Below are 127,583 nucleotides of genomic sequence, written 5' to 3'. Positions count from 1 at the left end.
TTTACTGAACTATTGTACCCTTAGTTTTTATTCAAATGTCATATTTTTTGTATTAGTCTTTTTAGCTTTTTATTTTTTATATTTTTATTATCAAATCAAATATAGACCAATCCTTGCGAGATGGAAAATTCATGGGTTTAGTTATAGAAATTGATATTTTGCACTTTCTTCTTCACTAACAATGATAAAAATCTCTGAGTTTAGTTCACAGAGCAGTCTTTGCAAGATGAAAAAAAAATTCAAATATGAAAATTGTTGGGTTTAGTACATAGAGCAGTCTTTGCAAGATGGAAAATTTTTGGGTTTAGATTATATTTCCACCATTAGCTTTGGATGTTAGACTTAAAGTATGTTTGTTTAGATCATGTTCGATGTGGAACTTATACATGCAGATATTTCCTTCCATTGCATCCATGTCTAAGTATGTTTAAGAAATTTTCTTCTACTTTAAACCTTTTGAATGCTTTCTTTTAGTTCTTCTATCTTTCTTTCCTTGTATTTGTTTATTTGTCTTTGTTCCAAGTTTGAAGATACTCATTTACCCAGGCATTTGTATTGTAAATTATCTCTCTTTCGCTTCTTTAAACAAATTTTATGTATTTATCAGTTTTAGTACCAATGTGTGTTTGCATTGCACTTCTAACACATAGCATCTGGTGGGTTATGTTCTTAATAGTTAATTCAATTGACTTCTGATATCTTGTAAAATGAAGTTGCATCTTGGAACAAAAGCTTGAATGCCTTTTAGCAATTTGGTATGAATCTTGGCTTTTACATGCTTGAATGCATCATGTTGTGCTAGGATGCAGGGAACTGCCACTCTATAGCTACTGGTTGAGCATCAGGACCCTTCTTGCAAAGTTTGGGATTATTTTTTTTTTTTTTTTTTTTTTTTTTTTTTTTTTTTATATTAAATTTTTTTTCAATCAAAATTTTTATTTTTCATGTTTTTTTCTGTTGTCCTTAACATTGTCAGAAGCATTTATTGAATGTGATCTTTTTAAAGTTTTCCACTAGAAGTGTTGCTTATTTGTTTTGACTTGGTTATCTATAATATCATTTCCAAATTTTTGATTATTTCATGTGATTGTTTTGCATATGCCCTTGTCTAATACGATTGTGATTTGTCTATTTTGTAGATGAGATAGATGTACATCCCATCTGTCATCCCAAAAGGTTGGTCTGAATCATATCCAAATTTCTAATTTTTTTCATGTGATTGTTTTGCATATGCCCTTGTCTAATACGATTGTAATTTGTCTATTTTGTAGATGAGATAGATGTAAATCCCATCTATCATCCCAAAAGGTTGATGCTGCTTTGGAGAGTGAGGAATGTGTGTGATTTAGATGGACAACCACTAAATGGTAGGTTTATTTTTGACAATGGGGTTGTTGTCACACCCCACCCAGCCGGATCCGGTCATACCCGAATACCCGTGGGGGTGATACATCATAAGACCTAGGTTTATTGACAATTCCATACAACACATGATGTAGCATAATTAAAAGGACAAGAATAAATCAAGTTCAAGTATAAGGTTATGAAATCTGAAATATTAATTACAATCATTCGAGACTTTAAAACAAAGTTATAACATCAGAGTTAAAGAAAGAAATGTGTTTGCAGCAAAAATGTTCACAAATCTTGGTAAAAGATTGTCCTCGCCTCTTTCGAATGAAATCAAAGTGTAAATATAGAAAATGACATAAAGGACATGAGTGATTTCCTAAGGACGGAGAGATCTCTATTACTAAAGGCCGGTTCAGTAGGAGCAGTCAAGGCACGAGCACAAAGCTTCGTGCGCTTCCACTTCTTCTTCAATTGCGCCTTCCAAATAGCTTCCCTGCAATGAATGCTCCATTTGAAAGGAGTCCTCATGACCTGTAGAGAAGTCTAATAAACACAATAAAGGAATGAGTTCACAGAACTCAGTGAGGTTAACTAACATTCATGTCATGCATTAAATAGCAATTCCCACATTATATTCATAAGATAACAATATAATTGATAATATAAATAAAATGATGCATGATTATGATATGATATTCCTAACTCTATCATGTAATCTCTATGGTAGACACGCATTAAGTTTAAACACCAACCTCCTTAACGTGATCTCAGTCACTCTCCCTCAACAAGAGATGTCTATTGGGTTTTCCACGGTTGTTGGATAAAGTCATGCCAAGCCATGGTTGGGGTATAGGTAACCATTCTCTCACATCACCATTTAGTATGAGATTTGGCACATGTCAAGGATAATCCTAGGCCCAATGCAAGGTCATACGGTCTCGTGCTATATATGATCCGGATATCTCCCCTCATGCTTAGTGCCCTTTTAGTTTGATACCTTTCCACCTATGAATGGTATCCTCAACGAGCGGCATCTGTTGGATCCCATTCCTTAACCCAGTGGTCATCCACATATAATGGACAGGATGCTCTCCATGTCTTCTCATGGGTTGGTTACCAGTCTTGAGCGCCCAGGAACCCTTATCTATTATATGCAACCCTACCGCTCTATGATTTTTTTGGAGGGTCAAAAATTGGAAAGTTTCATTAAATGAAGAGGTCCCGAGTAAGAGACCCAATAGAGAGAAAAGAAGAGTTAGTTACAAACAAAGGGGGGATACCCCACCGCACCCTAGATAACTGAAACAGACACGCCCCACAGGCTAAATAGTCCACAAAACTATTAAGATGCCTAGGAATAAACTAAAAATAAACACAAGTGAAACTAGTAGCAAGGAGTTTAATCTTATATAAGAGACCCATACATAACCAATCTAAAGGGATAGAAGAATCCTGTAATGCTAAAATCATAGAGTGGCGATCCGAATTTACTTGGATTGTAGAAACTCCTAGAGAAGATGCTAGAAGAAAACCATCACGAATGACCTCCAATTCCATCATCAAAGCTGATTGGGCTGAACTGAACTTTCATTGTGCGACCAAGAAAACTCCTGTTGAATCCCAAATTAAGCAGCCTCTCCCTCCTGAAGAAGAGTTTTTCTCCCACGAACCGTCAATATACAATTGGGAGAAGTCAGTACCTTCTCCCATTTCCATATTTATTGTAGTGTGGCTCGGTTCCAAATAAGGATCAATACGAACATGGAGTTGGATCTCTACAAACAAAGAGTGATAAGAGTGTATGTATGAATAATTGAAGGCTTTATGTGCCTAAATAAAGCAACATTTCTAGACTTACAGATACACCAAACCATAGCACTCCAAATTTGATCTATTGTATGCTTATCATCTACATCCTTAAAATGATGAGCAATTAAATCCATCCAATCAAAGAGTGATACACCTAAAAAGTTTGATGTATCAATCCGAAGGGGGGATAAACGCCAACATTCCTTAGCATGATCACAAAAAAATAAAGCATGACTCACAGTTTCATAATCAACACCACAAATTAAACAAAGGGGAGTTTGGGAGCTATCTCTAGTAAATAAAGAATTACCAATAGCCAATGCTTCATGAGGGGAGCGCCATAAAAAATGTTTAATTTTGGGAGGGTATCCATGTTCCAAATCGTATTCCAACATGAAGATACCATTGAGGAAGATGCAACATTACCATGGGAGTCTACCATTGCCATACATTGGTAGTGGGCTTGATTGACACTCAAGACCCAGCCACTAACGTCACGGGTTAACCGGCTTCAATACCTCGACCGGAAGGGTAGTAGTACTCGTAGGGGTCATCTATCCCAACACATCTAGACACCTAGCATTCATGTAACTAGGTCTAGATGCATCAATGTAAAGTCACTAGGGTAATTGGAGGACTCACAACCATAGTTGGTAAAATATGATAATAGGAATAATCTCATTCAATGTCATCCATCTTATACATTCTAATATCGTTTCATATCAATAATATAAGATTCAAAATAAATAATAATACCCAATCATTTAAACCTTACATTCCATTTGCACAAAGTCACACACAGACATATCATGATAGATATCAATTTAAAGCAATTTATATCACCAATAAAATAAAAATAGCCAATACTTAATAGTCCTAAAACCTATAGATATTATCTGAATCAATCCAATTATAATAGGATACGGATATGATTTTGTTACTATCCAATCCATTTATACCCCTTGTTTCAACCATTTCATTTTCTACCAAAAAAAAAACACCATTTCATTTGATCATCCCTATTTGTAACTTTTTTTACAGTTTGCAACTCATATTGATCATATGTTTCCCTTGTAGCTAACCATGCTTGGCAATGTCTTGTTTAGAAAGCAAAGCTAGGCTTATCTTGCTTTTAGTTTTATTAAAAAAAAAAAAAAGGAAGGAAGAAGAAGAAGAAAAAGCCATGCATAGCAGTGTCTTGTTTAGAAAGCAAAGCTAGGCTTAGCTTGCTTTTAGTTTTATTGGTTACTTATAAAGAAGAGCTACTTTCACTTTAGTACGTTCTATACTAACAAGTCCACATTGGTCTATCTCTCTTAAACTAGCACAATAGTGACATCACATAAAGCATTTTCCGCCCCAGACTGTCTACTTCATCACAACAAATTCAATCCATTGTTGAAGACTCTTCAATTCAGTTGTTGTTTTCACAATCTGTATCTCATGTATCTTTATGAAGATAAAGATGAAACTCCTGCATCATTGCTTATCTTTGTCTTCCTTATACATTCCTTTTTAGATGGTAAAGAAAAGAAAGGCAAACAGACACCAACTTTGGAATTTTATGTAATACCTTGCTTGAATAACAGTAAATTATGATGCTTCCAACTAATCTTTTATGTGTATATATAATTTTTCGGAAACTGAAACACACCAATGCAAATAAAATAAGAACTACTACGCATTAGTCTGTGTTTTTTGAATGGCCTCGTTCAACATCGCATCAGTTAGTTCTGGAGATGCTGTATTAGACATCCAGAAAGATGAAGAAGGTAATAGCTGCACTTCCATTGCTGCATTTCCTTGATTCAGTTCATGCTATAATAATGCCTCACCTGGATTTCCAGTTCTTGTTGTAACACATAAAGCTGGGCCTCAAACATGCAAGGAGTTGAACCTTATATTGGAGTGTGAAAACGGCTCTTCATCAGGTATTACGTGTGTTCTCATTTGATTAGAGACATGCATGGGTAATTTTGATTAGTTAGGTAAACTTGTATAGTATTGCTTTCATAGATCTTTCTCACAGTTGCATGTAGGGGCAGAGGTAGTATTTAACATGGACTTTTTTTTTTGGAGGGTGGGGTGGTGAATAATTAGTAAAAAATCGTTCCTCCTATTCTTTTCAGTTTTGGTTGTGGTAAATTGTGCGTGTTGGTTTCTATGAATTTGTCCAATATCTTAAAAACTAATTATTAACAATGACTTTCTACTTGTTGTCTTCGTTATTAGAAATTTTCCGCCAAAGTGTTGGTATTTCACATACGGAAAGAGAGCTAGATGTTTCTCTCTAGGAAAATTTCAAAAGATCAGGGGGAGGGAGGCACGGTCTTGGGGGAAGCTCTGTGCCTAGTTGTATGAAATACCTTGCAGCTATCGGATGGAAATATGAAGTAAACCAAATCTATTCCACTAATTCCTCCAAAAATATTCTCCAATGTTTTACTAAATAAAATAGATGGAATATTCAACAGCCAGTGTTACCCTATCTTTTTGAAATTACTTTGGGAGAAAAAAGGCCTAGACCATGAAGGTCTTTTTTTAAACCAGATGTACTTGTAAACCCTTTTACCTTTCTCTTCTACCTCATTTCCTGCTCAAAAATTAGATTTTTTTTTTCATGTTTTGGGTTTAATTGAAAATACATTTTGAACAAGTTTATCAAATGACCATTTTCATACACAACACGGTAGATGAACCCAAACCCGTCGATCAACATAAAGAGCTCATTAAGGGTTCAGTTTTACAATGAAAGTGACATGTAGGTTTTCTCCCCTTCATGGGTTATCAATGGAAATGGAAGTTTTCTGTTAACTTGGCTCTCAGCCAAACAAATAGAATCTTGAATTTCTTTTCCCTAGAAAATACAACACATAGATAAAGAGCTCTGAACAAAAGCGAAAACTGAATCATTCATTTGATTTTTATTAAAAATGCTGACACAAGGAGGTGGAATAAACTATGGTTTAAATTCCACACATATGCATCACAAGGATGTAAAATAAACTAAGATTTAAATAAAAATTTGAAAATATAAATCATTCTCATGCAAGAATGGCCGGCACATTCATAACTGTAGACGATTGAAATCCCTTTAAACTTGCATATGTAGGTATCATCTAAATTTTGAGCTCAGAATTGCTTTCCATATAGTTGTTAATTCTAGCTGATAAATTGTTATGTATTTTGCAGTCAAACACTATTTAGGTACCACATCCAAAGAAGCAGAAACAAGACCAAAGATACAGAAAGTCACAAGAATTCTTAGAGAAGTTGAAAAGAACAAGGTTAACTATGACCCAAGACTAATCTCCATTGGTCCATACCACCACGGCGACCCAACTCTTGTGCTGGGGCAGACCCTCAAGATTGAATTTGTGCAGAAGTTCGCCTCTTATGTAAAGAAGACTGTGGGCAAAAGCCTGAAAGCCTATTTACAGAGTGAGAAGTTCCCTATGGTGGCACGTCAGGCTAGAGAATGTTATGATGGGGCTGATTCGAAATTAGCTGAGTTCAATGAGGAAGAATTCAAGTGCTTGATGTTCTTAGATGGTTGCTTTGTAGTGTATTTCATTCACTGCATTCTGAACAATCCTAGTGATTTTCACATTAAGAATGACCTCAAAGCAATCATGATAATGGACTTGTTCTTGCTTGAGAATCAACTGCCATATATGATTCTTCAAGCATTGACGAATGAGTTCATGGAGCCATCAAGAGAAAATAAAAAAGATGACATCCAACAGTTCATCGAAATGCAGACAAAGCACCAAGGCATCAAAGGTAGGTGGGATTGTTGCTCGTGTCTATTCAAGAGAAGGAAAGAGCAGACTTCACCTTCTGCTATCGAAAAAGAGCAGACTTCACCTCCTCCACTTCATATGCTGGACTTTTTCAGAACTGAGCTTCTTGATACTGTAAAGACACATCAAATATTTGATGGGGTCTTGAGCAATGGGTGGCAATCCTTTCGTTCCGTCGATGAGCTCAAAACTTCAGGGATCAAGTGTGTGACCAGTGATGAATCTTCAGAAAATAAGATCGATTTCATTTCAAGGGGACCAATTGCACGCCTATTCCTTCCTGCTACTATCATTGATGACTCCTTCAAGACTAAGTGGTTAAACTTGGCAGCTTACGAAGCATGTCCTGATTTCATGAACAAAGGTGAAATCACCTCCTTCATATGCTTCATGGATTCCCTCATAGATGGTCCAGAAGATGTGAAAGAGCTCAGAGTTCAAGGTGTGCTCCAAAATTTTCTGGGTAGTGACCAACAAGTGGCTGATCTTTTTAATGAATTGGCCACTGACTTGGCTCCAAATTCTGATCGGTATCGATATGTTAGAGACCTCATTCAGAAGCATTTCAACGACAAGGGTTGGGTTTGGATAGCTGAGGCTTGGAACACTCATTTCAGTAGTCCCTGGACAGTTATTGCTTTCTTTGCTGCAGTGTTTATTGCCTTTCTCACTTGTGTTCAGACTTACTACTCAATCTTCTCTGCTCCAAAGGATAAGAAGACGACATAGCTTGCTCTGTGAGTCTAGTTGGAGGGAAGAGGAGGGGAATTACACTACCCTCATATCCCTTCACCACAAGGGGAACCTACCTCTTATCTACCTATTAGTAATTAGAGGTAAACCTTTTTCCTAGATGTGTGATGGAGAAGTATGAGTGGAATATAATTCTTTACACACCCAACTTAGAAGAGTCAACTTTATTAGTGTTTAGAGGTGATATTCATCTTAAATAAATAATAGTAGGAATGTTAGAATAGTAGTATTTTCTATCCTCCAAGTTGACAGTTTCTTCCACCATCAAGGGGTTGAGGATCCTAATTCAGAAGCTTCTCTCTTTATTCTACCCTCACTTTAAAAAGGTTGACCCACAAATCCTGTGTGCCCTCAAGTTGTGTTGTTCAATTCTTATTGTCTTTTATTTATTTACTATTATTATTTTTTATTCATTTTGATTTGTAACTTTTCTTCTTGGATTGTGGTCAGGTGTGTCCTGCTAAATGGGAATGGTAATAAAATGTATTCGGTTACACGTGTGTTTCATGTAGAAAAAATGATCTCAAAAGGGTTATTATATATATATATATATATATATATATATATATATATATATATATGTCATATTATTATTATTATTACTATTATAAAAGCATGAACTCAAAGACACGGCTACATTATATTTCCCTCTAATACCCCTCTAAATTCAATCAATTAGATATTTGTATTATAAAAGCATTGATCCCGAGTGAGGATTTGATTGTTTGGTCCGACACTGAGGATGATGCAACTTAAGCATCCCCTAACGACGACAACATGATGATGATGATGATGATCATGATAACAATGGAGGATAACAATGGAGGGGAATGATGAGGATGCTGGACATTGTGATCAGGATTCCGTTGATCCCAGGGGACAAACCACCACCTGTAGCAATACTTGAGAGTGAGGGATGGGGAGGATGACTACCGAGATTCACGGCTAAAAATTAATTCACCATACAACACGAGATTCAAACCATGGTAAAGCTGCATCTCGAGGCCACAATGTTTCGCCAACATATTCTAGAAAGGGGAAGGGGAAACAACACGGATATGGCACGGAGGATATACTAGCATATGGGTCTTACCATTCAACTGATGCGGTGAGCTTTGTGGGCTCTATGAGATCGATGAACATAAATAATTTCATAGACTCCACCTCTAAAGGATCTAGATGGCATAGACCTCAAAGTCCCAGTTATACGATATTGCTATGGAAAGTGATCGTTCTACTAAGTCGACTTATGGTTATGGACCTTATGGTGTCCCTCCCACTCTCACCTATCGGATTTGCAATCATTTACATTTATTATTCCTAAAGGGAAAGAAAAAAAAGGTCAATTACATTGCAGATGAAGCCCAAGGAGTGAAATCAAATGATGATATCATCACTAGTCAAATATCTAAAATACCAATTTTACCCTTTTTAGTCGAGTATTTTTCACAATCTTGATTTTACCTTTGTCTCTTATTCTTTTCTCTCCTCCTCTCAACTCTTATTCCTCGACATATCTTGTCTTCCACCTCGATTCGTATTTAGATTCATTCCTCATTAGGGCTTTAGGTAAGTTTGTTATGATTTATATGAACAATAGATAATCACAATCATTAGTTTTTTCCCCCCTTCCGGTAAACAGAAAGTATATTGAACAAAATAGCTATTACAAGCATTGGCATCATCATTACATAATTGAATTAGCTAAGGATTGGTGTTATGCCACACAATTGGTAGCTTAATCCGAGAGGGCCACCTTAGCCTAGGCATCTGCAACTGCATTGCGTGCTCTTGGAATAAAGAAAAACCCACAAGATCGAACTCATTTTTAAGCTTACAAATATCATATAGAATTTGTTCAGATCTCTTTGTCAAGGGAAGAATTATTAATTTGCTTAATCAACTCCGTGGGATCAGACTCCACCTAAATATCTTGGGTGTTTTTACACAACTTGAACAAAGCAGTGGATTTCCCCAAAGGTGTAAGCATAATTGAAGAGATAGTAGAATAGACCACCACCAACAACATCAAGAATTTTAGTGAGCATAATGTTCATGGTATTCTTGGCATGGACCGAACTTGCACAAAGCATAGCAAAGCCTAGTTGCATGGTGAAGACTAGGTAGGAGGAGAAGAGTAGGTAAGTGTTGTCAATGGCATAGGTAGGATCTACAAATTTGTTATGTGTTTCACAAAATAGGTTGCAAATGTAGTCAACTGCAGTAGTTGAGTTGGTTACTTCCGTGAGGCGTCGGGAAAGCTTGGTGGCGAGCAATGGTGGGTTTGGGGTTTGCAACAATGGTGGTGAGTGGTTATTAGTTTGCCGGTGATAGTGTTTTTTCCTTTTTTTTTTCTTTTTTTTTTTGGTTGGTTGCCGGTTTCTAGTGGGGTGCTAGTGGTTGGTGGGCAATTTTTATCAAGGTGAAAACGGATCCCTTCATCTACCTATGGTTTAGTTATAGTACGAGAACCATGATTATTTTAGTATATTTCTCTTTAATTTCACAAGTGGGTATTTTGGTCATTTAATAATAGAAGCTAACTAGACTTAGCAGTGTTTGTTTCACTTGTTTCTTTGGGATCAAGGGAGAAGCTTTGCTATATTAATTATATAAAAGCTCCTCTAAGGATGTAGTTGCGGTGCATATAAGGTGACATCCAAAAAAAAATATATGTAACTTTGGGTAGTTGAACACGAGTTTCAGCCCATAATAAGTGACTCAATCGTAAATAATTATAAATATGAATAATTGTAAATCTAGAGGATTTATATGTAATTTACTTAAGGTTAAAAGACTTACATTAGATATTAATTTTGTAGCAATTTCTAGGAAAATCAAATCAATCCACTATTTGGCCATGGGAATTGTGTACGTGTACTTCTCTACCCTCAGCTTTGCCATTAAATAACGAATTTTTTAAAAATTCTTTTCATTTTGCCCACTTAAGTTAGGCCCAAACTGTTGTTTGCCCACTTAAGTGGCCAATATTTAAGTTTTCCCAATTTGGTGAAGTTGGAATATTACAAAAAAAAAAACCCCAATGTTAGTTTTTTGTTAACTTTGAATTTGAAATTACCATTTTGTCCATGGGGTGAAAGGAAATATTATTATTATTATTTATTTGTATAACAAAACTCCATTTGTTTTTTTTTTTTTAAAATTTCAAATTAACAAAAGAAATCTCTATTCATTTAATAACAATACTTTTGTATGATGCCACCTAGTTCGATCCAATCATGTTCTGCTTCTAGTTGACACTGAGAGACAGAATAGCAATCTACGATTGGAGAATCCTCCATCTCCTTTTGGGCATTCAACATCACATTTTGTTGAGAGATTAGCAAAGGGATCTTCGATCTTGTTACAAACATTGTGGTTTAAACCCTTGGACCTGAGTAGACCACGCAAACTAGTGCATTTGGCTCAATCCCGGTTCGCAGGTTTCATAAGGCACTTCTCGGTAGAATATACTTGTTGAGAATAACGCTTCATGGTGACAGCCAACTGTCATAGTGGACTTCTCGGATGGCCTTTGAATTAGTAACAAGTTATATATCGGCTAAAGTAACGTTGCAAGAGGATTCAACGTATCTTCATCCATACGTCAATTAGCATATTAATTTTCTGCATTGAATGCACTGAGATTCATTAAATGTTTAACGCCGGTGATGAAGCTTTTCATTTGCTTAGGACCTCCTTGAGTTTTGCACCCTTACGTTTTGTCCGTCCAAAGTGAAGGATTGCTATTACATCCACATCAATGTGAACCTAACCACCTGATATGATGGGATTGGGTACAATTGTCTTGAAGCTTCTTCAAGAAGATTGGGCTCTTGGCTTGCCGATCAAGCTACCCATTAGAAGCCACCTCAACCCTTCATCTGGAACAAAAAGATCTAAGGGCTGCAATGCTTCCTAGCCACCTCGGAGGTATGAACACGGTATATATTCCAATACTCTACACGAGTTAGGGTAAGTCCAAAAAACAAGACTCTAGTCATTTATTCTTCTACAACTACCCAAGGGGACATTCTTCTTCGTCTTCTTGGAGCATTTACTCCTCTCTACGAGGATTTGTGTTCACCATATTTTGACTTAATCATTGAAAGTGGCTTCCCGTCCTCAAAGGCGGCCCACACTAACTCCCTTTGTTTCTCAGGAACCAAGCTTGGTCTTCTAATGAACCAGTTGGCCCACAGTTAGATTTTGGAGCAATAGATCTCATCAACGCCATAAAGTACTCAGGAAAGGTGAGTCCAAGATTGAGGTCACTCATGTGGATCACCCTTTTATCTCTCCTCATCAACACGTAGTCATGGCTCAACGTCCGCACGTACCTTGTGGCCGTGGCATGACCCATCATGGCCGTTACTATGGTCGGCATTAGTAAGAGAGATCAGGTCAGCAACGAGAGGTTGGAAAAGATCAACCATGTGTAGGAGGCGTTGCTAGGCTTAGGATTTGGTAGCACCCCGGAGCTTAAGCCGATTGAAACCATTGGAGAAGAACCTACCTTTGCCTTTGGAAACCGGTGTGGTAACACGAAATGATTCGGCCCATACTTGATGGAGGGCCAAACTAATTTGTTCAACGAGTTTGGGGCTTAAGCGGTGCTCATGGTCGCTGGTGAGGGTTAGGAGGAAGATATTGCCGCTCTTCTCTAACGTGTACATTGTCGTCCTCTTTTGTTCTTCGCTCGCTCTTTTTTTTCTTCCCCTTCAGGCGAACGCTCTTTCGTTTATGGAGGTAAGCTATTAAGGAAATACTCAAATAACACACTCGCATAACTTACCATTTTACATAAGAATGAATATGCTAACCTAACTTACCATTTTATAGTCAACAAGGAGTTCTTTTTGTAAATTTGAAAAAAAATTAAATGAAGTTATGCAAAATCTTTCCCTTCATCTGGCAAAATGGTAATTTCAAAGACAAAGTTAACAGAAGACGTATATTAGATGTTTTGTAATATTCTAAGTGCATCATACTGTCCAGTTGAAATATTGACCACTTTAACTAAGTAAACAACACTTTTGGCCCAACTTAAGTGGGTAAAATGAAAAAAACTCAATTTTCTAAGACTCTTAATAAAAAGACAAAAACAACAAACAAAAAACAAAAAATCTTCCAAGGATAATTTCTGCTTTTGACCTTTTGACGTACAAAGTGTGGATCATCTCCTTGATGGGAGTTAGAGCACTCTCTCGATGGTCTACAACCTCAAATTATGTGGGACATACAAACAATAAATAATAAAATATTAAGAAAATAAATCCTATCATCTAAGCTCCTTTATAATTCGTGGTCAACAGGGTGCACAGGGTGCTCCCGTGGGGAGATGATCGACATACATGAAAAATTGATCATTCTATTCTTCATGGACGAGTTCGGATCAGCTACCCGTCGGGAAGTACCCTGTACTCCCTGACGGCTTTACCACCATAAATGCAGGGACCTGAGGGTTGGGTGATGATTTTTTTCAAATTTATTTATTTATTTTATTATTTTTTATCTGTGGTCCCACAGGATATGGGGTGGTAAAGCGGTCGAGAAGCACAGACTGAGGGGGTGATGATCCGTATTCTTCATGGACAGTGACACATACCCACCAAGCTGGCTGGCTGGCTTGTCGTTTATGCTAAATAAATGTTTAAGCAAAATGCTGGATAATGCTGGATGAGACGTTCAATTTATCCGACAGTGCTCTGGCTGGCTGAGAATCGGGCGCCGGACACAAGCGCGTGAAATCGCAGGCGGGAGGATAATCATGGTACGTTATACTCTTGCTCCTGTCTCGTAGTCGCTAGAGTTCTTTTACTCGCTACCGAGCTGCTGCTTAGATGCCCAGGGGTTAAATTCTGAGGTTTTAAATGGTTGGTGTGTTATCCATCTTCTTGTTCATCATCAGGCCATGTAATGGTTTCTTGTTGATTCTTGTTAGGCCAAGGATGCTGGCGATGGCGAATCGAAACTTCAAGAGCAGCCGAAGCTAAAGCTGTATTCCTACTGGCGGAGCTCGTGCTCCTGGCGCGTGCGCATCGCACTTAACTTGAAAGGTAAAAACCACTACACATGTCTTCCATTCAGAAACTCTTCGTTTTTGATTGATAGCTATAGTGCACAATCGAGCTTTTGACCAAGAAGAACCCTAGAATGATTGATAATCTATAAGCTTTTATCTCTCAACTATTTGTTTGGTTTTCTTTAGCCTTCAGAACTATCTTGTTATTGTTTTTCCTCTTCTCCCTTGTCAATTGGAAAAATGAAAAACTATTTTGACTTGCTTTTCTTCTTTTACGGGGTTATGAACTTATGATGACTTAACTTTGGTTCTTTTCTTTACTCTGTTTCGCTGGAAAAAGGGTTGGAGTACGAGTACAAGGCAGTGAACCTGTTGAAAGGAGAGCAGTTCAGTTCTGGTGAGCAACTCTATGCTTCCTTTATTTGAATGTGATGCATTCACCTGTCTAGTGTAGTGCACTAGAGCATCGAAGGGTAGTAAGCTTATTCCTGCATGTTAAGTTTGCCTGCATGAGCGTTGACTTATCAACCTACGAAAGGGAACAAGCATCTCAACGTGCTGTTATAATAATCAATCTTGTGTCACAATTATGTTCGCATTCTCCTTCCGCACTAAAGAGCTCCAGATTCCCTAGAAACTTAACACATTACTTCGTTGCATTCACATGACAGTCTGTCAGGAGAGCAGATGGATGCATGGGAAGTTGTTGTGACAGTGGTAGGTCATAGAAAAATTTGATGCTGCAGTCTTTTGAAATCCCAAATCTAATATGAAAGGCACTATTCCCCATAAAATGTGTCCGTAGGTGCTTTTTGAATGTCAGGCCTGACCTCAAAAGTTGAGGAAGTTTATCTTGGAGTCACTTGCATTATTCTATGGTGATTTTGAAAGTAAATCAATGTTATTGATTCTTTGCTCCAATAAGAAGAAAAAAATGACTTCTTTTTGGGGTAGAGATGTTTTGTTTATGTTTTTTGATGAATAAATGAATTCATTACCAATGGAGGGAAGAAAAGGAGCGGATGATTTGTTTGTTTATGTTAGCACTTAGTATTCATGGATATCTTGTTCATCTTCATTTTTTAGGTTGTTCCTATTTCAACTTCAGACTAGGTGATTGGAAGTTATGGTTGAATTTATTGGATGCATGTTGGGTTCCTTTTGCTTTATGTATTCATTTATTTTTCTTGCTTCATATAAGTTTCCGATTAAGTATTCTTGTGCTTCAAGTGTAGATTTTTCGAAGCTAAATCCTCTTAATTATGTGCCGGCGCTGGTGGATGATGATGTAGTTATTGCAGACTCTTTTGCCATCATAATGGTTAGGAGACACTATATTCTCATCATACTTTGAATTGGACCATGCTTTTTCCCATATTTGTCTCAATACTTTGTCATGAATGTAAAATTTATCATGGCATCCTTGGGTTTTTGTAGTACTTGGACGATAAGTATCATCAGTATCCACTATTGCCCCGGGATCTTCAGAAAAGAGCTATCAATCTCCAGGTAGGGGTGCAATTTTGACCTTTCTTTTTCAAATGTGTTATGTTACCAATGTGTAATGGTCTGTACGATGTTGATGTAACTTGTAGCCATTGATTTTCAAATGTTTTTGTAGTGTAGGAGAGGGAGAGCTGTTTGTTTTTGTGTTCTTGGTAGATGGTGTTTGGAGTAGAGCAGCTAGTCCGTGCATTGTGCTATTCTAGCTTGCTTTAGATCTCACTGCTGTTAAAATTAGCAAGACATGTCTTACATACCTAGAGGCTAGCTGATGATGAGACATATTGGCTTAACTTTATTCCAACCAATTAGGGAACCCTAGTAGAAACTATTGAGGAAGAACTTAACGTTACAAGCAATGTTGTCAAAGCGTCCGCCTAGGCGGCAAAGCAGTTTTTCAACCGCTTGATTGACTCGCTTTGTCGCCTTGTGCGCCTTATTGCTGCCTAGACACTAAAGCAGCAGCTTTTTTGACATTTTGTACAAATATTTTTATATAAATTTAATAGCTTAGTCATTTTGGAATGGAGTCCCAAATTGCAAAAGAACATCGAGGCCCAAAGTGACATAGGACCTCTACAAGCTCCGAGGGTGTTGCACCAACACCCTTGCCGGGTCGGCCTCCCCCGAACCCCTTGGCTGTCGGCAATGGAATGTGAAGCATGAGCCATACTCAACATCGAGAATCAATGAATCATTTAATGGACAATGACTTGGAAATTGGAATAATGAGATCTATTAATTTATCGTGTTCACTCTATTAGTATATAGTCATTGTTATGATGCTTGATGAGATGAACTTATGTTTGTGTTCTTTTTTTTTGGATAATTTTTCATAATTATGATTCTTGAATGCTTTTTTTTTTGGATGAATGCGACTATTGAATGTTTTTTTTTAACTTATTATGGAAAGAAGTTGTATTAAAAAGTAGTTGTATTGAAAAATTCTTACCCAACTGCTTTAGTTGCCTTATTGTTGCCTAGGCGCCACTTTGTCGCCAAATCGCCTAGGCGGAGCCCCAATCGCTTTGGTTGCCTTGTTGTCTTAACAACCTTGGTTACAAGTACGTATTCTCTTCCCACCATGATTCAGGCAGGGTGCGCAAAATCGCCTATCATCGAAATTCGGTGGTTTCGGTGCTGGGCAAACCGAAACCAGCACCGATATGCGATTTGGCGAGATATCGCTGAGTTTATCGCTGAACTACGATTTCTCACAAAATTTCATGTTGCCGGACGAGGAATCACAGATTCACCATCAGAGATTCCGTCATCGTGCTGAGATCCATGAGGGTTTTCACTTCAATCTTAACTACCATCTTTCTCCTTGCCTTGTTTGTGATGGTTTTGGCCATGGGAAGCCGGAGATCGGAGATCGGAGAACCGAGAAGTAGGTAAAGCCGGAAGTAGTTCATTGCCGGCTTCGGTGATTTCAGATTCAGTGTAGGAAGAAGTGTAGACGCACCAAACATGACTCCATCTTCTCTAAATGGTCTGTTGTTTCATCTCTGATCTCATCGTTGGAGAAGAAATGCTCTGCAAGCTGCGACTCTGCATTTGTGAGGAGAAATAAGAAGAAATGAAGGAATGAGGAATGAGTTCCTCGAATGACTAGCTTTTTAAATAAATAAAAAAAAAGGCATTACATTGGGCTTTTGTAATTGTAACCACACACGTGGTTGTGTGGTAAATCAATTGAGGATGATGTGCTGCTTACTCTTCTCCTTTGTCAAAAAAGTTAACTCCAGCTGATTTTTTATATGTATGCATGGTATAGTCGTACAGAGCAATTAATGCATTTTATCTCGATTTTAACTTTTGCACATTCGGATGAAATTAATGGCAGAAGTTGGCGAAATCTTGGCGCCGGTTTTGGCAACCGGCGAAACGCGACATGACGACATCTTGGCGAGATGTCGCACCTTGGATTCAGGTTCATCACCAAAATAGGCTTGTTTTGTTAGGAGTAAGTTTGGGGTTGGGTTTTATACATTTTGGGGCTTTAATCTCATAGGTTTTGTTTGCAATAGGCCACCTTTATGGGCCTAAAATATATGTAATTAGATTGCAGATGGGATTAGATGTTTTAGTTGCATACTAGTTTTTTTTTTAATTAGATTGAATTGGTTTAACTGGTCATTCAATCTAAGTGATGTTAGTAGTTTTCCTCCTTAGTGTTTAGTTTAGTTGGATTTTAACTGTCTTTCTATTTAGGAGTCTATTTTTGAGAATTTTATCATAGGGTGCAAGGATGACAAGTGTTTGAACACACAAGTTTGATATTGAGAACAGTTTTTACTGCTTTATTCCATTGAAGATTTGTTATCGTGGGTTTTTGCAATAAGAGAGTTGGTTTTGTAGTGGGTTCAATAGCAATCCTGGTGGATTCCAAGCCTATAAAGTGGGTCCTAATCTAGTACCTCTTTCATTTTACCCCTCTTTTCCTCCCCTTCATAAGCTTCCTTTTCTTTCTACCCTCCCACCAATGCCAGGTATCCAGGTATCCATTTTTCTTCTGAGTCTAAACCTTGATCTTCTCTCTTCTCCTCTTCTTCTTCTTGCTCTTGTTTGGTCTCTCGTTGCTCTTTATCCTCTAGTGGAGGTTACTGAAAGGTAGGTCCATATTTGTCAAGGTTTCCAGGCGATGAGTGGTAGTTGCAAGTTTTTCTTAAACTCGACTTTTTCTGTGAAATCTTCTTCAATATCTGATCTCAAAGACAAAATCATAGTTTAACATTCAAATAGGCCTTATGGCCATATCACCATGTGTTGGTTGGTATCAACTGTAACACTATATGTGGTGTTGTATTGAGCCATATTGACTGATCCATATCAATATGTTTTGATACTCTAGTAGAATGTTTAATGTAGTATCATATTTTGTCCATATCAGCCGATGCTGTATGATACTAATTGGGACATACTCTTTTCTTATAGAGGAGGGACATGTCTCCATATTTTTCATATAGACTGATAGTGTAAAGATGGAGACCAGCAACCATGTTACCACACTACTAATCATACGACTCGTCAACAAGTATAGAAAAGACAATAAGTAGGAAAGAAAGCGATTTTGCATTTTGAATCCTGTCTAAGACTACTAGTAGGAAGTAAATTAGTAGACAAATTAGAAATATCCAGTATAGAGAAAAAAATGTAGAAGGGGTGCACTAATGATGCCCTACCCTGAAAGTATGAAACTAGGGAGAGCAAACAATCAGCCCTCACAAACTGTACTATTTCTCAGTAAAGGAGAATGTTGAAAAAATTGAGTAGGAAAAGTAGTCATATGGTCAGTAGCACCTGAGTGAATTATAGAGGAATTGATACGGCTGAGGTACAATGGTGTCTTAAAAAAAGGGAATCCTGAAAAAATGAGTCCAACTGGTCCTCAAGTGCAGGTGTTTAAGTTCCTCTTGGTAATGAGTCAGTTGGAAGCTATGTCCTTAAATGAAGTCTGATTTGCTTTAGCTTAAGAATGACTTTGCCCACATCCCCCAGTTATCATGGGGATGCCAATTAGGGGTGTAAATGGATTAACTGAAATCCGCTTCCGAATTCGCATCCGCATCCATTTAGGGGTATCCGAATCCGTCCGATTATTAATAGGATGCGGATATGGTATACCCCTTTCTTACCGATTATTATCTGTCCGATAAAATTATCCGATTAAGTTACTTATTTAGATTTATTATTCTTATTTTTATAAATTTTACCTATGATATGTGACTATTTTTCTAGATTTTCTACTAAAATAACTTCCAAAGTTGTTAAATTCTTAAATTTCAAACTTAGCCCTCACAAATAAAAGGTAAAGATGTAAACATGTAGTCGAAAACTTGTATTCAATCTACATTCATGCCCATTTAGAAGAATCTACTTAAGAAAATAACTATTTGATTATCATCCGAATCCAACAGAAATCGTCAGAAAACCAATAGGATATTATTTGAATCCGTCCGAATAGAATAGGATGCGGATATGGATATATCACTATCCGATCCAAATCTGGTCCATTTACACCCCTAATGCCAATATGGTTTTCAACACTTGTATCATGTGTCTTTCCTTCTTACTGTAATCACACTTCATGGGAGCTTGATCAGGAGTAGAATGATCACCAGTACCATGTGAAAGGCCCTCTGGAGATGAACTCTATGGACTAGAATGGAGAGCTGATCGTACATGGGTAGCTGGGTAAAGAATTGTATAATCTGTTGTCTGATTTCACAATGGCATAAGCCTGCTCCAGTGTAGGAAAGAGATCACGATTCGGGATACGAGCCAGAATCTGATTAATCTCAATGTTGAGGCCAGCAAGAAAACCAATGACAGGGAGATCATCTTCCCATTTTTCAAAGGCAGTAGCATCAACTCTTGTTTGGCAGCATGATTTTTTTGGGTGAAGTTAATAGCATTGGGCAGCATTACCGACATGAGATTAGCTGTCTCTGGTAGTTCTGACAAGTCGTGGCAGTAGTTTTGAGAAGAAGATAACCTCTGGCAATATTAGTGTCCATATAGTTGATTAGATATGACAGCACAAGAAAAATGGATGTCACCCATTTGTCTTGATCTGGGTTTGTTGCATAACCTGCAGAGGAACTTGATCCATGAGTACCACAACTCTTGGTGGGCTGGTCACTTAGGACAATGATGTAGACAGGCATTGTTGGATTTGGCATATTATTGGCCTCAGATGGGAGAATGATATAGTGGGCTTAACCATAGCTATCAAGGAATCATGGCAGCCATGGGGTTTTCAGGGCCTTCTTGAACACCTTGCGATTTGGAAGCCATAAGGGATTGCCATAGTGGACAAGGTGTTCTAGCGTTATTTTGTCAGGACCCTAGTTCTTAAGATTTGGTGGGACCCATGTTACAAGAATCCACATGGGCACATGATAGTTCTTTTCAGTGTCAACCTGTTAAAGAACCAAAACTATTCTATGTTTAACAAGCATAACAAAAGGCCCAATTTAACTGACCTGTTCAACAATGACACTTCTGCTTATAGATACAGACGATACAATCAACAGTCTTGATTTACACACATATGACCTTTTTCATAAAAGCATCTGGTTAAATATATGCAATCTCAAAAAGAAATATACACATTTCACCATTCAGTTTGACAAAACATCAGTTACAAAAAGAAGTTCTCATCCTCTTTTTTAACTATGTTCTTGGATAGCAGCACTCTTGCCTTTGTCATGGATCTAGGGACCTGTCAACATATACAATGATGAGTTTTGCAAGTCCAATAAGCAATATAGACAACCAAATAAATTATACATCCATTGCTCACCAAATTAGCCTAACATAAAATTACTTCTATTACTTCTTGATGCCCATTTCAGTTTTCTTTTTTTTCCTTCTTTCCTTTTCTTTATTAACTCCAGACTTAAGCTCTACATATAGAGAAGACACCTTCAGTCTAGACCACCCAAGTGGCATCAAACTCAGTCTTAGAGGTTCTCATTTGGAGATTCCCTTTTCAATCTCTTGGCACAAGGCCATGTATCATCCAAAGGCATCTATCATTAGTTCTTTTCACTTTTCAATCTCGCTTCATGCCTTCCCATTTGGGTACAACAAGTACCAAGCCTTATAGCATGCTCATCAACACCTTAGCATATTATTTCTTTTTATTTTCTCCTCTCTTTTGTTTCCTTTTTACGTTCAGTTTCAATCTTGCATTACAGTACCTCTTTCATTTCAGTGTACCCTTTCATTTCAGTTATCACTTAGCCTTGTTTGAACAAGGCTTAACACAATTCATACAATCATCAATACAATCCCATCATTTAAATAAAGAAACATGCAAATTCAGAATTCAACAAGCATAGGCATTGTTTCTTATTTCCAATTTAATAGTTTAGGAATATTACCAACATTTCGATTCAGATATCTCATTCAAGTACTTTAGTTATCATTCAATACATCATTCACTTCCATGCATTTCTATTTTGTTCGGAAGGCAGCATATCACACACATCCATAGATTGCACAAGTGAAAAAAATAAGTTCTAATATTAACGAGTAAACATTACCCATTTACTGAGTGGAACCATCCACTTGCGACATACATGAATTAGTCAATTCCACTTACCTCATCTTGCTCCGGGCACATCTCTTTTGCTCCAAATTCAATTAGAGCCTGCACCTTTCTATTATTAGAGTTTCTGTCCTACAAAACATATATTTATTTTACAAAACCCTTTTTGTTGCCTTCCTCAAAGCTTTAAACTTATTATTCTCCGCTTTATGACCTTCCTAAAAACTAATAATTACTAAATGTTGGATGTGAAAATTCTTGAGAAAGCTAGGCAAATGGTTGTCGGGCCATTCCCTATACCCTCCTCTTCCCACTAGGCTTTCAACAGGCATCAAATTCTCTCTTTCCTTCGTTCCTTCTTTCTTTCTCCCCCCCCCCTTTTTCTTTCTTTCTTTCTTTTGCATCAAGAACAATTATCCTTCAATAACAAAGTAATGCATTGGCTAAAAGAAATGAAGGAAAGGCTTTTAGTTAAAGTTTTTCTCTATGTTAGAAATTTGAACTAAAATAATTAATGAAATCTCCCTCAATAGAGTGAAGCTATTCTATGATGCACATAAATCATAACAAAACCTTAAATTTTACATTAATTTTCAGGTATGTGTACAATCTTGAGAGGGAATACCTTTACTTTGGGTCAAAGAGTTGCCTAGAACCATGGTGGGAGATCTCGCCACTCAAAAAAAGCGAGATCTTGACCGAGATGGCGAGATCTCGGTTGAGATCTACCCAAAAAATGGTGGTAGTCTCGGTGGCCCATCTCGGTGGGTTTTAGGGCTCTAGTTGGGCTGCAACTTGGTATTTAGCCTATTTAAGGCCTTTTGAACACATTGGTGGCCTTAGATTTGTGAGAAAATAACCTAACTATGTCTCCTAAAGTCGACCCTACGTGTAAAGCCGAAATTCTGTGAAATGCAAGGTTAGAGACTTAGAGTCTTAGAGAGTAGAGACAACATGTAATATTGTAATGTAAAGATATCAAGTAATTCAAGTTAATGAGTTATCATTTATCAACTATCAAGTATCAAATACAATAACATTACACATCAAGTATTCAAGTCAACAAGTGATCAAAGTTCAAACTATCAAAGATTCAAAGTAATAAATTGTTAAATACTTAAATGTCTTCAAAATTTTACAACCATAAGAATTAAGAAGATTACAACTTACAACTTACAAGACTAAGACTAAGAATGTCAACTTACAACTTACAACTTACAAGACTTACAAGACTAAGACTAAGAGTATCACTCAACATTTTCCATCAATTGATTATGAACGATGTGGCCACATATGACTCCTAAGTCAATCCATCACTGTAGTATGTCACATATCGGTTTATATGGAACTGATATGTCTCCATGTCAGAATATTGGAGAAATAACACTCTATGATAACCGTTAATCGTGGGTGGGTGAAAGAGCCATTGTTGTTGTTGTTGTTCATATTGTTGTTGAGTATGTGGGTAGGGGTTTCTAAACCACTTAGTTAACAACCCACCTTCACTCCCATATGTGTACTCTCCAGGTGCCGGGTCTTGAGGAATAGTATGACCTCCATTAGAAGAATACCCACTGTAATCTGACCCGGTGCTGTGATCCCCGTATTGGTACCCCGATGACAGGCAAATGTCCAAACTCTGCTGTTGTGAATCACTCTGACCATGATCTTGGCTTATGCTTCCCATGTTGAATTCAAGATCATGCATGCTTGCATCATCATTCGGTTGCCCCTGCCCCTGGTTTGATTTGCTCTTCCTACTCCTAGCATAAGTCCGAGAGATAGGGGAACTGTGGGTCGCATGTGTCGGATGACTCGGACCTGGTGGAGGTGACTCCCTTTGTTGACGCTGACTTCCACCAGAAACACGACCAGCCTGATTGCCTCAATGACTCGAACTCGATGGTGAACTCGATGGCTGACTTGGGCCACTTGGCCCTCTGGTATCATCGGCATCATCTAAATCCCCACTACTAGTTGTCACCTCAGTTGTTTCAAGTCGACCAGGTGGATCCTCATATGGTACAATTGGTCGTCCTTCTGATGCCGCTATAGCAGCCTGACCCTCATCAGAAAATACATGCTTAGCCACCGCATTTGGGCCCATAGCAGCATAAATGGTAGGATCCGGCTGCCCTCCTGGCCCATCCAGCACTGGGCCACCTCGATCCCTAACCCACTGATATATGACATCATCTTCCTCATCTTCTGCGGGGGGCTCGTGGAATACATCAGTCAACTCAATCGGTTCAAGATTGTTGTCATATATATTATCTTGTATGTGCCCTACTCTCAATCTCATGTTGTAATGCACATACACTAAGTCCTTGAGTCTCTTACTCCCCAATCTGTTCCGTACCTTACTATGGATGAGCGAGAAGGTGCTCCAGTTCCTCTCGCAACCATAGGATGAGCAAGTTTGTGAGAATACTTTAATTGCTATGTCCCTGAGATTTGGCGCACTAGTTCCATATAGCACCGATCAGTCAGCTACATAACCAAAAATAAGAATGCATTAGATAAGTAAATCATTATATTTATATAACTTATCAGTTATCATTTATAAAGTTATAGACTTATCGACTTAATGACTTATAGAGTAGTGGACTATTTACCAAGATCAGTTTTTTGCCTAGTTGCAACTGTAGAAGGCTTTCCAAGACTCCCAGAGGCATCCCTTCTTCAATTATTGTATTATGTATATGCTTAATGCACTAATGCAAGAAGTTGAAGAAACAATTGAATAAGTTCTCACCTCTCCATTAATTGTCCCTTGCATGACGGGATTTGACACAAGCTTCTCCACCATGTCTTGCACCGCAATCATCAACTTTACATCAAGCCCCAGATCATTCTTGTAATGGTACTTTGGGTTGAGGTAGTAAGCTTGCATTGTGGAAATAAAAAATTTGGTTAGTGACTTAGTGATTTGGTTGTTTACTTGTTTATAAATTATAAGTTATAACAAATAAAGAATGTAAATTAAAGTATATAACAAACACTTAAAGACTTAAAAGTGACTCACCAGCCAAGTGCAAAGGATGCATCAAGTGCATCTCCCATCTATTATTGATGATCCTCTCGTAGGATATGAAGGAGCTAGGTGCAGCAGCTCTAACCAACTCTTTCATTTGCTGGAGGGCAGCATATATGTGGGGCATTGTGGGCTTCTTCTCCGAATCCACCATCCTTAAAACAAACACATTAGACTCTATAATGCCCAGTGTCCTATTTAGCTGCCTCCAAAAGGAATCATCAACAATGGTTTGTTGGGCTAGTACTGCACCAGGATGGCTAGATCCATGCCAACCAAACCACTCCTCACTTGCAAACATGTGCTGAAGACCCACCACTTTCTTCTGGAAGCTTTTCAGAGCTACATAGTTGGTGGCGAAGATAGTCAATCCAAGTCTGACTAGATCACCCTTACAGTGGTTCCTCATCATCTTCAACACATAACCATGGTTATAAATAAAATTACTTACCCTTCTAGCCCTCTCAACCACAATATTGATTTACTTTCTTTTCCCCAAGTCCTTCAACATAAGATCAATCGAATGAGCTGCACATGGTGTCCAAAAGAGGTGGATCCTGCTGCTCTTCTTCCTCATCAACATTTCACCAGCTTTTTTGAAGTTAGCACCATTATCTGTGACAATTTGGACAACATTCTTTGGCCCTACCTCGAGGACCACCTCCCTAAGAAGCTTGTAAAGGTAGTCAACATCTTTGATCTTATCTGAGGCATCCGTTGACTTAAGGAAGGCTGTCTTTCCATTGCAGCTTGCCATGAAATTAATGATGAATTGTCTAGTAGGACCAGTCCATCCATCAGCCATCACAAGTAACACCATATTTACTCCATTTTTCCTTTAATGAACCAATGTATTCATCCACCTCCTGCTTTACCTTGGGTAAATATTTATTCATTACTTCCCAAGCACTTGGGCCTTTAACCCTTACACCTGCCCTAGCAACTGCATTGATCATCCCCTAATAGTATGGTGTTTTGGCTACATTGGCTGCAATGTTGTTGTAGAGCATGAATTTGCTGATTGGCAACCTAGCTTCCTCCTCCCTACTGCCTTCTCTACCTCCATCAAACATATATGGAATGCTTCTTTGATAGATGTCTTATTGGTTGAAGAGGGAGGGGTCTTGGTCAAATGTGGAATCATAATGTCTAGTCTTCCTCCTCCTTTCGGTCCTCTTAGTCTCAGTTCCCTGAAAACTATGTCTAGGTGGCATGGATGCCCCTAACCCCGAACCACCTGCTCCCCTTGTCTATTCATATTGCCTCACACTCTCAGCATGTAAGGACTGTCTGCTAGCTTCCATTGCAGCCTTCATCTGTCTCCATTCGGCTCGTGACTCAACACCCATAACCCTCCTCCTCTCTTCATCGTCGCTTGACTCCTCATCAACATCAAGAATAGGTCTAGATAGCACTGTATCCTCAAATTCCCTTTGCTTTTGTGCCATCTCGTCCTTTTTTGTTTTCCTCCCCTTAAAGTTGCTACAATTGCTTTTTGCACTTCATAAGGAACCTTGGGACACTTGGAAACATCTTTGTAACCACCTCAAATGTTGCTTTAATTTGGTTGAACCACCAAAATTCAAAGTCTTGAGGCAATATTTGCATCGGGATTTCTTCTTGTCAGCAGTCAGTGGATCCCCATGTTGCCAAGCAATGTCTTGAGTCCCACTACCAGTGCCACCACTCCCGCTAGTTGCCGTTTAAGATTCAAATGTACATCACTGAAAGTCTGAAATACATACATGAATGTTCCCAAATAATCATTAAAATAATTTTTAGATACATAAAAACATGTAAAAACAATTTATAAAACAACAAAACACACACTTTGTTCTAAGATAACATATATCGGCTCAAACAAACAGTTTGATTTAAATAAATTACAAATAGAGCCATTTAAAAAAACGCATTTATATCATTTTTTTATAATTTTTTTGATAATTTATAAAACAACAAAACACACACTTTGTTCTAAGATAACATATATGCAATGCTCAATAAGACATGTTTGTATCTGAAAATAAATTACATAATATAAGCATCATTTAAAAACAAAAAAGATAATTTTTTAAAAAATATTATTTTTCATAATTTTTTTATTTAATTATTTAAAAAAAAATACAACAAGCATGATAATCAAAATATTAATACATGAGATTGTAGCCCTCTAAATGTAGTTTAACATAAATAATAATCACATTCATATCATAAGTATTTATTTATAATCTTTAATTTTAAATTTTTAGATAATATATTTTTTAAATACGAATATTCAAAAAAAAAATTAATTACAGAAAATTAAATTTTTTTTCCATGAAAGTGTAGATCAAAGCTTGATCATCAACATATATTTATACCACACTCATACAATCATTGTAGAACCTTGTATTTGAAAAAAAAATCAAATTTGGGGGAAAAATCTTACATTTCTTGAAGATCACTTGAAATATGCTTGAATTTGTTGTTGTAGATGAGTAGATGATGTTGGTATGTTGAATCCCCAACAACCGGCCAAAACTTGAGTTTTCCGGCCAAAATTTGAGTTTTCCGTCCAAAAATGGCCTTCCAGCGAGAGAAGGGCGAGAGAGAGGCGAGACAGGGGCTTTTTAAAGCCCCTAAATTGTTGAAAAATGTACCGTTGGCGAGATCTCGCCAATAGCGAGATCTACCATCTCTCAGATCTCGCTTGAGATCTCGTCTCGCTATGCAGAAATAGCGAGATATCCCGTGAGATCTCGCCGAGATCTCCCACCATGCCTAGAACTATCAAGGACCAACAAGAGTTGTAGCGCACATTATGGAGAGGCAACAAAGGTATAGCTTTGCTTCCTAGGAATTTTCACAAACAATTGGGCTGCAATCTTGCATAACCTTCTAGATTAAATTTTTTCTTAACAAAATAAAACATGCAACCACCATTGGAAGAAACCTCAAAGACAATTTACATACTTTGAGCTTAAGAGACAAGAATCTTACCTCAGTTTAACGATCCAAGAGCCCTTAAGAAGCAGATCTCCAAGCCTCCTTATCTTCCTTGCTTGATTCAACTTAAGATTGACATAGTATTCAATATTCAGTGTACACGTAAGACTTAGTCACTTTTTTTTTTGGATGAATAAATAATTATATAAAAGAAAGAAGGAATACAAGGTCTTTAAGAAGAAGACCGGAGAGAAGAACTAAGCCCCCATGAGACAACAATGAGCCTGTTCCTTGGGGTATCATCGACTGGGGGATCAGGGATAGCTACCAATCTAAAAGAAACGTCAAAGAAGATGGCATTCCAAATCTGATCAATTGAGCGAGATTTGGAAGTCCATCTTCGGAGATTGCACTCCCACCAAAGGTGGGCACAAAACACTAGCTTACCAATCCGATCGCAAATGGAAGAGCTCGAAAAGTTTCTCAAAATCCAGGACCAATCTCGACCAAATCCGAAGGAACGTCTCGAACAGGGCCAAATGAAGGAGAGGGTTTTTTCCCAGATAGATCTAGAGAAAGGGTAGCAAAAGAAGAGGTGCTCAAGGTTTTCCAAAGCGAACGAGCAGAGGATGCAATTGGGGTTACCCGGGATGTGGCGGTCAGAGAGGAATGCTTGGGTGGGAAGGGCTTGGTTGAGGGCTCTCCAAAGGGTAAGGGAATGGCGGGGAATGAAACCTTTGAACTAGAACAAAGGGGGCCAGGAAGGTTTGGGGTTATGGGGTCTAAGGAGGTTCCAAGCCGAAGAAGTGGAAAAGGATTTGGTGGGGGACGAAATCCAAATGGTGAGGTCGCGGGGGGAGTTGGAGAGAGGGGGAGGCCGGGCCTCTGTGTGACAATGGGAAGGGGGGAGGGGGATTAGGAGCCATTAGAGATGAAAGCTGAAAAAGGGATGGTTTTGGGGATACGAGTGTCGTAGATAGTGCGGGAACCAAAGTGATTGTAGAGAATGCCCATCGGATGCCACGGGTCAAGCCAAAAGGATGTGGAAGATCCATCAAAGATGGAGATAAAGATGGCAGAGATAGCTTGGGGGCGGAGAAGGAGGATTTTCCTCCAAACCCAAGAAGGATTGGAGGGCATAGGAACAGTCCAGAAGGAATCCGACCGGAGAAGGTAAGAATAAACCCACCTAACCCAAATAGAATCATGCTTTGAGGCAATTTTCCGAGATGAGTTTGAGGAGGCAAGCCAAGTTTACAACAGAGATCCGGCGGATACCAAGCAAGGCCCCCTTCGGAGGTAGGGCGGCAAATGGGGGACCAACTAACAAGTCGAATGAATCTAGAGACTTAGTCACTTCCAAAGCCTTAGGACAGAAATTGACCCCTCCTTTCCACTTTTCTTCCTTTCGTCTTCCCCATTCTAAGGTTTTCCCCTTCTCTTGCATAAACAAAGAGAGGTTTCGAGTTTCGTTTCTTAGCTGTTTTGTTTTTGTTTTCGTTTTGCTCCTTTTTTTTGGGGACTAAAAAGGCTAACCATGGGTTAATGGTCTGGTAAATATCCGAACCAAACCAACCCCAAATTGATTCCTCCATCAAACCATATTAATAATAAAACAATGAATTAAGAATAGTACACATTCATCAAGTCTTTTTTTTTCCGTTACCACTTTGTAGTCTTCAACACCTTGACCTAGCCACTCACACTGGAACGTATTCATAACAAAGGTAAACCCTTACTAAAATAACAATACCGATGCAGGGAATTGCATATTTTCCATGTAACTATTTTATTTAGTATAACTAGCATGTTAAAAACGATGTAAGTTTACTTTATGCTAAATAAATATTAAAGAATAATTAAAAGTAGTCATTACTCTTTAGACTCATTATAGTGAACTGATGGCATCAACAATTCATAGACCAAACATTAGAAAGGAAGTCAACAATCAAGGAATGACATAAACACATAGCCAAACCTTCTAAAATGAGTGAAACACATAATTAGATAATCTCAGATTACATAATCATACTATCACAAAATGATAAACTTCAATGACTTATGCTAACAGTGGGCACAATTGATTAGGATAACAAAATCACATACCCCAAAATTATTGTCACCAGCCACCACCATCAGCCTCCACTCTGTCACCAACATTGAATGTTTATAGAATTTTAAAAGGGCATATGCCTTTGTTTTTGAATTTTTTTTATTGTTTTTCCTTTCTTCGTCATAGGAGTGTGACAAGGCCGTAGCAACACCAGCCACTATCTCCCTCCCCTTTCATCATTGCCAAACCACTGCCACCCTCCTAAATTTCTGCCACCATTTCCGCCTCCCTTCTCCCCAATGCCGCATCATTGCAACCCCCAAGGGTCTCGCCTCTCTATATCAAAGCTCCACCTCTCTCTTGCGAGCCCTCCTCCCTTCTACCTCCTTGACCTTTTTAGGTCCCCAGTTGCTTCCTTTAGCTTTGATCCCCTGGTAGTGACCATTTTTCCCACAAAGGGTCCCTTTTTACCCATCAATGGTATAAGTCTTATGTGACGGAGGATCTTTGAGTTCGGTTGGTTCTCAGTTTTTTCCAAATCAACTATATGTTTACCACATCTACTGGTTCATCAAAAGTGGAGGAGGCTCTAGTTATACAAGAGCGAGATTTTCCCTCTTTTTAGTTAGAGCACTATCAAACTCAACAAGACAAGCTATATGAGGTGGCCTTGATCTGTGACACTAACAGTTGGTTCCCCATAGTCTTGTTGGTCATCTTCATGGCACCACATGAAGCCTACAACTCCTGATCTGGCTTAAGAAAAAATGGGCAACTGGTTAATGTCTGATGGGTTAACCAACAGGTGTCATCAATAGAATGATGACTTTTTGGATAGCCATTACAGCGGAAGTGTTCTGTTAACACGGGGCTGTAGTTCCCTACACTTCCTGAAGCTCCTTCCTTATCTACTCAATTCCAATAAACCTGCTATCTTTGAGAGTTACCTGCCTTTTGAGAATGCGGACGGCTGTGAAAAGTTGCCAAAGACACATATTTAGAGGTTGGTAATGATGCTCAATGTTTTGATATTCGTAGAAAGATCCATCAGTTACAACAGAAAGATCTCACTCTTTCTGTTTTATAATTCTCTGCATTGGTGTCACTATCATTAGACTTTGGATTTCTGTGGGAAGTTTTCTCCCACCTATGACCTTGATGCTATTGCTCATCAGAAGTGAGAAGACAAACTCTGTATTTATGATTTTCTGGCTGGTTTAAGCATGGAGTGATTAGATTCAAGATTATGTGCTTTCTTGTGAGTCATTCCCATCCCTAGAACAGGCTTTTGCGATTCTTGATTCAAAAGAGAGCCGATGTAGTGTAGTGACCATACTATTGCAGTTGAAAGATCGACTCTTATTGCTGGCTCTGGTGGTTCTTCCGATGGCCTGTCCTCTCCCGCTTCTTAGACTTGGAGTGCTGACTTAGGTGGCTCTAGTCATGCTCCCGTCAAGTGTGACTACTATAGTCTTTTGGGAAATTGTTCCATCTTTTTCCCCTACGCCTCTCCAGGGGGAGGGTGATCCTAATGAAGAGGTTTATCTCCTATTCCTCTTGTGGAAATTCCTATGTAGGTCCTTGCTAATTATGCCCGTCTGGAAGAAGGAATAACTACATAGGAACACCAGCCAATGGTTCAAAGACAAGAGATTGGTATGTAGGGGGAGCAACCTACTTTACAATCTCACCTAAAGGTATGCCGCTCTAAGAAGAAGGAAGCACAATAAGACAAGCTTCCCATAGTTATGCTTGGTCAATCGGAAGCACCAACTCTTTGGTCTATGATCAACTAGCTCTTAGGACAACACTTCTTCACGGAAGGACTTGCTTTCTTCGCTCCGTAGTTTGCTTCTTTCAAGCCACATTTGTAGGCTGGCTCGTGCAATCAGTGAAAAATTCCTTCACTAAAAGCAAAGAAGAAAGTCCTTCCGCCAAATTCCCATTCTTACCAAAAATTCTAGTAGTTAGCAAGAGTAAGGCGCACACTAGAACAACCTAATAGTCGACCGCGTTAGCATAAGTCCTTTAATTGTCAATCTTGGCTAGTCTATTTCTACTAGTCTCTGACCCCTCATTAGACTTACCAATTGCACTGGGTAAACAACATAGAGCGTGCTCTCAACATCCTATATCTAATGTTTTTTTTTTGGTAGAAATCCTATATCTAATGTTGTTATATATGACTTGTTGTCACCTACTTTCCAATCTTTTGTTTCTTCCTTGTTCTTTGTTTGTATTCCCAAACTTGCAGGAAGCACAAGCTCAGTTTCATTGGAAAGAAGCGATGGGTGAAGAAATGAAGGCTCCGGAAACAAAAAGGAAAGAAAAAAAAAGAAAGAAAAGAACTGTCTGGTTGTGCTACCTACTGGGAAGAGGATTGTTGGTTGCAAGTGGGTGTTCATGGTTAAGCACAAGGTTGATGGTACTATGGACAGATATAAGGCTAGATTGGTGGGCAAAGAGTTTACTGAAACTTATGAGATTGACCATCAGGAGACCTTTCACTAGTAGCCAAGATCAGTATAGTATGAGTTGTGTTTTCATGTGTATTAAGTTAGTGTTGGGGTCTTCAACAACTTGATGTCTAGAATGGTTTTCTTCATGGAGATATTCTAGAGGAGGTGGACATGGATATCCCACTTGGATGCACTACTATAAAACTCAAGGGAAGGTATGCAAGCTCAATCATGCTCTATACAGGTTGAAGCAGTCCCCAAAAGTATGGTTTGGGATTTTCCATAAAGACATGTTGTCTATTGGTGACAATCAGAGCAATGCAGATCATACTCTGATCATTAAGAAAACTAATATCCATATCACTGTACTGATAGAACACATCGATGATATTGTTATTACTGGAAGTAGTGCAGCTGAAATTTCCTCTCTAAAGGCCTTTTTGGGACTAGAGTTTGAGATCAAGGACATGGGGAAGTTGAGATATTTTTGGGGTATTGAGTTGTCTTATTCCTCGAATGGTACTTAAACGAAATACACCTTGGGCTTATTGATGAAAATAGGTACATTAGGATGTAAGCTAGCTTATTTAACTTGTTGAGTCTCCAACTCTGGAAAAGCCGACTTTTATCCTTTCCGGTGGGTGGAGCCATCGGTCTGCTCCAATCATCCTACCTTTATTGGTGTGGCATTCCGATTCCCAAGGCATTTCTCGCATGGAATCTCTCTTCGGCTTCCTTGGAGGGCTGTCCTCGATTCCTCCGGCCTTCGGTTGGTCCAACTTTGTCGGCCCAATCTGGGGGCCTTGGTATCGTCGTTCCGCTGTCATTCTCATTTGGATTGTCCCCCTATTCCTCGGGTTTGGGTCCCTCTTATCTTCTCTCGCTCCTTCCGGTCTGTCCCTTCCCTTCTATCCTTCCCGGCATGGGGCTTCTTCTCCCGGCCCATGCTCTCCCGCCATTTCCATTCGGTCTCCTCGGTTCCTCCCCTCTTCTGCTAGATCCATGGCATCCGTTGGGTATTCTCATCACCTTTTCTCTCCCCCTCCTCTGGCCCGCATCCCCTCTCCCGCCTCTCGCATTTCATCTCTTGGTTCTTGGGTCCCTTCTCCTTACCATGTCTCCGCCTCTCCCCCTATCCTCTCCCTTCCCCATGTGAGTTTTTGCCCCCCTCCTCTTCCAAAGTTTACTCTTCTCCCTCCGCTTGAGCCTTTCCGTTCTCCCTCCCCCCCCCACTTGGCCCCCTTGGTTGGTTCAGGTCATATCCCCCGCCATTCTCTTACCCTTTGGAGGCCCTAACATTGCCCTCCCCCCTCCTTCCTCGTTCGCACCATATCCCGTGACACATTGCATTCTTTGCTGGAATGCACCGGGATATTGACTTTGTTTTTTCTTGCCCCTTCTCTAGTGCTCTTTGGGAGCCCTTTCCTTCATTTGGCCCCGCTCTCGTCGCTCTTTTGGTTTGCCCGGGGGTCTGGGTTTTGAGTAACTTTTCGGTACCTCTTTGTGACCGATTGGCGGGCTTGTCTTTGGTGCTTCAGTCCATCATCTATGGTGGGAGCGATCTCCAGCGCTGGACTTCTAAATCTCGCTCTATAGATACTATTTGGAATGCTATTTACTTTGATGTTACCTCAAAAATCTCAGCTAATCCCTCCCCCCCGGTTGTTGACTCCCCAAGGAACAGACTCATTGTTGTTGCCTGGGGACTCAACTCCCAAATCCATTCTTCTCCTTGATCCTTGTTCTTAGGATCCTTTTTTGTATTTGCTTCTTCGTCTTTAATTGATTATTTATTCATCCAAAAAAAAAAACTTGTTGGGCCCAACTCACATTTGAAGGCCTGTGGTGGTAAACCTGTGGCCTTGACCAGCTGTGAGAGGTTAGTGAAGAGACTCATTTACTTGTCTCACACTAGACTGTATGTAGCTTTTGCAGTCAGCTTGGTAAGCCAATATATGCATGATCCATATTTCTCTCGTCTGGATGTTGTTTATAGAATTTTGAGATACTGAAAGGCGGCCTCTAGAAAGGGAATTCTAATTTCTTGTCATGTGCTACTTAATTTTGAAGCCTACACAGATGCAGATTAGGTAGGGTCCTCAGATGATAAGAGATCTGCTTTTGGTAATTGTACCTATGTGGTGGAAACTTGGTTACGTGGAGAAGTAAAAAGCAGGCTGTTGTAGCCAGGTCTAGTGTTGAAGCTTAAATCAGAGCAGTGGCCCAGGTATGTGAGTTACTGTGGTTAAAGGGTTTGCTTCTGGATCTATGTGTAGATGAAAAGGTTCCAATGCAGCTAACTCAGATAGTAAATCTGCAATTAGAATAGCTCACAACCCTGTTCATCATGATAGATCTAAGCATGTGGAGGTTGACCAACACTCCATCAAGGAAAAATTGAGTTGGGACTCGTTACGCATTGGCATTTCTTCCATTTCTACAGAGAATCTAATGGCTAATATATTTACTAAGAGTCTTTGCACTATGAGTGGTTGGTCCTATTATTAGCAAGTTGGGCATAATGGAAATCTATGCACCAACTTGAGGGGGAGTGTTGTAATTTTGGGCATAAGGGATAGAATCGTCTCTAGGATATTAGTTTTTAATGCCTTACATCTGGAATTCTATTCTTCTTGTACTCATCTCCTAATACAAATCAAATCTGACTGTCTCTCTGAAACAAGTCAGGATTTCAGACCATTCAGTTTAGTTCGGTGAACAGTTATGATGAATGGTAACAGTGAACAGTGATGAATGGATTACGGTATTAGGTCATTGTAGAGAGGAATTTGCTCTCATACTGTGTTGATTTTGAAAATAATGGCTCATGAGTTGTGATATCATGGTCACAACTCCTTTTTATTAATGATAGTGAGCTGAAGAATATTTGAATATAAGATCAAGTTCTGAAATCACCCTTGCACAAGCTTACCCTTGTGCGTGTATTACATCATGGAATGACTCCTTTTAGGAGTCATTTTGTTTGAATTGATGTTTGTTATCATTTTCTGATGTTGAATTTTAGGATCGCATTGGTCATCCTTAGATTCAGAGTTACAGTCCTGTTTTCGATATCAGTATATTTTTTTGCCTCACTTAACGTTCATCAAGTCCAATGGATTTGCTTCTATTTGAAGCAACTGAACTTTGAACCAGATTTGATTTTAAACTGGTTTGGTAGGTTACTGATTCTTATGAGAGGTTGTTTTCGTGTTATCTGTCACTTGTGACTTCACGCCATCAGCTATGGTTGTTTTTGTCTCTGATTGGGTCAAGCATTATTTAACCACAGCTCTCCAATCCCCCAATCCAATACCCCAACAAAACCCCCCCCCCCCCCAAAAGGGGGGAAAATGTGTTCTCTATACTCTTGCATATATGATTTATATTGGTATATTTTTTATTTAATAGTATTGTTGTTTGTTTTGCAGGCTGCAAATATTGTTTCCTCGGGTATACAGCCTTTTCAAAATTTGGCTGTCCTTGTAAGATATGAGTTTTATGAATTGTTATGTTCCCAAAATTCACTTGATCCTTCAGTGTAGCATGACTATTATCATATGGGGTTTCCTGCAGAAATACATTGAAGAAAAAGTTAGTCCAGATGAAAAACTTCCTTGGGTTCAGCACCATATCGGAAAAGGTTTTGCAGGTGGGCTTTGTGGTGTAAATTTTTTTTTTTTTTTTGCTCATAAGATTTGGACTCTTAAAGTTATAATTCCAGTCAGTTACATCTTATGTATGTTTTCTTGGTTGGTAGCTGGTAGCCTTAGATCATTCTGAAAAGTATGGTTGGTAACGGTCAACTTCACAACTTGGTCTGGCATGGTTTGTTCAAAATGTCCCATACATTTTTAGTGGCATACACCTCATTTATGCCTCAAAAAGAGAGACTTGAGTTGACTTATCTTTTCTAAATAAACAGACCAGGGAATCCTCTACAAGTGCCTCTCTTGATAGCCACCTAAACTCCAACTCTCTTGGTACTGTTGGAAGAGTTGGAGGAACCCTGATTTGTGTCAGTAAGGACACAACAAGAGCTTTATTTATAGTTAAAACTTACCAAATACAGAACAAATTAAATCTTCCCAGTGTGGGAATCTTACAAGAAAAAAAAATCCTAGTAAATCTAATCCCAATAAGGAAAGAACAATAAAGGAAAGTAAACCAGCTCAATCTACCTAACTAAACCAGATCACCTAGGATCGATTATGTCCTTCAACATTCACTCTCAAGTTGGAGCATAGATATTTATCATGCCTAACTTGCCAATGATACTACTAAACACCTTGGTACTCAAACTTTCTATAGGCACATCAGCCTGTTGGTTGTCTAAGGTAACAAAAGTGATATGAATCAACCCAGCCTCAAATTTCCCTTTGACGAAATTCATGTCCATCTTCACATGCTTGGTCCTGTCATGCTGTACTGGATTGCGAGCTATGTTGATTGTTGACTTACTATTTGAGTACAACTGTATAGGAGCCTCTAATTTCCAATTTCTTGAAGTAGCCCTTTCAACCTTAGTATCTCAAAAACTACCTTGAGCAGTTGGCCCCAAACTCGGCCTCGGCACCGGACCTAGGAACCGCATCTTGTTTCTTGTTCCTCCAAGTCACCAAGTTACCTCCCACATACATAGTATCCAAACATAGACCTCCTTTCATTTGGACATCCTGCCTAGTTTGCGTTTGTATATGCCCTAGTTTTCAAGTGTCTATGGGCTGAAATCAAAATCCCTTTTCTTAGAGTGTCCTTCAAGTACCTCAAGATACAATACACCACGTCCAAGTGAGAGAAGTAGGGATTATGCCTATACTTGGCTAACAAGACTGACTCAGTTGTGATTTCAGCCTAGTGTGAGACAAATAGATCAACTTCCCCACCAACTTTTGATATCTTGTCTTGTTAACCGATTCTCTTTCTTTTGCCTTTAACTGTAGGTTAGGCTCAATAGGAGTCTTAGTAGGCTTACACCCTAACATCTCAGTTTCTTTGAGAAGATCTAGTGTATACTTCCTCTGAGAGAAACACACACCACTAGCAAAATATGCCAACTCAAGCCCTAGGAAATATCTAAGCTTCCCCATATCTTTGTTAAATTCAATTTCCAAAAAGGTCTTCAATGCTGGAATCTCATCCTTGTTACTGCCTGTAATCATAATATCATCTACATATATTAGAAGTATAGTAGGGTGGGAACCATGTGTTTTGGTGAACAAAGTGTGGTCTGCATTGCTCTTCTTATAGTCATTAGAGATCAAGTCCTTATGGAACCTTCTAAACCATACTCTCGAAGATTGCTTCAGCCCATATAATGCCCCTTCAACTTGCATACTTTCTATGAGTTTGGGCAATAGAACACCAGGTGGCACATCCATGTACACTTCCTCTTGGAGTTCTCCATGCAAAAAACATTCTTCACATCTAACTCTTATAGACTCCACCCATAATTCATTGCACATGACTTAATAGTTTGAATTGTGTTCATCTTGGCAACAGGGGCAAATGTCTCTTGGTAGTCAATGCCATAAGTTTGAGTGAAGCCTTTGGCCACCACTCTTGCCTTGTACCTCTCAACAGTCCCATCTGCCTTGTGTTTGATTACGAACACCCATTTGCAACCAACAATTTGCTTTCTTCGAGGAAAACTCACCATTTCCCATGTTTTGTTTTCTTCCGGACCTCGCATTTCCTCATCCATAGCTTCTTTATAGTTTGATTGTGATAATGTTTCCTGTCAAGCGTTAGGAACAAAAGTAGAGGACAAAGAGGAAATGAAACTTTGAAACTTTGGGGAAGGGGACTGTATATGAAATATAATTGGAAATAGGATGTTTGGTGGAAGTTTGTGGTTGTTTTCACAATGCAATTGGTTAGTTCAAAGTAGGATCAAAAGAAGGGTCAGAGACAAACTTACTTGGATGAATCGATTCTTCAGGATTAAGAACTGAAGCTTCTAATTGGCTCGATTCTAAAGGGGTCACTACTTTCATTAATAAGTCTTCAAAGGTCTAGGCTCTTTTTGCACATCATCCACCAGTTGTTCCTGTATAGTCCATCCATCTTTCAAAGGAGGATCATTTGCAGGAACCTCAGGAGAAATATCGAAAGAAGGAATTAAGACCAGAACCTTTTCACTAAGACTCTTCCCCTGAAGAGGTGTAGGGGGAGAAAGGAACTAGTTCTTGGAACAAGCATCCATAGAGACAAAGAAATGGCGAGAACCAGGATGATAACTCTTATACCCCTTCTGTGTAGGAGGATAACCCAAGAAGATGCACCATAATCCACAAGGATCTAACGTACCATGAACATGGTGATTTTGGACAAAGGCAACACACTCAAAAACCTTAGGTGGTATTGTGAAGGCTACTATCCCTAAAAGAACTTCAAGCGGCACTAGTCTAAGACTCAGGAAGGCATTTGGCTAATCATATAAGTTGCAACAAGAACCGTATCACCCCAAAACTGAGGAGTCACATACATAGTAAACATAAGGGAACATTCGACCTCAAGTAGATTTCTATTCTTACGTTAGGCAACCCCATTTTGAGGTGGATTTGTTGACGCAACTGGTCTGATGTATGATGCCATGGTCAGCTTGGTGAGAAGCGAATGCACCACCCAAGTACTCAATCCCTCTTTCGTACAATGGATTTTGACTGTAGCCCCAGATTAAGTGCTAACCATACTTTAGGGTTGTCTAATTCTAGGGTTTCTCGGGGGTGGTTAAGGTTAGGGTTGAAGGTTGAGGAGGGGGAGGGGATGATAAATCTAAAAGGGAATGGGATTTGGGTGAGGGGTTCGAGAGATCTAGGGGATGGGGAGTTAGGGTTATTAGGGTTTTGGGGAAGAAGTTGAGTGAGGGGTTTGTGGGATCTTGGGTTTAGGGTTTTGGATAGGGGAAGAGGTGGTGCCACAAGAGAGAGATGGGGGAGAGGGGGAGGATTGCTCAAGGTTAGAGATTAGGGGGCTGTTAATAATGATAACTTACTATTTTTAGGAGAAGGGAAATGCAGAATTTGCTGAAGGGGACAACAATCCAATGCTGCCACAGGTTTCCCTGCCTTGCAAACCCCCCAACACTCCACTCAATTCACCTTCAATCAATTTTTATTAATCATCAAAAGTGAATTATTTACTTGTATTGCACTATATCTATAGCCTACGTTGAATGACTCGAGACTAGGATTCAATTTAAAGATCCAAACAAAGGAGGGGGACTCCTACTCTAATAAGGACTCAACGTTAGAAAGGGAAACAAACTAGGAATTCTATTTTAAGAGCTCGCCAAATTAGGTACAACTGCTAATTAAAAGAACTTCCACTCCAAGAAGAAATCCTATTTAAGATAAGATTCCAACTTAACTATTCCTAACTAGACTTGGACTCTTTCATAACTTTTCAAGGACTGATTCAAATAACAAAATAAAATTATGACTGGAGTCCCAATAAGACTCTGATTCTAATAAGACCAAATTGGGATGGAATCAATGCAGTTCCACCTTCCTGTAGGGCCACAAGTTTTTGGGCAACTATTTTTCTTTTTTCTTTTGTTCCTTTTTTTTTTTTTTTTTTTTTTTTTTTTTTTTTGGGGGGGGGGGGGGGGGGGGGGGAGTCCTTAAACTTCACATCATATTGGGCTGAGTAACTGCAGCATGGACCATTGGGAAAGATGAAGGAGCTGGAAGCAAGGGTTTAGTCAATAGTAACAATCTGTGTTGTATAGTGTTTTTCCTCTTCCTGCACAACCTGTGAAAAAACTTTGCTCAATGATGGCAGATGATCCACTAGAAGCATCCGAACTCGAAGCGATGAAAAGGCTCATTAGGACCTATGAGGAACTGCAAGGCATACTCTTGCTCCTGGTAGCTTGCATAGTGCTCATGGGCCATGGCACCATAGGTACACGGGGGGATGTTTGGAATTCTTTCAACTCATCTCACAAGATATTCAATCGTGTATTATAATTCTTCACATTCATTGCTCCCTGATGAAGTGAAACGATCCGACTCTTCAGCTGATAAATTTGTGGGCCGTTAGCCTTTAGGAAGTGTTCGCAAGATCAAGCCAGATGTGTGGGCTGTGGGAATATTGAACAAGCTGGTAGCAATCTCTCGCAAACTGGAGTGAAGCAGCTGGGAAGTCACCATACTGTTTTTATGAAGTAGGCTCCACGGAGTCGATCCATAGAAGCTGGCTGAGGAATACAGCCATCAATGAAGGACAGCTTGTTTTTGGCTGTTAATACCACAAGCATGGCTCTGCTCCAGGTATTGTAGTTTCGACCTATGGTGAGTAGCAAGAACTAGATGTGGGTGATATCCATTATGGTGATAATCGGGGCTATTGGAGACTCCTGGAGAATGGGATTAGAGATGACTCGGGCAGTGTTGGCTTCTGCAGCCTGGTTGATGGAACCACCTATGGCCATGGTAGCAATTAGAGGAAAGAGAAGGCAGAGCGAAAAGAATTCTGCTCTGATACCATATGAAGGAATTTGGAATGAATGGCACATCAATTAATTGCATTTGGAATTAGAGTACAGATTGCCATATATAGGAAAGGCTTGTAACATCTAGAAGAAATACTAGGTTATTCCCATAACAGACTATCGAACAAACTCTGTTACAGTTATTATAAATAAAAAGACAAAGAAATAAACAACTAAAAAGCCCACGGTCCTGATATAGTCACATATACCATGAGACATAGCTCTAAATTCAGCTTCAGCACTGGACCTAGCTACCACAGTTTGCTTCTTGGTTCTCCACAAAACTAGATTGTCACCAATGTAGGTACAAAACCCTGAAGTAGACCTTCTATCATCTGAACAAGCAGCCCATGCAGCAGTGGTATATGATTCAATCCGAAGGTGATTATGAGGGAAGGAATGATTTTCCCTCACTGGATGGAATGGGGTTCTGTCCCTACTTGTAACCTGAGACATCATCAACCAGTTGATCCAAGATATCAGTGACTGATGTCTCGTTGCTGGGGTCTAGAGAATCATCATGCCCATATGATGCAAATTCATATGTTTTAGGAAAAACACTAGGGTTAATTTCTATACAGGCCTTTGATCCCACAAATTTTCTATGTAATTTGTCACTTAATATGGTTGCATATTGACTTTTTTAGTTTAGTTATATCTTTTCTGTCTTTTGTTTTAAAATTGAACCGGGTCCATGCTGATTTTAACAGTGCACTATCCACATGTATGTGGGAGACTGAAGCAGGTTCTAATTTTAGGATTGAGTGTACCTGCATATGAACTCTATCTGCCTTCACTCCTCAAAAGGTTACTAACATCACTTGGTTTTGCTGCTAGTAATTTCAGATCTCAACTGAGTGATAGGAAAAATGGAATCCATTACCATTTTATGCACTAAGACTGATGTCCGGATGAAAAATCTTCATGAGAAGCAGTATTATGAGGTGAAGTGCTAGTTTATATTGGTAATCACTAACTAGGGCAAAGAGCCAATAGTAGATCTGCTCAACTATCAAAACAGCATTTGGTTGGAGATGATTTCTATTATAGGAGGTCTGATGACATGTGACCAGATTAGAATATAAAAACAGTAACCTCCACAAAGGAAAGAGAGAATTTGAACAAGAAGAGAGGAGACTGCTAAAGAAACTGACAGCCAATAGGTTCAGTCTTCCTCCCTAATGTTTTGTATATAGCATTTCAGAATAAAAGAAAGCAAGACTTCTAAGTCACCACGATGGACTAAAACAGCCTAATCATTCTAGGAAAATAAACAGCAAGTACCCTAACAAGATGGAAGCGTTGTAAGTCTATTGTTGACTCCCCTTGTCATGTTATACATCTGAAATCCCACGGTTTAGCAGGGACTTTTCAGAATTGGAGGTCAGTGGTGGGGGAATCTCTGTGATTCGCTTTGTTTAAAAGGCTGTTGCTGTGGCCCTAAAGTTTGGTCTCAGACTTCCTCACGTGCATGTGTCTAGATCAATGGTTATAGGTGTGCAGACATTATGATTAGGTTTTGGCCAAATGTGGAGGAGAAGTTCTAGGAAACTAGTATGGACTGGAGTTGAAGAAATCAGGCCAGCTGAAGGTGAAAAATGGCCTCTTCTGCAAGGATTTGTTGATTCCATGTGATTCTCCTCTTTTCTTTGTCTGTGCATCTGGGCAGTTCCTTGTGTTGACTTTGTAGGCAAGGGGGTTTAGGGACTGGTGGTTGGGCTGTCCTGATGATATTGTGATAGTAGCAGTATGGTGAAGGCTGTCTGGTGATTTGGCATGGTGTACTATCCTTTCATTCTTAGATGTTGGTCTTTTATCTCCTTTGTGCCTCAAGTTCTCTTTGTTCTCTTTTCATGCTTGGTTAGGGATAATTTATGGAGGATTACATATTTTCTGTTCCAAACCCCCAGGACTTTACATTCTTACCGGAACATATGTCTGAGAACCTAGACTGTTATTCTTATACTTCATTCTTTAATTTCTTATACTGTAATGATTTGAGAACTGATTTGGTTTGGAATATGTTCCAGCACTTGAACAATTATTGAAAGGATATGCGGGACGATATGCCACCGGGGATGAAGTTTTCCTGGTTCTCCCTCTTTCTGTCTCTGTCTTTGAAAATACTAATGTGATTGGTGTGAATGTTCAAACACACTCACACACTCACACACTCACACACACACACACACACACACACACACACTGTCATGCATCACTCATATTGCTTTTGTTCACGCTGTGACTTAAATCAACAAATGCAGAGTAAAACTCATCAATTTTCCCTCCCCTAAAAACTGTAACACCTGAGGAATATCTTATTATTATATTGAGATTTTACCCTTCTTTTTCTTCATTACGTTGGTATCCATATCTTACCCCAGTTGTGCTGTCTTGCAAAACAACATACAAAATTTTGTTTCATAAGAGTTGCTAGAATGAATGCTTGCTTTAGGTGTTGAAGAAAGTTAATCCATGGATCGTGATGTGAGAGAAGCAATATTCGGTCGCATGACCGTTGGATTCTGTAGCTTACCCTATGATACTTCTCATGGTCACCCAATAAATCATTGGCCACTAATTTCACATTTGGAATCATAGGTGTATATAATGGTTTAAAACCCTTCTTTCCAATTTCTGTTAGCAAATCAAAGGCACACTTGTGCTTAGAAAGACAGATACGTTTGCTTGATTGAGCGACTTTAATCCCTACAAGGAATTTCAACTTGCAAATATCTTTGGTGTCAAATTGCTGTAGCAAATGTGTCTTCAACTAATCCAATACCACCACCACCACCATCATCATCATCATCATCTTCTGTAAAGTTAAATCATCCGCATACACCACAAAAAATATTCTACCTGTCTTTGAGAGATGAAGAAGACAAAATGATCATCTCACAACCATTGTTTGGAATCTCCTTAGTCTCGAGGTTTCAGTGAGGTTGTGACCACCGAAATCTCACCAGAATCTTGCTAAAAGCTGGTACAAAATATGCCAGGTTTCGGTGGGTTTCATGCCTTTTTTGGGTTGTGTTTGCAAAATAAAATAACCGCAAGCGCACAGTATCGTGTAGCTAGTCGATCTTAGGGAGATATGCCACCTATAATTCAACTTCTTAATGGTAATGCGAGAGTGGAATCATTCAATTTTGTTAACTAATTAATTAAACTAAACCAACGATCCTAATCTATACATCTAATGCAATTGAATTAAGACGAAAAATAAAGCAAACATAACCAACACATAAATAAAAGACAGGAAAAAAAATGCGAATAATAAAAATAAAAGGGAAGTGATCCGAGTGTCAGCTCAGGGTCGAGGGAAGGGGAGTATAATAATAATGACTTTGACCGTGGACCCTTTGCCCGTAGCTTACAGTCCACCGATCGGGGGAAAGAATATTAGAGAAAAAGAAATTGTGGAAAGGAAATAACAGAAAGTAAAGAACAAAGCAATAATAGCGAAAGGGAAACCTTAACCAAAGAGAGGCACGACTGTAGGCATCTTTGATCAAGGACCCAAGGGAAGGGAGAACAGTAATTAAATGCTGAAATTTAAATCCTAAATTAAGAATATGGAGGGGTAGATAAAAGCAGGAATGGAGGGAGGAGAGAAGATTATTGAAGAATCTTACTTACTTGCATCTTCCAAACAAAACTTGAATAAACGATTCGAATCTCAACCAACCCTAACAACCAGATCTAGATTATTCTAGATCTGCAATTGCTAGACCCAGAGAGAAAGCGAATCCTCAAACTTGAAACTTGAATTTGAACTTGAACTTGAAATTGCATTGATAAAACTAAAGTAATTACACTTGCATAAAAGAAAAATTACACAACTTCAATCTTCCTAAACATTCAATCTAAAAACTAGAACCCACAAATTAATCAAAAAACTAGAGAAAACTTAGAGCAAGCTAAAGAGAATAGAAAGTGCAAGACTAAAATAAAATAAAGAGAAAATAAAGTGTAAGACTAAAGTAAACTAAAGATGAAAAATAAAGTGTCTAGACCTAAGAGGGAGGTAATATTTATAGGAGTAGGAGAATAATTTACAAACAATGAAATAAAATAATAATACATAATAATACTAATAATAATAATAAGAGTAAAATAGAAAAAGAAAAACAAATAAAGAAAGAGCTAAATTCGTTAGAAATAAAAAGAGAGAAAGAGTGAGAGAGAGAGAATGTGTGAAGAAATAAATTTAAAAAAATAATAAAAATAGTGACACGTGAAGAGGAAAAATGGAGAGAAGGTGGAGAAATTAAATTAAAAAAAATTTGATTTTGAAGTTAACGTGGAGACAAAGTGGGAAAAGGAAAGAGAAAGAAAATAAAAAAAATAAAAAATATATTTTGTTAACAAAAATATAAGTGGGTTGGTTATTAAGGAAATAAGAAAGTAAATAAAATAGATTGAGGGGAGAGAAAAAAAAAAACTAATTAGAGAAATAAATAAAATCTAACAAAATAAAATCTTCAAAAAAAAAAAGAAAATCCTAGTCTTTGACTACTTGTGGGCCCCATACAATTTTCAATTACAATAAAGAAAAATAAAATAAAAATCCTAATCTAATTTTACAAGATATTCTGGAGTTGGCACATAATTGTATTTCTAGCCCATCATGCTCCAAATCAAGCCCACTTGAGAATTTGAACGGACCTCTTGACGTGTAAAATCGCATGTTTCATACCCAAAACTCCTGATATTCGCTCCGGTCCTTAAAAATCATAAAATCTGCAAAAACAACATAAAACCCAAGGTAGCTCCACTCAAAGTATGTAAAATGCATGCTTTATGCCCTAAGATTTCACACTTAAATGTGCTCATCATGTTCTTCTTGGTTAGCCTCTTTATAAAATAATATATATCAACATGCTCATCTATTTAGTGGTTTGCCCTTCAGATATTTGTGATATGTATGATTTTACGTTACATTTAAAATTTGGTTATATTTAGTATTGATAGAAAGTATGATTGAAATTCAATGTGTGGATGACCCACTTGCAGGCAGATGTTTTTCTGGCACCCCAGATTGATGCAGCTGTTACACGTTTTAAACTTGACATGGTAATGCAAAAACCTTAGATATTGGTGTATAGTAGCATGTTTAGGCATAGTGTTCTTTTAATGTCAATTGCCTGAGGAATTTGATGTATACATTTATTCAGTTGAATGGGTTAGATACATCTTATATCTACTTTCTATTTTTAAATCCTCTTTCCACCCTTTCCAGAAGAATATCCTAGTGAAGAATAAGTTATGTTTTTATTAATCCCCTCCATGTCTTCCCTGATGATATTGTTTCAACACTGATCTGAAGTCTGAACTTTCATGGTGTCTTGTAATGTACAATGAGAGAGTTGTTGCAAAGTGCAATGAAAGTTGAAATGTCTGTCTGGTGTTGTAACACTATCTTCAGGGAAGAAGCAGAGGATTTATATGAGTCCGTGTCTCTTGCAATGACCTGGCAATAAAGTTACTACAGTTTGATTATTTATTACTTTTCCCTTTCGGCAGAGTTTGTGTGGTAATCACCATTTCCCACTCCCAAAGCGGTGAAACAAACTGAACATGTTTTTTCTTCTCTTTTTATTTGTAATTTTTTCCCTCCCCTAGAATGTAGTCAATCATATTTTTGTTACAATTTTGTGTTAGGTTATACTTAAACCTCATCTTGATGTCTGCATATTCTGTTCAACTTGGTTGATGGCCTTACATTCGCTTTTGGTACTTCACTTTTTGCAGACTCAGTTTCCTCTTTTATCCCGGCTCCACGAGGCATATAGTGAAGTACCAGCATTCCAAGCTGCACTTCCAGAAAAGCAGCCTGATTCTGTGGAAATATAGGTTTGTTTCATTTTAATTTTGTTAGGATTACAGTGAGGGGATGCATCCCTGTCAGCTATCTCTATATTATGTTGAGTTACAGTTGTAGTTTCTTTTTAATATTGCCAGTAGTTATTGACTATTTCCATTGTAATCAGACCTATACTCTCAAAGGTAATATGTCTTCACAAGGCTATTAATTAATAGTTAATAGTTAAAACAGTGTTCTCATCTTAGACAATAGGAGTCAATCTATCTTAGAGGAAGTACTTGCTTAATCTTCTGTCTTAGATTGGGATGCTTGGGGTTTGCGATAACAAAGAATTTAAGGATAAGAATCAGTATACATGCCTTGCTGGAAAATTTAGGGTTTACATTATTACACTTCTGTTTCTCTACTTTTTTTGGTTTTCTATTCCTAGAAACAAATGATTATAGAAATCCCTCTGGTAGTGCCAGTTCTTTTACTTTTATTTCAATTTTTTACTGGGAATGATCCAGGATAAATTTCTTGTTGAGAAATAAAAAAGAAAAGGCAAGTTAATTTGATGGACAAAGCAGCACTGTAATGTTCATGATAAAACACCACCTTCCACGCAATTTCAACCACCACTTCCGCTTGCCTGTCTTGCCATTTTCACATCTACCATTTACTACCACCTGAATTGCTGCTTCCACCACCACCACCACTGCCACAGCCTTTACTGTTTATCTTTGTCGTCGCCGCCACCACCGCCTCTAGCTTTTCCACCGTCATCACCACCATTATTACCACCTCCATCACTACTGCTCCTACACCTTCACTGGGTTAATTTTCTTTTGGGGAACAAAGAAGCCCCAGGGGGTTTCTGTCCAGTCATGTTATGTTGAATTGTTGTTTCCTTTTAATATTGTTTTTATCTATTGACTTTCATTGAATTTAAGAAATGGTAATAGTATAATTGCTGGCTTATGGTTGTTTACCTTCTCACCTTTCTATGTTACACAATGAGTAGCTGTGTTTCTTAAATGGTAATCAATAGTTTTTTAATTGAATTTTTTGCTGATGATTTCTTTGTTTCTTTGTGAGCAGCATCCCAGTTGATGCATGAATTGATGAGGATCCATTGGAACGCAATATGAGTCACCTTTCTATTTTGTTTGGGTTGTATGACAGGTTTATATGCTTTTGAATTGAAGGATGAAGTTACCAGCAAGCTGCAATGATGCATACTCTTCCAAGGATTCACATAGCATGGTTTTCTGAAGATTCAAATGGAAACATTATAGTCGCCTCATAAGTTTGATAAATCCTTAACCCCTAAATAAAAGTACTGATAAAACCTTATGTAGCATGCTTTATCAAAAGGGATAATTACTGTTGTCCCCTTTCCCTATTATTACAGCTTAATGACTAAAAGGATCCTTGCTTTTTATGAAATTACTATTGCTCCCTTCAGTTTTAACAGTGTTAAGAGACAGTTATACTTGAATGTTTAATGTCTATTTTGTCATTCTAGAATTAAGAAGTCAAAACACAATACTATCCTCATTTAGAAAAAATCATATTTAGTATTCAATTTTGCCCTTGTAGTTTTATCATTTTGAATTCCAAAAAAAGATTATCTAGATTATTGTTTTTTTTAAGTTAAGAAAAAGAATTTTCCCAAATTGATAACCTCAAATTAGATAGTAAATAAATGAAAACATAATGGAGGTAGAAACTTCTTTGATAACATTAAATTGGAAAATAAATAATAAAATTTAAAAATAATATTAAATTGAAAAGTAAATATAAAAAAGTTAAAATATAAGGAACTACCAAATGGGGTTAAATTTTTCTAATTACTAAGGTAATAATGTAATTTATTATAAAGTATAAATAAGTAGAATAAAACTTCAGGGTTTATTTGCAAATTTTAAACAAATAAAAATTGTCACGTCATTATTTAACTAACAGAGTTTAATGGTGAGGGGCAATAGTAATTATGAGTAAAGTCTAAAGTTAAATTAGTAATTTAAAAAAGTATAAGAAATAAAATAGTCATTAAACTATTAACAATAATTATCCCTTTATCAAAAGTTGTTCTCCTAAACACTACTTTTATTGCCCTTACAGGATTTAATAAACCAATCTATCTTTCTATTCCGGCGAACATGAATAAAAATTGCGGGCAAAGTCGCAAACACTGGTAAATTTTTGAGGACCTTAAAATTAAGTTCTGTTGGGTTTATTTCATTTAAGCGTATCCCTTGACCATGTAGTCAAAATCAATGACTAATATTTGATGAAGACATGTGACACCATCTACTTAGAGAATCTTGATCCACTAAATGTTGCCAATGCTCGAATAACAAACACTTATTCTAGCCATGCTATAGCTCACAAGTAACAAACTCTTATTTGCTTACCTATCCAACAAATATGGTAGATATAGCAATTACTTTTAATATTCTCTTCTTCTTCTTCTTCTTTTATATGATAGATTGTTAAAGGCATGGTGGTTTGAACTTTCTTAAGTGCTGCACAATAAATGCATAGCAGCATGCAATCTGTAGTCCAAATTGAAATTTGTGGTCAAGATAAAATTTCGACCACTCGTTTCTCAGTTAAACTTTACCAAAAAGAAATGCATTTACGTAAAACAAGTGGTCAAAGTTTTGTCTCAACCACAAGTTTTGATTTGGACTGTAGGCTGCACAGTGCTGCGACATCACTGAAGCAATTTATGGGTGATTTGGTCATCAAAGGATTCCAATGCTAGTATCAAAATCCTCTTATTCAATAGTATTTACTATTTACTATCTCTCAACTAATGCAGTTGTTTATAGAGCCACAAGTATCAAACTTTTCTTTTTTTCACAAAGCCATTAAAAAAAAAAAATCCAATTTCACGGCTATTTGTTAAGTTCTTATATGTTTACTGGATTCTTACATAGAAAAGAACCTTCACTGTTTAAGGTTTAGATGCAAGAAACTACAATATGGGTTTTAAGGAAAAATAAAAGAAAGAAAGAGACGAGGGCGTTGATGTGATGAAATTCGGAAGGAATAAATTTATGAGCAGGGGTGGACCCGGGATTCAAAAGTGGGGGGGGGGAAGAATAAAAGTCCAGATAACCTTCCCGTTGAGAAGCACTAATGCTTATTTTGTAGGGTTCACACATTTGAAAAAAAAGGTAAATTATTGATAATATTTTTTTTTGACAAATATAGATAAATTAAAGCCCAAAAAAAAAAAAATGAATTCAACTCATACGCAAACCAAAATTTTCTTTGTTAGTAGATGCAAACCAATGGTAGTTTTACCTTCTACTATGCATTTTATTCACGGGATAAAATCGAGTAACAAAAATTGTAGAGAATAAAGAAACAAATAGTATAAAATCAAATAAAAATAATAAAAATAAAACGACAAATAAATTGAGAAAGAGAAAGAATACCTAATTGTGGAGAAGAATTTTTTCCAATTTTTCCTTAACCCATACTTATAGAAAGGGAAGAGAATAAATAGGAAGAGAATAAATAGGAAGAGAATATGAGAGAGGAGAGAATAAATAGGGATTGAGGAGTTAATTTTTAATTAGGAATGAAATTTTGAATACCTAATAAGATTATTTTCCAAAAATTTGTCTTAACCCACGTTTATAAAAAGATAAGAGAATAAATAGGAAGAAAACATGAGAGAGAAGAAAGGGAAGAATAAATAGGGATTGAGGAACTAGTTTTTAATTTGGAATGACATTTATACCCATTATATTACCTTTAAAAATGGTTCTCAATATTGGGAGGCCAAATAGTGACATTTCACATGTAGAAAGAGAAAAAGCTGAAGAAAAATAAAGGAATTAGCATAAAAACCAGAAAATTAAGGAATTTATAACAAATTTTAAAAAATGTCCATGCCCCATGTCCGTAGCTTTATGAGTCACCTCAATTTTTATCTTTAGTTTTGGGGTGTAATGATGCAACCAAAAGTGTGTTTAACATATATCTACAAACAAGACTAAACGATCTCGGATAGCCTTTAGAGAAAACTAAATCTCAACAGAAGATGATAAAATTTAGTGAAGAAAATAATTATGGAATAGTCTTTGAAGAAGATGCCCATGCCGGATTTGAAATGGTACAATGTAATGAAAAGATAATTAGTTGTTTAACTTTGGTAAGACCAACATCTTTTAGTGAAGAATGTTATGGGTTGAATTTTGCTTGTTTATATTATTTTTGAGCAAATTACATAAATACTCCTTATGTTTGTAATCAATTGCATCTACTATTCCCTGAAAAAAATTCAATTTTAGATATACCTTAATGTTAAGAATTAAAAGCTATAAATGGAAAGTTGCTAAAACAGTAAAGGCATTATAAAAAGATTTTTTTCTAGGATAATAGATAAAATTAATTGTAAATATAAAAGGGTCTATATGTAATTTGCCCTATTATTTTTAATGGAAAATTTTTTGAGGTCTATTAAATTTAAAAAGTATTTACCTAATAAGAATATTTTTGAATTTTTTTATTTACATGGATTTATTTTTGAAAAGAATTATTAAATCCTCAATTTAGTGCTAATTTTTTTCATGCAACCAATGTTTTTTTTACAGTTATTCTTACCCCCAATAAAAAAAAGTGTTTTAAGTAAATGGTAAAATTCTAAATAATGGAGATTTATAAGTAATGGCAAAATCGTGATATTGGAATCCAAATCAGAACGCCGCTGACGTTGTTTTAATTCGTAAACATTTGGGACTTCCCAATAAGAAATGGTTGATTTGAGAAAACGAAATCGCAACTTTGGAAATGAAGGAAATAAAAATAGTTAACGCAAAAGAAAAATTCGTGCGTATGGGTTTCTGTTGAGATTGGGAATTCTCTCTTTTTCTTTTCTTTTTTTTTTCTTCAAGACAGGGATAACGCAAGATGGAGGAGAATCGTGATTGATAGATGGATGACCTAGCAGGATGTTCAGGTTATGCTTGTTTCTTTGCTCTATTCTGAGTTCTTTTTCTGTCTTTCGATTCTATCTTCTTTCGTTTTTTTCTAGTTCCAAGAGGAATTATGGAAATTATCTTGGATTATTAGGGTGGTTATGATTGAGCAGGAAAAATGAGGAAGTGAAATTAGGATTCAGGGCTGTTGAAGGCTGTTCACGAGTTCGTCGATAGAAAAACTGATCCACTCTAGACAATGATGAAAATTCAATTACAAGAGCGACAAGATGAATTTTTTTAGTTCATTCGTAGTCCCTCGTATTTACACATCAAGTTTAATTCTTATTATGTCTCAAGAAACCCAATCCCAAGACAATAAAGCACTGCAGAAGATACCGAAATACCAAAGACCCTGCAATCAAACAAATTAGTAGACTGAATAGTTTGCACAAGAGTGACTCATTCTGTTTTCCATGCCAGTCTGTGTACTATAACCAAACATGAATAGCCAAAAAAAAAATAAAAATTAGCCAGATGGGAACTTGACAGAACCACATACAATGGAAAATCCCTTAAAAGAGCATAAAATACCACAATTGATATAAGGACTGTGGAAATAAAATGGGTGCAAACATTCTGCAACACTATAAGCGGGAAAAGGGAATAAAACATAGTTTGTTGTGAATATGCCTGCCCTAGGATATGTTTATTTCTGCCATGAAAGTGCCATGAAATTCAGAATAGATAATGAGTTTCAATTCATTTTGTTAGAGAATATTCCCGAGATCGCTTAGTATCTTGGAATTGCTCTGGCGCTGGCTAGTGCCAGCTCAAGATCACATGGGATCTCCTTGGGTCCTTAATTTTTGGTTTGCCTTACATGAGGCTGCCTTGTATCCTTCGTAATGCAATGCAATACATCTTCTCTTCTGGTTGCTTCTTCACTTGCTCTTTCTGTTTCTACTCCTGCTATTAAATTGAAACATTTCATTGAGAATGGGTTACATGTAATTAAACACATATTTGCAAAAGTATGGGCGCCAGATGCTGTGCTCACATTGGATAGAAACCAAAAGTCAAGAAAATACATCAAGGAATAAACAAACCTGGCTAGTAGAAATGAGACTATATAAAGTTTAATGCCCCCCTCCCACAGTCCCACCCCACAAAAAAAATAAAAATAAAATAAAAATCAGACAATGCATACAGATATGCAAGAGATCTTAAGTTCTCACCCCAAGGGGGATATGTTGGAGATGAGCTAGGAGAAAACTGAACCAAAGCTGGGCCATGGGGAAAATAACATGTAAGAACAAAGGGATTGCTAGGCTCGCCTCATGTTGAATGCATTAATTATAATTTCTCTGGTAATTTTACAAGTCTACAAAGAGTGAGGAGAATATCAAGATTATATATCATCTAGTAGCATATGAGAATGCACATAAAATATTCGTCAAGCATGTTATACCCTTTGTGGTGATTGTCCTTGGATAATAGAATTTGTTAACATTTCCCATGTGCAGAAATTGACAAACAGGCTATCAAATTATAAAGAAGAATAAAACCTTTGAAAGAAAATGCATAATGTTCTTGAACATGTCCCCAGTAACATTAGTAATTCATCTATAATGCATCAGAAAGAAACTTAGGCCAGGACGCAGCCAGGATTTGACCTCCGCGGGGGGGGGGGGGGGGATGAATACTGGTGAACTGTTCTTGCACCTTGGTTTCTACAAATTTGTCCAATACTCTAAAAGCTATTATTGACAATGACCTTGCTGCCTATTGTCTTTACCATTAAAAATTTTCTCCAATTAGGGGGTCAAGTGCTGGTATTTTACACATGGAAAGAGGGCCAGAGGGGTCTCTCTAGGGAAATTTCTAAAAAATGGGGGCCAAGTGGTGGTATTTCTAGGGTTTAATTTGATTGAATTTTGCCCTAGAATAGGGCTCACTCGAGGATCCTTTCTCTTAGGAACCAGCAATCTTCTGGCGCTCTGCTGTCTATGATTGAAGGATTTTGGAAGAACTTAAGGTTTACAAGAGTTATGATTAGGCCTAGAAGGTTTTGGCCACGCTTAGGATTAAAGGAATTAGAGTTTTAGGTTCAATACTATGCTGTAATTGTAGTTTCAGATCTGAGATTGAGTTTAGGTTTAGTGTTAAGGGGTTTTAGGGGGGTGAGTTAAGGGTTTCGGCTGTTGCTGCAATATCATTGCAGAAATAGATTTTAAAGTTTGGGCTGAGGGAATGAGGCCTTAGGGTTTTGGTTAGGCTAGGGAAGGGGCTGTTGATATAGTTTATAATTTCAGGTTAGTCCTAATGGGTTTGGGTTTGGTTTGAAGTATCCTACTTGGGTTAGGACTCTTAGGGAAGTCAACTAGGGTTTGGGAGGGTAGAATAGGGGTGGAAGATGACAATTCTAAAAGGGTCTGAAGTTAGTTTGAGGAATTTGGGAGTTGTAGGACTTCTAGTAACACTAGGGTTTAGGGTCTCTAGAGGTAGAAGATGAATTGCAAAATCTAAAACCTAATGGATGAAGGTCTTTGATGAAACTAAAAGTAGGGATAAGGGGAAGGAAAAGGTGCAATCCTATAGAGATGAAGGGGGTGGAGTGGAGTTTGTATCTAGGAGTTCTAATGGGAAGGGGTTGCATGGGCTAGGGGAGAGAGAGAAAGGGGCTGGAATTGGGTGGGGATGTGCTGTACTTACTTGGGAATGGAAGAAGGCTGCTGGAGTTGTTGAACTATTGTTGGAGCTTGAAGACAATGGCGGAAATCACTCACACTAAGGCTGCTGCAAGCTTCCCTAAAGGAAACCCATGACTTCTCATGCTCCAAACTTAGTCTTAATTTTATTAATCAAATTCATCTTGCAATTAGTGAGGATGGAGGCTTTATTTTTACCCTCTAGTGCAAACACACTAGGACTCAACTTAGGACACCAACTTGACTTCAAACTAAGACTCTAATTCTAAGTATGACTGTGACTTGATTAGCAACTTTGGCGCAAACAAGGAATCCATTATATCTTACTCTAGAAAGATCCAATTTGGAATCTACAAATTGATATGGAGTCCTAATAAGCAAACTGAAAAAAGGGGATTCCAACACGAACTAGGAATCACACCTAGATATGGACTCTTCAATAAATTACAAAATAGTGACTTAAATAAGAAAATAAAAATAGATATAGGGTCTTGACAACTAGCTGGACTCAATGGGACCCTGATCTAGGACTCCATGAAATTTGCAAAAATGACCAAAATACCCCTGGTTCAATTAGGGCCGTAGGGTTTGGGGACAATAACCCTAGGCATTATGCAACCCCTGGTAATAGTTTATATCTATTCTCCCCCTCTTGAAAGCATTCATCTTCGACGAATGGGAGGTGAATGGGAGGTCTTCTTCTGAACTTCATGACTTGCCGAACTCTTGCTGGGCTTCTTTGTAGTTTCACTGGATTGAGCCATAAGGACTTGCTCACTAGGATTTGAGTTTGGTTGGTCCTTACTCCTTAGGGACTTGTCTCTTCTTGGCTTCTTCTAGTAAGTTCAAAGGCAGTGGCACAATATTCTGGCCTCTATGCTCAATACACATTTGTTCTCTCTGGAAGTGACGGTGACATTATTGTTGAACAACCAGGGTCTTTCAAGGATAACATTTGAAAGCTTCATGGGTGCTACATCACACCAAATTTTGACAGAATAGGAGTGTGGAGTCATTGGAACTAGGCACCTCGGTGTTACCTTGAGTCTGGCACTATTGAGAAGGGAGACCTTTTATGGTTGGGGGTGCTTATCTGTCTTGAGTCTCGCCCTTTTTAATATAACTTTCCGAAACTACATTCGTACTGCTGTCACTGTCTACATAGCCTGTGCAAATAGTCCTTCTACTCAAGTCTGGTATGGAAGATGCTACTTCTTCTCCAATTGCCTCTCTGACTAGAATTTTTGACATCACATTCAAGTGGAACTCTAGATGAAAACTGTCCTCCTGGAAATCTTCCTTTTGCTCTGGCTCTGGTAGAATTTATATAACTGGATCAAGTGGTTAGATTGGGAGTTATGAGGAGTTGCAGTTTCAGGTTAAATGGAGGTATAAATGAGGTCAGGTGGGGGGGGGGGATGATGGTAAGAAGGAAAGGAGATGGCAAATATGTAGGCTAATATCAGGACTAGTAAAAGGAGGAAGAGAAGTTCACCTGCCCCTTGCTGTCTGGGGATTCCCACCCTAGAAGCCATAATTTTGAACCCTTGTCACTCCCACACAGGAACAAAAACTGGAGGAAAAATGCAATATATTTTATTAAAAAGCTGTCCATTTTATTCAGCCCTCAAGGAGAATTTAAAATAGGCAGCAAAGCCCATGATTTACAAGAGAACTTTGGAAGTCCAAATAGAAAAAGAAAAACAACTAGAGTCCTTTTTGAAGGGGACTTCTAACAACTTTGTAACTAAATAGACAGAATCCCTAATATTAGGGAATCTGTTTAATAATAAAATAAAAAGGAAAGGAAACTTTTCCAAACAATAACTGATGGGTCTGTTTAGTTATAAATAAAAAAATACTAACTGTTGAATAGCCCTGTTGCCCCTACTAATTAGCAACTGAAATAACAAACTCACAACAAACGAATAACAAACTATTTAAGCAGCTCTTTTCTTGCTGATCCTAGGATTTGCAGCTATGCATGATTTTATGATGGTACTTGTTCCATGCAGTGTTAGTATCTTTAATGAGAAGACATTATGGGTCTCCTGCCAGTTTTCCTGATTTATGCTAAGTTCTCCTTAATGTTGGTTTTACTGTTGTTGATGTTTTGTTCTCTTGATGCTGTTCTCAGATAAGTCACACAGCTGTGACAAGGGGATATCATTGATGAATGTTGTGTTCCCAATTGAGCAACAACCCTTCACGATCTAGGAAGTTTGATTGATGCCTTAGTTTACTTCAGTTGGATGTGCCAAATGAAAATACCAGAGAGGTGACTACTCTTTACTATCTTCTTATTGATATTAGAATGTTACTAGAATATTTCCTTTACCTTTTGAAGTCTGCTGAATAAAAGTTTAAAAGTGAAAAAAGTGCCTTTTGATTTATTTTGCAATTGTTGTTAACCATTTAGTTCTACTGGAATAGAAGTCTCTAATCTATGCTGAGTGAGCTTTTAGATAATTAAAATATTTTAATAGGGTCCAATATTGAGTTTTGTTTATTGCTACTGTTGAGGAACGATGGGATAGTGCGGTTTTGTGACCATCTTCCCCACACCCCTTCTCTTTTTCTATCTCATATGTGTTCTTTTCTCTTCACTTCTTTCACTTTTCTTCCTCCCAAGAATATTTTCTGTAATTCAAGCTGCTGCTAAAGAATAATCTTCGTCAACAGTAAGTTTAATTGTCCCAAAACCCTATTCTTCTTCTTTTGATCCTCTGGATCTGAATGCCCAAATTACTCTTTTTTTGTACTCACCAAACCCAAAATTTGAACTTACGTCCACACACAGTCGGACTGTTAGAACCATCCCAAACTTTAGGGATCATCCCCATAGATCATTGTCTAAGTTCTCTCAAGTGAGTCAAATTTTATATGCATCCAACCACTATAACCCATGTCTTCTGTAACCCAATAAACTTGTCCAAAATCCTAAAACTCTAAACCTGAATCCCTAATTTTTTGATTGATATCTTGTAAGACTGGCCCCTTGATGCAAAAACACAGCCTTGGGCCGACCCAAGCCCAACTGGGTTTCCGTACCCAGACCCAGATGAGCAAGTCCAGTTTGAGTCATGGGTCGTATAAGTTTAGGAATTTATTTTAGTCGAGGAGACTTTTTTTTTTTGGTTTAATTTCGAAGTTAGATCAGTAGGGTATTTGGTCTCTAATTCTTTAGTTTCTGCCGTAGATTAAAAGATTGTTGCTATGAGAAAAGATACTTTATTCGTAGCCCTGGTGGGGAATTTATAGGTCACAAACTTAGGTAAAACCCCCTTAGAGTAGCGGGAGAATACAAGGCTGAATAGAAATAGATTAAAAAGGATAAGAAAACAAAAACATAAAAAGAGGAGTCTTAAATAGGAGATTTGCTCCAATTATGAAACCTTTTAATCTAGCGCTAGACTAGCTAGTGTCAAGTCGAGAGGGATATTTCCCTCTCACAATAGTTTCCTTATCTGAGTTAGTGACCTAGTCAGTGAGTTAGTCTTAATTCAGGAGTCTTTTGGTTTTCTCTATGTATGATGTAATCCCCCAGTGGTTAGAGATAGAATGGAAATATGTGTTGAGTTTATTTTTGTGAGAGCCTGTATGGCTGGTGGGGGGGGGGGCCTCTTTCTCTTTCCTCCTATTCTTCTGTGGAAGCTCACTGATGGATGTCGAATTCAGTCAATCCACCAAAGTTAATCATTCTCTCAACTGAATTTGTAATAGCAATGAGTAGAGTAAAATCCATAGAGAGAAAATTGGGGAGGGGGGTTTGAATTGAGAAACTATAATAAATAAAACAAACAAAGGATGCAGTAATTAACAAGAAAATCAGAATAATAAAAACTTTCAATCAAGATTTAATTTTAGTACTGATTCTCTCAATTGATTATTGACTCAAAGACAAAAACTTTAATTTCAAGTAGATTGGTTATGGTCATTGAGGATCAGTCCTCTAACAACCAGTCTTTCCCTACTTCCTCGATAACCTTTGGATCTATCCTTTGAGTTATTTTCCTAATCAATAAACATAACCTTCAGGTCTGTCCTTTGAGTTATACCTATTATTCACATCAAATTTTAAAGACCCATTTCCTAGTTAATAAACCCGAAAAAGCCTTGTGTATTTAAACTAGGACATACATCCTTATAGCAAACTCTTTAGGGCATTGATTTCCCATTCAAGGATGCTATTTGTCACTTATATTAAAATAATCAATAAATAACTATTTGAATTGACTAACTATTGAACTAATCATCAAACAATAGCCTCTTGTCTCAGTATTAATCCAATAACATAATGAACATGGAAAATGTATAAATATCGGATAATTAAAGAAATCTAATTACCTGTAGTCTCATAATTGTCAAAAATCAAACTTCTATTAATCTTGATCGAAAGATGGAATTAGCTAGATATGGGAAAGGAGAATAAAGAAATGAAAGAAAACATCGTGCCCTCTTCCTTAGAACTATGGCCTCCTCTTGTTGTGGTGTGTGATGTCTAATCTCTGAAAATGCCTTCCTTCCTATAGAGGTTCCCTGCCAATTTTGTATCCTTTCCAATTTTGTTATTTCCGTTGTTCTCTTTAGCAATGCAATTTTTCCCAATTCAGTTGTTTCCTTTCTTCTTCGTTCTCTTTAGCAGCAATTCTTCTCAATTTAGTTGTTTCCTTTCTTCCTCCTTGCCTATTTGATTATTTCCATTCTCCTTATTGTCAATGCAATGGTTTCTAATTTGTCACTTTCCAATTCAGCTTCTTCCTTAGATGTCCTATCGCAAGAGGGAACGGAATCTTTGTTTGTTAAATTAAGACATTTTATGAAAATCCTCAAGATTTGGACAAAATCAAATCTCCAGTTTTAGACATAATCAAATCCTCCATCTTAATTTGGGTGGTTTTTTTATTTGATTTAAAAATGTGGCGCTGCAGTTTTAAACCACTCTTTTTTTGGACTTGATATCCAAACGCTCTAATATGTTCATATAATAAAAATCCAAATAAACAACCAATTAGTCTTATTAAAATACAAAGAATTTTATATAATATTAATGCAATTATGTGACCTATCAAATTCCCCCACACTTAAACCATTGCATGTCCTCAAGCATTATTTTAAAAATTCTTCTCTTCTATGATTTAAAAAATAGATTGAATTTCAACTAAGACTCAACAATTTATTAGTGTCTAAGCTTTGAATTTCAATTGCACCATGAGAGAAGACACCAGTGACTTCAAAAGGTCCTAACCATCTAAAACGCAGTTTTCCTGGAAATAATTTCAATCTAGATTGGTACAACAAAACCTTTTGATCAATTGTAAAATGCTTACCTCACAATTGTTGATCATAGAAAGCCTTTATCTTATCTTTGTAAATCCTTGAACTCTCATAGGCATCGTTGTGAATTTCTTCCAACTTATGTAACTGAAGCTTTCGTTGGTCTCCAACTTTGTCCATCTCCATATTGCATTGCTTTACAACCTAAAATGCCCTATGCTCCATCTTTACAGGAAGATGACAAGCTTTCCCAAACACTAAGCTGGAAGGGGACATACCTATAGGTGTTTCGTAGGCTGTTCGGTAGGCCCAGAATGCATCATCAAATCTTAAACTCCCATCTTTTCGATTTGAATTTACTGTTTTCTCAAGAATGGACTTGACTTCTCGGTTTGATACCTCAACTTGCCCGCTCGTTTGTGGATGGTATGCAGTGAAAACACGATGAGTGGCATTATACTTATGGAACAATGCTTCAATCACTTTATTGCATAAATGAGTGCCTCTATCACTAATCATTGCCTTGGGTGTGCCAAACTTGACAAAAATCTGAGACTTGACAAAATCCACAACCACTTAAGAATCATTAGTTCGGGTAGCTTTAGCTTCTACCCATTTGGAGACATAATCCACAACAAGAATTTTATAAATTTACCAAAAGAATTAGGAAAAGGACCCATGAAATCTATACCCCAAACATAAATTATTTTGCAAAAGTATAGGGATAAGAGGTAATTGATCTCTATGTTCTAAGTTTCCAGTTTTTTGGCAATGCTCACATGATTTTCAAAACCTATATGCATCATGAAACAAAGTTGGTCAATATAACCAACATTTTAAAACTTTTTGAGCTGTTTTTTTTTGGACCAAAATGTCCACCACAAGTATATGAATGACAGAATTGTAAGATGGATGATACCTCTTGTTGATGGACACATCTGCGAATAATTAAATTTGAACAATGCTTCCAAAGGTAGGGACCGTCTCACACATAATATTTAACATCATTTTTTATTGTGTCTTTTTGAACTCTAGATAAATCTTTAGGTAGAGTTCTAGCAACTAAATAGTTAACTATGTCTGCATACCTGGGAACCTCATTAAGCAAAAAAAGATACTCATCTGGGAAGTTGTCTTGTAGTGGAGATAGGTTTTAATTGAAATCAATCTACTCAAGTGGTTGGCAACTAAATTTTCAGTACCTTTTTTGTCACGTATTTTCAAGTCAAATTCTTGAACAAGGGTATCCATTGGATTAGCCTCGGTTTCGCTTCTTTCTTCGAAAGAAAATATTTTAGAGCTGTATGATTAGAGTAAATAACAATTTTAGTACCCAATAAATAGGAACGAATTTTTTCTAAAGCAATACAATAGTTAAAAGTTATTTTTCTGTTGTTGAATAATTGCATTGTGCACTGTCAAGAGTTTTTGAAGCATAATAAATTACATAAAAATCTCTTCCAATTTTTTTTGTCCAAGAACAGCTCCTATTGCATAGTTACTTGATTCACACATAATTTCAAAAGGGTGGTTCCAATTTGGTGATCGATGATGGGGGCTGAAGTCAACTTGTCTTTTAAAGTGTTAAAAGCTTCCATGCACGCTTTATCAAAACTCAAATGCTACATCTTTTTGCAATAGTTTACACAATGGTTGTGTGATTTTGGAGAAGGCATTGATAAAGCAATGATAAAATCTTGCATGCCCCAAAAAAGAACGAATCTCCTATACAGTCACAGGATAAGACAAGGATTTTATAATATCAATTTTAGACTTATCAAACTTTATACTTTTTGCATAAACGATATGTCTAAGAATAAGTCTTTGATTTACCATAAAGTGACATTTTTCATAATTCAAAACAAAATTAGCTTCTATACATCTCTGCAGCATTTTTGTTAGGATAGTTAGACATGTCAAAAGAATCACCATAGACTGTAAAATCATTCATAAACACTTCTATGATGTTCTCAACATAATCGGAAAAGATGCTAACCATACATTGCTGGAATGTAGTAGGAGCATTGCAAAATCCAAATGGCATCCTTCGGTAAGAAAAAATACCAAAAGGACATGTGAAGGTGGGTTTCTTTTGATCCTCTGGTGCAACCGGAACTTGATGAAAACCTGAAAAGCCATCCAAACAACAATAATGAGATCTATTGGCTAAACGTTCAAGCATTTTATCAATAATGGAAGAGGAAAATGATATTTCCTAGTCGATGCATTCAATTTACGATAATCTACACAAACTCTCCATTTATTTTGGATTCGGGTGGGCACCAACTCACCATTCTCATTTTGAATCATAGTGATGCTAATTTTCATTGGAATAACCTAAACTGGACTTACCCATTTTCTATTTGAGATTGGATAGATCATACTTGCATCAAGGAGTTTTAGAATTTCCTTTTTCACTACCTCCATCATAGGTGGGTTTAAAAGGCACTGAGCTTGCCTAGAAGGTTTACAATTTTCTTTAAGCTAGATTTTGTGCTTACATGTTGAGGGACTTAAACCTTTAATGTCCTTTATGGTCTATCCCATAGCCTCCTTATGTTCCCGAAGCACTCTAAGCAATATCTCTTCTTCCAATGTATTGAGCTTACTTAAGATTATTATAGGGAGACTTTTACTATCACCCAAGAATGCATATTTCAAATGATTTGGCAACGTTTTGAGTTCCAACTTGGGGGCCTGCACAATATAGGGTAAAAGTTTTGTGTCAGAAATAGGAAGATTAGCAAAAGAACATCAACTCTCAAAGGTCTAAGTGACTCTAATTCAAAAACAGTGTTTTGCAATTCATCATCTATTGCAAACTCTTCTTTTACAATCTACACTTCTTCAAGAGTTAAACCATTACTAAGTGCAATCTTCAATTTATCTTCATCAAAAAAATTAAATGTTTTTTGAGCTAGAGTGTCAAAGGCATCAAAAGCATAAACAACATATACATTATTAAGATATTTCATGGAAACATAGATATTAAACTTAATGATCTCGCCATCAAACTCCATTGTTAATATACCATCATGCACATTGATTTTAGTTTTAGCTGTTTTCAAGAATGGTCTCCCCAATAAAATCAATCTTGAGTTAGAAGAATAGCCTTCCTCCATTTCAAGTACATAAAAATTTGCAAGAAAAACTAATCTATTTACTTGAACTAAAATATCTTCTAACACCCTTTCAGGATAAATATTTGATCTATCAACCAATTGAATTATTATGTCAGTATTTTTCAAAGGTCCAACATTCAAAGATTTATAAATTGATAAAGACATAACGTTAATAAAAACACTTAAATCACACATGGCTTTTTTAGTTTTCATATTATCTATCTTATAAGGAATGACAAACATACCTGGATCCTTACACTTTGAAGGTAATTTCCTTTGTAACCCAGTTGAGTCATTTTCCCACACACTTATTTTCTCATTACCTTGCAACTTTCTCTTATTAGTACATAATTCCTTAAGAAATCTTGCATAGCGAGGAATTTGTTCCAATTAAATCTATATTAGGAGATGAAGAAGATGATGTTCCCTGAGAACGTTATTTGGTTTCCTTCCTCAATCTACGGGTTGTTTTCTCGACCTTAGGATCAAATTGAAGTTCACCTGTACGAGTGGATTGACGCATAAAACAAACAACCAAGAGATTAAGGGAAACAATATTCTAAAAAAAATTAAATAAATAAAGCAAATGGAATAAATCTAAAAGAACCAATCTCTGGCAATAGCGCCAAAATTTGATGGGTGTCGAATCCACCAAAGTTAATCATTCTCTCAATTGAATCTGTAAGAGCAGTGAGTATAGTCGAATCCACAGAGATTGGTGAAGATTTATTCTTTGATAAAATTTGGGGGGTTTTGAATTGAGAAACTAAATAATAAATAAAACAAATGTCGGATGCAGTAATTAACAAGAAAATCAGATAATAAAAACTTTTAATCAAGATTTAATTTCAGTATTGATTCTCTCAATTGATCCTTGACTCACAAAAACTTTAATTTCAGGTAGATTGGTTATGGTCATTGAGGATCAATCCTCTAACAACCAATCTTTCCCTACTTCCACGATAACTTTTGGATCCGTCATTTGAATTATTTCCCTAATCAATAAACATAACCTTCGGGTTTGTCCTTTGAGTTATGCCTATTAATCGCATCAAATATTAAAGATCCAATCCCTAGTCAATAAACCCGAAAAAGCCTTGTGTATTTAAACTAGGACATACATCCTCATAGCAAACTCTTTAGGGCATTGATTACCCATTCAAGGATGATATTTGTCACTTATATTAGAATAATCAATAAATAACTATTTGAATTGACTAACTATTGAACTAATCTTCAAATAATAGGCCTCGTCTAAGTATTAATCTAATAACATAATGAACATGAAAAATATATAAATACCCGAGAATTAAAGAAAACTAATTACTTGGAGTCTCACAATTGTCAAAAATCAAACTTCTATTAATCTTGATCGCAAGATTGAATTAGCTAGACATGGGAAAGAAGAATAAGGAAATGAAAGAAAACATCGTGCCCTCTTCCTTAGAACTATGGCCTCCTCTTGTTGTGGTGTGTGATGTCTAATTTCCGAAAATGCCTTCCTTCTTATAGAGGTTTCCTGCAAATTCTGCATCCTTAAAATTTTTGTCATTTCCATCATTCTTTTAGCAATGCAATTCTTCCCAATTCAGTTGTTTCCTTTATTCCTCCTTGCCCATTCAATGGTTTCCATTCTTCCTCCTTGCCTATTTGATTGTTTCCATTCTCCTTGTTGCCAATGCAATGGTTTCTAATTTAGTCACTTTCCAATTCAGCTTCTTCCTTAGATGTCTGATCGCAAAAGGGAATGAAGTCTTTGTTTATTGAACTAAGACATTTAATGAAAATCCTCAAGATTTGGACAAAATCAAATCTCCAACTTTGGACATAATCAAATCCTCCATCTTAATTTGGGTTTGGTTTTTTGATTTGATTTAAAAATGTGGCGCTGCATTTTAAACCACTCTTTTTCTGGACTTGATATCCAAACGCTCTAATCTGTCCATATAATAAAAATCCAAATAAACAACCAATTAGTCTCATTAAAATTCAAAGGATTTAATATAATATTAATGCAATTAAGTGACCATCAATCACCATAGCAGGCCATTCTCAATTTCTCATGCTTGCCTTAATTGCTATCAGAGTCAAAGGATTCCTAGGCCTCTCTTCTTTCGTTGTTATTCAGTTAACCTGCAACAGTGAAAAAGAAAATTTCCCTGTTTTGACTCAAACAACGGTGCCTTGACCTCCTTTTCCCTCTCTACATGGTAATTTGCTTTAGCTGTAACTCTACAGCTTTCTATCAGAGCTCAACTAGTACAAAGCAAGGTTTGAAATCTTGGTTTCATGGCTGGTTTCAGCCAGCCTTGGAACTGAGATATGGCTGAAATTTCAGTGAGATGGGCCAAAACCAGGTACTTTTTCCTGGAAAATTTTGCCCCTGGTCTTGACCCTATTTCAGCTGTTTTAGGACCTAGGTTTTTGTGTACACCCTATTTAAAGCTTAATTAACACAACGGATGGGGTACTTCGTATAAAAAATCAAAAGAAGTACTCATTCACATCCTTTTAATAGGAGACAAGATGATCCATTCCGACAAATACCAAGAATGGTAAATTGTAATCAATGTAATTTGAATTTTCATATAATCAGCATTCAATGAAAAACAACATGATGACGACAAACTAAATAGGAAACAAGAAACTTGTGCTGACATCTCCACTTAAATCCATGATTAGTTCCTCGGTGGATCCCTCTCATAAACCACATACCTTGCCTAGGTCAAAAACTTGGTTGATAGGTTTTTTTCTCTACGTTTCACAAAGTGACCAGAATGCCGATAGCCTGGAAGATGTCCTGCTGGTGAAGTGATGGGTTGGGGCCTATGTAGTGAACGGGGAGCTGCCTATACACCTGGTGACCTTTTGTGATTTCAAGAGAGAGAGAGAGAGAATGGAGGGCCAAATTCTACATTGTACTAAAAGTCTAAGATGCCATATTCTACACATAATTTAGTAATAGAAAGTGATCAAATCATGCGATTGATCTAATACATTGTTAGTAACCATCAGAAATAGAAATTGTACAATTTGTAAACCTTGTTGTAGTTTTGCACAGAATTTCAATCTCATTGGAAGCCTTTGACTTGATTAAGTCATACATTGTCAGATCAGAGTACAGAACTAGAAAGCAAATTTCAAACCACATCACTATACATTTCGAAGAATGGTATTATGTATGTAGCAAGTAGGTTTCCCATGTCATACTGTTGAAAAACCAAATCAGTTTGGGAGAAAATGATTACTTTCTCTTAGCTTTGGTTGAATCTGAGTTAGATTTCTTGAAGAATGACTACTATGCATACTGCAGTTTCTCATGTTGGTTTCTGAATGCTAATATCTCATATATATTGGTTCCTTACATTGTTTCCATTTTGTCCTACGGGTTAACTGGAAAGTTATCTTGTACTGTTTTAAAATACCTGTCTCTGAAAGGGTTTTCTAATGCTGATATCTGCCTTTCTTTTACTCAGTCATAAAGTTGCGGAGACATAAATAGAATTTGACAATTCATTCAGTGTGGAGGTAATAGCTTTTATTTTATTTTATTTTTTAATTCCAGAAAATGTTACTCTGACCTATATCAGTTATATTACAAAGGTAGTAACACATTGTGGGAACATGATATCAAAAGTGTCATTTCATTCTGATTTGGTTTGCTGGAAATAAATATTATTACCCTAAAGTACGAGGACTTTTTTTTCATTTTTCAGTGATAAATATTGTTCAAAACATCTAAAAACTATTTTAAAAAAGTCTTTGTGCTCTAAAAAGTTCTCGCGGAGTGGAAAATGTGTTGGTCTGTTAAGTACTTGAAGTTTCATCATCTGTCATTAGGAGACTCACTGTTCATGGATCATTTCCAATGATTTAGTGAATGTTCCCACATTTTATTGTCACACATCTACTCTTGCTTCCTATTATAAGCCATGTGAGACATTTAGTATTATCATTGTTAATATTATTTTTTAAATGTATGACAAATAGGGGCAAAGCCATGATTTAACATTGGGAGGGGCCAAATACCGATATTTCACACAAAACACAATGAATTTTTTACCCATTATCTTTACTGTTAAATATTTTTTATCTAATTGGGGGTCCACATACTGATATGTCACTCATGGAAAGAGGTTTAGATGGGAAATTTCAAAATTTCAGGAAGGGAATGGGGAAATGGGTGGGGGATGGCCCTAATGTAGCTCCACCCATGATGACGTAGCCATTTCAGGCAACTCATCTCAACCTTTACACAAGGTAAATATTGTTTGTGATTATTCAGAAGTGTTATTGTTTCCCCTGAAATACATGACCTAGACATACCAGGCAAATGCTCCACCTAGACGTGTTTTTATGTACCATTGTTAGTAGTACTCTTTCATTGGTAAAATTTTTTAATAGTACTTCACTGTGGAGAGGGACAAAAGGAAATCAGATCTAAACTTTACACCTGGTCAAAACCTAAGGTGGTGATTGCTTGATAATACTCACCTAAGTGATGTTTCACACTAAAATTTAAGTGATTCTATGATGCTAACACTTGGGCCGATTGTTTACCATTGATATTTAGAAAAGACCCCCTGGAGTTGGGTGGGTGTGGGAGTTATAAGAAAGTTGGAGAATATCCCTTTGGTTTCTTATAGAATGCAGGTTCATGAGTCACAAGTTTGTGAATGTCTCATATTTGATTGAGTGATGGAGGGCTAGCTTCTAAGGATACACATTGTGGTTCAAGAATCTAGTGTATGTATTTTGCTTATTCCAAATTTGCCTGCTCTGACTTAGAGTGTTGTTCTTTGTAACAGAAATGGATGGACCAAGTGGGAGAGGAGGTGGTAGTGTGGATATCTACTTGCCAAACTATAAACTTGGTAAAACTCTTGGAATTGGTTCATTTGGTAAGGTAAAAATTGCAGAGCATGCACTGACCGGCCACAAAGTTGCCATCAAAATCCTTAACCGTCGAAAGATAAAAAACATGGAAATGGAAGAAAAAGGTAAAAACCATATGGTTAACTGATACTAATACAGTTTATGGTATCTTCTACAATTTCCTGCCATCGTGTGTGTATGTAGAAAGTTGAAAAGTAATCATCTCCTTTTATTAGGATGCTTTGACTTAAAATGTGCGTTGATGGTTTATATGTGCTGTCTTGCAGTGAGACGAGAGATAAAAATATTGAAACTATTCATGCATCCTCATATAATACGACTGTATGAAGTTATAGAGACACCGACAGATATTTATGTTGTGATGGAGTATGTAAAGTCAGGGGAGCTGTTTGATTATATCGTAGAGAAGGGAAGGCTGCAGGAGGATGAAGCACGCAATTTTTTTCAGCAGGTTGAGTCTCATCTTTATAAGATTTCTCCAAATACTATTTCGTTAATTTTATCCAATATGTTTATTAAAGAAACAAAGCGGAGTTATTTTGATGTGGAAAGGGGGTGACAAAACCCTCTATGGGTTTGCCAGTCGATTATACAATGGCCAAATTTTGGAAGAGAATTCTATAAATAAACTCAAAGCAGAACTCTGTCTAGCTATCAAGTATTCTATTCTAAGTGAAGCATCTAGCTACAGATTCTATATACTAATTATATCCCTATTTTATGGGCTATAATTAGGTCCACGACAATGAAACCCAAAGAAATAAATTGTCTAACTTATCAGCCAATTGGATTGCCATATTGAGCCTCCGTAGCTCATGCACTGGCATCTATATAGGGTTAAAATTCCAACTGCATCAATTCTCCCAACGCTGAGAAAAACTCAGGATTGAGCTTTTCCCCCCCCTTCCTTCTCCCTCTTAAGATATTTAATAGTACTCATAACAGTGGCTTACTGATCCTTGCGACACGATATCCAAATATGAGACTTTGGTTTTGCATCTTGAAATATGTGGTAGTATAGGAACTAACCCTTTTTTCTTCTTTTTTTTTTTTTTTTGGGGGGGGGGGGGGGTTAAGAAGGGAAGTAACTAACTTGATTATTGATAGAAACATCCATTGCTGCAGTAAAGCATTTTGTTGTTTCATCCATTATTTGTTTTCCACGTTATAATGGCCTTTCTTTGTGTGAATCCTTTTGCCCTTCTTGTGTTTGCATTGTTGGTGCCACTTTGATCAGCTGTAAGGAGTTATGATGTTAAATAATATCACTTCGAACAGCTGGATGAGATGAGCGAAATTTTGCACCTTGGTTATAGTAGGCTGGTTGGTTACCTAATACTCTAAAAGTATCTTTTTGTTTGTTCGTTTCACTTAGTTTTATGTGCAATACCATCTTTTATTGAACCATAGTAGAAGATCTCGCTCTTGAGTTAGATCTTGCCACCTTGAAAAACCGAGATCTCGGTCGAGATATGCGATTTTTTGGTGTCAACTCGGTGGCCCATCTCGGTGGGTTTCAGGGTCCCAATTGGGTTGAAACTTGGTGTTTAGCCTATTTAAGGCATTTTGAACACATTGATGACCTTGGATTTGTCAGAAAACAACCCTAAGTATGATTTCTAAGTCTACCTATAGTGTGAAACTGACATGTTGTAGGATTAGAGAATGCAAGGTTATACAACATGTAATATAGAGCCTTTAAGGCATATAATGAAAAGCAAGTATATCAAATGCATCAAATAACCTGAATGTCATCAAAATTATATTCATATGAGTATCACAATCTTAATTTTCAAGAATAGAAAAATAAAATTATACAACCATTAGAAGTTCTATATAAGTTGTTAAATCACAAGTTTATAAGACAAGCATAGAATGATTGATCTTCCTTCGATGTTGTAGATGTGCTAAGAGTAGTTAGAAGTGAAAATCTAGTTGAAATCTGAAAAAAAAGAGGGCGAAAATTGAGAGTTCCAACGAGATATGGCGAGATATGCGAGATCTTGAGCGAGATATCCCAACTCTCTGCTCTCGATCTCCATATCGTCTCGCTTCTTTGAAAAAAGCGAGATATCTTGTGAGATCTCCCACCATGTATTGAACTCTTTTAAGTTTGCAGTATCTCCTTAATCCTTCTCATGAATTCTCACCAGCTACTTGTTTAGTCATATTTATAAAAGCTACAACCTGTGAACCTTTTTTTTGTTTAGCTTATCTTGAAACCTTTTGACTCCAAAGTGTATCTCTAGAGGTCTAACATTGCATTTATCCCTCTGCTTTTATTTCGTTACCCAAAATTATATTATCAGCAAATCATACTCAGGGAACCTGTTCTGAATTTGATTCTTCGGCGCATCCAACAGTAATCCAAACTGATATGTGCTTGAGCCTATCCTTGATGTAATTCAAGTGTGGTTGTAAATTACTCTGCTTTTTGGGAAGGCTGGCACATGCTGGGTGGCTTCAACCCAAGCTACGGAAGCACCTTCAAAGAAGGGAGAGCAAGAGTTGTCATATATTTATTTTTTTTTTCCTACCAATTTCTGCTAACTCCCCTGTTTCCTCCCTTTGGACTAACTTGATTATGTTGATTCAAGATTTTTGGAAGCCTGCACTTGTTTGGCTTGGCCCTTTGCTTAAAAGATATTTTCAATTCAATTTCTGCAATTTTTTTTAGTTTTTTGATACAGTGTCATGCATATCTTTGATTATGTGCGTGATCTGTTATTGATTTTTGTTAACCAGATAATCTCTGGTGTGGAGTACTGCCACAGAAATATGGTGGTTCATCGGGACCTTAAGCCAGAAAATCTGCTTTTGGATTCCAAATGCAATGTTAAGATTGCTGATTTTGGCCTAAGCAATGTCATGAGGGATGGCCACTTCCTGAAAACAAGCTGCGGAAGTCCAAACTATGCTGCCCCTGAGGTATGGAAGATCTGCCATCTATCCATCCTGGTATGTAGCTTATATGTATTTTGAATGATATAAATGACTTGTAATATGCAATGCAATCTGCACCCTGTGTAGGTTATATCTGGGAAACTGTATGCCGGCCCTGAGGTTGATGTTTGGAGCTGTGGTGTGATCTTATATGCCCTTCTCTGTGGTACCCTTCCTTTTGATGATGAAAACATTCCTAACCTATTTAAGAAAATAAAGGTATCGTCCAGTTACCGCTATTTATATGAGTATCTTTCAGTAGCTATGATTTGAATATAAATTAGATTCTGTAATTTCTGTATCGGGTACTGCAGATGTAGTCACCATCTATAATAAATACTTGAATACCTATGAATGATGTGCATTCAAAGCGTGCTATTGTATTTCTAAGTACTTGTATTCTGTTTCTTCATTGTACTTCCTTTCCTCAATATTTACATATGCCAAACTTTTTCCTTTGGTCTCGTAGGGTGGAATATATACTCTTCCAAGTCATTTATCAGCTGGAGCAAGGGATTTGATCCCTAGAATGCTTGTTGTAGACCCAATGAAGCGAATGACTATTTCTGAAATCCGTCAGCATCCATGGTTCCAAGCTCATCTTCCCCGCTATTTAGCTGTGCCTCCACCTGATTCAATGCAACAGGCAAAAAAGGTATTATCTTTTACTGGAAGGATGATATTGTAAAGGTGGAGCGCTGCATTTTTTTAAGATCTTCTTAAATATGGAAATCTTTTTATGCTTGTGTGATGGATCTTGTTTCATGAACAGTTACTGTTTTCGGAGTTAGTAAAGTTGAAACAATCGACAAAGAATAAGGAAGAAGTTAGCGTATCAAGGCTCCGAACCAAAACCATAAAGAGATTCCAATCTCATCTAAAATTTGTATTCAATATCAAAACACTTTAGTTTCATGTATGGACTATGGATTAATTAAATGCAATTGTCCCTTAACAATGATGTAAGGAAAATTGACTTTCTAAAATCGTATTGTGGGCACAGAAATAAAGGACATTGCCTCACCTTTCTCTCCCTTCCATGTTCAATTTGAGTTTTATTCAGAGATTGGTCTAGTGATCATGGTCGTCAAAGCTTCCGCCTAGGTGGTAAAGCAGTTTTTCAACCGCTTTGTTTTGAACCGCTTAATTGATGCCCAATCTGCAAAGGAACTTCAAGGCCCAAAGTGACATAGAGCCTATAAACATATTGTCTTATATCATCAGTAGTCTAATATCAAATACAAGTGCAAACAATGCAAGAATAAGAGTTTACATGACAACTTTGATTTGTAGGTGTTGTAATGTGAAGAATTGCTTTGAAGTTGTTTATTCATAAACCTCAGTAGGGTATTTATAGTTACAATCTAGTAAAGTCCTACACTAAGTAAAAAACTAACTCTAGATTTATTAGGAAACAATAGGAGTAATTAGAAAACCTCAGTCCATGCTTTCAACACTCCCCTTAAGTTTGAGCATAGATATTTATCATACCTAACTTGCTCATAATATAATTGAATACCTTCGTGCTCAAACTCTTTGTGAGCACATCTGCTCGTTGCTTGTTTGAAGTAATAAAGGTAATATGGATCAACCCAGCATCAACCTTCTCTTTGATGAAATGGCTATCAACCTCCACATGCTTAGTCCTGTCATGTTGTACTGGGTTGTGAGCTATGTTGATCGCTGATTTACTATCTGAGTATAATTGTATAAGAATCTCCAAATTTGTCCCAACCTCCTGAAGCAGCCCAGCCATAGTACCTCACAAATGCTTTGAGCAATCACCCTAAATTCAGCCTTGGCATTGGACCACGCAACCACAACCTATTTCTTGCTTCTCCAAGTCACAAGGTTACCTCCCACATACACACAATACCCAGAGGTATACCTCTTATTATCTGGACATTCAGCCTAGTCTACATCTGCATATGCCTCAATCTTCAAATGTCCATGAGCCGAAATTAAAATCCCTTTTCCGGAGTGGCCTTCAAGTATCTCAAGATTCAATATATTGTATCCAAATGTGAGGAGTAGGGATCATGCATATACTGTCTAACAAGACTAACTGCAAATGTGATGTCTAGTGTGAGATAGATAGATCAACTTCCTACTAATTTTTGATACCTTATCTTGTCAGCTGGTTCTCCTTCTTTTGCCTTCAAGTATAGGTTAGGCTCAATAGGAGTCTCAAGATGCTTACATCCTAGCATCCCAATTTCCTTAAGAAGATCCAATGTATACTTCCTCTAGGATAGAGATACACCGCTAGCAGAATATGCCAATTCTAAACCTAGGAAATATCTGAGTTTTCCCATGTCTTTGATCTTAAATTTGGTTCCCAAAGAAGTCTTCAATGCTGAAATTTCATCCTCACTACTGCCTGTGATCACAATATCATCCACATATACTAAAAGTAGAGTAGTGTGGGAACCACCTCTTTTAATAAACAAAGTGTGGTCTGCATTACATTGCTTATAGCCATTATATAGCATTGCCTTATGGAACCTTCCAAACCACGCTCTTGGAGATTGTTTCAACTCATATAAAGCCCTCTTTTAACTTGCTCACTTTCCCATTAGTCTCGAAAAAGGTGGTATATCCATATATACCTCCTCTTGGAGTTCTCCATGCAAAAAGACATTCTACATATCTAATTATTGTAAACTCCACCCTTTATTAATTGCACATGAATTAATAGTATGATCTATGTCCATCTTGGCAACAGGGGCAAATGTCTCTTGGTCGTCAACGCCACAAGTCCATGTGAAGTAAGTAAACCCATGTGATCCTAGTGCAACAGTCAATATAGGTAACAAACCATCTATGACCAAATAAAGACACGGTTCGAAAAGGACCCCACACGACAGAGTGAATGACTAAAAAAGGGATTTTATTACGATGATCTAAAATAGGATAAACATGTCTGGTCTATTTGGCCAAAATACATGCCTCACAACTCTATGAATGCTAGTCTCTAGGGTAGACATGCTTTAAGTCATAGCACCGTACTTCTTTGGGTTGTCAATCACTCTCCCACAACCTGTTCCGTATCTTGGGAATGCCGTGGTAATTAGGTAAAGTCATCTCAAAAACCATGGTAGGGGAATCGGTCACCGTTCTCTCACATCACCGTTTGGTATAAGTACTGGCGCATGTCACAGTAAAGCTTAGCCCAATGCAAGTCATCTACTCAGTCGTATCAAGTCAGATCCAGATACGTCCATTCCTCGCCCCTGGCAATCTTTTCCGGTATCCTTCACACTAGAGTCAGCATAATCCCAAATTACGGACTCATCAACCCTATTGGTCATCCACAAATAGTAAACGGGAAGCTCTCACGTCCTCTCACGGATTGGTTACGGGTCTTGAGCGCCCGTGAGTCCAAGTCTAGCTATTTGCAACCCTACCAATAAATGGCCCCTTTCGGGTATCCGTAGCATGGTTTATGTCCCCTACCGGATTACCGGCCTAGAGCGCCCATCAAACCATACACTACCACGACTGAAATTTTGAAATTTCAGTCACAACACTGTCCAATAGTGTTTGACACCCCTCTCTTTGGGGGAGGGGGGGGGGTCGAGAAATAGATTTTGTGAGATTTCACTCCATGTCCCTGAGTCATGACCTGTGCACCTGCATCAGAGGATATCTGGTATTTTGTTATTGTTTATTAACATATGATTTTTTGCCTATACAAATTAAATAATGAGTTTTCTTTTGTTTATCATACCATCCAGAAAACTCAGTAAATGCTATGCTTCCACTCTTGCAGATTGATGAAGATATTCTTCAGGAAGTAGTGAAGATGGGATTTGACAGGGAACAACTGGTTGAGTCTCTTCGCAACAGAGAAACAAACGATGTATGTGATTCTTGATAGTTGGACTACACTTAATTTTGTAATTGGACTTGGTTGCCTAACTTGTTGCAGACTTTTCCAGGGCACTGTTGCATATTATCTGTTACTGGACAACCGGTTCCGGGTTTCTAGTGGCTATCTTGGAGCTGAGTTTCAGGAGTCGATGGTTTGTCTACTCTCTAGAATTAGATGATATAATAGATTTTTCCATATTTATGAACAAAGCCGGAAGGAGAATTATATGTGGTTTTCAAAGTCTGTACAACTCTATATGCATAACTTGTTACCAGGAATCATGAATGCTTTTCATGTTATAATTGGATCAGAAATTTGACTGGCTGGAAGAGTTGGAGCAATCCATAAGATTACTTTTTTCTGAACATGACATCACTGGTTATTACTGGTTTACCTGGTAGAACTTTTAAACAGCTACCTTTGTCTTTTAAGGTTGCCAAATGTTGTATTTGTCTGTGCCATCCTCAAATGCAGGAGGGTGGGGTATGTCTCATAATAGGGATGACAAATGGGAGGGTATCACCAATCGTATTGCAGACAATTTTAAACTGTTTTTATCTAATATTTTAAATCATGTGTATTGCTTGCCTTTTTAGTGAATGTCTCTTGCCCATGAAAGCTGAGAGAGAGTAATGAACTGGACGATGGGTTCTAAACAAGTCATAATTTGGTCTAGGCTTCGTTTTGGGGAAATTACCCTTGAAGATGTTCTATTGTTTTTCCTTTCTATTTGTTCCTTGATTGTGCATTTTGGTTTGGTGGTTGTGTCTTTACTGTTTATTTCCCCCATTGCCATCCTACATGTGAAGCATCATAGTTGTCAAGCCATTGCGTAGGTATCTGACCACCATGTGTAGTCCAAGATGACATCATGCTTTGTGAGATACAAGACAGACAACCACCTTGGACTCTTATGGCTCTGAAGGATGACACCACATGTTATGCTCTTTAAGTTTTTTGACACTTCATGAGATTACGTTTGTTGCTTCTTCCTCTTCTTTTTATATGAATATGCTTATATGCTTTGTTTCTTATATGCTGTTCTCTCATATTCTTTCACTACTTGCAGTCTTGCATGATCATTACATATTTCAGGAGATTGCTTTTATGTTGCAACTATGAGCATAAAGTATATAAAATTGCTAGTGCTATGTTACATATGTTGCACATGCTGGGTGCCCTTCCAACCCCCTGAGTAACATAGCCACCTTGAAAACTATTTGCAGCTTTTGTGTTTGTTTGCTTTCTTAGAACCACTGCTTCCTTTAGTGGATAATCTTTTTCACCATTTTACATATTTATCGAATAATACTGATTAGATTTATTTCCAGGAATGCAATTTCACACGCATGCATCCTGGTGAAGCTGCATCTTCTGCCAGTGGGCATCGCCTGCCGGGATATATGGAGCATCAAGGAATTGGCTTGAGAAACCAGTTCCCTGTTGAGAGGAAATGGGCACTTGGACTTCAGGTTGAACTTATTCCATTAATACTGTATGTGTGGTTGCCGACTAGTAGTTACCTCTGCCAAATACATCATATCTCTCTAAGCGGTTGCTTTGTAAATGAGTGAAGAGTCAATCCCTCTGTGTCATAAGATCTAGTAAGTTGATGGAGAAAGTTCTATTTCTCCTACACCCACTGGGCAGGATTCAGCCACCTACCTAGGATTACTTAACCCCCCCCCCCCCCCCCCAAAAAAAAAAAAAAAACAAAAACAAAACACAAAAATGGTATGGACTCAATGTTGTGTGCACCCTGTTAAGGCCATCTGATTTTTTTTTTTTTTGGGGTGGGGGTGGTGTTAAGAAATTCTCCATGACTAGTTCTACCCTCTAAATCTGTTACCGAACTGGTGTATAGCACACCCATCTGAAATATTGCTGGCCTGGGGTATGTATCTTTATGGGTGTGGTGATTTTAATCCTATTATATTTAATTATAGTGGAGAGTGATTGCCTCATCTAGTCCTTAAAAAACATGTATGCCAGTCGTTTTTCTTATTTGTTGTTAATACCTAGAGATTGGTTCACTGTTGACAGTCTCGTGCTCATCCTCGTGAGATAATGACTGAGGTTTTGAATGCTCTTCAAGCACTGGAGGTGTGTTGGAAAAAAATTGGCCACTACAACATGAAGTGCCGATATCGGTTTCCAGGGAGTTCTGAAGGCATGGTCAACAGTGCAGTGCATGGTAACCATTATTTTTCAGATGACTCGGCGATTGTTGAGAATGATGGTGTTACTAGGCAAATAAATGTAGTCAAGTTTGAGTTGCAGGTATGCCAAGTTCTCTGTACCCCTTGTGCTTAACTGTACAGTCATTTGTGGGCTTTTGCCTTTTATTTTCTAGAAGAGCTTATGTTTTTATATTTAGGGCCCTGTCAACTGGACTTATGTGCTATATACCCAAAAAAATATTTAGTAAAGGGCACTAGATTGATGGGTCATCTTAGGTAGCCATTTCTGATGTAAATCTAGATTGAAGAGGTTCAACTAAGGGTCAGCTTTCTAGGATCTCAACTCAAAAGGTAAGGGTTTAGGGTTTTAAGAATTTGGGCTATTTGATTGAGATACATAGGAACATAGATTGTTGTGGTTGGATAGTTTTGAATAGATTTAGAGTAATGGGGTCTATGGATGGATAGGGCAGGTTCTTGAGAGATAGGATGAAAAGTTATTGGAATGGGGTGAAACTCGGAGAAAACTTAGGTAATGGTATGTAGGGATGACCCATAAAGTTTGGGACCGTTCTAATTGCCATATTGGTGTAGATCTTAGTTTGAAGTTTGGGTTTATTTGGGGTACGAAAATCCAAGAAAGTGGTGTATAATCTTGGATTTTGGATGGTATTTTGATTTATACTCTTGATTGGAAAGAGGAGGTGATAGGTAGAGGCTATGGGATGGATTTTTGATGGATTCTAATGGTTAGTTTAGGCTAGAAATAGGTTTTCAGGAAAACGAAAATAGAGAGGAAAAAGGGTAGATGGGGATTTGGATTTAGAGGACTGGTAGAAAAGGAACTCATAAAATTGAAGAACAGCCCATGGGATGCTTGAATTAGTCCTTGAACTTGCAGAATTATCAGCAATCTTGAAGCTTCTTTAATTGAGATCAGATGGGGTAGCTTAGGGGAATTGTAGGAGAGAGAGAGGTAGGGAGGGAGTGAGAGAGAGAGAAGTATACTAACACTAATTCACAAAGCAGCAATGCTCAAAATAAATTTTTTTAATCAAATCATGCGCTCAACTGAGCTATTACAACAGTATAATGCCATATTGACTGACATAAGACAGACTAAAGTTAGGTGATGCAGCCCTAAATTGCATAGTTCAGCTAGGGCCAACTTTCCAGGATCTTAACTCAAAAAGTAAGGGTTTAGGGTTATTAAGATTTTCGAAAATTTTTATTGAGATACATAAGAATGTAGGTTATGCTGGTTAGATAATTTTTGAGAGATTTTGAGTAAGGTGGTGTATTAATGGATGAGGGCAAGTTTTTACAGGTATGGAATGAAAAGTTAATGGAACTTTGAAGGGTGAAACTTAGAGAAAACTTAGGTAACGGTATATGGGCCATTCTAATGGTTAGATTGGTGTAGATTGAAGTTTGAAATATGGGTTTCTTGGGGAGCACGAAAATTCATGAAAGGGGGGTTATAACCTTGGATTTGGACAGTATTTTGATCAATTCTCTTGGTTGTAAGGAAGGAATGTTAGTTATAGGCTATGGGATGGATTTTTAATTGATTCTAATGGTTATTTGGGCTAGAGGCAGGTTTTAATGGTTAGGGATTAAGGAAAATGAATATCGGAAGGAAAAAAGAAGAAAAAAATAAGGTTGGGGAATTCAGAAGTTTATTGATGCAGGGGGAGTCCTAGAAGCAGGGGGATCTACGAGGGCTAATTGCAAATCTTTTGGTTAGGCAATTCATATTGAAAGGTAACTACTAAAGAGGGAATTCCAGCAGGTACTAATCTGATAATCAAGCAAAGTAGACAACGTAGCAAAGTAAGTAACAATATCAGTCCTAAACTAATAAACTCTTTATTTTTTTGGGAAAAAAAGGTCAACTTTATTAAGAAATAATAAAAGAAAATAAGGAATACAAGGAACTAAAACACTTAATCCTGCAACATTAGTTGCCCCAATACACCCAAGCTCACTGCTACCTTAGGATGGAATCATTGGCTCAAAAATACAAATAAGGTTTGGATATGTTGTCTAACTAAAAGACTGTGGGCATTGCTTACAGCCACCTTCTTCATTCCCCATACATTCCAAAAAAGAATCTTAATAGAAAATTAATATAAATTTGTAGCTTTCACGCAAACCTCAAAAGATTTGCCAACTAGTTTTAACTCCACCGGTGCTCCATCCACGCTCTCCAAAATTTCAAAGGCATCCTGAAAAGAATAACCATCCATCCAAATGGGCTGGGAAGTCTAGCGACGTTCATGCCCACGAACAAAAGCCCCTCATCCTAAGTTGGGTGCATGGCAAACTCCTGTCCATCTAGACTTGGCCGCAGGGCCAAATTGAGAAAGGTGGTCTGCTCCTAATTCTTAGGAATTTGCAATTGCCTCCCGTGAGAAATTAATCTCCACATTTTCATTCGATTGATGTAGAACAGCCAATTCACCTTTTTACCTTAGGTTGTCCCAGATTTGGACCCATCCATTAGTCAATTCTCATCCAAAGGATGAGATTCAGATGAGAGTGACAACTCATCCAAATATTGAGATTGAGAATTATAAGGTGAGGGCCTATCCCTTATCTGCCCAGATCACATTCAAAATTTGAATTTGTTGTAGGGATTATTTAATCACCTCCCTTGATCAAGGTGCTCCCACATTTTCTTCCCTTGCATTAGAAGAGCCACTTCACCCCTTTTACTAGAGGTGGGCCCCGATTGGGGCTCATCCTCGAGTCTATCCTCATCAGAGTGATGAGATTCGGATGAGTGTGGCGGTCCATCCAAATTTCGGAAGTACATAAAGGAGTGAGGGTCTACATCCTTATTTGAATTACTTGCATATAAATTTTGAATTTGAAATTGAAGAGATTCTTGATCTGCACTGGATGAGTGTTAATTCCTGATCTGCATGGGATGGGTGTTTCCCAGTGTCATCCAATGGTGACTGAGCATCAAAAGACTGAGAGATCAAAGGAGTCTCCACCACCTTTGACACCTCCACCCCTAGAGTCCTTGCTGGACTAAAGTTCTACCGATTTCTCTCTCTCCCCTCCAAATTGCCAAAGTCCGTCGTCCCTAGTCTCCTTCCTGGACTAAAGACTCTCTCAACCGAATCCTCTCTCTTCCAGATTGCCAATGTCTGCCACTCTCTTCTCCTGGTCTGGCAACCTGACTGACTATGCTTCCGCCGCTGAAATTTTCCTTGACTTGCATTGATTGGAACCGATAGGGAAACATGGGGATGGGGATCATGGCATCATAATCCTAATTCGAGTGCATGTTTATCACAAATTCTTATGTGCTAGTCCAAGATCCTACATCTAACAGGAAAATGCAGCAAACGACTTTGTAAAATAACCCCTAGAATTTAATGATATACTTACTGCTGAAATATATAAGCAGGACTAGAGATTCATTAATGAAAAGAGAACAAAGAAAACAATACCTGCTGTTTCTGGACATGGCTGCAAAACAGTAGTTAGAAGAATTTAGTATGAAAGAAATAGGTGGGGTTTAAACTTAGAGAATAGGAGAACCTGAGATTTACAACAATAAGAGACACAAAGAAAGAAACTGCAGCAGAGGATTTCTGAACAGGAAGAACTATAATAAGAAGGGGGGAAAATGCAATAGGGTTTACTGTAGGGACCCTCTTTTGCAAGAGAAAAAAGGGTGGGAAAGATAAAAAGATGGGACCCACTGGTAGTGGGTGGGGGAACAAGAAATGAAAGGAGAAATGAGGGAAAACATGGAATATGTGGGCCCCACAAGCTTATTTAAGTTTCCTACAAATTCCCACCAAAATTGTGGGATTCTTCTGAAGCATTGTGTGGGAAAAGTTATGTGACACATCAGGAAGCTGGTTTCTTAATTTAAGAAAGCTTGTCTGCTCATTGATTTTCCCACCCTAGTGAACCAAACAAAGTTGTTGGAATTTCATGGGAAACAGTTCACTTTTCGCACCACTTTTTGTCCACCCCATTTTTCTTCTAGCAAACAAATGGTCTGGTAGGGAATATGTGGAATAATTCCTACAGAAAAGAAGGTTAGCGGAAGGGGAACCAAAGAAGAAGAGGGACTGCAGGCTATCAACAAGGAGAAGAGAAGATTTGGAAGGGATAAAAAGAGTACGTAGCAGAAAGAGCCACCAAATAGAAGGATAGAGAAAAAAAAAGAAAGAAGAAGATAAGAAAAGAAAGGGGAAGGGGATAGCTGCACAGCAGGAGGGGGTCACGCAAGTAGAACAGAGTTACCATGAGAGAGGAAGAAAGGATTTCTGCTAGGAGAGAGAAAAGAGACTTGCGTAAGGAATTTCTGAATTTCATTCATTCAATAATAAGTTGATTCTCAAGTACTGCCTTTTAGGGGGGAGGGGGAATTCACCGCAACCCTACATTTAAAATTCTCAAAGAAACCCTACATGATACCCATATCTAGTACTTAGGGTTGAAACTAGGAATCCCAAAGTACACTTAAGTGAAAATAACCCATGGGCTAATTATAGCCCATGGGTCAACCCAAAACTCAATTAAACTGAACTAACCCAAAACTAGACCAAATTAACCCACAGAAGACTCAAAATGTCAAATTAAACCTAAATAAACCCATAAAACTGCCTATGGGCAGTGCTCCTCTTTGAACCGTAGGACTCTGACAATCTAGTAGCCTCTAGACTCGTTGTCGACCCACGTAGGTGATGTCGTGGGCTGACCTCTATCACTGGTAGATTTGAAACTGTCGCCTAAGACTGATATCCTCATCATTTAGAAGATTAGATAAAGAAGAATTGGGGTTAGGGATAGTTGAATTTATCTTTTGGTGAAGATATTCTTTAAGAAACAAGTTGAATGAGAAAATATCTTGGGAGAAGAAAAGAGAAAAAGTGAAGATAGGAAATCATATAATAAAGAGAGTGAAGAGGAGAAGGGGGTGGATTAGAGATGCTATGTCACTGTACCTCCTCGGCAGTAATAAATAGAACTCGAAATTCAATTCATCAATTCATGGCTCAACGAAGCAATTATAATCTAATATTTGTAGCCACTTTGACTAACATGGTTTCAAACCCAAAGTGTGATCAGAATTAGAAACAGACTCATATAGACTCCTATGCTGAAAAGGAAAGGCCCTATCCAATCCTTAAACCTATTATCTTAAATTGACTAGGAAATAGAAATAAAAAAAGAAATACATCTAAAATAGGACTCTTAACCAAATTAATTAAATAAATTTGGTTTTCCTTCTTTCTACCCATATTTCAGGCCCATTAAATTGATCAATACAAAGTAAACCCACGGAATCAGAGGCCAAATACATATATGACCCAATCCTGGTATATTTTAAAGGAAGGAATCCCAATTTGGTGGTGGTTCTGCATCACTAGGACTAAAATAGAAACTAGGACTCAGTTAGGAGCAGCGTTACTATTCACATGTACTGTTCACGTGAATGGTAACTTCCGCTGGCCTATTGGATTTACTACTTCAAATAAGACTTAAATAAAAGAATTTATGTCCTACAAAAAAGGGAAAATAAAATTTATGGGCTAATTAGAAATTATATTAACTTGAACCTAAACTCACCATTTTAGCTGTGGTGTAGGGGACCTCCTATACATGGTCTATGCCTAACCAGGCTGGTATATGGAGGAGTCCCTACACCTGAGGCTTTTTTAAGACAACCAAACTGCATTACTTGGTCAAACACCAAGACTATTGTATGATACTAACTATATTTTTGGGCACAGTTTTAAAGACAGATTTGGATGACTGATGAAATAGTTACTAGGATTGTTAGGATCTTTTGATTAAGTCTTTTCTACGCCAAGGGAATGTACCTAAATTTTTTTTATTTTTTTGGTAAGGGGGAATGTACCTAAATGCTTAAACCCCTTAGGAGGCTTTTTCTTGATAACAAAACTGCATCACTTGGTTCGGCATTGAGTTTCTCTAACAATTCTTATTGGTTTAATGTGCTTTGTATAGCTCTATAAGACTCGTGAGGAGAAGTATCTGCTTGATCTGCAGAGGGTGAACGGACCTCAGTTTCTCTTCTTGGATCTCTGTGCTGCTTTTCTTGCTCAACTTCGTGTCCTGTGATGATTGGAGATTTGCCCAGGAAGGTCATATTATGCTTGTGAATAATTTGCAGACATAGTATATTCTGACTGGTGATCTATATTTTCAGCTATCTTCTAGGTCGCAGGCATGCTTTGATTGCCTATGAAGACATATGTGCTCAAGGAGGTCCTTGACTTGTTATGTAACTTTGTCTAAGAATGTGACCATCGAGATTGGCTGAGGAAGCATGATTTATTTTGCATCAAAGATCTTACATTTTGTTGAGACTGTCTAATTGCTTACTAATTACTATAACCACATGATGGGGCACTGTTGAATGCTTAACTGTGCTCCCTCCGCAAACCTACCTCACCAAACACCCACACACACTCCAAATGTATATATGTGCTACTACAAGCACGGACAGAATGCAGTTTGAATGTTACCATTTTAAAAATAAAGGGTAATGGATTAAAGGATGAAATGAAATACAGGAATCTCTACTCCAAAAAAAATGAAATACTGGAATTGACTGGATAAAACACTTGTGTATCTTCCTCTGTTTCACATGACCGGGGACAGAAAATTCATTATTTTTGTTACAGCAAACCTTGGGCTTGGGATTAAGTTCGCCTGTGAGGAACAAAGGATTATGAGAAAGAAGTTAGATCTGGGTTTTTGTCAAGTGAGCAGATTGTGATTTGATGGTGGGGTTGCTATCATTTCTGCTGGTTTCACATTGTCATTTCTTCATGCCTTGTAACAAAAGAATGCTAGTTCTTCAGCAGTTAACAAAACGTCTTAGATTCGAAAATGTGCTCCGTGTTTACCAGTTAAGAAGCTGCTAGCTCTTCCCTAGTAGGATTCGAATTTCCAAATGTGGTAGAAGGAATTTGTTGGGAACCAAACACTTCTCATTTATGTGTAAACCAAAGTCAATATGTAAGCAAAGAAATACAAACAAGCAAGCAAAGCCACAAATCCATGATCATGGCAAATTTAAATTAACCCCCCCCCCCAAAACTTTCACAGTCTTAAATAATATTTATTATGGATGTCCATTACCCCAAAGAGATTGTACTTCCAATTGAAGATCTCAATTACCTCAGGATGCAATATTGGTGAAGATCACAACCATCTCATTATATAATATTGGCAGTCAATATTTCCATTCTATGCACCTTCTATCTTGGGCGGCAATCTATCTTTCCATATCAAGAATATCTTATTGTGTGCAAGAATCATATATTGTATTTCCATATCAGAGTAGATGCTCCTTCTACTATAAATATGTAATGCACTCAACTGAATATATTACTTCTGATTGAACTCATCTTGTCTTTCTTCTTTGTATCTAATATATTTTCTCTTTATTTTATAACACGTTATCGACGTTCCTGCGTTCCGCTCGAAGTATTGCATTTTGAGAAGAAAGGCAATGAGACTATGTATCATTATGTTTTCTATTCCAAAGTGAAAAGAATGATCGACCTCATCGCACGTTTTTGTAAATAATGGAGTTTACCTTGTCCATCTTGAAAAGTAAGTGCATCATGATAAAAAGGTATGTATTTTATTGAATCTAAGAATCAATCAAATAATAAGATATTATGTTGCTTTAACGATTGTGGTTTTATTTATTGTGTATAGTGGGTGCTAGCTTTGCACCACAAATATTGTTAAATGCACCTGAAGTTGCAAGATTTGAAATTGTAAATGAATGTGCTCCTTTGTGCACTGTTGCAAGATTTGAAACCGTAAATAAGTACAGTTTTGCAGATGCACTTGAAGTTGCAAGATTTGAAATTGTAAATGAATACAGTTCTGCAAATGCACATGAAGTTGCAAGATTTGAAACTGTAAATGAATACAGTTCTGCAGATGCACATGAAGTTGCAAGATTTGAAACTTGCAAGATTTGAAACTGTAAATAAATACAGTTCTGTAGTTTTTGAAATTAATTCTCTTTTGAAATTATAAGGAGAAAATATTATTCATGAAAATATCCCAACAAATTTTCAAGTTTCAGATTTGTTGTTACAATAGTAATATTGTAAAAGGAGTTTTAAGAAATACTCTGAATGATATCATGCCTATTTGTGGCTGAGTAAAATAATGGACTATTAATGAAAAGTCATGAAGCTCGTCTTATTGGTTCTGTTCCATTCCCTGAAGTGAATGCAACAATTCATGATATGCCTGAAAGAAGGCAAAATTAAAATTATGGTCATGACTGTGGAAGAGGATGAGACAAAAGACGGAATAATTACCGTCATTATTATGGAAATAAATGAGAGAATAATAAAGATTCTCAATATAACAATTCAATGAGTGAAGATAATATTTATTACCAATGTGGTATGAAAGCCATTAGACATGTATCTGTCATACTCCACAATATTTAATTAAGCTTTGTCAAGCCTTAATTAAAGAAATAAAAATAATGTGGAGATAAATTAGATTTTTCAAAATCATGATACTTGAGCAATTTTTGCCTATAAAAGGAATGATTTTGATGGCCTCACATATACTACATATCTAGATGCTGCAAACTTCTTTGAAGATAATAGTTGAAGATTTGATTATGTAATTATTTTCTCTTCAAATCTCATCTCATATATTAGTTTATCTTAAATTTAATCTTTTTATTCTATAAAATTTTTTTATTGACTTTCTATATATATTTTAATATATTTTGTTTCATTTTGATGAAGAATGTGAATATTTTCTTATATGTTGTGACGCATATTATATTGAGAGAAAAATATACATATTTCTCTTATTTGATGATGCGGAAGCCAATGTTTATATAAAATCGGTAGTACAACATTGATTAGAAGCTCCGAAGAGCTAATCTATTATTATCTGGGAGATAAAATTGGTTATAAATAATTCATTATTTTGTAGTAAGTCTCAAAGAAACTTATTAAGTTTCAAAGCTATTTGCCAAAATTATTATAAGATTGAGACTACAAATAATGGTATAAATAAATATCTATACAAAGTTATTAGATATTTCTCCCAATTTGTACTACACGAATATCGCATGGTTGAAACACATGCTTGGGTAAATCAAATGAACATTGATTCCAATAATTTTATTATTTGGCATGACCGGTTGGACCATACCGGATCAAGTATGATCCGAAAATTATTGAAAATTCAATTGTCATCCATTGAAGAACCAGAAGATTATTCAATTAAGTGAATTTTCTTGTATTGTTTGTTCTCAAGAAATATTTATTATTAAATATTCACCACTAAAGTTGAGATTGAACATTCTACGTTTTTGAAACGTATAGAGGGTGAAATGTATGGGCCCATTCACCCATCATGTGGACCATTCAGATAATATATGATTTTAATAGATACATCTATAAAGTGGTCACATGTATGTTCATTATGAACTCGCAATTTGGTGTTTCAGTTGTTTGCTCAAATAATGAGATTAAGAGCATAATTTATGAATTATAAGATAAAACAATTTTCTTGATAATCTTTGAATTTACATCTCGGGCTTTATGATTATTATATAACAACTGAATCACAGTTGAATAGCCTTGTTTATGTTTATATCCAAAATGGTTTACAAAATCATTTATTAAATGTCTCCAATTAATAGCTAAACCATTGTTATGAGAACAAAGCATCATTTGTACGCATCGGGCCAAAAGGTTGTCATAAATTCTCCCTATTACAATTGGCTTATGGTCGAAGCCAAATATTTCTCATCTTAAAATTTTTGGATGTCGCTTATGTTCTAATTGCTCCACCACAATGCAAAGATGAGTTCCCAAATAAAGTTGGGAATATATGTTGGATATAAATCTCCTTATATAATGCCATATATTGCCAATGATAGGAGATTTATTTAATGAATTAGTTTTTCCAACATGAGGGGGAGAGAATAAACAGTTGGAAAAAGAGATTGATTGTAATGCATTATCACTATCTCATTAGATCCTCGTACTGAACCTTCTGAATTTGAAGTTCAAAGGATAATGCAATAAATATTGTGAATCAATTGCCGATTTGTTGACTTGCTAAGAGTTACTAAATCTCATATTCCAACTATAAATGCTCCAATTAGAATTGATGTCCCAACAGGACAATCTATCGGTCAAATGAAATTAAACCACATTTAAAACGTGGAAGATCAATCGGTTCCAAGGATAAAATCCTAGAAAAGAAAAGGAGCAAATGATCAAGATGGTCATAATATGGAGACAATTGATTATGAAGATCCCAAGACATAACTTTCTATAAAACCCCAAGAGGTTCTACCTGAAAATAATGAAGAGATCTCATTAGTTATGTCATTGCGAAAAAAGATGAACCAAAAATAAAGTTTCGACAACATTTTTGCATATTATGTTATTGTTGAAATAATACATCAAGACGAGGATCTTGAATATAAATTTGTTGATGAATATAAATCAAGAAATGATTGCCAAAATGTAGAGCGCAATTCAGCAATTGAATTCGCTTGAAAAATAAATTTTTGGACTTGTAGTCCAATATCTCAAGGTATAAAGCCTTTACAATTGATTTTCTCAAAAATGAAATGAGAAAAATAATGAAATCTGATATATAAAGTATAATTATGCACAAGAATTTTCCGATGCCGCATTGATTACATGGAAACATGTTCTCTTGTGGTGGATGCAATCACCTTCAATATCTTATTAATCTGCATATATGAAAATTTGACATCGTCTAATGGATATTATTACCCTATTTATATGGCTCACTCAGTGTGAAATATATATAAAATCTCTAAGGATTCAAAATGATCAAGCATATAAAAATTCCTAGGAAGTTTTTCAATAAGGCTTCAAAGATTATCAAGGCATATTGGTAATCTCCTTAGTGGATATTTACTAAATGAAAAGCATAAAATGATCCAATTTATTATTGTCCTTTATTAAAGGATATGGATCTAATTTTAGTAAGTATATATGATGATGATTTAAATATCACCAAAACTCCTAAGAGTTTCCAAAATCATAATTATTTTAAGAAAGTTGAAATAAAATCTTGAAAAGACAATGTTTTGTCTTGATTTGTAAATTGAGCATTTGACAATGAAATATTCGTTTATCAATCAACTTATATAGATAATATTTTAAAGAGATTTTATCTGATAAAATACATCCATTGAGTACCCCAATGGTTGTGAGATCGCTCAATATAAAGAAAGATTCATTTCACCCCAAGAAAACATGGAGAATTTCTTGTCCTAAGTACCATATCTTAGTGCAATTGGGCATTAATGTATCTTCTGATAATACACATCGGATGTAGCATTTTCTATAAGTGTATTAACAAGATTTATTTATTCTCCAATACGAAGATACTTAAATGTTATAAAACATATATTTTAGTATATTTGAGAAATTATTGACATGATATTATTTTATGAATGTGGATATCAACTTACTAGTTTTCGATGCGGATATTTATCTATCTACATAAAACTAGATCTCAAACATGCTATTTATTTTCAAGTGAATGTTAACTATTTTATATTTGGTTAAGATCAATGATACAACACATTCATGAAGCATCAATCTTCTACTAGAAGAAGGAATTTCAACAATATTATATGAAGATTATCTCATGCAAAGCTCAATTGAAGGGATGATACATCAAAGAAGATAGAACGAAGCATATTTCACCGAAATTCTTCTTCACTCTTGATCTTCAATGAAATGGTGAAATATATGTTCATTGAATTTGTTCAAGTGATAACTTGACAGGTTTATTTATTGACGAGTTGCCTACTTCAAATGTTGAGAAGTTGGTATATGATAATGGAATGTACGTATTCAAAGATACTCAATGATGTTATCATCGGGGGAGTAAAATACGTGCTTGCACTCTTTTCCCTTAACCAAGGTTTTGTCCCACCGGTTTTCCCGGTAAGGTTTTTAATGAGGCAGCTACCAATCGTATTATTTAGATATGTATACTCTTTTTCCTTCACTAAGATTTTTTCCCACAGGGTTTTTCTTAGTAAGGTTTTAATGAGGTACATTATCTATTGATGGACATCCAAGGGGGAGTGTTATAAATAATATTTATTATGGATGTCCATTACCCCAAAGAGATTGTACTTCCAATTGAAGATCTCAATTACCTCAGGATGCAATATTGGTGAAGATCACAACCATCTCATTATATAATATTGGCAGTCAATATTTCCATTCTATGCACCTTCTATCTTGGGCGGCAATCTATCTTTCCATATCAAGAATATCTTATTGTGTGCAAGAATCATATATTGTATTTCCATATCAGAGTAGATGCTCCTTCTACTATAAATATGTAATGCACTCAACTGAATATATTACTTCTGATTGAACTCATCTTGTCTTTCTTCTTTGTATCTAATATATTTTCTCTTTATTGTTAAAAAAATGGGGGGGGGGGGGAGACAGGGGGAGGAGGGGGGGGAGGGGGAAAAAGAGGGGGGGGAGGGGGGGGGAGGGGGCGGCCGAGGGGGGAGGAGGGGGGGGGAGAGGGGGGGTTCCCCTTCCCTCCCCCGGGGGGGGGGCCCCTTGCCCCCCCACCCTCCCCCCCCCCCCCCCCCCCCCCCCCCACGAGCCCCCCCCCCCCCCGGGGCGCCCTGGGTGCGTGGCCCCGGGGGGTGGGGGGGGGGGGGGGTTAGGTGGTTATGTATATTGAAAAACCCCCCCTCCCCCCATCTTGCCAAAGTTCTACATTGCTCATCTTTCTCTTTTGGCATTGTCTTCATCATCATGTTTGATGGAATTCCTCTGAGTAAAAATTTTGTTAAATATTCTTTTTTCTTGTTTGTTCAAAGGGAAGTTTCTTACATGGGTAACTTAAGAGTAAGTTGAATGAAACCCCAAAGAGGGTTAGAAAGTATTATCTTTCATACGATGATGTAAGGATGATCCCTAATGTTCATTAATTCTGTGAAAAAGATAAGAGGGATATATTTTTTTTTCTCTGCAATGACCCACGGATTCCTGAATTAAGGAGCAAGAGCCTTCTTTTCATAGTCAGGGTACTCATGCATGCTTGGTTTCGGATCTCATTAATCTTAATAGCTGGGATGGTAATAAATTTCTTGAGGTGCTTCCCATGCCCTATGTTGCTACCATTTCTTCTATCCCTATTTCAAACTTAAGGGATTTAGAAATCACTACCTACTGTGGATAGCAAGTTCTGATTCCGGATCATCTCTCCCGACGGGTAGCACTCTGTGCTCCTTGATGCCTATTGACCACATATTATTGGGGGGGGGGGGGTTTAAAAAAAGAATGTTTTATTATTTTTTACTTCTGGGTTCCACATGGTTTGTGGTTGTAAAGTCATCGATGGAGCACAGAGTGATCCCCGTCAGGGGAGATGATCCACACTCACAAGTTCTCAATGAAGGCTGTTGCTGGATCTCTTAGCCCTCCCTCATGCTTAGGCTTATTATAAGGTGGTGGGAATTCTTCTTGAAAATGAAAAACTTGCCTCAGTTTGAAGTGTCATTTTGGGAGAGTTTTGCAATTTGGGATTCCTGATAAATTTGTAGTATCCTGATGAACTTATAGAAGTGCTTAGTATCCATTTCGTAAGCATGAATCTAGAAGCGTATGGCACCTCTTCTGTAGTTGTGATTGTTTGAAGCAAATATGGCTGCTGGTCCTCTTAGACGTGGGACTATATAAGTTCTTAGCAAGTTCCTTTCTTGAACTTGTGTATTCAGTTTTGTTGTTCTTGGGACTTTAGGTCTCTCTCTTAGATGTTTGAGCAAATTGCATTGGAACACCAAAATAGAGGTCTTAAAGCATTGCACCCCACTTTATGTTTAAAAGCCCAGAGACCCCAAAATTGGATTTTTATTGGATATATTTGTCAAATTTATCACTGAAAACAATTAAATCACTATTTAATTTTAAAAATATTCCTATAATAAACAGTGTCTGAAAGGTTTTCAGTGACAAATTGGACAAATATACCAAATGAAAGTCCAATTTTGGGGTCTCTGTGATAATTTGACAAATATATCCAATAAAAATCCAATTTTGGGGTCTTTGTGCTTTTTAAACATAAAGTGGGGTGTCAGTGCTTTAAAGCCTCCATTTTGGGGTGCCAATGCAACTTGCACTTGCTCTAGATGTTTATGGTTCGCATTAGCACATGCTACTATATTATATTTGAAAAATACAAAACCAAGTGTTGTTTTCTGGGGTACATCTTAACCCAACTGAGGTACTTCAAACTATTTTATTTGGGTCTCTTAGCTAAACAATATTCTTTATGTTCACAATGTCTTGTCTATGCCAGTTGAAACAACAAATGCTATATGCTATCCAGTTGCTTCTTCCCCAAATTGGAGTTTCCTTTAGGTACATCTATTGACACCGTAGTGATTGTTTTGCACCAGCTAACTACAATTGGTTGGTTTTTTTTGGCATTGTTAGATTATGATTATCGTTTGCTATCTAGAATTGGGATGCTTGCAGGAGGACAGCATCTTGACATTTTGGTCTTTACTCTCTATGAGGGACTACATACGATTGAAGACTTGAACTTCTCAGTCCAAGACATTGTTGGGTCTGATTATCCTTATTGGGATCTATTGTTACCACAGCCTCAAAACCCTTGGCCTTTACATTTAGTTCATCCCTTATTGAAAGTAGCTAATTTGGTCACAACGATCTCTTTTTGTAATTATCCTAACTTAGTGGTGTAAGCTCACCAGTCCATCCTTTTGGCTTTAGAGCAAGGTGGTCCTTCTGGTTGTCTAAGAAGTCCAAACCATCTTGTATGGTTTTGTCTTGTTACTTTTTATATTTCATTTCGCATCAGAAAAAATGGAATCAATTGTTATAATACTTCCCCTAGAATCGACTCGTAGGGTTCTTAATTCTACTATGATTTTTCTTGATAAAACAAAAGCAAAGTTAACAGTAAAGCCATTAACATATAAAAGCACTATTGGGTCACAAAAGAATCAGCCTACTGTTGTGAATCCAAGAGAACGAACTGTATCAACAACGAAACCAAAGATTAAAAAAGAATCTCACAAAACAAGACATGAGAGAGTTCATTGGCAAGATTAAACAAACTTGAGACTAAATAGAATAGCGAAGGCCTATTCGAGGAGAAAGCAATACAACCATTAGACCATGTTTGTTGATGAAAGGCCAGCTGTAGGAGATTTGGTCTTATCACATAATGACTGTAATTTCCATGTGATGAAAGGCTCGCTATGGACATTTGTTCTTATCACATAATGACTATACTTACAACATTGAGGAGAGGCCAACTATCAGAGATATTACTTTATCATATAATGACTATAATTGTCATATTTATGGTTGCTTGTGCTTATCCTCCACTATGTACAATCCTTTGTTTAAACCGAAGAAGACAACCTCAAGAAGATAAGTTGAATAGGGATTTGATCATGGAATAGGCTCCTCTTAGAGGGAAAGTCCATACCACATAAAATCTTGGTGTCTCTCTTCCTTCTCATTTCAACTATGATCTAATTGAAATCATGGTATCAAAGCAGTCCTAATCCTAACACATCATCTGAAAACTTTGCAATATCTTCTTCTTCATTATCGATTCTAGTTCGTCGTCAGATTCATCCAAGATGATTGAAATCACAAAGCTAGATGTTAGCGACTTACATCAATCTTATTAAATGAGAGAAATTATCTGTTGTGATCTAGAGCAATAACCATTGCTCTTGGAGGCCGGCTAAAACTAGGACTCATTACTGGTGATTTGGTGGCTCTAGCTTCAATTGATGCTAAATATGGTGGGTGGCAAGCTTCTGGTCATCTTGTTATGGCTTGGCCTTCAATTCTGTGGAACCCCACATGTATGAAATTTTTGTCTATGCCAAATTTGCAAAGCTCTATGGGATTCCTTAAAATCAATGTATGGAAATGCAAATAATGCTTCTTGCATTTTTGAACTTCGAGTAGAAATTGTGCGTACTATTCAAAGACCAAATCAATCGTTTGTTGAGCATTTGGGTCTTTTGAAAAATCGATGGGACAAACTTAGTATCGCCCCAAAGTTTAAACTATGGCAAACTATATTGAGCATGAAGAGCAAAATTGTATTTTTCAACTACTTGTTGGTATTAACCCAAAATATGACTATTTAAAGAGGCAAATTCTTATGTCTCTAGTTTTGGCCTCTTTTGAAAACCATTTATGCGATGATTAAAAGTAAAGAAACATGGAAATGAGTCATGGTTCATACAATTCAATCAATGGTTGAACACACTGAGACATCTGCCCACATTGCTATGACTTCTTATGGGTGACCAATGAGTAAAACCTGAAATTCTAAGTCATTTTGTGACCGTTGTAATTAGAATAGACACACAAGGGATTGTTGTTGGGAATCACATCCTCACCTCTGCCTTCGAGATAAATTGAAGGAACCCAAAGTTGTGAATCACGCCACTCAATTTTTTTTACACCCAAGATGTTTTGTTTGTTCTTGCCTTAGGTTCTAATTTATTGTTAGTAGGAAAGATTATTGAGGATTTGAACTAGTTCATTCTGATGTTTTGGGACCTACACTATTGATTCTCGTGATGGCTTTAGGTATTTTGTGACATTTATTGATAACAAGTCTTGTGAAATTTGGGTGTATTTATTAAAATCCAAAACTAAGGTTTTGTATATTTTTCAAAATTTTTATTTATTAATCTAAACTCAATATGATGGCAAGGTAAGAATTATGAGAATAGACAATGGCACTAAATATACTAATGGGGACTTTAAATGGTTTTTTACTAGTGTAGAAATAATTCATTGGGCTTCTTGCACAAAAACACTTCAACAAAATGAGATAACTGAGAGGAAGAAAATGTGATCTCTTGAAGGTCACTTGATCCTTGTTATTTCAATGACATGTTCTCAAAACTTATTGGTCTGATGCTATTCTTACTAGTTACTATCTGACGGTTTCCATCAAAATGTTGAAAAATAGATCTCCTTTAGAGACAAACCGATCAACATGAATCCTTTAAAGGTCTTCGGTAGTATTTGTTATGTACATCTACTAAATGCAAATAAACTTGACCCAAGGTCACAAAAATGGATTTTTCTAGGATGCTCCTCAGTCAAAAAAGGGTACAAATGTTACAATTCTTCTATCAAGAAGAGTCATTTTTCTCGTGATGTCACATTTGATGAAACCCACATGTTCTTTGCTTCTAGGGTTCAAATTTAGGGGGAAGATAGTAACTATGAGTATAGTGACTTCATTGTTGAATTCTTTCCCTTACCAGTCATTGATAATTATATTTATTCACTTGGCAATGAGACTGCTACTATAGACACTCCAGCTTTAATCGCACCAATTGAAATTGGCCAAGTTGAAGTTGAGGAGATTAAAGGAATTGAACTAGAGCCAGAACAATTACCAATACATGATCCAATTCAAAAAGAGTCGAATTACTAGACCCACAACCAGATTGCAAGGGTCTAAGACATATCATACAATTAAATACCATATACAAACATACTTATGCTATGGTTTTATCTTACAACAACACAACATCTTTTTAGTTAGGATTGATAACCAAATAGAGCAAACCAATTATCAAGAGGTAAAAGAATCTCCCATTTGGGTGGATCTATGAAGAAGAATTTCAAGCTATAGATAAGAATAAGACGTGGGATATAGTTTCCCTACCTTATGATCTACAACCTGTAGGATGCAGATGGATTTACAAAATTAACAACAAGAGTAATGGCACCATTGAAAGGTATAAGGCACGATTAGTGGCGAAAGGTTACACTCAAACATGTGGACTACAAGGAAACATTTACTTCTCTAGCCAAAATGAATACTGTTCGAATTTTGATGTTGGTAGCAGTTAATAAGTAATGACCATTATTTTAGATGGACGTAAAAAATGTATTCTTACAAGGAGATCTTGAAGAATAAGTTTATATGGAGATCCCTCCTAGACACCCCCTCGAAAAGGAACCAAGACTTGTTTGCAAGCTAAAAAAATCAATTTACGAATTGAAGCAATCTCCCCCACACATGGTATGGAAAATTGAGCTATGCACTAATCGATTTCGGGTTCAAAATGGGAGAATCTGACTCCTTGTTATTTTGCAATGAAGGATGAGAAGGATATCATAGTGGTTCTCATCTATGTTAATGATATCGTCATTACTGGTGACAATATATTTGGATTAGAATTCCTTAACAGCCAATTAGAGAACTGATTTGATATTAAAGATCTAGGGGATTTGAAATATTTCTTAGGGATCAAAGTGGCCATGTCAAGCAAAGGAATATTTATATCTCAAAGGAAGTATACTCTAGATCTATTAAAGGAAATAGAGAATCTTGGAGTCAAGCCAGCAAATTTCCAATGGATTATAAGTACAAGTTCAACAAGCGAGATACTCCTTTAAACGTTGTGGGAAAGTTTTCAAAGACTAGTAGGACGTCTTATCTATCTGACTATCATAAGGCATGTATGCATTTGCAGTTAGTTATGTGAGTTAGCTTATGCATGCTTCAACCAAAGGCCATATGGATCTTGCCATTCATATATTCGGATATTTAAAATCTTGCCTAGGGAGAGTATTTTGATGAGGACAAAAGGGCATACTAATATTGTTGGATATGCCAATGCTTATCATGTTGGAAATCCTAAAGATAAGAGACCGACTATTGGATTTTACGCATTTGTCTTTGTGGAAGGCAATCTTGTCACCTAACAAAGTAAAAACAAGGTGTTGTCACTCGCTCTAGCGCTGAGGCTGAATATAAGGCAATAACTTTTACAACTAGTGAGTTGGTTTGGATCAAGAAAATTACTGATAGATTTGGGAATGAAAAATTTGCATCTTCCTATGAAGCTATTTTGTGGTAATCAAGGGGCCACTCATATTGCCTCAAACTCGATTTTTCATGATAGGACAAAACATATAGAAATTGACTATCACTTTGTTCATTAGAAGGTTCAAGACAGGTGCATTTGCCTACAGAAAATTTCCAGCTTGCCATAAGTAGGTTAAAAGGCGGAACCAAGCACTGAGAAAATCCAAGAACCGAATTCAATACATACAACCTGAATTCGGTTCAGAATTCACAGGGCCAATTTTTCTTTTATGTTTTTGAACCAGGGACGAGATGTGAACCGTGAAATTGGATCATAATCACCAATACGCACATCAAGGTGAACGGATTAGCCGATTTTGGCCATAGGATCATAGAAACGTTGTGCATGCGGAGTTAAATGGTCAGGTTGTCCTTCTCTCATCCGCTCTTCCGCTCTTCCGCTCTTCCGCTGCCTTATCCATCTTATCTACTTCATTTCTCTTCTGTTAGTTTTCCAGTGAGCTCTGAAACCATCGCTGCTCAAAATACTCTTTTGCAGGTTCTTCTGGGCTTTGGAACAAGGTCCCTTCAATGTTCAAATCCATAAGATCCATCCGTCAATTCTATCAATTCCTTCGTTAAATGTAGAGGATTGAGTGGGAGACGGAGAAGATGGCGTACCTACTGCCGCAGTTCAAGAGCCCACCTGAAACCCTCCCTGCCCACTTCAGAACCCATCATAGTCATCATCACCATTCCCCCTTCAATCTCCACCAGGGTAAGTTGAGCGCATTTTCTTTTTACTTCGCTTCTCCACTCTTAATTCTTGTGATTTTTGTTGTCTGGTTAATTTGTGTTCCTGTAATTATATCACCTGGTACCGTGCATTCCTAAATTTTTTTCTCATTCACAATTGGTATTGTTACATCACTACTAGATTACTTCATTGATTGTCTCCATACTCCATATACCCCATACCCCTGTTTTCTATTTGATTTCCTTTGGCATCTTTTCCGTTTCTTTTGGGGTGGTTTTTGGGATGGGGTTGTAGTGTGCTTGGGGTTTAACAAAACAAGAAAGATGACGGTGTCTCAGCCTTCAACTGGAGACGGTGCAACTGGGGATAGGTTGGCTTGCAATTCATCAGACTTGAGAAGCCATCTGGTGAATTTCGGGACGATTTATCATTCTCCAGTTTCCACTACTTCAGTTAATCAGACTTGAGAAACCATCTGGTGTACTTTGGGATGATTTATCATTCTACATAAATTTGTCAGTCTTCTCCTTTCTTTCCTTTTTTCTAATTCCACTTTAATGATTCCTAATCTCGGACTTCTTTATTATATGTACAGTTGAAAAATACCATAGTTTCTTATCTAAGGTTTCATGGCATTAATTTAGACTCGTTGATGAATTAGTTCAATGGTCTAGCTCAGTTTGACCATTTGAAAGGGAGATGGAGACTTTTAACAGGAAGACTTTGGTCTTTAACAAGGTTGGAATTCTTCCAAGTAAATTTTACTGATTAAGCTAACTAGTAGGGGTGGAGCTTTCCAAGAGACACTTCGTAATGAATGTGTATTGGGCTTTATCTAAGTAGGGAGAGTGAAATCTTGCCCAACAAGGTGGATGAATTAATGGGTTTTCTCTGAGAAAAGAAAAAGGAACAAGGTAGAAGTGTGGGGGAAAAGAAAAAAGGTAGTGGGAAGCAAAAAGACATGATGTTCTAAGAGTGAAAAAAGGGGTTTGTTAGGAAACATACTTATAAGGATGCACTATTATTTACTTCTTTTGGTTTTTAGTGGAAGATTAAATCATCCTGTAGATGTGGCATTTAAATCGCTTGTCTCCTTTGTGATGGTTTCTTATTTTATATGTTCTGGTCTCTCTTGCACATTCTGAATTCTAAGGGGCTTACATTAGAAGAAAGAGTTTTTCCCACCCCCCAAGATTTTATCTATGTCTTATGAAGATTGTTCTACATTTGGATTATGATGTTTCAGCTGATTACCCACATTCCAGAGCATGGATTACACTTTACATGAAGCACTTAAAGCTATTAGCATATCAAGTCTAAGTTAGTTATCTTTAGTGTCATGTTTAATAATAAAAGGAGAAATAATGATTAATGCATTGGTTTGCATTATCTTCTTTATCACTCGATTTTCAGATAATCTTTTACTGGAGGTTTTAGAATAATGAAGTCACCTTTGACGATTAACTGTTTTCACAGGTACAGTGAAATCTAGGGATTCCTGCTTCCGAGCACAGTCCGTCCTCTCTGCAACAACACCACCGATGGAAACTGCAGTAGTTGATGTGGGAAAGCTGAGTTTGCCTTCTTTAGAAGATCATTCAACTATTGTAGCAGGCAACCAACCCTTGACGTATGTAAGAGCCTTTGGTCTACCAATAAAGGTTAGAGTTGTCTATACATATGTTGTAGCTCCTACTTATTCTCTTAGTGCGTGAGTTATCCCTGTTATGTGGTTGCAATGGTCCTAAGGCCATGTCATATGGGAGTTTGCTTTGTTTATGTGGAATATGGTGTGTAGAATAGAAGTCCATCATGAAAGCAACTTGACCAAGTCATCTGAGCAGATTGAAGGCTGCAGTTTCTTAGGCAATTCAGATTGTTTACTCTCACTACTTATTTCCCTTCTGGTCATGCTTTGGGAGCAGTATCTAATACTTGAATTTGTTCGTATTTCATACCGGTTCTATAATAGCTTGGTTGGCTGTTAGTAATGTAATTTCCACTCTTGCAGTCTTGCTGCAATCAAAGCCTACTTGTTACCATCTCATCCCTATCCGAATAACACCTGCACCTTAATTTATGAGTTAGTCGTGGAAATAGCCTCTCCGCAACAATGGAGCAAGGCTGCATCATTTGGCCTTCCCCAGACCTGGCAGTGGTGGGAGCCCTGTGAACTGGGTTTGCTATTTTTTTAGCTAGTGCAATGCTTTTTGAGATCATGGTTTGGATGAACTGTGTGGGTTTAGAAGGCCATAATGTTCAGATCTTGATCGACCAAAATGATACATTTCTTTGCCATTTTGTGAATGCCATTCTAACATCCGGAAGACTCAGACCTAATTGTTCCTTGAATCCTTTTGGTCCTGTATCAGCTCACAATCTTCTCCTTTCCTCCCTACTTTTTGTAGGATAGTCTTGAGGCAACTTTGGCTACAGAAACACTCCTTACGGGTGAAGAAGCCACCATTGCTGCTGCTGCTGCAGAGGCAATTGCTCTGGCCAAAGCTGCTGTTAAGGTTGCCAAGGATGCAGCACTGATGGTTGGTGGCTTCCCTTCTGCAAAAACAGTTGGTGGGCACTCAGATTTTCCATCTGAAGCTGACATCATCCGGCTTGAGAGGGCTCGGCTCAATGAGATGGGACAAGCTGAAGAAATACGCCAGTCTATGGGATTGGAAATTGTACGAGATGAACATTGTGCACAGGTTCCCATTAAAGATTTTGACAATTTTGACCCTACAGATGAGGATCTTGAACTTCTGCAAATGCAGCTTCCCAAGAATATAGCAGTAAGATCTGGTCGGCAAAAAGAAAGACAAGCCAGAAGAGCAAGGGCAGCAGAAAATATTGCTGCCAATGTGGTCTCGTTGAAGTCTTGTTCTGCTAGCAAGAAAAAACGTGGTGCTTTACAGGACATAGATTACTTTGATCCCCTGCGTTACTTGAGGGGAACTACAAGCACTTCTAGGCTTCTTACCTCAACAGAAGAGCTGGAGTTGTCAGAAGGAATACAGGTTAGTTTCTGGTAAAAAAATGCCAATTAAGTGATAACAATAGGAGACTACATTCTTGGCTAACCTTTCTTTCTTTCTTTTTTTTTTGTCTGTGTGTGTGTGACATTTCATTTACCTCTTCTTTGAGTTATTTAGGTTCGACCATTTGAAAGTTTTCTTATGCTAGTTCCTTCATTTTCTCATAGATGCCTAAGTCTCTCTTTATATGTGTGTATCAATCTTTAAGTCCTCCTAAGTTCTACCAAAGAATAATTTCAAGGTGTTTGTGGGTACTCCATAAGTATGGTAAATGAGCTTGTTGCTGGTACAGGCTGTCCCCTATAGGTTTATTTGTTCTGGTGCAGGGTTGCCCCTGGTGCGCGTGCACGGGTGGGGGTGGGGATAACCACTGTCCAGAATTCGAAATTTAATGCCATTTTGGGACTAATACTTCATGTCATTATCCACTTTTAGTTGCCAAGTATTTGAGACTGAATTCGAATACGATGACATCCAATCCTACAATTTATAATTAGTTAAAAAAAAAAACTATATAATTTGGGTACTAAAAAAGGCACTTTTTCTTGGCTGAATATCAACCAAACTAGATGATAGGTATATGGGTTGGGTTATTTTTGGTTGAGTTCGCCTTGTAATTGACCAACTTAATGGAGTTCAAATATGGGTTCTTGGAATGAGTACGAAATTTTTATACTTGATTTATTAATGTTTCCAATTTAAGTAATGGTAGTAGAGTCCTCGATTTTTATTAATGTAATTAGAGCAGGAGTTTTAGTTCTTTTAGAATCCTAAAAAATGGTGGTTGGTAGGTAGGAAGCTAGGATTCCTACTCTGTTTCCATCTCAATTCTTGTGTTAAGATACCTAGGATGCTGGGATTTCTAATTAGCCTATGGTCTTTATAATTGTTAATAAACAGAGAAACTAGGGAGAATGATAAATAAGGAGAAGAAGAGAATATGAGAGAGACCTCATGTTAATTGTAAGGATCCCAAACCGAGCAATCTTATTTATAAACCACATATCAGACTTAAGAGTCATGAAAGCAAATAAAGTCCAAAAAGGACTAAAAACTTGCCAAACTGGCCTAAACTATTCTTGGGATTACCCTTCTACTATATACTTAAGCGGGAGCATAAACGTTAAGCATGCCCAGCATGTTACAAATATAATCTGCCCTTGCAGTCCAAAAGACACTTTAATCAAGTCAGCTAGTTGAACTCCGGGGGGGGAGAAAAAAGAAATGGAAAGGAAGGGGGGGCCCCCCCACCCAAAAAAAAAGTGTGGTTCCTCTTTAAATGGGGAATAGCGTATAAGATGAAGCTTTCCTAACTGACAAGACTTGTAAGGTAATATAGAAAAAAAAATTAAATGACTATCAAAGAATTTCAATCTCGTAATGAGAAAAGGCCCAAACGGCAGTGAATTTAGCGCTGAACAAGCATGCTTGAATGTGCCATAGAGGAAGAATCTGTAAACAAGTACAGCTCCAACATTTGCCATGTCTACCAATGGTCTTCTTTGTCATGGTATCCTAACTAGATAAAAACCAAGAAAGAAAATGACAGAAAGGTTATAAATTGTGGTAAGTTTATGATTTCTGAATAGATAACAAATTAAATGGAAATTTTGTAAATATAAAATAGTTTATAATGATAAGGAAGGGGTAGTGTTGATTGTTCATGTGCCTTGAATATTAACATGGAACCTTCAGCAAGGGTCACAATGGATGAAGATGGACAAAAAGTGGGGGAAAAACCTGAAACATCAGTCATATTGTCAAATGCACCTGAGTCAATGATCTAAAGGCGAGATGTGGACGAGAGATGGGCTGTGGCATGATATGCCTGAACAAAGGTGGTAGGAGATGGTTGTAACTGATGGACCTGAAACTGTGTGAAGCATTGTACTCTTCATCAAACATGTCCACAGCCTTCCCATCAAACTTTGCAGGGGGCCAACAGTAGAATGTTATGACAAAATAGTGTTGGCAACTTGAGGTGGTTTGCCATGAAGTTTCTCGCAAAATTGCTGCATCTGTCCATGCCGTCCACAATGATGACAAGTTCTAACATTCCCTGAAGCATCTGTAGATCCTTGAACTCCAGGGAGTTTATTCTTGGTCCACCACCCCCACGACCACGAGTCCCTCGAAAACCTGACCATCAGTGGAGCCACATTCTGGAGTAAAGGATGCATATCTTGAATTATTCAACAGAAGTTGCATCATGTGAATTTTCTCTAGAAACATGGAGAACTCGAGAAAAAGTGATAGATAGTTTCGGTACTTTATCTCCACCAAGAGTTTGAGATCTAACTGAGTCAAACTCCTTCCAAGTCCTCCAAAAAATCCCATACCTGCTAATTGTTCATGTTGATTTTGCATCTTAATGAAATCAGTAGTAGGTAGCATGACACTTAACTCCTCAAACATCTTTAGACCAGAAAAGTTTTGAGTTTAAGGTTGGCCTTTGCTATCAGCATTGTAGACTCCTGTGATTCCTCATAAATGCATGAAAGGTTATTATGATCAGAATACAAAACATTCAAATGCTCCCACAACTCTCCATGGAGTTTAATGTTTGTCCTAACTTTTGGGCATCAATGGCATTCCATGAGTGAGCACCAGTAGGATTAGTTTTCTTAGGATGACCTTGCTGCCCATGACCAATTGACACAATGCTAGTGATCATCTCCCATTGATGAAAGTTTCTGGTCCCTTCTAATTTTTCTTCAGTTATACGGTGAGATGTAGAAGTCATAATTTCAGTCACAGTAGTCTTCAAGCCAGATTTAAATTTAGCTATCGTAAATTTTTAGTCCAAACAGGTCTATCGAACTCCACATCCATCCAATAGCATTCCTAATTATAGGACTCAATCAAGTGGGAATTGACAAGAAGAGCTGCAGTAATACCAAAAGGAGCAGCAGCAATACTAGTTGAATGGTACCGATAAAAAAGAGTTGCTGCAGCAATATGATGAGACCCTAATAATATCTTAGAAAATCAATACCAAAAAGCAAGAAATTAACAAGATAGACTCTGGTTTCTATGGTGCCAGTCACCCCCACACGGCCACACCCAAAGGTGTCCCTCAGCCTTACGACTGCCCAAAATCTCTCATAAAACATTCCCCCCTTCTCCACTCACTTGTCCCTCTATTTATAACCCTCAACTAACCCTAATTCTCTTTCTCTCCTACACATGGCCCCATCCTAGGGTCCTAACACAATAATTTATTCTAGCAAACTTCCGACAGTGTCCAACCATACCTAAATTAAGTGAACCCCTGCCCCCCCCCCCCCCCCCCCCCCCACACCCAAAAAAAAAATCAATCGAACGCATCAGACAGAAGCCGAAACAAGTTAAAATCTCTTCCAACAATCAGAAAATAAGAGGCCTAGTTTCTTTTCATTAACTATGAACTGGTCTTCAAAGAGATCAAACAACAGCATTAGGGGGCTATACCCTGTCAGCCAAAAATTGTAGAAGACCCTCAAAATCAATGCAGATGAAACCCCCAATAAGTTTTGTTGAAAACTGAAAAGAAGAGGGAGGTTAGCACAAAGAGTAAAGAGCCCTTAGCGCTGTAGCTCTGATACCTTGTTAATAAACATAAAAAATAGGGGGAATGAAGAAGAAGAAGAAGAGAATATAAGAGTGAACTCACATTGATTGTTAGGGTCTCAAACCAAGCAACCTTATTTAGAAACCACATATCAGAATTAGAGTCATACAGGGGAAGCAAATAAAGTCCGAATAGTACTTAAAAACCTGCCCAAACTGGCGTGTACTATTCTAAAAAATTACTGAGACCGTTCTCACTTCCCCTTTTGCCCTTCTGTGACATACTCTTAACAATTATTTGAAATGGGTGATGTATATCTCTTATGATAATAGGAGGAAGCTTGGTAGAACTAAGAATGGCAATCAATAAATAGGTGGACCAGGAAATGTCCTTTATTTGTGAAAACGTACAATATTCTTTTTGTTGTTTGATCTGTTCTTACAAAAGATTTCTCTCCACAATACTTTTGTATTTAAATAGAGGTCCACTCATGGATATAATGCAGGACATTTTGAAGCTAGAAAGGCTCCGTGATGAGCTTGCAGAAAGATGTGGGTGTGAACCCACTTTTGCTCAATGGGCAGATGCTGCTGGTGTTGACCGGAAGACCTTGAGAAAGCGCTTGAACTATGGTACCTTTTGCAAAGACAAAATGATTAAAAGCAATATACGGCTTGTTATCTCTATTGCAAAAAACTATCAAGGAGCTGGGATGAACCTTCAGGATCTTGTTCAGGTTTCTTTTCCTTGCATACTGTTAAATGAAAATACTTACCACCTGAGTTGTAATTCATGGTGGAGAACATATCCTTCAACTCATTTTGATGTCTATCTTTGTTAACAGGAAGGATGCCGTGGCCTTGTAAGAGGTTCTGAAAAATTTGATGCTTCAAAGGGATTCAAGTTCTCAACCTATGCACATTGGTGGATCAAACAATCAGTGCGAAAGTTTCTTTCAGACCAGTCCAGGACAATTCGCTTGCCAGTAAGTGTTGATTTAGATCAAGCTGAAGGATCTGAGTTTTTTAGACTCATGCAATTTTGTGTTCATAGTACAAAGTAGTTGAGCGAGGGAACAGTTTTCAAACTAAAGAATAAATTTGAAGTATATTTCAGCCTTTAAAACATTGAAGTAGAATAAGAGCAACACTGAGATTCAAATTTTATATATGAGGTTCACCCAGAAAAAAAAAAATTCAGTGTATTTTGTAGTGTGGTCCTAGTGGATAACTAAAATATAAACTTAGAGAACCCACAGGTTTCTTTTTGGATTATCAGAAAGGTAAATGTGACTAAGTGGAAAGATGCACATGTTTGTGATACTCAATAGATGAAACTGCTGGTGTAGAATATGGAAGACTTGGTGTGTCTTTTTCTATATTGTGGAGGTGGAAAAACAATTTGGAGTCCCATTCTCTGTCTTGGTACTTTGATAGAATAATGGCTTTCCTGCTTTTGGGATTGAATTCCTGTTGAGATCGGGAATTGCATTCTTGTGCTTAGGAGGATGGTTGAACTGCATTATTGCAATGTGTTGGTTGTGGGTTCAGAAATTGGAAAGAGCCTCTCCAGCAAAGCAGGGGTTAGGCCGTACATTTGCCTTTTCCAGATCCTGCCATAGTTTTTTCTTGGGAGGATGTTTCTGTGGGGATCTAGAACTTGGTATTAAGGCAGTGGAAAACCCTAGGGAAGAATTCTAATTGCTAAAAGGAATTTAGAGCCAAGGAAATGTAAGGTGTTCGATATGTAATAGATGGCTGGTCTGTAGCATATTATAATAGGGAAATCTTGTTTTGAAGTTTCACTGACAAATACAGGCCACAGAGAATTTTTTTCTTCTTTTTTTGTTATAGTTTGCTTCTGGCTGTTGGATGCAGTATTGTTGCTTCATGTATAAATAAATTAATAGAAAAGGGTTGGTAGGCATTTCTGAATCATTATCTGTAGTTAGTTTGTTAAGTTTCTTTCGTTTTAATATTAGTCTGTTCCTCTGGAGTTACCTCTCCTTCATTGTGTCATGTGTGTATGCATGTTTGCTGGGTGTCCAATAGATTCCATCAACCAATCCACAGATATGATGTGGACTGCAGGGTGAAATTTTGGAAACAAGTGGCTGTTACTTGATGTTGGCTTTGTTTTTTTTTTTTTCCTTTTTTTGGATTTATTTATTTCAGTTGTGATTTCATCATGTATCATCTTCTAGGTGAGTGATGCAACCAGCATTGGCAACCATAGGACAATGCAGAATTTCAGCCCAAATAAGCATCCAAGTGGCGGCCCCAGCCCTATAGGGTGGTTGAACCCTATGGGGAAATGACCTATGGGGCAAAAAGTTCATTTCCCCACCCTTTTTAGGAGTTGGGATCTAAATTTTGTTTTTCAATTGAGTTAATGGTTAGAGTACTGATATCTTTAGGAGTCCTAGTTGGAATTCTATTGTCACTTGGACTCTTTGTTAGAGTAGGAAGTTTACTTTTGCAAGTCTCTTGTTTAGGAATTTCAATTAGAATTCCTCTTTTAGTTGTATGAGCAAAGTCTTTGTGTCACAAGGAATTCCACTTCAAATAGAATTCCCTTGTTAAGTCCAAGTAGTTTTCTTACTTGTTGAGTCCTAGTTGATTTCCTTCATTGTAAAAGGCTAAAAATATAGCCACCTGTGTAACAGTTGTTGGTTGTTGAATAAAGAATACAATTGAAGGAAGACTTGAGAGTCTTGGGTTCCCAGAAGGAAGCCCACGCCCTGAGTGTTCTGAAGTTTTCTGCAATTCCAGGTTTCTCCTTTCCTCTACAAGCTTGCAGCAGAATTGGAATGGTGTCTTCTTCAGAAAATTATGCATTCCCCTTCTCCTGAAACTAGTAAGCAAATATCCCTAGCCTTCCCTAGCCTTCTCCTCCACACCCCCCCTGTGTTTGCACTGCTTTTTTATTTTCTTGAATTTTTGGACTTTTCGAGAGACCCATTCAAGGTCAGATCCATGCCAATCTAACTGGTAGATCTGTCCAAAACTTTAGTTTTTTTTTTAAAAAAAGAAACCCCCCTCCCCAAAAAAAAAAAAAACACAAAAAAATTTTAAAAAAAACCCCCTTGAACCTAATCCCCCTACCCCAGTGACCTTAGACCTCAGTTTGGCCCCATTCTTACTATTAGGTTTCAAGATATAATTATTTTATTGATTTTTTTCGTTCACAAGACTCTAAAAACAAGAACCTTAATATCTTTTAATTTAGCCATCCAAACCCTGCCAAACTTTGGGGATCATATCCCTATATTCCTGCCAAGTTTCAACCAATTCTGACATCTATAGAACTGAGCTTCCATCTTAAGGAGTATATCCCATTTCTCCCATGAGATGGGTTATGTATCCTTAGAACATATTTGACCACAAAATATTAATCTACCCTTTCCTCCAAGGAAGTCATCCCTTCACCACCCATATTACAAAGTAACCCCCGTATCCCCTAAATTCCCAAAACCCCAGAGACTCTAAATTCTAAAGCCTTAGTCTCCCTAAGCCATAGACCGTGAAATTTTAGTTCTGAATTTTAATTTACAGCAGGTTCAGATCTGGAATCATTAAATCCTAGACCTATGCAGATTAGCTAATGTGGTGTGATACTGATACTTGAAACCATGATCTGCACAGTTATGGTTGAATGAAGCTCGTGATTCCTGTGATGCTGATCATTCCCATTTGATCTTAGAAGAAAATAAACAAATCTTTCTGGTCTGACATTGATGTTTATGAAGTGTAAAATGACGTTGAGAGGCATCTCCTTTCTCCAGGGGGGTGGGGGGGGGGGGCAGGCGACTCTTGTTTTGCTTGCTCCTCCCCTTGCCTTCATCTCTTTATCCCCCCACCGCCGCTGCTTCTCCTTCTCTGCCCTTGCTGGTCCCCTTCCTCCCGCCTTCTCCTCTCCTTCATCTACTGTGCCTGTTCCATCTGAAGCGATTTTCCACCTCCCTTCCACCGTCAGTCTACAACGGAAAGGATCCCTACACGTTTAAGGATCCTTTTGGCACCTCTACCATGAAGCCTCCTCAGGATTCCCTGCTTCCCCTTTCGGATGAGCGTATGGAGACCCCTGTTACTGCTATCCCACTGTCTCTGTTAGACATTGATCAACAAGTCTCTATTGAAGTTGCCACCACCACAGCTACTGAGCCTACTGCAACCATGGCGACCACTGCTCTTCTGCCTGCCGCCACCACTGTAGCTCCTTCGATCTTCTTGCAACATCACTGGCGATCTGCAAATGTTCTGCCTCCCAATTTTCATGCTTTTGATAAGGTCTCAATGGTTCTTCTCTGGTGATGACCCCCCTGCAGCCCCGGAAAAAGCCCCCACAGGGGTCCCTTCTGCTGCAAAGATTCCCTCTGCATCCATCCCCATCCTTGCCATTACCACTGTTGCATCCTCAGCCCCACTGCTCACTGCCACTTGTGATGCCTTTGGAGATCTGCCGCTATTCTGATGATTGCTCCAACAGATCGTAACCTGGATCTGGCTTTCGCTGCAAAGCCTGCCCCTCTGGTGGTAAATCCCACTGCTGTTCAGGCCGGGAACCCTGCTGTGACTCTGGCTGGGATTCCCACTACTTGGTCTGTCAACTCTTGACCCTTACACCAATGGCATCTCCACTCCCCCAATGCTTTCCCTCTCGCTTGTCCCCCCTTCCCCATTGTTCTCTGCTCCTCCCTCGACTGTGGGATTAAATCATCCCCTCTCCTCCCTCCTCCCTCCTCCCTTCTCTCCTTCTCGTCTCTCGATTCCCTCCCTTATAGACCCCACCCGTTGGTCCCCCACGTCCTCATTTCGTTTCCTACTTCCAAACCCACTTACCCATCTCCCTCCTTATCCCTGATCCCATTTCTCTACCCAGCTCCCCTCTTAAACCAACCCCTCCTTGCTAGCCCATTGATCTGGACCCAATTCTCTTCAGCCCATTCTGCACCCCCCCGGGGGGCCTCTCTTCTCCTCCCTCCCTCTCTTTCTCTCTCTTCCTGAGCCACTTGCCTCCTCCTCCTCCCTCCTTCTGAACCAACTGTGGACGCTCCATGTCCTTTGTTGGCCTCCATTCATGCGGATTGTAGGCGGTGTCACTATGCCAATAAAGGGCAGCACCAAATCGACAAGGATTTTATTGTTGACTTTATGTTGCCAAGATTTAAGTAGAAAGAAAATCTAAAAATTAGTTGCTATCTAGTCTGATTTGCTTGCTCTCCGTTTTTTGCTCTTTGACAGTTGCTAGGTTTGTTGCCTCTTTGGGTGCTTGTTTTGAGCTTTTTGGCTCTCTAAGCTCGAGGCTTTACACTTTGTGCTCTTGTATTTACTTCTTTTTGGTAATGAATTTATTTATTAATCCAAAAATAAAATAAAAATGGCATGGAGATTGTGAAGCATTTTCTGCTCGTCTTCATGGTGCCCTAAACCAATTTCCTTTTCCACACCATATAGATGCATTCAAGCTGCTGCAGTTTCTGACATGGTTTTTCTGCGATTGCCCATAGGATCTTCTAGTTTTACTTAGAAATGGGTGCTATAAAGTAAAATCAACTTTACATCCTTCATTGGTTTAGGTTTTGGCACATATACATGTTGTAGTTGTACTATATTCCTCTTTCAGTGACAATAAAAGAATTGGTGAGAATAAAAATTAGCAGCTTCAGTTTTTATTTTCTTGTTCACTTGACTTTAATTCAAATAGTGCAATTGAAAAGGATCCTTTTTCCACCATGTCACTTCAACCTAATAATGAAGAATTTATTTCATTCTTCACCTGATCTAAAAGAGTTCCTTCTTATGGAAATATTCCATTGATATTGTGATTATCTATAGCTACCAGGGGTTCTTATTGCTTGTTTTGGACTATTTGGTTTTTTTGACTGATTTTACACAGGTAGAAGAAGAAAAAGGAATAAAGCACAAGTATTATAAAAGCCAGTTCTTTTCTCTCCTTCTTTATTTTAAAAAAGAAATCCATTCCCAGGGTTTCTTTCTGAAGAAGTTTTGCTTTCTATAAAATCTTGACTCTTGAAGATGTGAACTTAGTGTTCAATTAAATGTCGATTTGGATTTAAATTTCTTATTATAGTAAAAAAAAAATCTCCAATTTCACACTTTCTCCTTGATGGATGAAACAGTTTCACATGGTTGATGCTACTTATCGGGTAAAGGAGGCTAGAAAGCAATTGTATAGTGAGACTGGAAAACATCCAGATAATGAAGCACTAGCAGAGGCTACAGGATTGTCTATGAAGAGGTTAACAGCTGTGCTACAGACACCTAAAGCTCCTAGGTCTCTTGACCAGAAGACTGGGATGAATCAGGATCTAAAACTTTCAGTATGTCCTGTTTCCATTTTCATAAATATCTATTATGGGAGCTCCCACTCTGGTTAGTTCATATTTTCTTACGCGTGTTCTCTTGTCTATCAGGAGGTTATTTCAGATCCAAATGCAGAAACATCAGAGGAATTGTTAATCAAGCAATTCATGAAGCAAGATTTGGAGAAGGTGCTAGACAGTATCAATCCAAGGGAGAGACAAGTGATTAGATGGAGATTTGGACTCGAGGATGGTAGAATGAAGACACTGCAAGAGATAGGGGAATTGATGGGTGTTAGCAGAGAGAGAATCCGGCAGATAGAGTCGTGTGCATTCAGGAAGCTAAAGAATAAGAAAAGAACTAAAAATTTGCAGCAGTATTTGGTTTCTTAAGCCCCAGTGGATGCTTGAAGGTTTAATTTCTTTTTCCCATAAAACTGTTGTTCCCTGTAGTGGCAGAGTTTCTGTTCATTCCATTCTCTTTGAATCTTTCCCCTCCTCCCCTTTATGGATTATAATGCACATTGAATTTTTTCAGTATAAAAATGTCAGCTGCGCCGAGAATTTAGAATATGAGTCAGCTGATTTCTTTTTAAACAAAAACCAAAAGGCAGCTACTACATGCTACAATGAGTAGGATCAGAATCTGAACTTTTTCATATCACAGTTATTCCTCGGTTGAAGAAAGTTAAAACTCTCCAGCCGTTGTGTCTCTCTGGGTGGAATTGCTCTCTGGATTAATGCTGCTGATGTATCGTGGTTGTTGACTGACTACCTTCTTACAGGCCCTTAACTGCACCCGTCGTAACGCCAGAAATGCAATTATCCGGTAACCTACTAACATCAGGGCCATAATGACGACATCCACCCACAAGTGGTTCAACCCTACGGCCTTTACAGCGGGAAAGTCTATTACTCGGCACAGTGTTCCGGTTGAGCACTCGTAGTAGTCATCCTCTTTATACTGAACCCCAAGAAGCAACTTGAAACAATAGAAACTGTAGCTCAAGTATTTCAGCCAGACAATGAAGGCTGGGATTTGTTGTACGTAGTAGCCGCCGGCAATTAGAAACACCAAGGTAGTGACAGAAGCCAAGGTGGTAGCCTGCTTGACGTCCATGAGAATGGCACCAAATGCAAGTCCAAGGCTCTGAGAGACAAGGACACTGTATAAAACTATTAGCCAGGACAAGACGAAGGTGGTTGGGTCTGGCTTAAGGCCACCCATCCAGTAGATTATGAAGACGAAGGTGGTGGGGAGGGCAAGTTCCATAGGGAGATCTCCTGCAGTCCTGGCAAGAAAGTAGGAGGAGAGACGGTACATGCCAGAAGAGCGCTCCTTGATCAGCATCGATCGCTCTTGGGGAAATGTGAAGACAGCATTATAGAGTGGGAAGAACCCCCAGAAAACTGAGAAGAAGAAGAGCAGAGCAATCTGCAATCAAGAGCAAAATGAAATTGACTTGATACATTAGGAAGTCACAGAAAAAAAAATTCTGTCGAATCTTATGAACTATGTATGTATGTGCATATCATTTTCATGTTGAAGAAGAATTCAATCCTTACCCGGTCTTGGATGTGTGATGTTGGGGTCTGCCACCATAATAGACCAGCAAGCACAGCAGCACTAACAACCTGGAAGATTCTTAGTCTGTTGAAGGCTTCATATCTCCTTTCTTTTAACCCTCTCCTGAGCAAGACCTTAAACTGTTGCCACCCGCTGGTGCTCCATTGCTCTTTTTTCCCTGCATAAATCAGTGTGCAAAAAACAGTAATGAGACTGAAAGAGAACTAGTACCAAAGATGAATGACTGTTCTAGTACATGATTGATATATGCATCACATTCAACTGCAAAATACAGGTTCTGGTGACAAGCTAGGTTTCATGAGCAGATTTCTATTCAAGTCTCTATAGCAGCAGAGGACTTTGTAAACTAAATTTTACAGAGGTAGTAGTAATTTAATCTCCATTTTCTGTTCCTTGAGCAACAATTTATGTGGAGATAGCATAGGGCTCATGACTGATTGACTTACTTGCAGAAACATCTCTGTTGTAGTTGTAGTTATTGACATCCAAACTGTAGAGCTCTGCCTTCAACTTGGTAGCAATATTCTTGTCATAAGCAGAGATGAGAGCCTCCCTCACTGATTTCTGCTCTTGTTCGGCACAACCTTGAAGGTCACCTTGGTCGATTATGTGCTTTGAATCAGGTGAAATCCCTGCAGTATTTTGGCTCATGAGTTAGAATTACCCACAAAAAAACATGATAATAATGAATGTTTTCTGAAGAATTCAGTGGCTTTTCTATTTAAAAATAGAAAAAATCTCTTAGCCATTGTTATGGGTTTTGGATACTTATCATTTTTGGTACAGTTTGAATGGGCAGATGCTCATATATGAACTGAAAAACAAGGGTAAGAATGTCATTTAAATTAAGATATTAGAAAAACATATGCTTCCATTAGATTCCTTAACCAGCTTGAATCCCATTTAAATATATTAAAAACTATTTACCATTATTCACTTATTAAACATATTTTTCTGGACGAACACCTCACAACCCCTTGGGCCCTCTCCCCAACTTCCCTCCAACCCTCAGCAGGTGAAAAAGAGAGGAAAGAAAAGAAGAAGGTGGGCTTGTGATGGGGTGAGATAAAGAAAGACGGTGGCTGTGAATCTTTCATGCGAAACGTGGTTGGCCATATTCTGAGCTAGTGTAGTTTTAGCCTTAAGGTGGGGACTTCCATTATGCTCCATTAGTTTCTGCTTTCTGATGGAAATGCAAATGGTGCAATTATAATCACTACTTTCACTTTGTAGGCCCTGCTAGACTGAAACCTCTCCCTTTCTCTTTCTCAACAGCCATCTCCCTTTCAGTCAACAAGACCAAGAAAGAGATCAGAGAAAGAGAGTTCCAGGACCATTTCCTCATTTTTTGTGGGTTTTTTTTTCCTTCATCAGAAATTTAATAAAAGATGGCATTAGGACTTGTTTAGTGATCCACTGAAAAAATCAATCAGGAAAGGGAAAGGGATTAGATAGAGATCAGGTTAGATGTAGATGTTTCATACATACCATTAGCAAGGTCGAGTAAGAGATCTGCAGGATTGACAGTGACTGATGTGGAGAAGCCAATTGAGGAGAAGTAGTCCAAGGCAGATGATGCAGGGCCATGGTAGATGGGGCAACCTTCAGAGAGCAATACCAGCTTGTCAAACATGTGGTACAACCTGCTTGAGGGCTGGTGAATGGTGGTGATCACGGTGCGTCCACTGCTGGCCAGGTGCTTGACTGTGGTCATGATTCTTAGAGCTGTGGTTGAGTCCAAACCTGAAGTGGGTTCATCCAGAAGTAGCAGACTTGGGTTGATCAGCATTTCTTGTCCAATACTGACTCTCTTCTTCTCACCACCTGATATCCCTCTAAACAGGGGACCTCCTATCATGCTATTCCTGCATCTGTTTAGCCCCAATTCGGCAATCACTTGCTCTGCTTGCTGTACTTTCTCATCCTTTGTCAAGGTGCCAGGCAATCTCAGTAATGCTGTGAATACCAGTGTCTCAGTCACTGTGAGATGTGGGTACAGGACATCGTCCTGTGCCACGAATCCTGTCCTTCGTTGAATGGTACCCGAGAAGGGCTGTCCGTTGTATGTGATCTTTCCCGAGAGCTTCCGGCCTGCTAGGCGACCGCCGAGAGCTGTAAGGAGGGTGGTCTTACCACTGCCAGATGGTCCCAGCATAGCCAAGATCTCCCCTGGGCAAACCATGCCTGTTATCCCCTTTAGTATGGTCTTCTCTTTGGTGCTCCATGTACCATCCCAGCAACACCCCTTCTGCTGATCCTGACTGACTTTGTATCCCACCTCTTCAAACTACACAACAAACAAACAAACAAACCAGATGAATATCTTATCTATGCATAAGTAAATTTTGTGTATGTAATTACTACACTGAGTAGTGGATATATAGCTAGGCAGTAGTAAATAAGTGGCAAATTAAGATTGATTTACTAGAGCTAGTAGAGGTGAGTACTAATAGTAGTTAAGAAAATTAAGAGGAGATGGAGGAGGGTAGACAGTGACCTTCAATGTTATAGGAAACAAAGCACGCCGTACAACGGATTGCGGATTAGACAAGGGACTAGTCGTCGGGTATGGGACGACGGTCGTGTTGTGTGGCTCAGCAGGCAACCTCCCCATGTCTTGAGGAGGAGGAGGAGGAGGAGGAGCAGGATTCTTTTGCATGGAGAGCTGCAGGTGGACTAAGGACATCACACCAGAGAATTGATGAAGCAGCAGCAGCTGATAGCAGGGGGATGAAGAGAGGAGAGGGCTGGTGAGGGTGAGGAGTGTCTCCTGTCTGCAATATGGTTTCTCTTTGGAGTCCTTCAATGCTTCTGAAGTGAATGGGAAGGACCCATACACCATATATAATAGTGTGGTAGAAGAAGAGCTCAGAAGGGAGGGAGAGAGAGAGGGAGAGAGAGAGAGAGAGAGGGGGAGAGTAAACTGAGGATTTCCTAGTTTTGCCCTCTCCTCTAGGCCTCCCATTGTGGGGTCAGGGGTCCCACTCCCACATTCTTCTACTTTAGTCCAACACTGACCACTACTAACAAGTAAGAAACTTATTCTAATCTAATCTATATTATCATTATTCGTATAATAATGACAATGAGAGCAGTGGGTGTTGGGCTGCACACTGATCGAATGAGTGATAACCCTCTCTTGCTGCTTCTCCTGCTGCTGCTGCTGCTGCTGTCTTTTTTTGTTAATGAAATCTTGGTGGAAGACAAGGCCTGGGCGTGGCTGTGTAGTCTATTTCCTTGATATCCTTAAGAAAAGGCAACTACAGATGGGCTAGCATGGAGGATCTCTTGTTTATTCTTGTTATTATTATTATTATTATTATTTGTGTTTAATTCTCTTCTCCTTTTCAGATGATCATTGATTCCGTTACTGTCTCATGACTATTCATTGCCCAAAAGAAACAAAAGATGACCATTTATTCTTTTTGACCCTCTGTCTATTAGCATCAAAGGGAAAAATATTAATCTTTGTTTTGGGAATTCAAGGAATATTAAAGACGTAACCTTTGGCTTTATGGTTCTTACGAGCTAGAGAGTCTGATTCCTAGATGCTTCAAATGGATGATTATACTCTGATTTTAGACTTTCTTTTAGATATTCGTATCATCCAAATATTCGATTACAGTTAAAAAAATTATCAGCATGGAACTAAAGCAGTTGAAGATGCAAAGAGTAAAGTTGTTTGGAAAAGGAAAAAAAAAAAAAAAAAAAGGGGGGGAGAGCATATGGGAATTAATTAAAATCCTTCCTTGCTTCTTCTTTATCACTGTTTTCTTTTTCTATATGATTGTCATTAATCATTAGACTCTTGTAAGAGGTAAAGTGAAGGAAGTGATTAATGACTACTAATGATCTAGTTCTAGCTACTAAGTGTTCGATCCGGGCACAAACATGGCTTCTAGAATCTACGGTAGCCACCCAAGTCTCAAGCTCTCTAGCTTGGTGGAGCCCCGCACACCATGCTTTAGTTACTGCGCTTCTTGACTTGGGAATGACTGTTTTCTTTGGATTTTGTTGGGATGCTGTGTAATTAATGCACAACACCTGCAGAGAATGGTCAAGATCGAGATCTCGATCTCAACTGTTTGCAGCACAGTGTTGCGCATTAATTGTGCAACACTGAAGTCGAGCCTGTTCTCTTTGCCTTTACTAGGCTGTTACTCGGGTAACCAGTGCTTCATGACTTGTGGTTTTCCTAGCTAGAATAATTCTCGACTAAGGATAGGTCAGAAATGATGTCGATAAAATTGTTACATTGTATACAACCAGAAAATGAGTTTTTGAGTATCAAAGTAAGTACACATTATATCTCTCTAGAATCAAATCTGATAAAAAAAAAAAATTTACCTTAAAAAGAATCTGATAGGAATTTTGCATGTGTTCTTTTCACTTGTTAGGGTAGGAGATTTGAAAATGTCATTTAACCTTTGATTTGAAATGTTCTATTTACTACAATGTTGTCCCCTCTATGTTGATAAGCCAATGCTTGAAGTTGTATGGACCATATATTAATGCACTAGAATATGCAACCCTAATGCTTCATGACTTGTGGTTTTGAAGCTGGAATAATTCTTGACCATCCATAATATTGTTACATTGTATGTAATTGGAAATCTAAAACCAAGTACAAATGTAGAATCAAATCTAAAAGAAAATTTTTACTTCAAAAGAATCTGATAGGAACTTTGGATGTGATTTGAAATTGTTAGGGTACGAGATTTTAACCTGTCATTTAGCTTTTGACATGAAATGTCTCATCTGCTAGAATGTTGTTTCACTTATTTTGGATAAAGTCAAATAGTTGAAGTTCTATGGACCATACGTCGATGTATTGGAATGTGCAATCTCGTATTATAGTGAAGAGACGCTCGACATGAAATCCAAAAAAGTTGCTTCGGGATTTTCAAAAGAAAAAAAGTACGTGATTGGTCGGAGATAAATCTAATACTAGTGTCATTTTTATAAATGGCTTACAAAATTATTAATATAAAAATAATTATTTATTAATTAAAAAAAATTTTTCTCATGCATCCATTATCAATCATATAATCTTCACTAATACAATGAATTGGGATCACAATGTGAAATTTTTCTGACACAAGGTATTTCACTGGCTAGCCAGATTAGCAAAACCATGAAAATGTTGGCAAAATTTTGCTTACATTAGGCAGGGTTTCGGTGAAATTTCGCACTCCCCCCCCCCCTCCAATTTCAGATGGTATTTAAAGTCATTTTGGCTTGGTTTTTTGTGTCTAGTTAAATTTGAGGCCAATAAACACACTGAGAATGCTATTTTAGCCTAAAACATAACCTAAAGTGGTGTTCTTAATAGGCACATGTTTGGTTGTATGCAGGCAGAATTGAAAGTTTGGAATATGAGTTTAAACCAATGTAATATATATATGCGCGCGCTTTACTCAAATAGGGGGAAGGTTTTGTGTGAATAATGGAATGGTAAGCATTACTCATTTGAAAGTGTCCCACGGTGATCTAATATCTTTTCAAGAAAATGACGCGAGAACCCTGCGGTGATACCAATGTTTGGGGAATCCCTAAACATTGGTTTGGGGATACCTCTGGGGGCGTTGGGGAACTTATCCGGAATGATCGATTCTTTTCTTTTTGGAGGGGGAAGCGGGATGTGGGCTAAACCCAAGATCAGGGACGTGGGATCTGGAGTCTGAGGTGCGCACAAGAGAATGCAGTGGCTTGAGAGGCGTTCATCTTGCTAATATCGAGAGAATGGCCTTTGCTGTCCGCCTTGGCTTTCATCTTCGATCGGGGGCTTATTTGCTTTAGGAGTTCATATATATATATATATATATATATATAACTCTAAAGGAAAAATAGAAGTACTAACGTCTACAATTCATTAAACTAACTAGTGAAGTCAGGTGTAAAGATACAAGATACAACAGAAATATACAAGTGCAGGCAAGTAAATATTAGTGATTTAGTCATTTCAAATCTCAATACCAAGTATTGTGCCTAGGTGGATTCATCCGTCTTTGATGTCATACCTATAATGTACAACATCCTCTTCCCCAACCAATTTACATACTGGACCCATGTCGTTCCATACTGATGGTTGTTCAAGTAGTCTTGAACTGCAGCTTTGTAGCGGTTATCTTCTGCTACGAAGAGAACTCCGATTTGAAGGAAGTGAGAATTGGGCCAAGAAAGGTGTTGTAATGATGGTGGTGATACTGCTGGTACCAATGACTATGCGTATGAGAATTTTTGCAGTAAATTGACTTTGACCATTTGATGATGAGTGCGTAAATGCTATTTCCCAAAAAGTTTAATTTACATGATAACAATTTGGAAATATTAATAGGTTAATTTTCTATCTTATATAGCAAGAGGAATTCATATCCTTGACTTATTTAATTTTTTGAAGTAGATATTCGCCCAAAATTTCTTAGGATAATTTAAAAAAATTATATATTAGCAAATCTTGGCTAAAATTAAAAAACAAATGCTAGCGAATCCAAAAAGAGCAGATACAATTTTATATAATTTGAAGTTTGTTGGAGCAAAACAAATCCATTATAATTATAACAAAAGAGGGAGGGAGAAAGAAAATAACTCTCCCTCTTTTCCTCATTAGTGTGATCGGACTTTGGTTTTAAGTTTTTTTGAACTCGGAAAAGGACAGTGCTGACGAATGTCGGCCGAGATTTCGATCTTAACGGCTAGTGCTTAACAATATGCTCTGTGAACAATGATGGGACTCACCTATAAATATTAATTAAAAAACAAAATTTATATATGTGGGTCCCACCACCATTGCGTATTTTTAAGCTCAGTCGGCAAGATTAAGATACGAGATAGAGGAGGACAAGACAATGGCGGTTGTGCCAAAGGACAGAGAAGAACCCAAATTGCAGCAAAACATGAAAGGAGGGAAGGAAAAGGTGTGGGTCCCCTCTTTTTATATTAAACTAGTTAATATATTATTATCCTCTTATCTTTTTCAGTGACATAAATTAAATATGATAATACAAACAAAAGGTAAAGTCTTAAACAAAGAAATCAAAGCAAAACTTGTATTAATTAATTCATTAATTAAAGATTCAAAGGCGAAAAAAGAGCTTCACCGCTCGTTCTCATTTCACTTTCCCTGGCCAAATGCTAGCTGGTTTTCCTCACTTGATCTATCTATCATCTTTTTTCAAAGGTGAAATCAGAAAATGTTTTTCTCCTTTTCCTTAAGGTGGAAAACCATTTTTCTATATTTGGATTCAATCGCTTATCATCATCATCTGAATGAGACTTAAATACTGCACATTAAATGCACAATACCTACTGTTAATGATTAAAATAGTCATTCTATCCTGACTAGTCCAACCAATGGGTTCAATACAGTTGTCTCAACCATAGTGTTAATGGACGGTCCCACCATCGTGTCAAGAGTACCCGATCAGGATAAACTTCTATCATCTGCCAACTTCCTAGAAATGATAAGTCTGGTAAAAGACTCTTTATAAAGTTACTTTCCTAACACAACTCTTCTTAGAGTTATATTCGGAGTATAACTCTGATATCTAAAGCTCTATAAGCACCTCATGCAGGCTTTATGTAAGAAGTATTCATATTCTGTGTGATCAATTACTTGAATTATCTATTGAGTAGTTGAGATCATATCATTGATACTGACTTGTTCGTCGGAGACGTACCTCGACCACCCAAGGTCGAGCACGTGGTTTGCAGGAAGGTGACAGGAAAGGACGAGCAGAATATTGTATCAACACTTCCTATCAGATTTCAATTTCGACCATTGAAAGCACACATCGGAGTTGAGTCGAGCCGAGCAAGTCAAGTGAGAATGGAGGAGGAGGCTCTTTCTCACTTGTTAGGTTGTGGGACCCACATTAAGGTGGAGGTTTGTTTTTATTGGATATTGAGTTAAGAGAGAGACACGTGGCAAGCACTTTGTCATAAGTGGGTTTTGCTTTTGTATTATTATTATTATTATTTTGTTTTTATGATGATGTTGACGCCTCCGATTCACAAAATCATTTGCAGCGCGAGCAGATGATGATCATATATGGATGTGGTGGACCCCACTTCCCACTCAGACCCACCTGCCTTTGAAGTTTGAACAAAATAATTAATTTCATTTCATTTCATTTTTTCAGATCGTTTTCCTCTTTTGTCTACTCTGACTAATCTCACCAATTTTATTATTAATATAACAAAAAAAATTCTGAAAAGCATTTAAGATGTCTCACTCTTATAGATTTTTCTCCCATCATTTCATGGTATCGCAAAAGAAATAATATTATGTAAACAACTTAAATACAAGACAAACATGTATGTATATATCTACTTAATTTGGTTTTCAATTGTAATTAACAAAAACTAAGATTATATTATATATCCCCATCGCATCTAATAAAGTGCACTAATTATAAAAATCAGTTAACAAGAGTTCCAACCACATGACTAAAACATAACAAGCTTTTAATGCATAATCCATGGTGATCACACTTCACACCTAGCTACATGGACAGAGAAGGGCACAGGTGTAAGTAACTTCTTTATGAGTAACTAATCACTCTAAAAGCCGTTTTGAACTTCTCATCTCCACTATATTCTATATAATATATGTTCTAAGTTGCCGTTTATATATATATCCTACCAGCATTGTTTTAACTCTATTGATAAGGCTAGCTACTTCTTTTGATAGATTAAACAAAGTAAAGGCTAGAGAGGGTTCTTTGCCCCGGTCCCACCCTAGAGGTTGGTTTATAATCACATTAATCTAGAGAGTTCCAGATCCTCTCCACTCGGGCAGGCGCTTTGTCCAACGCTCTGACCCTTTTCCAGATCCTCTCCCCTCAAGCATGCCATTTGTCCATTCCCTATGCCCCACTTCTAGATCTTCTCCACCAGGGCAGGCCGTTTGCTCATCTCCCCTGGATGGACGATAGATGACTTGCCCATGGTACATGAGCAGCTCAACCTAGAGGGTGAGGAGATGAACAAATGCCCTACCCAGATGGAGAGGATCTAGATTATAATTTGAATCGGTGTTAGAATACAATGTCGCTAGTGATGACCACCATTAAATTCCAAAAACCCTCGTAGCTTCATCTAAGGCTGCATTGGTCCCTGAGTAACAACCTCTAAATTCAATAGGTTGTAAGGAGGTGCCACAATGATCGTTCTTGGGATAGGATTCTGAAGAAAGTTTGTGTTTCAGGTGACCGGGGTGGTTTTCGCATGGGGGTGGGCTTGAGGATGCTGGAGGTTCGCAATTTCCTCCACTACAAGGGCTAAAAAACATCGAAGCTAGAGACACGCAGTTGTTACCCAACTAGTAGACGAGGCTTCAATTTAATCATCCCTCTTTCCAAGATATATGTAGACAGCTGTGTAAGTGACTGCCACAAGGGATCGAAGAGATAAATAAAAATAAGAGAAAGACTATTGAAGGGCTGATGTATACTTTTTTTTTTTATAATCAAGCTTTCATTAAGAAACATGGACAGGATTGGAATCTGAACAAAGACTCAGAATCCAATCAGAGGAACATGACCAATAACTTGGACCTTGAACCAAGTAGGCCTTCATAGCTAGGTGATCGACAGCATAGTTGGATCTCCTAGAAACATAACTGAACCTAAAGCCCAAGAACTTATTTCTGATGAATTTGATATCTTCTATCACAGGTAAAATAAATGTGGGGGGTAGGGCAGACTCGAATAAATAACTCGCAAGTAGCTGGGAATCTGTTTCTACCTCCACGAACTCAAAGCCATTCGCAATAGCCTCTAGCATCCCTGCACGCATTGCCTCGGCTTTCCCTTCAATCACTGATGAGAAGGATTTGGGTATGGATGATGCCACAAGTGGTTTTCCTTCCCAGTTTCTAATGATGATCCCTATACCACCTTTTCTTGTTTTCTATTTATAGAATGCATCTTTGTTCACCTTGATGAAAGGGTGTTGTGGTGCCTTCCATTCCAACCTTTCCTCCATTTCGGTTCTAGCTTCAGCCATAGGATTTTGATTTTCCTTTTTGGTTGCTAACCAAAATTCAGAGTGAGCTTTTAGTGCCAGGTGCATTACCTCAGTTGGTGTCATCAAATTTTCTCCAACTGCCCTTGAATTTCAAGCTTTCCACAAGGACCAAAGGATAAAGGATATCATACTCTTCACCTTTTCACCATCCTTCTTCTCAATGGTTTGTATATCTAACCAAGTCTTCATCCAATCGCCCATGGTATAAAATTCCTTATAAATGATTGCAGTTTGGGATTAGAAAGATAAATAAAAATAAGAGAGTGAGACACTATTGAAGAGTTGTTCAATCTATAATGACCAACACCTCTTAATGAAGAGTTCACAAGTTCAACTCTTCCTATGATATATGTAATAGTCACTACTATTTAGTATAAAAACTTTCAAGGACAAAAAAAATAAGAGAGAGAAAGAGATTCCGCACGCTTATATTGTATGGGTGAATCTTCGCCATCTTGCAAAGCACCCTCATGGTGGAGTGTGGAAGTGGGGAAGTGGGGTTAGGGTTCCCTATGTATACTTCATTACTTCAGGGGATCAAATAGAATTGCAAAATGTGGAAATGCCACTTTCTTTGATGGAGACGACTGCCGAACCAGATGCCCTAATATATAACTTAAATCATTATTTTATATTATCTTTCTCTTTCTCTCTCTAAGACCAACTTTTTTTTTTTTTTTGGGCTCAGGCAGACAAACACTAGCGGCAGTTCGGCCGACCGCCCCCGCTCGGGCCGGGGTGGGTTGGGCGCCCAAATGACCCCACAAACCCTAACAACATCCCCCTGGGGGCTCTCCCCCGGGGCTCCGCCGCGGCGGCCTCCGGCGGTCCGGCGGTTTGCCTCCCCCGGCTGTCGCTCGCCGCTTCCCGGGTTGGTTGTCTGTGTCCGTCCCCGGGTTGTTTGTGTCCGCTCCCCCTCCCTGTCCGTTGGCGGTCCGTGGTGGGGTGGGCCTGGCCCGTGGGCCGGTGTGCGCGGCGGGGGGACGTTCGGGGGGGGGGGGGTGGGGGTTTTTTTTTTTTTTTTTTTCCCCGTCCGGGGGGGCGGCGGGGGGTGGGGGTGGTGTGGGGTCGGGCGGGGGTCGGGCGGGGTGCCTCGGTTCGGGCGGCGGGGGGGGGGGTGGGGGGGGTGGTGGAGGGGCGGGGCGGGCGCCGCGGTCTCCCGCCTCCGGCGGGGCGGGGGGCGGGCGCGCGTGGCGGGTGGTTCGGCGGTGTTTTTCTCTACAGACCAACTAATGCACTACAAACTAAAGAAGCAAAGAAAGAAAGATGATGATGATAATGATAAGGATTATGATGAACGATAAAGAACAACTACCAGCTAATATTAAAAGAATAAAAGTATACTTATTAAGGCATGCATAGTTGCATGCTTTTAAAGTTGCTGATAGATGATAGTAGATTAACTCACTCACTCACTCACTCTTTGAATGACAAAAAAAGAAAAAAAGAAAAAAAGAAAGAACAGTAGAACGAACGTACAAGAAAACAAAAGGAAACCAATGCAGCTGGAAAGATGTATTTTGGTTTTTATGATATGATTTCTTTAATTTTTCTTTTAAAAGAAACCGTTTTAATTGCTTTGCTGAAATGCTGCAACAGTACTGCTCACTTTGTTTACCACTTGAAGAAATGATTGTTAGTTGTAGATTTTTTTTTTTATTTCTCAATCACGCCGCAATACAAGTGGAAGAATTAATTAAATTCCAACCCTAGGTCATTTTCAGTATCCACTTCGGGGGTGAAGATCCTCTCCACCCAATCTGTCAGTGCTCCTATTTTCTCCCTTTCACATAAGACCTGACACAGGACCTATTTGTGTTGGCAATTTATGAGAGGGGGACGATAGGGACATTAGTAGGTTGGTGTAGAGAGGGAGTAGGTTGGGATCGAGAGGATTTAGATATTTGTATGCACTTCACATACGCCAACCTATCGTTGCGTCTTGACCTCTCGGCCCCTACTGTCCCCAAAACCCTTCCCTTCCACTTTCCATGGCCGCACCTATACATGATATGCCCCAACTTGACACGCCTCAACTTCTTGTCAACCCCTGTCAACCAAGATCCTCGCCACCTCAACACGATCCTCTGTAGATGGCATATTCTACCAAGATCCTTACAACCTTAGCATGATCCTTTATAGATGATTTATTCTTATACCATGTGATCCGTCTAGAATTTGTTAAGCCTCCGGATCTATGAAGATGATCCGCAAAACAGGGTTAGACGTAGCCTGACCGCTGGGGTCGAGAGGCCACCTCCGAAGCTTAAGTCAGTCGCTGAATTGATCACAATGCTATGGCTGAATGCAGAGTCTAAAAATGAATATGAATAGTAAAGAAATGATTCAGATACCTTTGGAGTGAGCAGATCACTCGTTTATATAGACGTTACCTCCAATTTTCGACCGTTAAGTGAATTCTTGATCTCTTCAGATGACCGTCCAATCATAGGGTTTTTCCCTAGATATTTGGGGGTGCAGGTAGTTGCCATTCTCAACACTACCCCCTCTCCATCTTGACAATAGTTGCTTCCTACAAGTTAGCTCTACTTACCGCAAGATTTGGGAGGTCGTTCGTGACTGATAGCAATAGTGTGGCGCCCTCATCCGATCATGAGATTAGGTTAAGGTGAGTCCCGATTGTGGTTTAACTAGGACAGAAGGTTTAAACCTGGTCCGACGGGTTCGGTGCAATTTTCTTCGTATCATCATGTCTTGCAGATCCTCTAAAGATGGCATCATATCCGTTTTACATTGTTTCAGAAGATCAAAGCCACTTCAGTTTACAATCTTGACAATTGATATTTCCTTTGGTAACAAATTTGTTATATATAATGATCTATCTTTCCTTTCATACAATGTATATTGTCCCCATATAATCTCTGATTCTATCTCTCAAGATTTATTATAAATAAAGGATGCACCTCTATGGTGCAGCAAGGGATTCTTGATCCAAGCTAATATGATATCATGAGCCAAAATCTCCATTGAGAACTTATTCTACCTCTAATGGAAGAGAAAATGTTGTCCATTCAAACACCTTCCCATGAAGGCCTCACCACTCACTTCCACTATAGTAACATCTCCCTAATCTTTTATTTCCACCCATATCCAATCTTTTATAGCAACCCATCATTTTCTTTCTTTAAAGCTCATAAGCAAGAACTATACCTTTTGGAAAACTCAAATCATTTCATATTTTGTGTGGCCAAAACTTATATGGCTATTTGGATGGTAATATTTCATGCTCCCCCCCCCCCCCAACCCACTTGGTGCTCAAGATTGGCAAGATTTTCTTTCTTTAAAGCTCATAAGCAAGAACTATATTTTGAAAACTCAAATCATTTCAAATTTGTGTGGCCTAACCTTCATACCCTGTTATCTTATGATACTTAAATTGGCTCAAATCGGTTGTAAGTTCAAAATGGCAAGGGTCTCCCCATTTCCCATATTGATAATTTTTCTATCTCTTCTCCCTCCCACTCTTTTCTTTTATTAGATTTTCTTCATGTTCGCTTTATCACAAAATCTCTGATCGTCGTTCAAAATTTCTACTGACAATAATGTTTTCTTTGAATTTCATGCTGACCATTTTGCTATAAAGGATCCACAATCCAAGACAACCCTCATGAATAGTCTAAGTAGGAATGGCTCTATACACTACCCATCCCTCATGTGCCAACAATGCACATTGTTGAACGTACTTCTTATGATTGGTGGCATCATTACTTGGGTCATCCTCATTCCCAAGTTTTTAGTTTTGTTTTAAATTCAAATAAGTTGCCTTGTAATTCATCTCACACTCCTCATTTATGTATTGCATGTCAACTTGTCAATGCACACAGAGCTCCCTCCCCTTCTCAACTTGTCAAGGCACAGAGACTTCATTTAGCTCCCTCCCCTTCTCGTAGTGCTAATCCCTTGGATTTAATTTTTAGTGATGTGTGAATACCATCGCAGATTCCTTCTATTGATGAACACTGCTTTTTCATTGTTTTTGTTGATGATTGCACTAAGTTCATATGGTTTTACCCGTTTGTCCGAGAATGAGATGTATTTGCCACTTTCACATGTTACGGAGTTGAACAAACGGGTTGATTCGTTCAGGATTCATTTCCATTAGGTTTTAATTAATTCAAGCTTTCACATATCTTTAAGATCAATGGGTGGCACTTTTGGCATATATATATATATATATATATATATATTTACAGGTCAAGATAGAGGTATCTTTTTGGGAGCAATGGTCACCTTTGGTATCTTTTCAAGACAAAGAGATTTCTCTTTGTGACTAATAGACACTTTCGGTTTCTTTATAAGGAAATCCCACCAAGAGGTTCATTCAATTCAATTCATCCATGAATAGAAAATAACACCATCAAAGGTTTGATTAAAGAAAATGTGTATGCATTCAACCTAGATCCCTTTACCCTCTGAGTTGGGCTGCTCGTATACCACGGGCGGGTCATGGGTCATGTATCGCACATCGGGAGGGGCAATGGCCGGCCCTACCAGGGTAGAGAGAATCTCAACTCTCAACCCAATCAATCCCAAGGATCTAAGGAAGACTACTTTTCTGATGACATGATTGGTGCCTTTTTTGACAAACTCATGGTGGGGTGGCCTCCTTCTCTCCCTCAAGGGTAGCATCTGTATCATCTCATCAGTCATCACTTTCTTTTGAAGATACGTTTCTAGAAAGGAAGAACTCTTTAATTAGTTATGTAAGTTTGAAGCCTTTGACGGCCACATGAATGGATGATGATGATGATGATGAGTTAAGTTACTTTTAATCATTTTATTAGAAAATCTTATCTAGTAATCTTCTCCATAAACAAACACAGACACGAGATGATGAGACACCCATATCTATATATACCCGAGTTGGTAGATTTAGATCTTGACTGTGGGTCCGGAGAGTAGGAATTTAGTGAGAAGACAGGATATGAAAGGAAAAGATAGGTGCTATATCTTCAAAAAAATATATTCTCTTACAAATTCTTTTGCGATGCTCGGATGCATGCCTTGCCCCCCTTTCATATTGGGGAAAGGCAAAGAAAAACAACTTGCTTTTAAGTAAATGGGGGCGTAGCCCCCACGTGGTGTCGTTGGTACTGTATAACAAATGTGTAACACAATGTAACTTACGGTTCAAATCGAATTTTGATTACTTATTTTGTAGTTAAATTTTATCAAAAAAAATCACATATACGAAGCGAGTGATCGGAATTTGTCTCGATTATAATTTTGATCTAGACCATAGACTGCTCGGTGCTGCTACTGTGTGTGTTGTTGGTATGATGGTCGTGTAAATACGGGATCCTAATTTGGGCAAAACCCACTTGACTTTTGATGGGGATGCGGAGCACATGCGTGAGATTTTTTTGTTTTTGGTAACTACATGCTTTTGATTTGAGAGATTAGATAAGTTGATTCTTTTCTTTGATAGGGTTGGTCACACATAGGAGTGACAAAGTTTAGAATTGGGGAAAAGATTTTCGTCACGTGTCAAATCCGGCTGCCCTCTCTAGCTTTATCATGGATGGAATGTATTATTGTTAACATCATCAGTGACGAATTTTAAGTCAAAAAGGAAGTCTTCTCTATGATGTTGGTGCGTGCATCCCAATTGTCTTTGATATTTTCAGAGATTTCTTCCTCCATTAATTGAAAAAAAACCTGAAACTTTCCTCGCCCTCGCCTTCCAGATTGGTAAGACCAATACGTTTCAACGATTGTTAGGGATAATAGATGCACAATTACGAACAGATAATAACACAAACAAAGCATACAAAAGGGATTCAACGTGGTTCGGCAAAACCCTGCCTACGTCCACCAGAGAGAAAAGAAGTTTTACTATTTCCAGAAAAATCTCACACCCACAGAGTGCTACTTTTTGCTTGCCCCCATCGGATAATGATGAGTTTCTCAATCCCCTACAGGGATTCAATCTTTGTAAGATGTTTATAGTAATTACAATTTTATCCCAGTATTAGTAATTGACCCAAACCCTGTTTCAATTATAAATACAACTAAAACCATAATTACATGGACCCATAGAATACAAGACACACAAACCCAATAGAAATCGTAAGTTTAACTCTCATTCATGGTATATGTAATATGATAATTCCTTATATGTAAAAAGTGCCCATCCAGTGCTATACATAAATGCACAACTCTATTCTGCCTATGGTCGAAACCGAAACTTTCACTAAAGTTTCAATCTCGACCATCCGTTTTGTTTTTCACTTTTTTCACTCACTTGTAAAATGAACAGTCAGAGATTTTGACCGTAAACAACAATTGTTATACATTTAATGTGCAAAATTCAAGTTCGGGTACCAACCAATGTACATTATGTCGCCGAAATGTCGCGACATTTCGGCGACAAATCGCTATGTCGCCCGTCGGACCGCGACAACAACTAAAAGTCGACGAAATTCGCAAAACGATCTTTTCCCCAAATATCGGGAAATCGTCATTCTCCGCCGGTGCTCTTGGTGGAGGGATGCCTCGATGAGTTTGACCCTCTCTCTCTCGCCCCCTCTTCTCTCGCAGTGCGGGCTCCAGGCCTCCACGTCTCTCCGCTCTCCCGGCGCCCCGACTTTCTCCGGCTCTCCCGGCGCCCCGTTGCTCTTTCTCCTCTCGCTCTCTTCGTCTTCTCTTTCTCATCTCTCTACTCTCGCTCCCTCAATCACCACCGCATCGTTTCTCTCCTCTCGGGCGGTGTGGCGGATAGGTCTCCACCGTTCCACTGTTGCTTCAATCTTGCCGGGTCCCGCTGCCTGTGCGCTTGGTTCAATTTAAACATCTGTTTTTATATTATATTTATATATTATTTGGTAATAATTATAGTATAACCTTTAACGTTGAACCTCGATATCTCTGGGGTCGCTCTCGGGGTGTCGTGGTTTCCCCCCCCCCCCCTTTTTAAACGATATTTCGAACCTTGGTACCAACTTGCTCTTACTTGGAGCCTAACCCTAACCCAATCCCCAAGTAATCACATCAGGAGGTAGATTTGGGTCACGTGGAAAAAGGTTTAAAGAAACCACGGCCGCAGACTAGTGGGGGGACGTGGAGGAGAATGAGATGTAAAGCAAAGGAATTGATAAGCCACGTGTATATAAAATTCTTGGATCGCAATCCGCGTTCCAACACCCTAACCCCACAATCCCATGCGTATGTGTATATATCCTCTTCTTCCTTCTTTCTTTCTTTCTTTCTTTCTTTCTCGTTCCCTCTGTGTGATCCACTCATGAAATGACCTCTAGCTCTCTCTGGGGCATTATCTCATCCACTTGTGCTGCATGTGAAATCGATTTTGTGTGGCTTCTGGAAACAAACCAATCGTTTG

At 38.0% G+C, this 127,583-nt stretch overlaps 5 protein-coding genes across 7 annotated transcripts; 4 read left to right on the top strand and 1 right to left on the bottom strand.

Annotated features, from left to right (window-relative positions):
* Positions 1-4,837: 4,837 nt before the first annotated feature.
* Positions 4,838-8,084, top strand: LOC148999539 (UPF0481 protein At3g47200-like). Its single transcript, XM_089140523.1, has 3 exons — positions 4,838-4,934; positions 5,010-5,093; positions 6,355-8,084. The coding sequence occupies exons 1-3, from the start codon at positions 4,865-4,867 to the stop codon at positions 7,692-7,694; spliced, it is 1,494 nt and encodes a 497-aa protein (XP_088996649.1). The 5' UTR covers positions 4,838-4,864; the 3' UTR covers positions 7,695-8,084.
* A 5,301-nt stretch (positions 8,085-13,385) lies between these two features.
* Positions 13,386-47,483, top strand: LOC148999538 (glutathione S-transferase zeta class-like). 2 transcript variants are annotated; one of them, XM_089140541.1, is made up of 11 exons: positions 13,386-13,491; positions 13,663-13,777; positions 14,084-14,140; positions 14,979-15,064; positions 15,181-15,252; positions 35,207-35,260; positions 35,352-35,427; positions 42,303-42,364; positions 45,292-45,351; positions 46,030-46,131; positions 47,267-47,483. In XM_089140541.1, exons 1-10 carry the CDS (start codon positions 13,489-13,491, stop codon positions 46,129-46,131), a joined length of 687 nt encoding a protein of 228 aa, XP_088996667.1. In that variant the 5' UTR covers positions 13,386-13,488; the 3' UTR covers positions 47,267-47,483. The 2 variants fall into 2 exon arrangements, with proteins under 2 accessions (XP_088996667.1, XP_088996668.1); XM_089140542.1 differs by having other exon boundaries at positions 47,183-47,483.
* A 3,328-nt stretch (positions 47,484-50,811) lies between these two features.
* LOC148999537 (SNF1-related protein kinase catalytic subunit alpha KIN10-like) lies at positions 50,812-82,929 on the top strand. Its single transcript, XM_089140478.1, has 13 exons — positions 50,812-51,062; positions 55,870-56,010; positions 65,608-65,659; positions 66,940-67,131; positions 67,294-67,478; positions 69,773-69,955; positions 70,058-70,189; positions 70,440-70,625; positions 73,743-73,832; positions 73,912-73,995; positions 75,176-75,316; positions 75,888-76,124; positions 82,028-82,929. Exons 4-13 carry the CDS (start codon positions 66,942-66,944, stop codon positions 82,139-82,141), a joined length of 1,542 nt encoding a protein of 513 aa, XP_088996604.1. The 5' UTR covers positions 50,812-51,062; positions 55,870-56,010; positions 65,608-65,659; positions 66,940-66,941; the 3' UTR covers positions 82,142-82,929.
* Positions 82,930-95,392: 12,463 nt separating this feature from the next.
* Positions 95,393-109,098, top strand: SIG2 (RNApolymerase sigma subunit 2). Of its 2 annotated transcripts, none has more exons than XM_089139332.1 (7): positions 95,393-95,720; positions 97,182-97,360; positions 98,108-98,713; positions 102,787-103,017; positions 103,126-103,266; positions 108,424-108,624; positions 108,718-109,098. In XM_089139332.1, the coding sequence occupies exons 1-7, from the start codon at positions 95,615-95,617 to the stop codon at positions 108,997-108,999; spliced, it is 1,746 nt and encodes a 581-aa protein (XP_088995458.1). In that variant the 5' UTR covers positions 95,393-95,614; the 3' UTR covers positions 109,000-109,098. The 2 variants fall into 2 exon arrangements, with proteins under 2 accessions (XP_088995458.1, XP_088995457.1); XM_089139331.1 differs by having other exon boundaries at positions 97,176-97,360.
* An 88-nt stretch (positions 109,099-109,186) lies between these two features.
* ABCG14 (ATP-binding cassette 14) lies at positions 109,187-113,085 on the bottom strand. Its single transcript, XM_089139330.1, has 5 exons — positions 112,692-113,085; positions 111,683-112,481; positions 110,641-110,826; positions 110,173-110,351; positions 109,187-110,041 (listed from the first exon to the last, which is right to left on the bottom strand). The coding sequence occupies exons 1-5, from the start codon at positions 113,034-113,036 to the stop codon at positions 109,295-109,297; spliced, it is 2,256 nt and encodes a 751-aa protein (XP_088995456.1). The 5' UTR covers positions 113,037-113,085; the 3' UTR covers positions 109,187-109,294.
* Between the last annotated feature and the right edge of the window lie 14,498 nt (positions 113,086-127,583).

Source organism: Hakea prostrata, chromosome 11, assembly GCF_041222555.1.
Source record: "Hakea prostrata isolate BN-2017 chromosome 11, UWA_Hpros_2, whole genome shotgun sequence".
NCBI lineage: Eukaryota > Viridiplantae > Streptophyta > Magnoliopsida > Proteales > Proteaceae > Hakea > Hakea prostrata.
Note: the sequence above shows the minus strand (reverse complement) of the source record. Positions and strands in the feature narration are given on the sequence as shown.

Excerpts from the sequence above, each read along its gene's own strand:
- ABCG14 (XM_089139330.1), bottom strand. The coding sequence starts at position 113,036 with ATGGTGTATGGGTCCTTCCCATTCACTTCAGAAGCATTGAAGGACTCC. Across the intron at positions 110,827-111,682 it reads CTTACTCGACCTTGCTAATG|GGATTTCACCTGATTCAAAG; the intron begins GTATGTATGAAA and ends AAAATACTGCAG. Across the intron at positions 110,042-110,172 it reads CATCACACATCCAAGACCGG|ATTGCTCTGCTCTTCTTCTT; the intron begins GTAAGGATTGAA and ends TCTTGATTGCAG.
- LOC148999539 (XM_089140523.1), top strand. The coding sequence starts at position 4,865 with ATGGCCTCGTTCAACATCGCATCAGTTAGTTCTGGAGATGCTGTATTA. Across the intron at positions 4,935-5,009 it reads CATCCAGAAAGATGAAGAAG|TTCTTGTTGTAACACATAAA; the intron begins GTAATAGCTGCA and ends CTGGATTTCCAG. Across the intron at positions 5,094-6,354 it reads TGAAAACGGCTCTTCATCAG|TCAAACACTATTTAGGTACC; the intron begins GTATTACGTGTG and ends TGTATTTTGCAG.
- LOC148999537 (XM_089140478.1), top strand. The coding sequence starts at position 66,942 with ATGGATGGACCAAGTGGGAGAGGAGGTGGTAGTGTGGATATCTACTTG. Across the intron at positions 70,626-73,742 it reads CAATGCAACAGGCAAAAAAG|ATTGATGAAGATATTCTTCA; the intron begins GTATTATCTTTT and ends CCACTCTTGCAG. Across the intron at positions 73,996-75,175 it reads CTGAGTTTCAGGAGTCGATG|GAATGCAATTTCACACGCAT; the intron begins GTTTGTCTACTC and ends ATTTATTTCCAG.
- SIG2 (XM_089139331.1), top strand. The coding sequence starts at position 95,615 with ATGGCGTACCTACTGCCGCAGTTCAAGAGCCCACCTGAAACCCTCCCT. Across the intron at positions 97,361-98,107 it reads CCTTTGGTCTACCAATAAAG|GATAGTCTTGAGGCAACTTT; the intron begins GTTAGAGTTGTC and ends TACTTTTTGTAG. Across the intron at positions 103,267-108,423 it reads CCAGGACAATTCGCTTGCCA|TTTCACATGGTTGATGCTAC; the intron begins GTAAGTGTTGAT and ends TGGATGAAACAG.
- LOC148999538 (XM_089140541.1), top strand. Across the intron at positions 13,778-14,083 it reads CATCGCACTTAACTTGAAAG|GGTTGGAGTACGAGTACAAG; the intron begins GTAAAAACCACT and ends CGCTGGAAAAAG. Across the intron at positions 42,365-45,291 it reads CCGGGGATGAAGTTTTCCTG|GCAGATGTTTTTCTGGCACC; the intron begins GTTCTCCCTCTT and ends ACCCACTTGCAG.